This window comes from Acipenser ruthenus, chromosome 29 (genome assembly GCF_902713425.1).
Source record: "Acipenser ruthenus chromosome 29, fAciRut3.2 maternal haplotype, whole genome shotgun sequence".
Classification (NCBI taxonomy): domain Eukaryota; kingdom Metazoa; phylum Chordata; class Actinopteri; order Acipenseriformes; family Acipenseridae; genus Acipenser; species Acipenser ruthenus.
This window is the reverse complement of record NC_081217.1, coordinates 2,198,749-2,341,099: the sequence shown is the minus strand read 5'-3', so window position 1 is coordinate 2,341,099 and position 142,351 is coordinate 2,198,749. Positions and strand designations below refer to the sequence as shown.

The following is a 142,351-nucleotide window of genomic DNA, read 5'->3' as shown; positions in this document are numbered from 1 at the left end:
AGCAAACCACGGAAGCATGTCCAATAGCTCTGAGGTCAGAGGAATCCGGGTACGGGTGCAGATGCAGTCACTGAAGTGTAATTGAATATCATTAAATTATTCGATGTTTTTCTCAGGGCTCGCAGACATGAACGTTTGTCCACTACAGATTTATTTTTCTGTCAGGAGCGACGGTGAGGGATGAAGCCTGATACTGTAAAACCAAAAACTGAAGAATTAAAACATACATATTCTGCGACCTGTTTAAAACACATATTACAGTTTATTGTAATTATCTGATACAGAGATATAAACGAACGAAATACACAAGAGCTACCAAAATAAACATTACCGTGTGAAGTCAGTAAAAACTAAAATGTGTTTAAATACTGATGCATTCGATCATTCTTCATCTTTGCAGAATTAAACATTTGGTTTGGAGAGCGGTTCACAGTATCGCGGGCTATATCAATCGTTCATATCAGTTTAATACTGCAAATATAAACGCATACTGATTATATATATTACACTTAAATATATTTACATGTACATATACAAGGCGTTTCTTTATGGTGATGGAATTTGCTTTATTACAAACAGTCGATGCAACTTTCATTGTCTTCTGCAGGGACTGAGCGGACTTTTTTTTAATGTAACATGCGTGTATTATACAGCCTTTGCATATCGAGTGCGCACCTTCGTGTACATGTGTGTAAATAGCAATGCATACCGTTTGTTTGAATTACAAAAAAGGCAACCCGTTTGTGGACTGCTCGTCCGCATGCTGGATATAACACAGTATCCTATAAGGATTTGCTGATGACTGGCAGACTTGGCATTATGTCAAGGCACGGGGTTGACATGACATAGGTTTTGCTGACAACTTCTTTGAAACAAAAGAAGAAGAAAACAGTTGAACTATTTACGAAATCCCCCATGGCTTGCCTGTGTTAGGCTAAACATTGCGGTTTTGTGGCGTTTGCATCATCTCCTTTCCATTCAATCAAAACTCATTTTCAAGATATGTGAGACAACGCCGTGCATATAACCTGTATACAGCTCGGGTTACAACAGGTATTAATTTGTAATAGTACACGACCCGCACTGTAACCTGCAGCGTACTGCGGAAATCATAGGCTCTGGATATTTTAACATCCCGGTTAATGGGGTAAGAGAGCACGAGAGGCAGCCCTTCTCGCATTGATTCAATTCCTGCAGCTTGGAATTGCTGGAAGCTGATAAGACTGAACGCGCGAGCTTCGCTTTTGCCTTCGTCTCTCGCCGCCTTTGATTTGCCGCAGTAATCGGATCAGTGGAGCAGGGAGAGCACATTTGTGAATTGTGATAACGCGGTGGAAATATTCAAAATGCTGGAATGCCAATAAATAAATAAAAATAAATAAAAAAAAGAAGCTTTAAAAATAAAACCGTGAAAATAATAATAATAAAAAACATATAAATTGAATAGAAGGAAAATCGGTTGCTTTGTAGCGTGTCAAAATTTTAACACTTTAGTATGTTATAACTGTTAGATATTTTGAAACAAAGCGAAACAGGGTCTTTCTCGTCTGTATTGGATATGAATACTCTGCAGGCTGCACAGGACACAGCTGTAAAGGGATACCATTTCATGGCCCCTCTATAGTAATATGCCGGTGTGATTTTCTTTTGATATGTTTTCCCCATTATGTGCCATACCTGCATATACGGAATGCATTGTATTGGCTGTGTGTTTCAGTGTGAATCACAAACACGGGCAGGTGCAGCGCACAGTTCTGTCATTCATAGAGGCGACACATAAAACAACACTGTGTCGTGACACGACATGTGGTTACAGGAGAAATAATTAATTCCAGTAATTAACTGATTTTATTGCGAGCTATTATTGAAATAATATAGACATGCTAAAGGGTCGATAAAGCGCGACAGTGGATATACAAATATTGTTAATTTTACTACTACTACTACTACTACTACTACTACTACTACTACTACTACTACTAATAATACTACTACTACTACTAATAATAATAATAATAATAATAATAATAATAATAATAATAATAATAATAATAATAATGTAGACCACTGTAATTCTAAATAGTTTTCCATTACCGAGGCATTCTCCATAATCTACAAATACAGGCTTCTCTATGGGACAGCACAGGTTACATTAAACTCGGTCTGCCGCTGAGTGAAGACAAGAGTTCAAAAAGTAAAGCTAACGGATCGCTACAAATGAAATGAAATTCGCGGGATGAGGGATAAGTCTGTTTCTTTTTTTTCAATCCTATTTCTTGTATTTAAAAAAACAAAAGTGCCTGTTCTGTATGTAATACAGCTAATAACTGTTAATAATGAAAGGTTAAGGGCACAGTATGGCAAGGTATATACATATACATATACATATACATATCAGCGATAACCAAGACCTGCTTCCTTAGTGCACGTATCAGCTCCACTTGGAGGAATGTATAAATCAGTGCATTATAATCTACTGTAAAACATGGTATACAATAAAATGCCGTCACAATCTACGAATCGCAGTTGTTTAACCGCTGTCCTTTGTGTTGAATAGTTTCATACACATTTCATATAACCAGTGTATGAGAATGCTTGTGTACCCTTATGTCCACTCGCTTCACTTCAGAAACGCATTCCGGTTACACCTCGCGCTTTAAACACGCGTGTGCTAATGGAACGAGTCTAGAATAGCATAAAACAGAATAGAGTGGAATCGAATACAATTGCAGAACGATGACGCAATTACAAAAAAAAATCACATGAACAAAAATAAGATATTTCCCTCCTGACGCGTCTTCACGGTTTAGCCCGGAGTACATTATTCCATTAGGATGTCAGGAATGGACGAGTAGCAGCCGGCAGAGTGTGTGTGAATCAGCTAAATTCATAATAGGAAAAAAACAAACAAGAAACAGATTCATCATTTTGGAAAAATATTTATATATATATATATATATATATATATATATATATATATATATATATATATATATATCCAATAATTAATTACAAATAGGCTATCAACATACGAAAGATACCAATAAAAACTGTCTTGTTAAAACTCTGCTTGTAAATTTCCGACAAAAACTGAAGGGAGCTCGTGTCTGTACAGCGCCATTCCTTTAAATTCTCAGAGAGAAAAAAAGCAGACAAGAGATCAATCACAAGGGAATGTAAAAAACACAGGCAGCGGAGCAGCAAGAGTTAATCACATCGGAGCTTATCAGTGTGGAGCAGACCCCTTGCGATCTGTACTATCTGCGCTCCGATTCAATAGTGTGTAAAAGCATCGTCATGAATAATACGAGTCAAAGCGGAGAAGAGTGTGGAGAGGGGCTGGAAACAAACAAGCCGTTAACATCTACACTACTGACAATGGACTAAACAACAGAAACAGCTGCAGTGTAGCACACATATTTGCTTAAGCTCACTGTCCCTCAAATTACTTATTCATTTGTTATGTAAATTGTATTCTACAATATATTATAGTGTGGATTTCCTTTGTCATTTTCAGCCCGCGAGAGCAGATCTGCCATATTAAATATGAGTTCAAAGTTGGTGCTTGGTTGGCAGGTGCTTCTGTACTCATTTATTTTTTATCCAGATGAACAGCCTCAAATGTGATAGCTCAATAGGCCATTTTGGAGACAAGGCTTTGATGGAGATTTGTAACCCGAACTTCACTGAAGGAATTAGAGGCGATAATCAATAAGAAATGATCATTGATGGTAATACAGCAGTAGTATATTGTGTCCTAGATCATTGATGGTAATACAGCAGTAGTATATTGTGTCCTAGATCATTGATGGTAATACAGCAGTAGTATATTGTGTCCTAGATCATTGATGGTAATACAGCAGTAGTATATTGTGTCCTAGATCATTGATGGTAATACAGCAGTAGTATATTGTGTCCTAGATCATTGATGGTAATACAGCAGTAGTAGAGTGTGTCCTAGATCATTGATGGTAATACAGCAGTTGTAGAGTGTGTCCTAGATCATTGATGGTAATACAGCAGTAGTATAGTGTGTCCTAGATCTATATGGGCACAGTTTGGCAGAGGTACAAATGGTACCTGGATGACCAGATTTAAAGTCTGTGTGGATTATTTAATCAGGAAACTGTTTTATGAAAGTCATGAAAATCAAAGACAGTGGCCAGCTTTTCTATAGTTTATTTAGTCAAACAGCAAGAGCATTTTGAGGCAGCAACCAGACAAGGGCAGACCAAAGGTGGTGTGTGCGTACAAAATAACATGAAACAAACAAGTGTGCAGACTGCTCCAATGATCTGCAACAGCAGGGAGCATAAGATCTCGGAGGAAGAATAGAAATGTTTACTCATGGTCTGCATCTTACTATTATGAGTTGCATCCTTTTTTTATTTTCCTCTGCTGCAGAGACGTCTGCAGCCTGCTCTGAAAGGCAATCCAGGGATCTGCAGGAGAGGGAGAAGCCAGGCTGACCTGGTTAATAGCTCTGAGCCTGGCTGTCTGGCTGGCTGTAGATGTTGGAGTGTAAGAAGGTGTTGAAATTCTCTATGGATGCTGAGCTTTAGATAAGTCAGATTTAGATTGACTGTGTTGAATGGATTCTCTTTTTTATCTAAGAAATATCAAGGCTATTTTTAATAGCATAACTAAGGACAGAAAGCCCTGTTGCAATGCAATGCTACAACACCTTTGTTTCGAAGAGCAGAAATTCACAACATTTGTGTTCTTCTTCAAACAAACTTGAGAGGGGTTTCCCTCCCAATTAAAGCATGCATGATTGATTTAAAAAAAAAAACACATTTATTAGTAAGAAAATAATTTTAACACAATCAAACCATTTCTTAACGGTAATAACTGAAGACTTGATATGTCCTATTTTTTTGAAACCTAGAAAAATGCATTTGAAGTTGCATAGGGGCTGTTAGTTTAAAATTGCTATGCTCTTTCAATGGTGAGATAATAGCACATCCTGTCATGCATTATTATGTAAATAAGCACCATATACGACTGACTTGCCTCTAATTTCTTGTAGCTTCTTAGTTGAGAATGTTTAGCAGCTCTGGGTGAAATTAAACAGCAAAAATATTTACAAAAAAAACCCAAATCATTGTCGACATGTTCGCCTCCTGATTCCCATCTCGTGAAACCCATCGATACCTGCATTGAGGGAACGTATTGCAAAAGAGTGTTTGAGTGACAGAGTTCATGGAAGCTTGTCATGGGCTACAGTAGATTGATTACTCACACAATGCCCTAATGTCCATTTTAAACAGCGACCTGTGACCTGAACCCAGGAATTCAAGGAGAAATCACTGAGCCAAAACCTAAATACAACCCATTGCTGTTAATGTGTATGATTCAGTGATGAAACTGCTTTGAGAATCTACTTAGTTTGGAACCACTGTGTATTTCTCCCTGATGATGGTTGACTGTAGCATGCCATGGCAGAAGCATAGCAAAGCATAGCAAAGCACAGTAAAGCATAGCAAAGCATGCAAGGTAGGTTTGTTAGGGGAGCATGATAAGATGTGAGGAAACCATGATAAATCTTTGGAAATGCGTAATAAAGAAATGGGAAATTGCTAAACAAAACTTTTATAAGGGATAGTAGAAATCTGAGGAGTTGGCAAGACTCTTAATTGGTTGTCCCATATGGAGAGTTTGGGGTTCTGAAATCTAAGAGCCTCTGTATTAGGCTCTAACTTTGCGTTGGTGTACCAAAGTGTGTGTGTGTGTGCGTGCGTGCGTGCGTGCGTGCGTGCGTGTGTGCGTGCTTGTGTGTGTCTGTGTGTCTGTGTGTGTGTGTGTGTTAGGGGAGGGGGGTCAAGCTGAGAGGGTGTGAAAAACCACTGTGGTTTACTGAAGTAGAACTGATGATTTTTTCCCCTTTCTTTGTTTTGAGTTTATTACCCATCAAAAAGGCCATCACAAGGTCAGCTCACTGAAGCACTACATACAGAAGCATTAATTCTCTATGAAATGACCTTCTGGAGCAGGCTGGCACTCACACTGCTGGGGCTTTCACTGTGTCCTAGATCATTCAACCAAGACTGAGTGAAACTGTGTTTGATACAATTGTCCCAGTAATTAACAAGCACATACTATATAAAACATATACACTGATAGTACCGGCAATATCTGCGAATAAAAAATCATCCAACCACAGTATTATAAACAGACTCATCAATGAATAAAGTACATTTTACTGTTCAGATGTTGCTAAATCATCATGAAATATTGTGTTACAAAAAATGAAAAAGTAAAAGTCTACACCTTATTTACAAAGCATTAACTTCTGAGTTATATGAAGGATTATTCATGAATTAAATACAGTTTGATATTATTGAACTGGCTTCTGTTACTACAGTGTTGGAGTATATATCATGAAAATATTTAATATAATATACTATCATATAATGAATTTGTTGTTTCTTTTCTTTTTCCATCGTTCACATCATACGCTCTCTTGTCCTCTTATTCCCTCCTGGCCAAGGCAGTCTGCTCCATCCCATTTCCCATTACACGCTCGACTGAGCTGAGAATGAGCACAGAGGCCGGCCGACTCCTTTTCTCTTTTCATGAAGGAGAGGAAGGTAATTAATGTGCTTTTCAGGGGTAGAGGCTGGAGAGGATGAGATGCCCTGGGATAGGAATCATGCTGCAGATCTGTGAGGTGCAGGATGTCCAAAAATGAGCTGAATACCCAGAGTAGAGCAGAAGGGGATGGCAAACCATTATTACATTTCCCATTTATTAAGATATCTGTTCTGGCCTCCTTGATGGAAATGTGCATCGGTATGCTTGTATAGATTGCATGTTACATTTACAATCAGTTCGATAACATGCTTTCTAATTCACCCAAGTTGTGGGGGGTTGTCTTGAATTCTGTTGGTATACATATAGCAGTCAGGTAAGTCATTTTCAGTACTTTGTAATTGTCATTATTTACAGATAGATAGAAAGCTTAACAATCTCTCCATATATTAGACACTTTCAAAGAGTTCCTGGATTTGTTATCCACTAGGGGTGGAAGTTCAATAAAGTCAGGTCATCTGGGTATTAATACTGGGGACCCCACAATCCGATACGCACCCCCTTGGTCTGAATACAACGAAAGGTCTAGTATTTATTTCTCTAATTACCTTTACAAGCTAAGATCAGTTTAGCTAGTTAAGATGTGCCAAGTAGAAACACATTTTCCCTTTATTGTCCATCTAATTATATCAAAGCAGATGTCTGCCAATTGTAAAATGTGTTTTTATTCATGAATGTTCTTCTTGCATGGGAGTCTGGTCAGGTGATACCCCTGGCACATGGACCATTTTGAAATGTCCTCAAAGTAGACGATGAGATGTAGATAAACCGTTTCTACATCCACGATTCCTACAGAGCTGTGCTTTTAAAGAATCACGGGCATGTACAAAGTGTCATCGGACTTCAAAAAAAAAAGGAAAAAGCGTGAAGAAGCGTGTCTGCTGCTAAGCTGAAGTGACGCGTTGTCGCTCTGATTCAGGGCCGGGACTGTGAGGAGCCCCGGCTGCGCTCTGACGCGTCACGTGTGCTGACTGTGGAAGGTCAAAGCTGACTGAACACCACTCAGCTAACCTGCTGGAGCGCAAGCAGATACCCACAGTATGCCCCACAAAGGCTCCACGACAACAGCAGCCATTTATGTGCGCAGTCCTGTAAAAGCAGCCATTTCGAATGCGTTCTGTTCTCTCGATGTAATGGGTGCTTATATTCCATTTTCATTTGCATATTGAAAATGTGGTCATATGTCTAGGAACACCCCACCTTTCCCGCGGTACAGCAACACGTTATTTTTGATCAGCGTCTGTATAAGAATGCATCTCATCTATTTAATACATGTATTATTATTATTATTATTATTATTATTATTATTATTATTATTATTATTATTATTATTATTATTATTATTATTCATAATAATAATAATAATAATAATAATAATAATAATAATAATAATAATAATAATAATAACACAAAGGTTCATTTCTCAACAAAGCCTTCCAGTGCCATTTTAAATTTCCAGTAGATAATTCCACCCCAGCCCCCCCAAACCACTTTCCAGTCCACTTCCCAATCCTGCCTTTCGCAAGAAATGGAGAGAATTGCCTTCCCTCGGTGCAGATCTGTTTGAGATAAAAAAAAGAGTGCTTCTCGGAGCTCCTTTGACCTATGACTGACTCCATTTGCTGTCTATCTGACAGCCTAGCGAGGCAGAAAATAACACATAACACACTTCAATTAATAGTGGAAGCTGAAAAGACACACTGCGTCCCTTGGGGGAGGGGGATTAGCCAATCACGCGACCCTGCTGCTGCTTCCACGGCCCTTCTCAACATTCATTGGCATTAGCATTACAATCACAACTACATTATTCTCTTGATTACCACTGAAGAGAGTCGCTGAGTAGCTCTGTGGTGACGGAGGGGGGCTGCAGGCACTAAATGTGGCGGGGTAGCTGATTCCCAATAGACCCCTGAATGTGTGCAAGTAGCGCCCTGGTCAAGGCTCTGTGCTGATGTGTGACTGCTAGTGGATAGGTAGGTCCTAGTTGGCCCTATGGTTGTTGGGTAATAATAGGGGTTTGTCATGGTGGTCAGTTATTTTTACACATCAAATGCAGAACCAAACTTTAATTTATATAGCGTCTTTCACTATTATTATTATTATTATTATTATTATTATTATTATTATTATTATTATTATTATTATTATTATTAGTTGATCTACCCTGTAGAGAGAAACCACCATCACACGCAGATTATATTCTAGAATGTTTCATGTGCTCGTGTTTGTTGCGTTATTCATTATAGGATGTATTCCAGATGTCTAGATTGAAGACATCGGAAATACAAGTTTTATTTATTTTGATTTAAACTTTTATGTGATAAATGACCGCGTCTAAAAATCATTTATAAATAGCTAGTTTATTTTTTACTTTTTTTCACGAAAAGTAACTAACACTGGTCGCATTTAAGGTTCGTTTTTCAAGTACGAAAGAGGAAGTCGCATTTTAGATTAAGAACAAAATGTAAACCGTGTATTGTTACTATGGAAACGATTGAGACGCTTCAGAGCAGGTTCTGGCTCTATTGTTACCTTGTGGTCTCGCCAATCAGAAATATATCGAGCTCTTACACGCCCTGCGAGAGATGCGTGCTGCTGTCAGGATGAATTCACACGGTAAATGATACTCGGCGGCGGTGTCGCCAGTAAGAGAACAGGCAATGCGCTGAGGCTAATCGTTCAGCACCATGGTCAGCACCCAAGGGGTTTACTGTGTAACTGCGTTCCTCAGGCGGGGATAAAAACACACCGCATCTACAAACAGACATTTTTCCTGTTACATTGCGGACATAATCTTATGGAAGTGCATGTGTTTTTTTATTATTATTATTTTTATTATTTTGTAATATCATATCTAATTTGACACATAATATAGCTTTGTTTTATATGGTATTAGCTGTTAAACTGGTCATTGTTTATTGCAAAGACAATTGCATGAATACATACATGCATGCATACATACATACATACATACATACATACATACATACATACATACATACATACATACATACATACATGCATGCCTGCATGCATGCATGCATGCATGGGGGTTCTTACTTTTCTGCACTGCTTTGCAGTCTAAAAACATCTAGATGTGCATTTCCACTCGGTCCTTACAGCTCTATAAATTTGTTTTTTTTCCCATTTACTTCGGACCCCTCATTCACAGAACACAATACAGTGATTACCTTACAGCTCTATAAATTTGTTTTCCCCCCATTTACTTCGGACCCCTCATTCACAGCACACAATACAGTGATTATTGCGACCCCTTCAACCCACTTAGCCACTCGAAAGCCACGCTTCCCTCCCCGTCTGCAGCGGCAGCCTCCAGAGAGGACTCCAGGTGGCTTTGTAATAAATGCTTAAAAGCCTTTTCATTTCTCCTAATAGGCAGTTTAATGGCTAATTGTTAGGCCTTGTGGTAATGCACAGAGTGCTTTGCTAGTGTATTAGAGGTGTTAATGAATACAGCAAGGCAGCTTTCTGGCGTTGGGAATGTGGGTCAATACAGATCCAAACTAAGCTTAAGTTTAGTCTAAATATAAGAACTTTTTTACATTAACGCTTTCACAGGGACTCTCTCCTAACAGCAGTACGCATTGCTGATATATAAATGAAAAGAATTGGGCACCAAAAAAAATCTTATTTGACAAAGACTGAACCTGTCATCATTTATTACCAAAGTGTATTTTAAAAGTGTCTTTCTTTTTCGATTGCCGAGTGGCCTGGATTCAATCAAAATGATGGCGCTGCCATAGCCATTATAAAATGCAGCTCTGATATCAGCGTACACTTTGATTTAGCTCAGGCCCCTGAGCTGTTCATCACCAATGAAAGAATGACTGATTGTACCATTAATATGCTCCCTAAAAAGCTGCCATACCAATCATCTATCATATTCCAGATGGAGAAAAAAAACACAGGGGGTTAGATCTATGAATCTATGAATCTGAATATGAGAATGACTGGTTGGCGCTGTGTAATAGTGCAATGCAGAATTCATATCAAGCAGCTTTGTGGTTGTTGTACTAAAGCAGCAATGGCTTCAGATGTGTGTCCCACTCCTTGTCTCTGTGTAGATCTCGCTGTGTGTGTATGATTGCACCTCGTTCCGTCCTTCTGCTCCACAGCTGATAAAAGGCAGCTTTTGCTTCAGCCTGGGAAGCTCCCTCGACACCATTTGCTGTTAACCCAAAGTGACTTCCAGCACTTCATCACACACCATACATCTTCCTTTGACTTTGCCAGTCACTGCCCCCTGCTGCGTGCCCCACATTAACATTGTAATTGCCTTTTAACCGTTTATCAATGTGGGGGGCTGAGGGGGGCGCAAACAGACCCCCGGGGGTCCCAGGAGAACGGCCGAGCCGATCAACACAGCAATCTCTCTCCATTGTTAAACAGAGAACCAACGGCTGTAATGAATATGAAATTGAAATAATCATTGGGTAATCATTTTTATTTCACTTTTTTTTTTTAATCGATGATGAAGGCATTGGTCTACTGGGTGCTTTTAAATGTATGGTTAGCACAATATTTTACTAGAAAGTGTCACTTTTATATACTGGAGATGAAGATTAATTGTTAACAGATAATTCACAATTTAAACTATATTTACTGTACTTGAGGTCAATTTCATACAGTTGGCAATATGTATTATGCATAGTATTGTGGCTATCCTTTAGCAATACTGAGTTTAAAATCGACTTCTTTGGTCTGTGAGATCTTGGGTTTGATCTGTAGTTGGGGGGCTAAATTATATAGCTGTCTATTTCAGTTCATTCTGCTCACACACGTGGCTTAATGGACCGACTTCACAGCTCAGTACACTTACATTTCTCTATTTCATGAGCACACAAAGGCAACGAGCATCAGTACCTGACAACTAAGGACCCACAAGGTGAGACAGGGTTCTATTCATAATTCAATGGCTAATATGTTTTTACTCTGCCTTGCTATAATTTGCTTTGCTTTTACTATGGTATACCGGAGTCAAGCTCTTTAAGCTTGTATTGATATGTGGGGACATTTCAGTGGGATGGTGAAGTGGCACTGGGTAAAAATTATGTTCCATAAAAAACATTGAAAATCATTTCATTTACAGTAAACCTTTTTTACCCACAGAAGCAACTTGTAGCGACATAAGGAGTCAAGTACAAAGAAAGTGATCAATAAGCGTTGTCTGAACAGCAGGTAATCCTTGTGCACAGACTCACAAAGTCCCCCTGAGAGCTGTGTTTACTCCTCAGGCGCGAGTGCTATGAAGTGTTCCGTTTTGTAGTCATTAATATTTGATAGTGTTGTGAGAAGAGCTCACTGCTGTTTCCTCAGCCTCTCTGGCACTGAGAGTGAGAGAGGAGGGGTCCTACTCTAAAGCTGGGAAGCCTTGCATCTCTGCTCCACATCCCAGACACCATCTGCACAATAATGACCCTAATTACGATCAGCACTCCCCCATTACTTTGCTGCTTGCCTTCCACAACATTTAAAACGATTAATTCAGTTCACAGTGAGAGCAGTAACCTAGTTTTCCAGGAAAAAATGTGTCTGCCGTTTAGTACACTTTAACCAGCTTCCCTATCCCCTACAGCACTGCTCGTGTTTTTACAAGCACCTCAGCGCTTTCATCATGCTCTTCTGTGCTTTCCATTCTTTCATCATGAATATGTCGGTAACACTTTAGTTTCCGATTCTGTAATAAGTCATCAATAATTAATCAATAATTCATCAATAAATGTGTTCTAAATGATGTAATAATCAAAACAGTGTTATAAGAACATGCAACTAAGGCCTTTATAAGAAGCCTTTTAATTGCTTAGTAACACGTGTCATTAAAATGGGATTAATCAGCCTCTGTGAATGTAAAGGTGCATCTTCATGACTTTGCTTCTCGTAGGTTTGCTCAAGAGTTCACGGTTGCCGCACAGACTTATCCAGATGTTTTGACACCACTGGGGAATCCTCTGCAATCCAATGCTGCACAACACAAGCAACGAAGCCCTATGGTTTCAGCTGGCTCTGGGAATGGTTATTACTTACGTGTGTTAAACCTGTAGTAAACACACATCTCCCTTGGTATCTGTCCTTTTCAGATGCCTTTCAGCTGGACTGTGTTTGCAGGTGTTTAAATAGAGAGGGCTCCCTGGAAGGGAGCTGGAACAGTCCTGGAAATACTGAAGAGCGGATGACTCACACAGTGTGATTCCTGCATGACTGTGTTGACTTTACAGACTGTTTGCATCCCCCAAAAGTATTTCCAGCTGCTATAACAGTATTTATCAGCTTCCGAATTCTTGACACCCTGTGAGCTAAACCGGCATGCTCCCACTATTCTACCCCCAGCAGCGGGAGGTTATGAACATCAGCTGCAAGGGCCACTGTAGAGCTCAAGGAAGCCAACACGAAATTGTAAACACATGAACAAAAAAGCGGATGACTTTTTTTTCAAATGGGGCTTAAATAAGTATAATCCCCCAAACTCGTGGAAACAGTGAGTACATGATGTCAAGTGTTTAATGAACAAGTAACGGTACATTCAGACAGCTCACTCATTGATTGAGTCTCTGGAACCACAGGGTGTCAATACTTAAGGACACCACTATATAAAACCATGCTGAAACTATATAGTCAAAACACAGGCTGCTAATTTACATCCAGGGTGAAATCGAAGCTTGCACTCTGATGTAGCACCTTACTAGAAAATGCAGGTATTATTAGAAAAATAATAGTCATTCACCTCTAATCTTTCGGACAGCCAGTGTGGAGCTTACTGTATTATGGACTTCAGACAAAATTTCTTTGCACAGTGCTGTACAGGACTGTTTCAATATATCCCTTTGATATCAAAATACAAGCAGTGCTTATATGGGTCCGGACTCCTGTTGGTAATATGAAATCTCTCTATATAATCTTGAATGCAGATGAGCCTTGCTCTTTTACACAGTGGTTAAGATGCTCGCACTGTGCATGTCAGTGCCCAGCATCCACCCGGGTTACAAAGCACCAATACTCTCTATTTAAACGTACAGATTCCTATACAATACCTTCCCCCAACTCAATGAGTGAGAGAGGCACAGCGCTATTCATTCACTGGTAAACAGAGATGAACTACGGGCAGCCCGGCTCCTACACTCGTGAACCTCAGTGTTTTCCAATACCTGCGCGTGTACAGTGACCCTTCCTCACAGCCCTGCTCTCCTCCCAGGCAGGCTGTAAGTACAGCTAGCACATCAGTACACTGCGACCTGCTCTAGTCAGCAGCTAATAAACTACCTTTGTGCCGGGCCCCTGTCCCGCAGGCTATAATTGTTACACTTGCCTACCGTGATTGCTTTTTGATTCCACCTTTGTACTGTTGTAACAGCTTATTGGCAGGTTGCAAGCAAGGAGAGAGCCTGAGGAAAACTAACCTGCTGTTTTAGCTTCATGGGAGACGGAGAGGGAGACAGAGATGGAGAGGGGGAGAAAAATATTTAGTTTCTCTCTCTTTTTTGGGGAGTTTGACCTTGGGAAGCTCTTCTTTTAACCCAGTTCTACTAGTATATTTACTCTTTCCCAGATCAGTAGCAGACTTGTCTCAGGGTCACACAGTTAGCTGCCAAGCTGGGGTTTGTATACACCCTGAGCTCCAAATCCTACGGTTTGAGTTCCAGAGAAACGGGTGCAGCTGGTTTAACCACAGTCTTTAAGGTTCAGCTTGCTCAATGATTTAGCCAACATACTTTACATTTTTTAAAGCAACAGTACAGTAACACAGTACTTTTAGATTTAAGGTCACTACCGTAAATGTCATGCCCACCAATTACATCAGCACGCTGGTACATCCAGCACAAACTGCACATGACTGTGTTAAACAACTCCACTGCTGTATGAAGGTCAGGTGACTCCCTACAGTAAATATCATTGGTGGCTGTCATTTTTAATGCACGTATGGGAATCAATACAGACTGTAAGGTTCAATAAGAACATGTGTTCATGTATTGCTTAATTCATATTTGTACAATCATTTCATACATTAAACCTGTATAAAGGAACTAATCTAGCGGCAATGGCTTTCAGTAGTACCGCTAAATGGCACAGAAAAAGCAAACATGAACATGCAGTACAGTAGCTAACTGTGAATCATTGTGTTACCCAGAGGACAGTATCTTCAGTGGGAAGCCCCTGTGGGGTTAATGACAGAGTCTGTGTGATTTTGCAAGGCTAATTCAATGCTGGATTTCTAAGCAGAGCCTGATAAGAGACCTTTGTGTGCTGCCCACAGATAAGGTCTAACAATCAGAACTGTGCTGGGGCTGATAGCGTTGATTCCCAGGGAGGCAATACACAGCACAGCCCAGAGCATGGCCTTGCAGGGCAAGCAGTCCCTGGGCTGAACCACTACTGCTAAATCAATGTTCTTGAATTTCATGTAGAAATGAAATGGCACGAGACAATGTGAACACAGTTCTGCTGTATTGCTGTTAAATGGCGCCTATTCAAATGTGTGCATGCCATGCATATTAATGGTGTTCTATTGGCCAAGCATGGAGTGGTGTTTATACATTTACGCATTTGTGTTGCAAAAAGCATAATCTATAAATCACTGCAAGCTATTAATAAAACCGTTCAGAAATGACAGCGGCCTAATGTAAAGTATAGCCGAAAAAGCAGCACTTTATAAGAAGCGTCTGGATTTTGAAATGCATGAGGTATTTGAACTAATAGATCTTCTCTTATTGAATTCATATCAGATTTATACGAGGGAATCATCCATTCCAGCCACATTCCACACTAACTCATCTGAAACCCTTAATCAACAGCGATTCATCATGTTCAGGAACTTCTTTTAAATTGTGGAGGTATTCTAGTTCTCATTGGCTTGGCTGAAAACCCATACGAAAAGACTTACACAGTATGCAAATACACTACAGTACACTTAAGAACTGATTATTGAATTCCTAGCACATTATCAAGTTATTGTTTTGAAGTTATTTATATACAGTATATCTATCAAAATCTATATCAATCAATCTATCGATCTATCTATCTATTAGCAAGTATATATATATTGTAATGTATTTATTTACTGAATGAGCTTGATGGTTGTTTGGTATTATATTTTTTATATAATGTGGTTTGTGACGTGTAATGTTTTACAGTATATGACTGTTGCACATAATTGAATAATAAAGGTTGTTTGCCAACATACTTTATATTTTTATATAGATGGGCATATGCATATGCATATGTTTTCTTACCTATATATATGGGTAAGAAAAAGGATTCAGTGGACAGGCTTATTAAATCCTGACATGGAGGGACAAGCACTGACCTTCCTCACAAAACAAAAAACGAACAGATCCGAAAGCGTGTTCTTATCTGCTGGGAAGGCAGAGCCCAGCCACACCAGCCTCCAAATCACTGCCATTATTTCTAGTCTCCCCACGTGCTCCCATTGTCTCTCCTCATTTTTCTTCTCCCATTATCTCTGATCACAGACGTGATGGAGAATCAATGCCCAGCGCCGCCAAACAGCTGCCTCCCTTTGATCAGGCAGAACCACTGCGATCCCCTCCTCACAATCTTTCAGCTCACTTCATACACTACAGTATTATACATCGTATTATAGAGTATTATAGAGTACAGTGCTGAATATTCATAATAATCCGAACAATAACTCTCAAAATCGTTTCAAATTTGTATTTGTGTATTTAATGGCTGTGCTGCTATCCTTGTGATCATTAATAAGCTCCCTTTTAGACTTGCAGTGCTCTGCTGAAAAGGGTCTAGTGTCTGGGTGAACTTCTATGGAGTCTATAGCATTGTCTATCATTATTGTACTCTGGCACGCCACCATCCCTTATGAAAATACTCCATGGTAAATTTGCCCAGTAATTTGGCAGTTTTCCAATGCTTTTCCCATTATCATGCTATGAATTTGCACTAGTTTGCCGTCTTTTTTTTTAATATGCTTTACCATACCTCTCTGGGCATTACAATGCTCACTTATACTTTACCATCCTTTCACTACACTTTAATACATGTTTCCATACTTTCACTGTGGGAAACTTAAATGGATTGCCATAATGATTAGAAGTACAGAGTGGTTTGGTGTTTTTAAATTAGACCAGGTGTTACCAATATTGCGTTCTGTAGTTTTTATTGTACTGAGCAGCAAGAGATTGCATTGCCTATAGAATGACATGTAGTCTTAGTATTAAATGTCATACTGCTGATTTCTGGTTTTGAAAGAGTGAAAGGATCTGTTTGCTTTATGCAGCAGACATATGGAATAACATTGCTGCTAGTGCCAATAACAATAGCAGCATTACCCAGACAAAGATTATAGGACCCAGGATTGTTTATCACCAGGATAATGCAGCCTTCTGCAAACAGAACGGCATTACTGATCACATATACAAACCATTCTTAGAAAAATAAGCTTCAGCTATTAATAAATGTGCAGTAAGGGGAACCAGAAAACAGGTTTTTGGAGGACAGTTTCTCGCTTTGAGAGCTGTGTGTCTGTATATCTACAAAACCTTTTACACAGGAACATACAAACGTATTTCTCTCTTGTATTATACAACTTCTCATCAAAAAGTTCCTTTTTAGTCTGATGAAGACCTAGCGGTCGAAATGTTGCTGTCTTGTTTTTTAAAGTTGAAACGATGAAATAAAATTCTGGACTTTGTCTGAGAGAGTGCAGGGATTAGTGACTGTAGGGGGAGATATCACAGGGACCTCTAGCGATAGGAGATGGAAATGTTAGTTCATTGGCCTCAAAGATTAGGAGCTTACTGATCTGAGTCCAGCTCAAGGTGCCCCACGAGTCCAAGTGGAGTCCCAGACTGAACCCATGACTCCAGAGTTTAAAAAATGGAACAAAAAATGTGTGTATTAAAAATGCTTTTATTGTGACCTCTGCAAGCTAATCTGCTCCATAAGGATCTTTCCATTTAAAGTAGATCGATGCCATTAAAGGACTCCTCTGGTTTCTGCAAAGTAGATGTTCCTGTGCTGGCCTGGAGGGAACCTGCAGCTGCTGTGGTCTGCAACAGTACGCACACCTGCTCTCCAGCAAACAAGACACACATCAAATAAACCTTTTGGGGAGTTTGCCTTTTGTTCTGTTTATAGCTGTGTGAACAACTGGAAAATCAATACAAACTATGGAAGACTGATCTGAAAAAACCCTATTGATGTACGAGTCTATATAAACGATAGTCCATAGATAATAGATAGAAAATATGTAAGTCACTAATAGGATCACCTGTTAAAATGAACAACTCTCATTTCAGTAATAATGCTTAGAAATCTAGCATTGCATTAGCCTTGCAAAATCACACAGGCTCTGTCATTAACCTCACTGGGGCTTCACACTGAAGATATTGACCTCTGGGTAACACAATGATTCACAGTTATCTACTGTACTGCATGTTCATTTTTTGCTTCTTTGATTTACGGTATCAAGGCAGGTACTTTTCATTTCTGATTAACCAGTCAACCAGCCAGTAGACAGTGTAAATTAAAAGCAGTCCTGGGCAATTTGCATGCCTCTCAGACCCCTCCCCCCCCTTTGTTGGCTTCAGATGGCGTCCCGGTTTCCACCTGATGAAAGGAGGAGACCATGCTGTCCTGCTCGTCCCTGCCCTAATCGCAGCAGTTCCTGTCTCTTTGTTCTCCTTTCGAGTGCTCCTGTCTGAGTGATTGCTATCATTTTCATACCGTGGTGTGGGACAATGGTTTGATGGCTCTCCACATGCCTCTTTCCTGTTGCTCTAGCGACGTCCTCCGTCATTTTCTCCTCTCCCTGCGCTCTCCACGGGCAGCCCGCTGTTCATCCAACAGCTTACCTTTAGTCGTGCGCCCTTGCAGATTGCAGATAAGTGTGCCCCCCACCCCACCCTGATAATTACGATGGATTTCCAGCAGTAAAAGCTCAAGCCACAGCTGCAATTAAATAAACAAGTAAAAAGGCTGGAAATTACAAATTGAATTTTCACCCTCCGTCTGTATCGACTCTGGCTCTGATGTCAGCTCCTTTATTCCATCGCACTTCAAAAGTACCTATAGTACTTTCTTTCATGTTTTCCATCTGTGTTGCGGTTATGGCTCAATGATTGAATGCATGGAAGCATACACCCTGTTAGAAATTCCTGCAATGAGATGTCTACTGCAGGTTTTTAAGCTCATCCACTCTGCAGATATTTCCTGGTGCTGTTGAAGTCTTTATGATCTTCTGTCGACTCTTAAGAGCCCCTTTTTTCTGTTAGAATTGGCAGCACTGTTTATCCACAGAGCTCCAGCAATCAGGACTGCCCTGTAACGATTCTGCATCTGGCCAGTCTAGAAGGTTCACTGCCATGGAATAAACTTTGCAGTGGGATTTGATTCAACAGTCTTCTTTTTAAAGCTTCACAAGTTTAAGATATGTATTTGGTGACATTAAACATATTTGATCAATACTGAGCAGTTTAATGCTCCCTGGACCAAGTCAAACAGATTCATAAGACTGAGTGTGAGTCCTGGGGAATGACCCTCAGATAAAAGCCCCTCTTTTTTAATTGACTGAACAAATAACAGTTGTCAGCCTTGGACAAATATGCATTCTCTCCAAGAGGAAAGGTCTTTGGTTCCCTCCAGGCTTCCTAAGCCTCTGCTCCTTAATGAAATTCCCATTTTATCAATGTGGGATGGAAAAAAAAGGTCATCCCTTTTGATCCGCGGAAATGTAACTGCAGGATTTTGTTAACCCTGTCTCCATTTTGTAACTCTTTCCCTCCTCACAGTTAAGCTGCCATACGGGCAAACCAGGAGATTGGAGTTGCTGCACTATGTTCAGGCCCAACGCCAGTATCCTCTCTGAAAAAAAATGGTGCCAATGACAATTTTGGAGAAAAGAGCTTTGAGAATTGACTGTAACTGTGGGCATAAAACTCCATAAAATCTCTTTGAAACCCAACATAACATGCAGATAATTGCTCATAACATTGCTTTGCAGTGTGTAGTTGTGAAATCTGTTGCTATAATGCTAGAAAGATGACAATATCCAATCTCAATAATTACTGCAAAAGTGTTAATAGCTACACGTAACCAGAAACGGCGAATTCTCAATGACAGTCCTATTCAGTGAGCACTAGACCTACTCAAGGATGGGTTCCGAATATAGTTTTTATTATATTGAATAACAACTTGTGTTATGTATTATTATTTGTATTTTTGTTTGCAGCGCGGGTAAAAGCGCTGCGTCTTTTATTATTATATTTAAAAACCCTGTGAGGATGCATGGCTGATCAGCTACTGATTATTTAACTAGCTGACAGTCATGCACCCTTACCAAACGCGTGCAGACTCTGGCCGAGGGATAATAAGATCATTAACTACTAGTTAATCCCTCGGCCAGAGTATATAAACCTGCAGCTCTCTGCACTCTGGGTTGGGTGTACAGAGGAGAGTACGGGGAATGGAGAGAGCGAGCAACATTCGAAAAACAATTGCTAAAACGTGCTGGATTATCCAGCACGACACTTACTTGTTTGTTTGTTTATTCGTTTGGCCCTCGTGCCCTTTTGTTTTGTGTTTTGTTAAATATTTTGTTTTGTTTGTTAATAAATACGCTGAGTGCCGCAGCATTCAGCTTCACTCGCCCATCCACTGTTTTGGTGTCAGTTACTTCCTGGTCCATGACGTCATCCACCTCACCACTGCGAGCCAGACTGCCACACAACTGCATACAACACTCTGAGGCGTGTGCACTATTGGATTCTAACTTGCTAATGCGCTGTACTACACTGCATATATTGTTCTTCCGATTGGAATTAATACTTTTCTGAGGGACGCTGCCCCAAGCAAGATCTGCAAGGATGAGAGCAGCAGCTCTGATGGATGAGTCAAGCTCTTGGGACTGTTTTAAAGCAATCAGTTTGTGTAAGTCTATCAAGGCTGATAATTGTTTACATATTCAGCTGAGAGGCTGTTCCCCTGCAGATGAGTCACTCAGCCCGAGTGAATCCAGCCCACACTCTGATATCACCGCACAGCCATGGGCGTGGACGTCACCCCAGCAATCGGCAGCGTGACTCAAGAAGAAAGAACCTGACATTCGTTTCTCTAATCAGGAAGAGCGTTCCGTGAGGTGGTGGTGACAGAAATCCTGGTATAATCTGAAATAATCTGGTAATACTGCCGTAGGACGTCTGAAGGAATTCCAAAGTTCAGATTCCTAAAGCTGTATTATTTATTCCACCCGCCCCAAAAAACATATTTATTTCCTTCTGATTTTTTTTCTAAGATTTGGAACCACTCCACTTTTGGGCATTAAAAAAGAAAAAGGCATTCAATTTATATTTTCGTGTTTAATAAATGCAGATTTTTAGATTCATAGAAAGGGCCCACTAAGGGAACCTTTTAAGTTAATTTACATGAAGTAATAAAAAATAGATGAAATCACGTTGTGCTTATGTGATTTTATTATAAGGCATTAATGAGTTCGGAAACATTTATTAGTAGACAGTGAAATAATTCTAATGTAGTACTCTGTGTATTAGACAGAGAAGGGACAAAGCAGAGGGACAGATACTGTGCGCTGGAGTGAGCAGACCGCGAGCAGACACCCACTGACGTCAGCTTCCATGGCTCGCTGCCCCTGTCTTGCCAGCTGCCAGTTGTGTGTGGCTCGCTTGGTGCGAGGGGGAGCCTGCTCGGTGGTGCGTGTGTGCTGCCCTGGGGCAGGTGTGTGAGTAAACACCCCCCCCACATGGGCAGGCATTCGAACGAGGCAAGCTGTGACTGCGCCTGCAGATATCTCTGCTTGAGAGAGAGAGAGAGAGACAGAGAGGGGGAGCAGGGGGGGAAGAACCACAGCCCCCACGAGTAACACGATTGCAAACACACACACACACACACACACACACACACACACAAACATGACCTCACACACACTCTCACACAGACCCTTCATGTTCAAACATAGAAACGCACACACTTATCAAACTGAGAACCTAACAGGTTATGCTCAAGCATTCGTTTTATCATAAATAAACCACAGAAGCTATTATATAAAAAAAAAAGATAAACAAAGCCACAGATATATTGTTAAGTGTGTGCATTAGAAAATATTTAATATTCCCTATGTTAAATTTTGAAGAAGGTGACAATTTTCTTAAAATCTCCAATTATCTTGGTATATAAATGCCACATGCCTCCACACCAGTGTTATTTCAGTTTTAACTTTTATTTAAGTTTCTACTTTAATTCTATTTTTTTCTTTCCCTCAATTTCAGTTGCAGTTTCAGTTTTGATACGGATGTTCTTAACCATTTCTATTTCAATCTTCGTTTTAATGATCATTTCTATTTCAATTTTCGTTTTGTGATAATTTCTGTTTCAGTTTCAGTTTTCACTCTAAACCAATCGTAGGCCCTGTACAGGTATTAAGTGAAGTGCTCCAAAATATTGTCCCTAGTTGTTAGTGCTGTTAGAAAGCAACAGTTTCTGATTCATCTTCAGAAACACTCTTTGTTCCAGAGATGTATCCATCCGATTCCTTCGTCCAGGTGATAGCTGTCCACACACAGAGAAAATCCTCTCTACAAATGCTTGGGGCTGCAAGAAAATCTTCAGCAACTGGTGCAAGCCTTGGATACACAATCTCCCTATTTTGCCAAAATTTCAAAGGAGTCTCAGTCTCACAGCATACTTTGCCTTGCTTCAGTTCGGAGATATATGTGGAAAGTTCAGTATGTGCACTTCCTGCATTGCCAGTGGTATTGCCAGATTTTGGAGTGAGTTCAGCCCCAATCTTGGAAGCCAAAAACTTGAACCTCTTTACACAGTTCCTTCAGCACTAGCACTGGTAGGGCATTGGGGGTTGACACTGGACTTTTGTTGTTGTGACACTGAAGGACTGCTGTAGTGTGCAGCATGCTGAAGGACACAAGACCTGGCTGCTTTCATGAGGCTTTCCACCTCTGTTGTGAAAAGTGCAAAGGCAACAGTTGGGTCCATCAGGCAAGCTGCTGCAGGTGTGGCATCAAAATCTGCTGCTTGAGGGTTCAGTAAACAAGCAAAGCGTTCACAAAGTGACTTCAGCATAATCTGATCAAGCGGGTTTGAGATGACTGATGACTGTAAGCGTGCTTCTAGATTCAATAGGCAGGGCACAACTTCAGACAGAGACTGGCTATCAGTCTGGAGCTAATCTGTATGTACTGCAAATGGTTCATACAATTTCACAAGTTGCTCCAGTTTGGACCAATCACTGGTGAGCAAGGTGTCAATGCCAAGCTCGTCAAGTCTCTTCATCATGTTCAGAGTACTATTCCAACGTGGCCACTGAAGATTTACGTACAGTATTCACCAGGCTTCTAGCTCTGCTAATTACATTTCCAGTACTGGGATGTTTGAAGGCATCCTTCAGAGTGAGCTGCAGGGTATGTGCCAGACATGGCATCCTTGTGTACTTAGACAGATCAGCATCTTGAAAAATTCACCTGTAAAAATACAGGTGAATTGAACACTGCTAAATTGAAAATCTACTTGGGAAGTAATTACAAAGCATTAAAAAAATACTATACAGTACATGTTGTTTTTTTGTCATAGTGACTTTAAAATATATATGTAGAACTCTAGAAATTATCAGCAATTTAACCTGCCCAAAAGGGCTTTAAGTCGACACTCAGTTTGTTAGAAACAAATATATAGATCGTAAAAGGGAACAAAACCATTTTCACCGTGCAAAAAACACGTTTGACACACCATTATTATTTATTTTTTTCGAAAACTGACGTTAACGATAATAACTTTGCTCCACACATTCAAAGACACAGGCCCATACATGCAGCTATACATCAGCCAAAAACACCTGAAATGAAACATTACATCCAGGAGATGGATAATCACTCCTTCAACAACCAAGGAAGATGAGACAAAACCAAAATTCACGACACTAGCTGGAGAAAAATAAAAACATAAAATGATAGTGACCCAGTTCTATATATTGTATCGAGGGATGATCGATGAACAGCAACCAATAAACTAAAAAGAAAAGGAAAAAGAACACAGATAAGAGAGGAACAAATGCTTTTTTTTTTAAAGAATTTTTGTTCTGGCTAATGCATATTATTACTGAAATTGCATCAAATTGGTTGCCATGGTTATCTTTTTAGCTTGGGGCGGCTGTGAGCAAGATGATTTTAGAAAAAGAGAGAGAGAGAGAGAGAGAGAGAGAGAGAGAACGAGCAAAGGGGAGAGATTTAAAGCTGCAAGGCTTTGACCTAATAATAGTAAAGTGGTGACTGTGGGCCATATTTCAAGATAGTTGCCATGGCCACAATAACTGCATGGCAAAAATGAGGACACAACTTGTCTTCAGGAAAACCAATACATATATATATATATATAGACACAGGAGAAAGAGAGTTAAAACCATAGCACCCCTACCGGCCCATGAATGCAAATGCACCCTCCTGTCCTGTCCTTTTGTGTGTGGGGAGGAATGCTGCTACTTCAAAGCAATTTCCTTTACATTATTTTAAAAAAATTAAAAAATAAAACTATCACTGGATGGGCAGGTGGTCTGTACAAATGAAGGAACTCTGATAATTTTAAATGCATTTCAAACCTAATAGTGAGGGGGAGCGCTTTGTGGCTAGAGTGGAAGCCAGAGTTCCCAGTTTGAGCAAGTCATGGACAGACTGGCTGCAAGTCTAGATGCCTGGGAAGCAGAATGGGAGCTATCAGGAGAGCGGGGAAGCCTGGCTCGCTTAGGAAAGGGTGAGGGGCAATGAGGTGCAGAGGTCTGTAGAAGGGGGAATCCTGGGGTGCAACTAGAGTAGCACAGCGCACAGCTTCCCAACTTAGCAGAATATTTCAGCCTTTCAGCTACCATCATCTTTGGCAGAGAGAAATGTTGGTGTCATGTTTGATTCTGCACTGGTCTGTAGCGTATGCTGGATATGATAGATCATCCTGCACAATGTATAGGTCTTTGATAATCATAGCCAGGCAGCAGCCAGTGCTGTCATCTGCTGACTATTAGATATCAATCTATGCTCTATTGAAAACTCCTGAGAAACAAGATAAAAAAAAGTCTGGAGTTTATTAGTAAAATAAGTGGATCAGGAATAGATTTAGTGGGAAAACAGGCAACAGGGTATTGCTGATTTCAATAGGCCAAAACACGTACACCACACACTGACATTGTGCTGAGCGCGGAATTGATTTTAAAGATTTGCTGATTACAGTACATATGAAGTCGTCAATGGCCATGGACCTTACATTTGTAATCTACTCTCTCATTGTTAGATACCCAGGACCAGTGACTTGGAATTACTTCAATTACAACTGCGGCAAAAAAGGAACAATATCCACTGATTTCTTTTTTGATATTACATTTGTAATTTATATATTTACTGCTACCGCAAAGTGTAAACTGCTGAAAAGTTGAAGCATTGTTTCAGTTCTGCTTTTGATGAAAGTTTCGTGGAGATGTTGTTATCAATAATATGTTCTTTGATTATGGGAACTAAAGCAAACTCTTAATGGGACTCTCTTTGTGTTTGTGGCAGATAGTATTCTTTGTGCTGAATTATGAATTGCCAATGAGCCCCACGCAGGCTCCTCTCACATCAGATAGCATTTTGTTCATTACACGCCTCATTAATTTAAATGCTAATTGATTTTTTATGTGACTTTTCCTCTACATCACATGCCTTTATCCGACTGGTCTTCCTGATTCATCTTACTTCCAGGAGGCGGAAATGTAGATACAGAAAAATGTTTTTATACATTTATTAAAATTGAGACTCAGGTCAACCCTACCACACAGAAAGATGATACACAAGAAAGAAAAAATACTTTCTCTCTCTCTCTCTCTCCCTTCCTGTCTGCCCCTTTCAATTTGGAGGCAATCCTGCTCACACTGATGATTAGAAACACACTCACACTCGCTGAATTTGCATTGAAGACTAAGAAGTGAAGAGGAAAATAGGGAGGAAATTCGAGTAGGCCTCAGAATTAGACTAGCTGCTGTTGCTAGGCAACGAAGGGCCTGCACTGCTGCTGATAACACTCTAGGCCGCCTTCTCCTGTCTGACTGCACCGAGTCAGAACAATGCCAAGTTAATGAAGCTTACCACCGCCCCGGAGCTCCGTTTGTGACAGCTCGCTGGGGCTGCATGAGCTGTGACAGCAACGCTGACACACTGACGAGCAGCCCCTGAAACTGCACGAGCAAACACTGCTTTTTATTTGAGTTTTCTTTCAACAGGGAATGCATGTTGTAGTCAGATGGGAAGTGACAGTGGCGTAGCGTATAACAGTGCCACAAAATGTCTTGACAACAAGGCGAAACAACCGTTGCAGAATATTAAACAGCAAAAAAAAACAACACAGTTGTTTATTTAGAACTACAATTGAAGCTGGTTAATCTGTAAACCATACAGTTAGCACTTCAAATGCAGACCTTCTGTGTGTAAAATATCACTGTCTTTGAGAAGTGACGATCCTGCGGTAAAACAATGGCCAGTGCATATATCCTGTGACCTCATTGCGTATTAGACTTCACTGTCTCATTGAGCAAACACAGACGCTGTACAGATAACAATAGATACTCTTTTTCGTCTTCTATTGACACGAGTCATATTCAATGGATCTTTAGCGTGGTCTGGGCACTCATACAGCATTAGCATAGGGCCGACACCTGGTGCTTTACATTCCAACACTTCAGAGAGACAAACGTTGCATTAAATGGGCTCCTATGCAGTGTTGGAGATGTTTCTCATAACACAAAAACAGCCCCTATTTAGGACTGAATCATCTGTGGTTTAAAATTAAGATCTCATCCATAACTATGAACTTAGTAAAATTAAATGGCAAACATTTGGACTACAAGTTTCAAATGTTACACACACACACACACACACACACACACAACAAGGACCTTGTGTTACCACGTGATATTGATTGCCAGATTTAAGCATTGTGAACATTATCACACATTTTTATAGGGCTGAAAGAGGAACGAGATGGCAGGTATATGGAAGGCAAAGCTGGTGGATCCAAGCACAGCAAACTCAAGCAGTATTGTATTGTTTTACCTTTGCTACTATTGAAGGCCTATTCATAGCGGTTAGATCTTTCACCGTCACCTATCGCACTGCGTACAAGCGTTCATTATGACGCTCATTACAGGAGTCCTTCGATCGGTTTTCTTTTTGTTGCTTCTATAGTTTCGATTTTCTCGGAGTGAAATTACACGCATGGAACGTGTCCCCCCTTCTGTTCAAGTGTGCTCAGAATGAGTCAGTCAGTGTTCCCGCGTGCCCTGCAAGGGCAGACAGGGAGTCATTGTGCAGATTTCCATCCCACCAGCCCCACACAAAAAGGCAGCTGATTGCGAAGAGCCTCCTGATTGCTGTAATTGCCCATCCTGAGCCGGCAGCTGGGAGAGCAATCAGAGATTGGATTCATCAGCCACGGGAGAATAGGACAGAAATAATAATTGGGATAATAACACGCCGCAAAAGAAGACAGCCTTTTAAACCTAATTGGCGTCAGAGGTTCTTCTGGGAGGAGGGTTCGGTGGCGTTTTAGAGGGTGCTGAAAGCCAGTCAGCACTGAGGCTTAGCTAGGCGTCAGTAATACATAATTTAATGGGTTTTACTTTGTTGTCCACATAAGGCGTCGCAATTTGTCTGTTTCTAGGGGAGAGAGGAGCACTGAAAGGCACATTCGTTGAAATGTGTGTCACTAGGTAGTTTATTTGTAGTTCTGCGAATACTGTACAGGACCTTCTGTAAGAACATGACGCATGGAAAACACAGTATTGCATTATGCATACTCAAGGATGAGACATTCTTTCCAGGAGCTGCTCGCTGTCAAAATAAATATAAGACAAAAGAGTCCTTGGCAATCAATCATCAAGGTATACTTCCAGTAAATTGCATTACACATCGCAGGCCCCATTGCCAAGACACGACTTATTCTACTGAATACTATTGCGTTCTGGAAAGTTCAGGTGAATGGGGCTAATCACAAAGTCATATGACTGGTATGTTATTGAACTCTCTTTGTAGTGTTCAAGTCTGAACTTGAATCCATGTTTAATGCACCAAAACCCCAAATCTATTTTAGGGAATAAAACTTTGTTAGTACCAAACTAAATACAAATAAAGTTACACAATAAATCGGTCCTAGCCATCTTTACAGTCAGTTAATACTGGTAAGTATTTATATTTATTAAAATGTACAATTACAAAACAAAGAAAAACACAAATAAAAAAAACAGCATTGAAATGTTTGTCAATTTGTCACATAAAAGTAGAAAAAAAATACAAAACAAACAAAAAAAACCTTTGAGCTGTACATTGCATCTTCTTTTTCCATATTTATATATCAAAACTATACACAAATCTACATTACTGCAGCCAGAGAGAATCACTCAGTTTATTTGGTACTATTGCATGTTGTAGTTGGTGGATGGTATTCATCATAGTCTAATCTTGGTAACTTAGTTTCCTAATATATTATTAGGAAATACTGCTGTGCTAAGAAAACTATTTCCCTCACAGTGAAATTGCCCATTGACAAGGAGAACTAAAACTCACTTTACACAAAATTCAGAGGCGTTAAAAACTGGGAACCACTAACCACAATGCAAGGGTCTAACAGCAGACAGCAAAAACTATCTGGAATTGCTTTAGACAGCTATACTCTGTGTACCAGCACTGACAATCAAACAGTACAGGACTTTGTACAAGATACTGGAATACTGTTATGTGCTTATCTGGCCCCTGGAATAACTCATTTTGGGTAGGTCTAAATATATACTCTATAAAGCCCCAATATATAATTCAGTATTATTTTGCCTAACTCTCCCTCTTTGTAAGTTAGTCTGTTAAAATCTGCTAGCATTGGTTCGTTACTTGTTGGTGGTGTTTGTAATGTTTTACAAACACCACCTGTCTACGCATTCTTTTCGTAACAACTGGTAGTTTTAGCAGAACAAAAATAAAAGCTAGACAAATAACTTATTTTTAAATAATTGTTTTAAAATAGGTCATTTCCTTGCAAAACAACAAAAAAAATTAAATAAACAAAAAATAAAACAAGAACGTGGTGAAGACTTGCTTCATTGGTTGAAGTTTAAGTATATTCCCTTCAAAAGAGCTTCTTTGTTCTGCCAGTTTTCTTATGATCGCTTGAGGAGCCTGCCAGTGCAATCCTCAATTGCGCTCATTACCGCATGCAGCTTTGCTGTCTAATGAGGAGCTGTGAATGCCCTCGGGAGCTTGGTTGGAGCTTTCCTACAGTTTCAATGCACAGGGCTTCTCCACACCGACGAGTCATTTTGGTAAAGGGTGTGCCAGGCATTCCAAGAAACGTCTGGTATGGGATTCCACTGCATATCACTAGAGAGTTAGACTAAGAAGCAGTCGGTAGAGCAGCAACCATGAGCTTCAGCCATGCGTCTTGCAAGATGTGAAGTCTCTGTGTTTGGATTCTTATTGCTGGTGCAGTGCATCCTTGTTGTAGTGGAACATCCAGTGCAATTATATCATGCATTTCTGAATGACTAGTGACAGCCTCCCGTGATGATTTGTTTAGGTTCTTCATTGCATTTTTATTGGGAGGGGGCTGGATTTTATACACAGGAAAGCTGGGAAACCTCAGAGCAGTCTGTCGGAGGCTGGCCGTAGCTTAATAATCCATTCGCCACTGGGGTTGTTGTTGTACAAGTCTAAAAGGTGAGTGTTGGGATCCAAGCAGTGCTCACCTGTGTTAACATGTTAAAATATGGTTAAAGACTCGTGGCAACATTGAAGCATGTCCAAGCTTCTGTGTGAGCATATACACCATGAAGACGAGATCTGGGTCTGGCCACGACATGGAGCATGACTACAGTTTGTGATCAATGTAACCACCTTAAAAATGACGACTATTAAAAGCAGTAACTAGAACTCGGCAATTGTATCAAATCATATGGATTATCAACATTTTATTTTCACATTTGAATTTCAAATCGCAGGTATTGCTGGTTTATAAAGAAATCTTGAGAGTCAGTACTTACCAATATTACCACCGACTTCATAAATGGCATAGTCAGGGTTCGCTGTGGAGCCATTGCTGCAAAAAAAAAAAAAAAAAAAAAAAGGGGGGAGGTTTTGTTTAGTCATTTTTACAATTTCAAATAAAAGGCATGGAATTAGTGTTGTAGTCTTAGCTAGAAGTAGGAGCCGTCTAGAAGGGCAGAATATTCTTTCAAGATTTCATAAACAAGTCCACAAGGACCTTTACAGACCTCAAAGCTCACACAAGATTAACGCAATTACTGTTAACATGTGTTTTAAGAGACAGGTAAATCATTTTGAAACGGCTTGCTTAGAAACACATACGGACCACCGAGCAGATGGCTGAGGTTAGCCGGTTATTAACTCTCGTCTATTGTTTTAGAAAATTGTCAGTGGATTCCTACCGCTTGACGACGCTGTTCCCCATGCTGCGCAGGTTCAAGTGAAACTGAGCCAGCGCGTCCCCTGCTCTGGACTCAGTGTCCAACCAAACCTCCATAGAATCACTTAGTAAATGAGCCGTCTGGATTTTAACTGTCCTGTATGGCTGCAAGAGAACCAAACATTCACTCATTAATGAACCGACTTAAACTAAGGCTTATTATCGCTTACCATTCCCTAAAAAAGCACGCATGTACAAACCCTATACTATATATAGACCTCTTCTCAAAGTTAGAATGTGTAATACTAAAAATAAAACTAAAATTACGACAAATATTTCGACTAGAAGTCTAGAAAACTTAATAACCTTCAATAATAATAAAAATGTTTTTATCAGGACTGCAGAATATACAGAGGCAGGCTATTTGGACTCCTATTCCATCGCAGTTTAACTCATTCCAGGTTTTACGAGCTTGATTAGCCCCGGTATGCAGGTAACAAGCTCAGGTGTGTCTTATTAAGATCATAGTAAAACCAGGAATGGATCAAACTGCTATGCAACAGGATTCTTATTTCCATCCCTGCAACCCCATTACATAGAATGCAGATGTGACTGGAGGTCTTACCTCTGGCGGGTTCTTCTCTGTCTTTTCGCTTTGCATCTTCCTCAGGAGGTTCTTTATCCGCCTGTCGTAGAACTGGTACCTGCGGCTGCTGTTTTCATTCAGCTTTCTCACCTGGACCATCAGGAAATTGGGGATCTGCAACAGGAGAAGCCATAGCTTTATAGACAGGACCCCGCTAGATCCTAGCGCATATCATTACAATGTGTACCACAGTGGTCTGTCTATCATTTATAATATATTCATCCAAATCTTTCAAATGTCCGGAACAAGTCTCCAGATTATCTACAGCAGGGAGATTAGAATATATTGCCTCTTCATATTAAAAAAAAAAAAATAATAATTATAATTATAATCTCATCTCCAAAGAAACCTGCCGCTGCTGCTGCCAGCACCGATTGTGAAATCCGATTTTATTTGATGTAAATCTGCGATATGTGATTGTCAGACGCTTCAAATGGAGCTAATTGAAACCGACACCCACTTGGAGATACAATATAACTCTAACAGACAGTGCCAGCCCATGGAGTAACACTAAGCAAGCCGTTACAATACGGCCATTTACAGTAAATAAATGGCTCATGCAGTTACACTAAGGTATTTTATTTAATAAATACACATCTGCCTACATACAAAAAGAGGAAGAAAATGAAAATGAAAAGCAGCAGCTGTTTGGTTGCACTCTCTCTCTCTCTCGTGTAGTTTCTAAGGCTGTCTGGCTCCTTAACTAAACGTACCGTCCAGAGCAGGTCCTGGTATTGGATGAGGAGCCTCATGACGTCTGCCGCCCGCTCTGCCTGCTCCTTCTCGTCCCCCTCGGCAGGCTTGCTGGGGGGTATGCCCTTGTGCATGAAGAGGTTGGGCGCCATGATCGTGGACACGTTCCACAGGCTCATGCGGTTCTTGTTCTCTCGAGACACCACTTTTTCCAGGTACTCCAGCAGGGCCTGTGGAGGGCAAGGCAATGAGGGACCTCCTGAATTCACATACTTTACATCACAGAGACCATTCAGCACGGTTATTTAGTAAATGGAGAACACGTGATCTAGGGCCACGGTCATCAATGTGGCACAAATAGAACAAGAAACAACTTTTTTTTTATCATTTATTTATTTTTTTTATTTCAAATGCTTGTGCTTCTTTCAATACTGCAAACTGACCTGGTTAGACAGGAATTGTTTCATCAGCTACTGTAAAACCCCCAGTAATTATGCCATGGATATGGTGTCACAGCTATGACAGTCCCAGATTTAAACATGCCCTATACCCTCAGTAAGAAGATCCCAGTACCTTTAGGGTGCTCCTGTTTGGCTCAGGCAGAAGAAGCACAAGCAGGTTCAGGACATGAAGCCTCTGCTGCAAGTCTTGAATATCTAGAAACACAAAATAAAAGAGGGCCCACGTTAGGGTACAGCGGAATGGAATTGGCAGATCATGTAACCAACAGCAAAGGTACCAGAATGCAGCACTTCCTTTATAGCACTGGATCTGAAACATCATGGATTAACAAAAAAAAAAAAAAAAGCATGAAGAACTAAAAAGATTTTCTGCACAATAAAAGGTGGACTTGTAATAGAGCATGGGATGGAAACAAGACTGCATAGCGGTTTGATCTGGTTTTACAAAGAGTTTACTAAGACACACCTGAGCCTCTAACCTACACACTGTGGCTAATCAAGCTCATATTAAAACTCGAATGGGAGAAACTGCTAACAACAGGAGCCTTGTTTCCATCCCTGTAGCATCAATAAAGCTAGTAAGCTGCATTTTAAGCCTTGGGGGTTAGGGTTAGGGTTAGGGTTAGGGTTAGGGGAGTGCTTACCCTGCACTGTGTTGAAGGTGTGGAGGTGCTCAGGGGTGAGCAGGGGGTTAGGGTTAATGAGTGGTCTGTGGAAGGGGAGTGCTTACCCTGCACTGTGTTGAAGGTGTGGAGGTGCTCAGGGGTGAGCAGGGGGGCTGGTAGCTCACGGATGAACTTCTTGAGTAACGCTGCCACGTCGTTGGGATTCACCTCCTCCCAGCTAAACAGCCCGGGATAGAAGTTGGTCTCCAGCTTTTGTTGCAGGTTCTGTAGATATAGAGCAATCATATTTAGTACAGCAGAAGAGAGAGAGAGAGAGAGAGAGAGAGAGAGAGAGAGAGAGAAAATGGGGTGGCTGCTGACTGTCTTGTGAAACACAACCACAGCGTTCGAGAGTTTGTCTTAATTTTCAAAAAACCTTCACTTGGAATACATGCCCCATTTCAGATGATCAACCAAACATACGGTATAATGGTGATATTCACAAAGTTCTCCAAAGTGTCATTAGCAATGTTTTTATTTTTTTCTTAATAGAGAAAATCAGCAGCGAGGGTCACAAAAGTAGAAATAAACACCGGTAAGAACACCTAGGAGACCTTGAATTAAATCCCAAGGATGTTTGTTTAAAGTGTTGTAATTCCAATGACAGTGCTAGTGGCTGAGTAAAGGGCTGTGATACACCCCGACCCCCTGGTGTAAACCCCCAGACAATCCCAGACTACCTTGATCCTGGACTGGGACCCGGGGATACGGAGAATCCCCTCCGAATCCAGGCCTTTCTTTTCCAGGAAGGAGAACATCTGAAAGAGAAAAAAAAGACCCAGTTAGCTTTTAACATCAGAGAAGCTGGATGCTGTAGTTTTAGAAGGGTTATCAGCATCTGTTGCATATGAGCATTTCCGAACAGGTGTCATTTTCCAACCTGGCCATGAACCCTGTCATAATGGGAACCTTGTCATGCAGGTTAAACAAAGTTCTCAAAATAGAGGCACATGTACTGTAGCTCACTTACCGCCTGCAAGATAAGAGGGACAGTGGTGGTGGGCTTGATCTTCTGGTCATTCTCCACTAGAGTGGCCAAGGGGACTCCGAACAGACAGCTCTCTGTGGGAAACACACATGGGTCTCTATTATTATAACTACATATTATAGTTTGAATGCATCTTATTAGAGCTAAGTATGTTATGGATGAATTGCCTACAGTATACGACTGTATCTCTGGTAAACGTGACATATATAACAGAAATACAGGGGCAATGTTCTGCTGCTCTGTGCAGCTGGAAATGCCTGTTCCCGTGTCTCTCAGCTCCATGTTCGAATGCAGGACAGCGTGCTTGCTCACCGTGGAGTTTCCTCTTGCCGAGCTTGTGTCTCTTGAGCTCCACCTCCAGGATGTCGCAGAGCGCGGTCATGTCGATGAGGGCGAGCTGCCGCACCTTCTTCATGTCCTGGGCAGACAGGTCCCCGATCCTCGTCACCCCCAGCCTGCACTGCGCAGAGATCAGCTTCTGGAAGGGGAGAGGAGAGGGCAGCAGAGTTCAGGACTGAGCAAGGGGCTTGCTGTATTCTTCCAGTCTCTATCAAACCGAGGAGGAAATCTCTTCTCTTTTTGCTAGTTAGCGAAATCTCTGCTTTACTCTATCTAGAGCAAGGGTGTCCAATTATGGTGTTGGAGGGCCATTCCACTCCAGGTTTAACAATTAAAATGAGATAATTAACTACTTCAGGGTCTGGATGGAGGTTTAATTGGTCCAATTAAACAGTTTAGAATAGGGTTGGAACAAAGACCAGGACTGGAAAGGCCAACTCTGGCCCCCCTGATGTAGATTAACAGCTCTTTTATCTGAAAAAGCTTTGCTTGTACACTCACCGGTAAAGTGCCATCATCCTTCCTCCTCCTGGAGTTCCTGCTCTGCAGTTTCGTCTGTTTCTGCAGGATGGCAGCCTGATCAGAGTAAGCAACATCAGTGATGAAGAACTCTCTCCCGCAGCCTGGTGACGAGAAACGATAAACACTTTTGGAAATGTGCTTCCCCGAAATCAGCCAGCTTTAGAAAACCACAATGAAAACTGTCAACTGGCAAGACTACGCTATCCAGCAGAACCATCACACTGTACGTACTGTCTAGGGGACTTCTGGTCTGACTGTCCCGCCCTGAATCTTTGGTTTCCATTAGAGCCTTCTGAAAATAAAATAAAATAATAAAAAGTTAAAATAGAATAAAACAAAAAAATGGTATTGCACTTTTTATTACCAATTCTCTTTTTAGTAGAATTCCAGCGAAAATAAGAAATACAGTACAGTACACACACATATACACACACACTCATCAGGATCAGCCCCTTTGAGGGTTTCTGTGAAATACATCTTAATAAAGCTTTTATAAGCAGACTGCTAAAGAACAGCCTAGAACAGTTTTTATGAATATTAAAAAACTCTTCAAATATGAGTTAGAGCTTAAAGAAAAAAGGGCTCCTGATTGCAAAATAAAATTAAAACTAAAAGAAACAGACCTTGTCCCATCTGTTTCCCATCTTGAGAAGAGTTGAGAACTATGTGAATAAACTTCTTAAACTCTGTTTTGACGAGACACAGGTATTTAAACTCTTCTGCAAGGTGGGGCTTGCACTCGGGATCATCACCTAAACACATACTAATTTCTGTCACTCCCAGCTGTGAAATGAAACTGATAGCAGCTTCAAATGACTAATGTCCTTTTACATTTTTATGATTATCCTTCTCAGTCTGGAGACCGGAAAACAAAACATAGCTGTGAAAGACATTATTTGTTGCGGAGGCAATTTCAAATGAAAAATGTTCAGGGCACTGAACAAAAGAACCTAGGAGGGTAAGAGGTTTGCAATTACTCAGAGTAGTTCTTATTGCAATTACTCAAATGTTTTTTTTTTTTATGGTTTTGTTTTTGATAAGTCTGTGTTCCAGTGCTTTCACTGCGAGTTCAGGAGATGCTCTTCAGTTCATTTATGAGTTCACTCAGTGTTCTTGTTCTTTTTTGTTTAAATCATCTCATACAGGGCACTGTTGAATAATAATATATGTGTCTGCCTATGATTTATAGCTGCTGATAAATAAATAAAGTCCTCACCCCACCCCATCACACCACACTAGACTTTTTTACTCTTGTCGGCTCATGATTCTCTCCGATTCTCCTTCTATCCATGGTGCTAAAAAAACTAGTTGTTTCACAGGGAGATTGCTCCATCTGCTGGCTATATGCAGGTACACACACACTAGATACAACAGATAAACAGGAATTATATGTAGACTGGATTGCATTGCAGTGCAGAAATGCATTGGATTGTAGACTGTAGATGGAACCAGGAACGAGAGGAGATTGAGTCTGACAGACTGGTTTCATGGGGCAAATGGAAACATGGCATAATGGTGCTGGCTAGAACCAGTTCTGAAGCCATGCAGGCTTTCCCACAAAACTCTACCAATGTATACGGACTTGAACAAGGCTACTGTCGAAAAGAACCCTACATTCACCTGTGGCGATAGCGTCCTGAGCTGCTGTTTAGCTCACTGTCAGTGACTACCTGTTGACTCCCCATTGCAAATCCAAGGGGTCGCCCAGTTGTTGTTGTCCAGCACGAAATACAAGCTACTCTTCAGAAAGGGAAGCTCCCCTTTTTACCTTGGGATTGTCGGCTCTGAATATGTCCCTGACGTCTCGGACGGGCTGCTTGTTCTTCTTGCGGACAGAGCAAGTGTAGGTGTCCAGGCGGCGCTGGACGGCGGCAGCTTGTGTCCGGGTGAGAGTGGACAGCAGACCCACGTTGTCCACGTCCTCCGAGTCTTCGCTGATCAGCGTGGACAGACCTGCATCCTGGAGCCACTCTTTCTCCTGCTCTCCCTCTGCCACACACAAACAGACATTGTTAATCCAGCAATAACAAGCTTGCATGTATATACCGCTCTTGTTCATTAACTGAAACATCACAAAGGGGTCAGGGGTAGCATTAAGCATCAGTCTATCATACATGCATGAAGTTTTATTATACATGTTCTCGTCTAACTGTGAGTAACCTTGGCAGGGACATTCTTTTGCTCTTTAGTAGAGCAGAAGCTAGATCAGTTGGGCTAATGAAGGTAATCTCCTGGAATATCACCTTCATTGAATTGTCATTCTACAGTATAGCCCACGGCACACAAGCTAACTGATCTATACGGATCATGTCTTTCAACAGCAGAATGGAAGCTGTATCCTAAAGGCAGGTGTCAGTCTTGGCTCTGTGCTGCTGCCTCACCCTCGGGTTGCTTGGCGTCGCCCACACTGCCCTCCTGCTCGGAGTCGCTGCCACTCTGCTGGATGTTCTGCACCTCCTGCCAGAAGTCGTCGACGGACAGGCGGTCCAGGGAGTCCTGGGAGCACAAGCAGTCTGTGGAGAGCCGGTCCGGGGGCTTCGTACAGGGAGCCTGGCTCATCTCGGAGGAGCTCGTATCACTGGGGGGCAGGGGAAAGAGAGAAGGACAGACAATCAACCACATACTGTATTATTAGTGCTGGTACAACTTGTATTCCAATGATCCAAGAATATAAATTATTAAATTATTGTCGACTGGATTGGATTGCGTTGCAAACTGCGTTGGATTGTAGACCGCAGATGGAACCAGAAGCAGATCCATTTTGAAGTTGTAATGAGATGGGATTTTACAGACAAACCCTAACCAGTTCTAATACTACGCAAGCTTCCACACAAAACACAACCAATATAGCCTACCTTAATCCAAACCTGAACAAGGCGAACAGCTAGTGCCAGACAGAACCCTAAACTCATGTTAAACACCTGCTAATGTTTACTCAACAGAAATGAATCAGTGTTAGGATTACGGTAAGGATATGCTCCCCAGATTGGAGGAAATAAAGAAGGCCTCAAAGTTGTGTGTTTTATCCTAAAATGCCACAACCCTGACATCCACTGTATTTGGCACTTGCCACATTATACCCTCTAGTCTAGAGTATGAACACCACACAAACGTTGTCTCAGCACTTCGGTATTTTTGACACACACCCACACAAGACTGAAAAGCACGCACAGAATTCTGACATCATAAGTTTGTTTTAACCTGCCCTGTCATAACAGGATTAATACTGCAGGACAGCATGGGTGCTATACTGCAGTTCTGCTGGGTTTGAAAAAGTGTCTTAAGCGTACACTGCCTGTTAATATTAAGCAGAGGGGCAGAGCCTCGCTGAATCAACGCACCTGTAATCAGTTATTACTGGACAACACCTGTAATGGAACTTTATTGAGAAAATCATAGAATACAGCTTTATAAAAAATATATCATTCAGAGCATATACAACCCTGCAAACTGAAGTCAGTGTCTCAAGCAGTCTCGTGTAGTTTGCCACAAAGGTTTTAATCTTTTCTTATGCAAACTTATTATACAGAATAGATTACCGCTGTAGATAGACAATGAAGCCAAGATCGCAAGATGGTTTACACTGATGAAAGCACTAGGCAAAAAGTGTATTAAAAAAAATAAATAAATAAAATATGTATTTCGTGTTGTTGAAGACAATTAGTGGACAGTAATGACAAAGGTCATATACTGACACAGCAACGATAATACAAACCACTAAAACCTGCACTAACTACAGCAAACGGTTGCCTGCCAATAACCTCCAAAGCAGATCCTGACTAAGCAGCCATCTGTCTTAAAGATCTACAAATACATTTTGAATTATTTACTCCAGTGAACTAAAAAACATGGACTGGTAACATTTTTGCTTTAGACCATAGACTGTCAAAAGGTTATTTTATTTACTCAGGCAATAAGATCAGATAACCAAATTTCGCAGCAATCACCAACATAAAACACGCATTATTAAGGATAATTAAGAACAACAGGCAAAGCAGAGGAGCCAGCAGGTACCTTAAGGCCGGCAGGCAGAGCGCTTTCTTGCGGTGCTGAGATAAGAAGTGGTTAGGCTGGATTTGAGGTCGCGGGATGCGGGTTGCTGTAAAGTTCCAGGAGGAAGGCAACCTGCCCACAAATCCTTCATTGCCCCCCATATTGGCCGGTCTGTTTTTCATTAAAAACAAAAAATCCCCAGTCCAAACCTTTGGCAGGCTCACGACATAAGGAAGCAGCGTTTCCTTCAGTGTGCCTTCAAGAGAACTATTCTGTCCTGTGATAGAATTAAACCACACCTGCTTAAGAGCCTTAACTGATTACCATAGGTCACCTCCCACCTGAAATGCCTGACTCAAATAACTTAAAAATAAAGGAAGATTAGAGAGAAAGACAACCAGCTTCCACACACAATGAAAACCTGCAACTTGAAGGGCAAGAACACACCTTAAACTCATGCATTTTATTAAGAATGACTTATCTACCCAGAGAAAATGTAAGTAAACCTGCGAATTGCAGACTAATGCACAGAAAAAGGTTTGATTCTGTACAAGACATATTATACTGAAGCCACAGTTCAAAATAAATCTAGTCACTGTGAAATAAACCCTGTGAAGCTGCGTTCCATGTAGACAGAAATCACTTCCATGACAATATGTTCCTTGCCTATAAAGCTGCCTAGCTCCTCTAGTACAAAGCCTAATTGACACCTTGCTAAGCAGTGTCTCAATGTGTGTTAATACCTCGCAGGTGCATCCAACTTAAACAGCAGCTTGAAGAACAGAAGAAGAATTAGAAAAATAATACATTAAGATAACTGGGATACTTCAGAATGGTTTCAAGCGACTCTGTAGATCCTCAACATTGCATCTTTGTACATCAGCAAGAGTATTTCCATTTGTTATCCAGGAACTACCCAATACAAAGTGTGCTGTTGGAAGACACCATGCTCGCCTTTGCACTTCCATAAAGTAGAAGATCAGTGTTTAAAAAACAACATCCCAATAACCAGTACAGGGCTTGCCGGAGTCAAGCTCCAGGAAGGGAGTTCCATATACCAGGTTTCCTAGAAGAGTTGATGGGAACAAGCTGGTAATTTATGATGAGAAACTGTCTTTGCTGGCTGAGCATCAGGTATGTTCTTTCTGTTTAATTAAACACACACACACAAATATACACATAATAAATTACATGTGTTCCTCCAAGGCAGACTAAGGCAGTCAGCCCAACATATATTTAACAACATCCTCATACTCTCCAGTTTGTGAACGCTTGGTTTCCCTGTTAGAAGGTTACGATAACAAAGGCTGCAGCCCGAGATTGCAGAGACGGGATGTTTTGCAAGACGAACAGGCTTTTCTTCATTATTTAACACTTAACTCACTCTCTGTCTGGCAAAACAAAGCCCTCCTTCAAGGTGCAATACACCTGGCAGGATCGAACACAGCATGAGATCATTTATAGGCAATGGGAGCCCATATAGTCACTTTTTAAAAGTAAAAGCACAGAGAGGTCTGCTATAGAAGGGTGAGGTATGGTAAATGCATTGCATAACCATGGAAAAACTGTATACTTTAAATACTGTACTGTGATAAACTTGTTCAGTTTAATTTAAGACCTAAAAATAATTACAGTCATCAATGAAACGATAGACTTAATTTGAGGTGGTTTATTTCATTTGAAGCTTGAATAGAGTATTTGAAAAAGCTTTTAAGTCTCAGCTTCAGAACACACATAATGCTTCACTTTTGAAACACACTGCACCACTCACTTTAGCCCCAATTAGTCACCTCCTACACAGATGTCAAAAATGCAAAATAAATAATGGATTTAATATAGCCTATGGGAAGCCAAGAAACAAAATGTGAACAAGCGCATGATCTGAGTTTGCATTGCGCTGGCACTGTGATTGAACATGAAGACATGCAGAGCCTGACGGTGAATCAGAACAGAAGAACTCGCATTCAACACAGTCTGATCTGGGGTTATGAAACCCTCGGAATGCAATGATAAGCAGCTACTAAAAATAAAGCTGGAACAGCAACTAGAAACATTTCCGTTTACCTGCTCAGGTGATCCAACATGCCCACAGGCTAAAGCACATTATCCGGAATAACCAAATAACCTTAGTATTTCAGCAGAACATGGTTCATTTGAAATGCCACTGGCATAGACGCGAGCATGAAAACTTCTATACAAGATCAGTAGCTTACCCCCTTCCCTCTCTCCCTTCCTTCCCTATCAATACCTTACAGTACATGGCAAGTCGACACAATCAAAACAAATCTTTAAAAAATGTTAAAGACTTAACATTTAGCTTAATCTAAGCTGAATACAATTGAGACTTGCATAAAAGTTCTAAAAAAAAAAAATGCAATTGCGATTCCAGTATGTTAATACCATTATATAATTACCTATAGATATTTCCCTTGCAGAATTAGTAACAGAGAACTGTGTTCCTGTACCAGCAAAATGGCAACACAAGGGGACTTGATATGCCCTGTGGTACAGCAATGGGTTACAAGTGTGTATGCTTCATACAACAGTGTTGCCATGAAATAAAAAAATGTTACCCCTGGGGTACCATTCTCCCAACGACTCCTATCATTGTAGCTATCATTGCGCTTGGCATTGCTGTTGTGCCACAGCTGCACTGAAGACAATGCTATCGCGTATAGGCCTATATATATATTGTTAAAGTACTTGTGTGTTGGTAATCTCTTCTCTCAGTAAGTAGCATAACATGTTCTGTACTGACCGGATTGAAAAGGGTTTTAATAAACTGTACAAGTATTCATCCTAATTAGTTCCTTGTTGTCATTGTTCGGATTTCTTAAAATGGACAAGGCAGGTGTTTCACTGCTGAAATCAGGCCAGTGGATTTCCTGTGTGTTCCCCAGCTGAGAATCAAGAGGAAATTCAACACGTTTATTTTAAACCATCTTTTACATAGTGCCAAAAAAAAAAAAAAAAAAAAAAAAATCTGTAAGGAACAACAGGACGCCCACGACAGACTTCCAATGTGTCCTGCATTGTTAAGTTTAAACTTCTCACAGAGCGTTTGGAAGACATATTTTTTCATAGACTTAAAAAAAATATACATATGTAAGCTAATGTGAGCCTTCATGAAGTTAGAACAAATGAGGTTAATACTCATTTTTTTTGTATCATTTTGTTGAGCTTAATTTCGAAGTCGACTGTTATAAAGTTTTAAATTAGCCCGATGGAGATTTTAGTGTGGTCTTTTGATTACTCACTGCCTCCACCTGCTGGTACACTTGCTAGTTTTAGTTTATTCTCACGTTAGTTTAAATCAATATATACACGAAACAAGACGTCAGGGTTTCTTGTGCAGTATTTGTAAAGCTGTGCCTCAAGGACTGTAGCTGTGTCTTATAATAGACATTTAAGAACACCCATCACAATTCCTGCTACCCCCTTCCCACTTCAGACTAATGTAAAACTCCTTTTATTTTATTTTCCCAAAATAAGTGAACATTCTAAAACGTAATACAGAAATAATACATGTGACGGCATACAACTTAAAATGAACACACACACACACACACACACACACACCTTGTGTTAAAAGAGAAACATGAATAAATGTTCTTGAAAACACATTCTGTGGTAATTTAACACAAATACAGTATAACCTTAAACCTGATGGTTTCCCACAGCCCTGCTGAAAAACCATCAGGTTTACACCAAGTTGATCCTTCACACAATACATTTTACTGTCGACTCAAATCACTACAGAATTAAACAGGGAAAGGGACTATAAAGTCAAAGACGATTCCAAAAGCAGCTTTGACAAGCTTCGAACCCCTAGGTAATAGCCTGCCTTTACTTGAATAAAGGAACAAAGCTTACCTGTCTGGATGTTTTGCAGGTTTACGAGGGGACATGAACTCTCCCTTGTGCAGCTTTACTTCTCCCCTGTCTCAGCAGACCAGAAAGGAGAGCTGCCTGCCCACAGCAAGCTGTTTCCCTGTAATCCTCTAAACACATAAACACATGACACCCTGCAAGGACAGCAGCACTGGCACGGTACTCTGCTACATCCTCAGGAAGGACGGCCGAGGTCCGGTGGGGGGGGGGGCTGCACTTTTGGCTCAAGTGTGTTGTCCATTCCCAATTCTAACAGCATCTGTCCTGTACTGTTCAGTTTAGCAGTTGCATGCTCCCTTATAAAAGTTTGCCACAGTAAAGGTGCACAGTAATTTTGCACTTTTCTCATGCATTAAATTATGCATTTACCATAATTTACCTTGAGCTGCCATGATTTCTTGCAGGAACACACAAATATTCAAATATTAATATTCAAATGTGGCGGTGAGAATTTGTGTTAAGGTGAAGAGATATACAGTACATAATGCATTATTTACATACTGAACAGTATGAACACACGCAGTATTATATCCTTATGATAATTTCCCTCTGTATTGGGCTATGTCTGACTAGTCTATAGAGCTACAGTAGAAAGTGAATTTAGAGGTTGGATTAATGGTCACTGTATGGTACAAAGAGAGACCCCAACCAGTCCAGACTGATAGGTCTTACCAATCACCTTTCTCTCTCTCAGCTGAAGTAAGTAAACTCTCCTTAGAGATTAGCTGCGACAGACTGAAGCTTGCACGTCCAGGTACTCTCAATTTACAGTGCAATGCATCTTACAGAAATACCTTGGCGGCAGCAGCAGCAGTGTACGCAAGTCAGGAAGCAACGGGATAATGTGATTTTTTTTTTTTTTTTTTTTGCAATCCTCAAAACAGGAGGCCCTGGGTGGCACATGTCTGTGGATTCACCCAGGACAGTCCAGACCTGCTGCCCATCAAGATTTGCACCATTCACTGCTTTCGTATTGACCTCTCAGTCTCTCTTGGCTTCCATCCACCTCGGAGCTCTATCGCTGATTAACCATTCTTATCCCAATCATCCCGCTCCACTCACCTGCAAGAGGGACACCTCTAAAGCAGCGAGTTCCTGTTTCTTTGGACAGTTACTTTGCTTAACAGATTTGTTTTCTGAACTACTCCGAACAATGCCACTGATGCACTTCACTAATTTGACTGCATTCCTTCTATTTTCTAAGTGAGGCTGGCTGTGTTTTTCTTGAGTGAAGTTTTTCAAGAAGAAGGACCCCCGTGACAGAGCACAGGCGAGCGTGTTTGATCAGAGATTATTGTGGATTGTATGCTGTCCGACTGAGCAGGTGGTGCATCCCTTACTGTCACGCAGCACAGCGTGTGGCCTGCTGCTGACGCTCTGCAGCCTGACTAGTGAAAAAGCAGATCTCCTTACCAAACAGGAGGAATAAAGGCCAGGTGCAGAGATTAGATATGACGGCAGGCCCTGGCTTTAAACCCGCCTCCCATACACTTCTGTAGCTGTGGATTTAGCCTTTGTGATAGCAGACTCAGCTAAGGGCTTCTGCAGTGCAGCCTAATCAGCAACAAAGTTATCTTGTCAGCTGGAAGTGACTGTGGTCAGATCAAGACTGTGGTGCACGTTTCGCTGACAATTCAGCCTGGCAAGAGCAAAACAATGGCTGGCTGGTGACGATTACATAATTATCCCAATCAATCACTCTCCAGGCACTGTCATACTGCACACTGAAACCGATAAAAGATTCAAGTTCACTGTTCAAACACCCCCAATATCAACGTCACAGCAGACAAACATCATGCAAGTATGATAACTGATAAGTAAAGACTGCCAGCACCAATCTAGAGACAATTGGGGAAGTTAACTGTGTTTACACACTGTCAACTACTGCAGTGAAACTATGAGTATATCGACATACCAAATGAACGCGTGAAAGTGAGCGCCTCATCGAACCTCATCACCAAACGCTTTATTCAAAATTAAAACCTTGACTTTCAGAAATGCGACCCCACCGTACTATACAAAACATATTCACTGGTACAGTGCGGCCATCTGGTGTTTCCCTGTATAATAATAATAATAATAATAATAATAATAATAATAATAATAATAATAATAATAAATAAATAAATAAATAAATAAATAAATAAATAAATAAAACTCGCTATCAATTTGCCAAAAGATTAAATCGTATACTTGGTAACCGCTTACTAACATTCCAGCACTGAGCTGGGTATTGGAGGTATGTGTTGTTGTTTTTCTGCCGCTTGGTAAAACTATGATTGTGGTCCATTAAGATGTTAAATAGTGTTTTTTGTGGGACTTTTTAATGACCCGCTTCAGTCAAACTTCATAACGGATGTAAGAATGTTTAAATGAGCTCTGTACATCATAACCAGCCAATATCAAATGGAAACGCTCTGTCACTTGGGCTGTACTGTAGTGACTGCTGCGAAACTTCACAATGCATCACATCCAGCACACACTTTACCAGTCCCAACTCTCCCGCAACTCATGCTTTACTTCAGCACATTATTCATTATTTAACGGTGTTTCTCCACCACTAAATCTGAATATGGATACAAAAAAAAATCAGTTAAGTACAATACAGAAAAGAAATAGGGAAACATGTCACAGAGCAGCTGTAAGCAGAGTCTTTGTCTATAAAAATTATTGCAAAAAAGGCGGCCATAGCAACAGGTGCAACCTCCCTTAGCAACCAATACCCCGCATGAGATCTTTACAATAATGATGGTGCATACTTTGCAAGACTATACTGAACCAAATGCACAACACAATCAAATACCTTCAAGTTTTCCAAATAAAGCATACATTATTACATCTTAAATTATTAAAAAAATAAATAAATAAAGGAGCATAGAATCAACAAGTACCTTTTAAGTTCAGAGTCCAACCAAGTCATACAGGGAAGTTGTTGACAGGACAGGCTGTCAACGGGAAAAAAAAAACTTGCTATACTCTCCTGTGGCGTTTAGCTTCCTAAATGCGAGCTGTCCGGGTGAAGAATTGACCATAACAACCGCACAAAGCCTGGCTGACGTCACTCCCTTCGTGTGTTTCAAAGTGCTGGATCTGCAAGAGGAGGGCGGAGCCTGCAGCCGTTTAAAGGGATTGTCCTCCAAAAAACACCGTAACCAACCCACGGGAAATCGAAATGCTTCGTGCCAGCGTATACTGGGTTTTACATATCGTGTGTGTGTGTGTGTGTGCTGTATCTATTTTCTGTATCCAATCTGAGATTGCATTTCCTCTTGTAACAAGCTGATAGAATTCACCAGTGGGTCCATAAAACATACCTTTAAAACCTGGGGACCACATCAAACATGCGTGGCGACGATGACATCATTTGACCATATTTACAGTCGGTATTTTAGCATTGGTGGGTTTACAAAACAAACTCAATAAGTCCTTAGCAGTCCTGAAGTTGTAAGACATGGTTATAAAGAGACATACTAATGGTTTATCTGTGGCTTGAAGAGAGACGTACATACTGAAAACAAAACGTGTAGAGGTCCAGTCATGTGCTGTTGTATAGTCTTTCATTTGCAGGCTCTTTAAGAGGCTCCGCATGAACAGCAGCCACACCTTTATGTAACTCACACAATGCCTGTTATTCAGCGCAGTGCATCCTGGTGCTATTTTTACACTGCCTGATAACAATACCTGGAGCTGCGTTAAAGCACATTCTCTCAGTATGAAAAGCAGAAGTCAGGATCCTTCTGCGCCAGCTGAAACAACGAGGGGATAGCCCTGCAGCTCTGATTTCCGAATGTAAACAAGAATAGATTAAAACAGTATCCTTTGAATGTAGGCATTTATTCCCAGCACCAAACACACGGAGTATGCATTAATTAATGAACAAACAGCAACGGGAGTCTGAGATATTGTTATATACAGTAAAGCTAAGTGCAATACACATGCAAATACAAATAGGGCATTGCAATGGTCCTGTGTTGTATTATAAGCCAATAGTTTAAACATTTTAGATTTAAATATTATCTAAATATGTACTTAGAATTGGAGTAATGCTGCATTATATTTTTGTAGGGCTAAAGTTGTGAAAGTATCTGCATAATGATTTTTTTATTTATTGTATGTTTATTATAATATGTGTATTTTATTGTATGCAACACTGTGATATTACTATAGCATTTAGAAGTTGCAGATTCTACATAGGAACTTTTTTTTTCCCGAGACCTGATTTGTGTCACCCGAGCTTATTTTGTAAACGGGACTTTAAAACAAAAATGGCGGCGGCCACGGCGAGTAAGGTTTTCCCGTTTCGAGATAGCCGAGCGGTCCCAGACCCGGTTCTGGAACTCAGCCCGCAGTGTTTACATCCCTCGCCGGTCCCGATCGTCATCGACAATGGTTCGTTCCAGACCCGGGCTGGCTGGGGCTGCGGCGGCGACAGGTTTGCCGAGCCCAGTCTCATATTCAAGTCGGTGGCGGCGCGGAGTCGAGGCGCAGCCCGCAGCGAGACCCAAATCGGAAACGATATCCCCAACCTGGAGCCGCTCCGCTGGCTGCTCAAGAGCCAGTTCGACAGGAACGTGGTGGTCAATTTCGAGATTCAAGAGCTCATGCTCGATTACGTATTTATGCACTTGGGAATCAGCACAGAGGTACGCAACACATTAATCCGAATGTGTTACTAACACATATTAATAAACAGCTTTGTAAGGTAATTGTTGTACGTCTCGCGTTTGCACTACGTACGTTTCTTTCCACTACACGTTCTTTTTAAATGTTTGCAAAATATTAGTGATTGAACAAGCCTTTTTTTTAGACTGTGGTACTCGTATTATCATTGATAACTAATCTTTTTGGAGTTTAATGTTACCTGTCGAGTTAACATCCATGCTGCTTCTCCGCTCCTCCTGTACTCGGGGCGGGTATTTTGTGCAATGGACCTGGACTGAACACTAGAAACACTTGCAATATATAGCACACACTTGGACAGCCGTTCACATGACTGATTCATTCATTATGCAAATGCAATACCTGGCGTGTTATGATGCACTACTGTCTATATAAAGGGCATCTCCCTGTTGCCAGTCCGCATCACCAGCTTGCTTTTGAATGTGTTTTTTTTCTAACAACAGAACCACATTACTATCGCTTTCCTCAGGGCTGTGTGGAGCACCCAGTGGTTTTAACAGAGTCGCCCTGCAACCCGCTGCACAGCCGTCAGATGATGTCAGAGCTCCTGTTCGAGTGCTACCGAGTGCCCAGAGTGTCCTATGGGGTGGACAGCTTGTACAGTTACTACCACAACACCACCATGAGGGGGCTGGACCCTCCATCCACTGGACTGATCATCTCTTCCGGGTATCACTGCTCACACGTACTGCCTGTTTTAAATGGAAGGTAAGTCTCATCTCTCGTCAGTGCTTCTATCTTTTTGTCATGTCATTGTTTTATTTCATTACCGCTAAAAGGCTTTTCTTCAGCAAGATTAATTGGGGTGTCACAGTAATAAGGGTTGGGGTTGGGGGTTCATATATTTCCACTGATCCTAAGGGCATATGATTGAAAACAAAAAATCTAACCTGGAAGTGCTATACAATGCAGGGCTGGAAAGAAGACCCCCATGGCATAGCACTTTGATCCGTTTCTGGTTTGACTATGAGTTTAATAAGACACACCTAAGCTTGTTACCTATACACCAGCCTTGCGTAGTCTGTTCCATTGAACCAAATGGCATTGAGCCTGAAAGCAGCCAGAAACAAGGCAGCAGTTGTCGGTTAAAATGAAAACTTGCGATTTCACTGTGAATCAGCAATGCAGACGGGCACGGCAGTGTCTTCAGTGAAACAAGACTGGCTCTGGGTTTTCCTGCAGGCTGGACGCCAGGAACTGCAAGCGCATCAACGTGGGGGGCAGCCACTCGGCTGCATACCTGCAGAGGCTTCTGCAGCTGAAATACCCAGGACACCTGGCAGCCATCACACTGAGCCGCATGGAGGAGACTCTGCACCAGCACTGCTACATCGCACAGGACTACCAGCAGGGTGAGCAACTGCCTTCCCCTTCGCCTTCTCCGTCTGCTTCCCCCAAGAATATGCTTTGATCTGGAAAGAGTGCATCAGCGTGCCTAGGTTAAGTAGCACTACAGGTGACCAAAGTAATTACAATATTTGTTGCCCGTTTCGTTGTTTTTGGTAAATTCGTTTATAGAAATAATGGCTGGCTGGAAGACAATTTTGAGCTTCATCAAGTTTAGAGCTCAGCTGCTTATATTTGCTTGATTAAGTTTAGGTGTGACTAATCAAGTTTGCAGTACACCTGTAAATATGTTACAGTCTTATAGTTAGAATCTGTAGCCATGAAAGGCTTTTTCTTGTTGCATTACCTCGCTGCCACACTAGAGGGACTCTGTCCTTCAGTACAGTGGAAAAGATATTTGACTGCATACTGTAAATCAATGACTTGGATTAAAAGATTCAGGTTTTTGGGTATCACAAAGTTGCCTGAATATTTAAGTGAGATTTGTTTTCTTGTTTTGTGAGGTCTTGGGTTACTGTTTTGCTTTGTTTACGCATCAGTGTTTTCTTTTGGGGTCCCACATGATAGTCCTGTATGCCTCACATTTTTGCAGGTGGGGTCCTAATCACCTGCTGCACAGGGAGCAAACCTACAGTGTGAAAATAAGAGACTTGCATGAAAGCTTGACCCCTTTTGCATTGGGAGCAATGTGATCTGCTTCTGTGTTAAACGTAGAATTGTCAAAGCTCCTCTAATTGCTGTTGCTGCCCCCTAGATCTGGATCAATGGCGCTGCGGGGAGTTCTATGAGAAGGAGGTTCACCGGCTGCAGCTTCCCTTCTCCCAGAAGCTCCTGAGCAGCACGCTGAGTGCCGAGGAGCGGCTGGAGAGACGGTCACAGCAGCTGCGCCGCCTGCAGGAGCTGAACGCGCGGCGCAGGGAGGAGAAGCTGCAGCTCGACCAGGAGCGACTCGAGAGACTGCTCAGTGTGCAGGTAACAGACATGCAGACAAGCGCAGCTCTCCTCTGAGAATCAGAGTGCTTATAACACAGCGAGCCCCATTAACGTTCATCAGAGTGCTTATAACACAGCGAACGTTATTCACAAAGCATGAGTTAATAAAAGTATAATTTGATATAAGTTTTATATTTGTAAAATTTGGCTAGACTGTTGTTGGTTTCTTTAACCACTGGCAATAAAAGTGAATATCACTATTATTTGTATTCACAACGGACTAAAAACATAAATAACATGAACCCTTTCAGTCCTGTTTTAGCACTATTTGAAGTAGTGATGGGACTTTGGAGACCCATTTACCAAAATACATGTAAAAGAAAATGTTTTGTCCTGTTCTCATGTATACACATGCCTGTGTTCCGTGTGTGGAGTTCCCAGTACTGCGTAGCGTTCTCCTGCGGTAGCCCTGAGCCTGTCTGTCTCTCTCTCTGTCTCTTCAGGAGCTGCTGGAGGATGGGCTGCTGGAGCAGTTCCACAAGGCTCTGGTGGAGCTCAACATGGACTCTGCGGAGGAGCTGCTGTCCTACATCAACAAGCTGAGCCTGGCTGTGGAGCAGAGCAAGCACAAGATCCTGCAGGCAGAGGGCAGCGTGGAGGTGGAGGTGGTGGACATCAAGCCCGAGGTGGGGCTCCACGTGGAGCTTTGTGTGCCGGATCAGGGGGGGCTTCTTGTCATCTGCATCATGGGGGACCACTCCTGGTCTTTGTTCCAACCCTGTTCTAAATGGTTAACCAATTAAACCTCCATCCAGACTCTGAAGTAGTTCATTGTATAACTGTACCTGTTAAACCTGGAGTGGAATGGACCTCCAGGACTGTGATTCATCTAATTGTCCTAATATTTAATGTCCTACCTGTTTAATATCCTATGATGTGCCTTTTCTTTTGGTCTCTATTTCCACTATAACTATTCCAGCAAATAGTGGCTTCTGCAAAGACTCCTCTTTGTTTGCGCAGGGGTAGGCAGCTCTGGTGTGTAAAACACTCAAGAACAGTAACCAGCTGAAGAAACTCTTCCAGTCCATATCCAGTAAATACTGTTTCCAATGAGACAGACACCTGTGTATCGGACACATTTTATACTAATCTGTCACCAGATGGCGCTCAATACGTTAGTCATTTTTTCTAAGGCATACACATTTTTTTTTTATAAAATATGAACCAATCGAAAGAATAATAATGATTAGCTTTTCTCTCGCTGGTTCCATTACAGAGTGAAGTACATAGCCTCCGTTCAGACAGCATTGGATGTTTATGGCTGTTGCCCAAGAGCACAGTATACCACAAATAAGGCCTCCATGGTTACCCCTAAATGATTAATGTGGCATCTTGAGCCTGATCTCCTAATATAACTGGTGAGCTGCACGTTGCCATGTTCCATGCACCTTTAATTATTGGTACATATTTACTCTTCAGCTTTCCATCACGCTTGCTCATTTGTTTTTGAACATTTTTATTTTTTTTGGATTAGCCACTTAAGGGAATCCATGCAACTGTGCAGACCACATCTTTGTAAAACTTTGAAACCTTCATTGTAAATATACAACACACCTGATTAAATATCAACAGCTTTCTGAATTTCAGTCTCATTTTCAAACAGTCTAAAATCGTTAACAATCCAGTAATCTGTCAATCCAATCAGTGCAAAATAAGTGATTTAGCGAGTACTGCTGTGATTGCCTTTGGCTGCCCAGGAGGTTCACAACACGCTGGCTCTCCCCCTGTCTCGGCTGAAGGTAATGCTGTAGCGTGTAGTACTGCATGTAATCCTGTTCTGCTTTTTCAAACCTACCTAGTTCTGTAGACGGTCAGCTTGATATATACTGAGGAAAGGTTTCTCTGTTGCAGACCCCCGATCTGGAGCAGACCCTGGATGAGTCTGAGCTGGAGCCAGAGTTCAGCGAGGACCATACCGAAGTGGAGAAGCCAGCCAATCCTGTGCAGGTACACCCGGCTGCTGGAAGTCAGGGGGCCAGTCCTCCAGCACTTGCTTGTCTTCCCAGTAAATAAAAAGAAGGCATGTTTAAACAGCGATGCTGTTCAGAGTCCCCCACTGTTTAGATTCATTGAATAGACCCTGGAGTCTATGAAGCACTGACACCAGCTCCCATGTGCCCTCTTGTTTCAGCCCATGTTCAACCTGGCAGAGTATCACCAGCTGTTCCTGGGCACGGAGAGGCTGCGGGCTCCCGAGATCATATTCCAGCCCTCGATGATCGGAGAGGAGCAGGCTGGCATAGTGGAGACTGTGCAGTATGTGCTGGACAGGTACAGCGCCCCTCCACCACACAGATGCTGTACTGAATAAAGGTTCTCACATCCAGTGAAGTGCTGCTTTCCTACAGTGCTGCGGAACTTTTTGAGTTCAAAATTGCCAGTATGCAATATTGCCAGTATCCTTCCTATTGATTTCAATATTAGGGCTCTGTCACAGTCTTTGTTTCTATACTTTAGGCTTCTCTTAGTCATTTTAAACCAGGGTGGTGGCTGTTCTTTAGCAATCCTGCTAAACCTTTATGAAAACCTTGCTAGCTTTAAAATTTCCCAGTACCACAAGTATAGAGCCGCTGTGCTCTGTGCAATAGGAAGATATGCTTGAGATGGATGCTTATACTGGCTTCTGTTGCCGTAGCTCTGCAACGTGACGTTTCGAAATATCTGTCTCTGCTGAAGGTCCCAGTAAATAAATCACCAGTGACAGGCTGTGTTATATTTAATGTTCTGGATCATTTATTAATCAGTCCTGTTTTCGGAGTCAGTTAAATTTAATGTCATAAGGCCAATCAATCTATAACTGCCGTTCATTTTATTAATGTGGTTTTCAGTGTAATTGGTTTGTTCTTGTGCTGGGTGTATAAAGTCATAGGACAGCTGGCACTGTAGCGGTGTAGAATACTGTACCAGCCTGTGACAGAGTTGGCAGCAGAAGACCTTGTCTCGGTTGTTAATTTTATGAAGTGATGGGAAGAATGTGGAAACTCCCACAGGAGCTAGGTTGGGTACGATGGACCTTCTCTTTTAACATGACATTGGCCTTGCAGTTACCGTACATTGGGGTGTAATGCAGTGCTTATACTGTGACATTCCAATTGTTGCCCCACTGTCTTGCAGGTACCCAAAGGAGCAGCAGGGGGCGCTGGTTCAGAATGTGCTGCTGACCGGGGGGAACCTGATGTACCCGGGTACGAGGGAGAGACTTGAGAGGGAGCTGCTGGCGATCAGACCCTTCCAGTCCCACTTTCAGGTACAGCTAAACACTGCGCAGACGAAGGCACTAGCCCAAACCCGTGTCTGCTTCCGACTTTCTTCAAGGTTTTAGTATACCTAATCAGCAGCTCTTTGATTTGCTTGCTCTGCATAAGTTCCCCTGTGTTGGATTTAATGGTTCCAAAGAACCTGTCGATGCTGTCTATGTTTAATTCATTGGAGTCTGCGTTGGACTTTCAGACTCATTTCTCTCCCCTGGCTCGTTCTGCTAGGTAAGGATGGCCTCCAATCCGGTGCTGGATGCCTGGTACGGCGCCCGAGATTGGGCTGTGATGTGTACTGACCAAGAGGAAGGCTGGATCACAAGGAGCGACTACGAGGAGAAAGGGGGAGAGTATTTAAAAGAGCACTGCGCGTCAAACACATTCGTCCCCATGAGCATCGCCAAACAGACTCCTAAAGCTCCAGAGCCAGCATCAGCACCAGTACCAGCTCCCGTTGCTCCCAGCACTCCCATCACAGGCTGAATCGCTCGCTGCAGATTAAGTACTGGCTTCTGTAAGGGCTCCACCAGTACGAGTGGGCGCTGGGACAGCAGTGGCACACTGGAACAGTTCACAGACGCTTTACATTTGGACTAGTCTATATGGTATCTAAACTGATGTCATATCCAGTCACGCTGTGTGCTAAACCTGATGTGGTAATTAGCATGCAGGAAACTTTGCAGCTTGAGGAAAGTTTAAAGCTGTTGCTTGGTTCTGAACTATGTAGAAAACAAGACTTGAGCCATGAGAGAGCTAGAGAGTTTTTTTTTAAATTATTATTCTAATAATATTTTTTTTATCCAAGCCTTGTATATACAAATATAAAAGGGGATCAACAGATTTGAGTCATAGTCTGTGTGTACTTACTTCAACCAAAGACTACCGATTCTCTTTTTTGTCTCTGCAAGCCCATTAACAGTCTTGAATGGGCTGCTTGACCTCTAAATCAAACAGGTGGACAGCCCCATTCAAAGAGATCATCCTTATTCATTGAAATTGGTAGAATAACCCCCAATCTCTTCTACTTTGAAATACACCTGCATACGGAAGCCAGTATTTTATTCACCCTGTTGTCAAAAACGCACCCAAACATGCAGTGCAGTCAATGCTCACAGTGGGGTGCATGTAATCCTGTGTGTGTAATGTGAAAACACAAAGATACTGCAAGCTGTTTATACATACATACAACAAGGCTCCCATTGCATTAGTACACCAGCACTTAGTACACCAGAAACCTGTTTTTATACGGTACAGTAATATGTCAGGTAGGAAAGTCACACTTCAAGCTTAAATTGCCTGATGCTAAATTTAACTTCCAATTCAATTCCAAAAAAAAACCGCTCAACCCGACCTAACACGGACGTCATAAACCAGCGGTTGTTGAAAATCTAAACCCAGTCCCAACGTGTGAGAAACACATTGAGAATTTCCGATTTCTTTTTTTTTTTTTCCCCACCTGCCTCAGTTGAATGTCTCCATGTGCTGCGCGGTGCTTTAGAGGCGGATGTGAAAATGAATTATTCCAGGCAGCTGCAATGCAGAGGCCTGTCGGAAGAGCTTTTTCAAGCTGCAGTACTTGAATATCGTGTTTATGGTAAAAGATAACTGCAGTAAGAAGTGCCGCTCTGAAGACAGAAACAGCAAGAACAGGAACGCAGCGCACAGTGAATATTCAAAAAAAAAAAACCTGCATCCGCTTAGACTGCAGAGGAGGAATACCAGGGGAAACGAGCGAGCGTGGAAATAAAAAAGAAATGGAGCTGGAAAGAAAAAGAGCTGCTGCTTGAACCGGAGTCAATTATTAATGTATTTTACACTCATGCAGGTTTGAGCACAGCTGTTCAATACATATTGTATGTATATAAGTATATGTATTTATTTATACTACAGTAGATGCTCAGTTATCCTGTTGTCTCCTATTCAGGCAATTCTTTTTGCTCTAATAATCTCGTTTCCTAGCATCTAGATTGCACTTAATAAATATACCGAAGCCACATTCCCACCTGCTACAGGGATTGAATCGAAAGCGATTTGAAATCAGGCTTGTCCATTTCCATCGGCAGCAGATCGAGCTCAGATCTATTTCAAGTGGCACTCTCGTCAGCCCCAGTACGGATGGCGAGTTGACAGCTCACAATCTCTGCTACGTGAAATCCGGTATAAACCAAACTGATTCCTTTGAAATGACTCACTGGCTTCGCCAGAGCTGTGTCTTCAACACACCACCCGTGGGTATCTGTCGAGGGAGGGGGGGGGGGGGGTTCTTTAACGAGATGTTACAGTAAATGTGTGAAACAGTCTACTGCGTGTAGCAAAGACACAAACATCAGGGTCACTCAGGGGCAATTAGACATCACCTGGAGGGAGGGAGGCGGTTAAAAAGAGATGAGCTTTGATGATCCGAACAGCATCCCCTCCTTCCCTTGTGTGCTTTCATTTAATTAATTTCACAGGAAGGTTAACGCTGATGGGTTAACTCACAAGCTGTCTCCCAATGAAACTGCAAACCAAATCTCATGACTCAAGGCGCAGTGGCTCCTGTGGTTTTGAAATTGTTTTTTTCTTCTTATCTCAGAAGAGAACTGCCTTACGAATGCAAGAAATATGACAACTAGTTATTTCCTATAAACCGTTTGCGTAAATACCCTTTTTTTTTCTTACCTAAGCTATCAGTAAGATTAGAGATAGCACATATAAAAACATCCTACTGCTGCAGGTAGTAGCATTGGCATGCCTATTTTACAGAGGGACTTGTGGCAAGCAGGTGTCAAGGGGATCTGAGTCACTAAAGATGGGAAACAAAAGGTTACATTTTGGAAGAAAGCACGTCTAAAGTGAATTCGATCAAGCATGCAGGACATGTAGGGGGAATACACATCTGCTTCAAAGACAACAAAGGCCGGTGACAGTCGTGTGCAGAATGCAGCCAAGCCAACATGCCTGCGTAGCGTGTGGGGAACAGTCCAAACCAGCTGCTGCTTCTGGAAACTGACAAAACTGAACGCAACACATTTAGCAGGAGCTTGCATCCTTATCTCTTTTTCTTTAACAAAACATCTGCCCCGTCTCCCCCCCGACACATTCCCTGCAGTTGCCATGCTACATCATAGCAGGGATCGCACACTCCGAATTCATTACAGCATTGCTGGCATTCTTGAGTTGTTTGAATGAGACCAAGCTCTGTAGAATACCACAGGACTCAGGAATCCCATGATTTAATATCGCCTCGGTATTCCGTCTGTCGGAAGCAGAATGACATTTCCTGGCTATTTCTTTTTTTCTCTGTTCAGAACAGAAGCTGATTTTCAAGATGATTTCCAACGACGAAACCCATTGCCCTTTATCATTATCTAGGTCTACCCTACTGGTCTGTCTCTCTCCCTTTAATACTCATCTACCTGCGTCTTTATTCACATCTAACAGTGATCCAGAGACGCTTCATTTTTTACAACCAAATGACATTTAGGTCCCGATCAGATAGCTACACACTCATCTACATTTCCGTTTCAGCTCTTCCATTATTCAAACTCGTGTTATAGACTTCTTATACTTTGATAGGAGCAAAACACACACCTTGTAACTAAAGACATCGCTGGGTTAGGTCAGATTGGGGGAAAACGAGAGACAGCTGCCTCTCCCTCATTTAGGCGTACACACACACACCACCCCTCCCAAAGCAACATCTATTCTTGCCCCTCTGTATGGTCAGCACTGGTTCAGAATTTACCAGGACTGAAAAACTACCCTTGAAGAGCAGAGAATGTCAGCTGTTTGTGGAAAGTGGTTTGTACAGGTGCTGTGAGGCAGCGCTGTTAAAAATAAACCAGAGGGGTTGAAAGTTGTAGACCCATGCTTCTCAGATTGCGTTACAAGAACATGGCTACTCTGGTGATCCGAGTGTAAGCAAGTGGGGTGAAAACACTGTGCTGCAGGAGCCAGGCTGCATGCTGCTGAGGGGGGCCACAGCCATTCCTCAACACTCAGGTGTTCATCGGGGACGTCCTGCTGACCCCTGTGGGTGTGGCTAGGTGCTTGTCCAAGCAGGTGTGATCTTCTTGTACTCCACCGTGGCTGCCTTGGAAAATGCGGTTGAGAAAGAGGCGTATGAATCGATCTGTAAAAACAAAATTCATTAGGGCTGTATGACAACGCAAACTGCAAACTGGGTGGGTTTGCAAGAGAGCGTGCCATGACTTACTGGCTCATGAAACAGACCTCTGTTGAAATGGGATCCCCCTCCCCAACACACACTCTTTAATGAAGTCCATAGATTGTGTAACCCTTTCCACCCACCCCTCCATATGACTTGCCTTTCATCGCTTGGTTGGTGAGTTCCGCTGCTCATTATAATGTACTGAGCGGAGACTTCGTTTTCATTGATGTCTCTGCAGACAGAGGGAGTCTCTCGCCTCCTGTGCGTGGATTAAAACACGCCTGCCTGGGGATTTCAGCAGGGCTCAGACACAGCAGAGTGTACCGGTGATTAGAGACACAGTAATAGCTTGTAAAAACGCTGGATTCTTGTAGATGCTACCAATTTACACGGTATGGGTGCACTGAGCTTATGTACTGCTGTTTATTTCTTACAATACAGTGCTTTCAAACATGTAAAATATGCATTGCACGAACAGAAAAAATAGCTGCAGAACTGTACATTGTACTTACCACGTTTTATTAACCAGAGCGAAAACGGTTACAGTAATCGTCCCTGATTTTAACTGATTGAAAAAATGCCTTTTATATATACATTGCGCATTTGTGGTTATATCTGAAAAATGTGTAAAAAAATTTGTTAATCTTGTAATGTTTTGGGGTTTTTTTTTTTTTTTTGGCTTCTGATAAACGGATTTTTTAAAACTCAGTCTCCTCCCCCGTCTTTAGTACCCGCTCCGCCCGGGAGGAGTAACTTAGCTGGGGGGCGTGTTTCATCAAGCAACCGCTAAGCGTCTGTCGAACCAATTCTACTGTACCAAAGAAAAGCACCACCAGCCACCAGCGACGGCTGGAACGGGACGATGTGAACCTCACCTAAATACTGCACGTTAATACGGGACGTTCTGCATCGTTCACAAAACTGGCCTTTCAACTAACTGTGAGTGAGCCATTCCCAAATCCTTGTTATGTTATTGTTCCGTGACTAGTAGCTATCTTCATTTCGTATGTAGTAAATTAATTTTGCAGTCAGCAGTTATTTGGTGTGCTTACAGTACAATGTTGACGGACAAGGCAGCTGGAAGGAGCCTGGTGTTATACTGTGTTACTCACCGTACTGTACCGCTATCACTTGCTGTGGGTTTAGCGCTACCTTTGAAGAGAAAGAGGCGATCGGGTTTCAGAATTTTATGAGGTTTTTTTTTCTTTTTTTTAATGGAACAGAAAGGGGCGGATTAATGAAATAATTGCACACAAATGCGGCAACCACAGAACGGTTTCCTGTTTTAGAAATCCGTTATTTAAAAAAAGAACATAGTAACAAAACAATACAACAACAACAACAACAATAATAATAATAATAATAATAATAATAATAATGCATTCATACAAATAATACTGTTTTTTTTTAAATTTGTTGGACGTGTGTAATGTGCATTAAGATCTGTAAGATCGCCTACATTGATTTGTCTGAATGCCCATTCTTAAAGTCCGTTTTAGATCAATTCTCTTTAAAATGTTATACTTTATAATACTGCAGCATAACTAGGGACATTGATCTGTTGAACACACAGGACATATACAACGTGTTTCTAACAGTCGTTATTCTGTACTGCGTTAATGTTGTTTTCCTGTATCGTGATCATAATATATAGCTCATTTGAATAGCTCAAAAAATAATCCTGCTGGACTGCTTTAATTAAAGCGTGCTGGATCATGGATGAGATGTTCTGTACTGATTTTGTGTGAGCCAATGTCTGTGTGTCTGTCCGCTTGAATACAGCATGACTGCTTTAAAAATGTCTTTGTCCATCCATTATTTTCTCTATGTATTTTTATTACGTACACAAAAAGTCAGGTCTGCAGATATACAACAGTTATACCTGGCTGCTGTAGGCCAATCCATGCTTTATGCTTATGCTTGATCGTTTACTTTGGACAACACGTGCAACATTAGCGTCACAAATGTGGAGCAACGGGAAGCAATGTATTGAACATGTTCCTGTAACTCCCACTCACTGAGTGCCGTTTATCAACCTGTGTTAAACACAGATACGCTTGTGTCTGAGGCAGGCAAACAACAGGCCCTGTACCGGCGAATTTAACCAGTAATGCACAGGGAGCTAGGTGCACCAGTGCAGCAGTGTGCTGTGCAACCATTGCTAGCACACAGACAAACTAGATTTCTGTTGTCTCCGTGCTCTGATATTTCCGTTTGGTGCCAGGGTTAGTTCAGAAATCTAAGCTAAGAGCAACTTTTAAAAGATCCTGCCTTTTCACAGCATGCATTTTCTACTCATCTCCTAAGGACCTGCTTTTTGGGGGGTAGGTTTACAATGAATATTTGATAGTCAGAGTGCATCTATTTACTAGGTGTTGGTGACGTCAGGGAAGCCAAATCAGGGGGCTTTTCTCAGGCATGTGGTTGAGATGTGGGGGGGGGGGGTTAAAAAAAGTCTCCACAAAGAAGGAAAGTCTGACAAAACCTACCTTCTGAAGACACAGGCCAAGTCCTTGTAGTGTTTAAACAGATATTAAACAGTCATTATTGAAAGTGCCCAAATATGTTGTTTGTTGTTAAATTCACACTGTGTGGAGTTTTGTTTGACTGGAGTTAGGAATAGCAAATAGAAATATAGTGAGAGTCCATGCAAAGTCCTCATAAACAAACATGTGTGCGTGCGTGCGCGTGAGAGTGTGTGTATCACTCTTTTAAGGAAGCTATCTCAGTAGAGCTGGCTACGTTTCTAAATGCCAGGAACACAATGTATTCCAGAAGCCTTTGTCAGGCTCTTTCCTTTAATTGTTGTGCTGATCAACCCCTCATAAGCGTTTCCCATAGTAAAAGCATAGTGAAGTGTATTAAAGCATAGTGAAATCATTGTAAAGCCTAGGTAAGCATTGTGAAACACAGAGAGGTATGGTTTCCCACAGGGGAAAGTGCATCATTACTGGTAAACTTTCAGAAGGGACTGCTTTAGCTCAGGGCTGTAGTTTTATTCGCTTCATACTGCGTTGTTGATAACAGCTTTTCCAGGTTTTACCGTGAGCTGTCAAGACAAGCCAAAGACAGGGAAAGCTGAACTGGGTTGACATAGAAATAGCTGGATTCACTGCCCCCAAATAGAACTGCCTTAAATAAACATTGTTAGGTAGTCCAAGATTAGTTGCAATTGGCCTTTAATCTCATAGTAACACCTGGAGTGGCTCAAACTGCTATGGAACTGGAGTTGTATTTCCATTCCTGCAAAGGGGACATGCAGCATTTCACCTCCTGCTTGCTTTTTTGAATTCTTTATACTTTTGCAAAACTTGTCTGTTTGTAAAATGAGCTCCAGCACAGCATTCGAGTTATTTTAAAATCTATTTAAGCGCCTGCTGCACAACACCATTAAAACGTTTCTGCTTTCTTCCATGGCTTCCCTTCGTCAGCCTCCTTTCTGTATCAAACACAGTTCTAGCTGCAGGGACACAAGCTGCTTATGCTTGCCAGTCCATTACTCGGAGTGAGAGGTTATAAATGACATCCTCAAGCGCTATTATAATTCAGGAAACAGAAATGAATGCCTCAAAGAGTCATCGCTGTTAGACTTCTCTTATGGACACATGTGTGACAGGGAGATGCAGCTTCTATATACTGCATCACAGCACAATACTGGCAGTGCTTCGTCTCTCAGCATTCTGTAGGTTCAGTGATGGTTCTCTATCTGATATTGTCTGACTGCACCGGGGGAAGGGAAGCTGTATGCTTGACTTCTCAGCATGCATGAATTCTCAGCATGCTTGACTTCTCAGTATGCATGAATTCTCAGCATGCATGAATTCTCAGCATGCATGAATTCTCAGCATGCATGAATTCTCAGCATGCATGACTTCTCAGCATGCATGACTTCTCAGCATGCTTGACTTCTCAGTATGCATGACTTCTCAGTATGCATGAATTCTCAGCATGCATGAATTCTCAGCATGCATGAATTCTCAGCATGCATGAATTCTCAGCATGCTTGACTTCTCAGTATGCATGAATTCTCAGCATGCATGAATTCTCAGCATGCTTGACTTCTCAGTATGCATGAATTCTCAGCATGCATGAATTCTCAGTATGCATGAATTCTCAGCATGCATGCCCAGCCTTTAAGGTTTCTAGTCGGGTAAAAGCTGAAGCATTTTTCCTTTTTTTCCATTTACCTTTATCCCCCCCCCGGTAGTAGTAATAATAGAAAGAAAACAAGCTGTTCCAATTTTAATTTGATTATATGGTTTCAGCCCCACATGAGCAGGTGAGAGGGGGACTGTGTGGAGTGGAGACTCCAGCTCTTATCAGATCCGCTCTCCACTGTCACAGAATCCACCCCTTATCTCTGGCTCTCCTCTCCTGGATTGAGTTCAGTTTGAGTTTCCTTTTTAAAAATCACTTTTCTTGGAGTGGCTCATTAGAACTGGTGTGAGATGGTCCACACGGAACTAGATGTTCAGTTGCTCACCTGCTAAGGCTGCACGGCCCAGTGGTGAGAGGTGAGGGACTGGGAGGCAGTGTGGACAGGTGGTTAGAGCTGTTGGACCCAGAGGCAGGGTAGCTTAGTGGTAAAAGTTGACAGACGTGGTGGTGAGCGCTGTGGGGCTGGGAGGCATGCAGTCTGTTTGCATTCATAGGAAGTGATACAATGTTGCAAAGCAGCCCCTGCGGAGTCTGGAAACTAACACAATCAGTGTATCTGCAGCATCTCAGGATGCTGTAGAGCATGAGTGGGTTCTTGTGTCTGAGACTGCACCCACTGTGCTTCAGGTGACATTTCAAACAGTTTCCATTGGAATATCTCTTAATAATAACCCCTGGTTTAACCCGTGACCTCACACTCCAGAGCAGCGAGGTCAGACTTTTGTGTTGGTTCAGCACAGGCAGAGAGGTGACTGCTGTCCTGACTTGAAATCACTTCTGGGTAACAATGACCTAAAATCAGTCTGAGCTGACAGCTTTATATTAAAGGATCAACGAGGAAATAGATTCCAGTTAGGATAGGAGTCTATCTGAGCTGATGATAGAGTGCTTAGAATAGTGCTCATGAATTAGATGCATTGGTGAGAGTGGAGCGCTCTAGTGCTGGTTATTAACCTGCATGGTGAGAGTGGAGAGCTCTAGTGCTCATTATTAATCTGTATGGTGAGAGTGGAGAGCTCTTGTGCTTGTTATTAAGGTAATCCAGGGGATTTCTCTTGGACTGCCCAGCACAGACATTCTTGCTGTCAATGCAATTCATGTCTGTATTTAAGCAGCCTGAAGAAATCCCTTTTCTAACCAAAAGCCATGCAGGGTATTTTTGTGCCCCACTTACATTTAAATGTTTTTGCTACACAGCATCTATCTGTGTCAGCTCTGCACCTGAAATGCAGGATGCATTCGAGGGCTTCAGGCTCCAGTGCTGAGAATCCATCACTTTCCACAGGCACTGAATCCATCACGAACAAGAAGTGGCAAAGGGACCTGCACATAATTGGAGTCCCCCCTAACTGATTGCTCCGCCAGCTCCTCCATTCATTAAGCAGCCAGGCTGTTAAGCTTTTGTAATGGGTAATTTGATTGATCATCAAAGCCAACCAGAAACACGGCCAGCTGGGTAGATGCAGACCTACATTGTGGAGCGTGTCTGTTTGATTAGCTTCCTCTTAATCCACGATCACAGGTCTGCTGCATTGGAGAGATTTTAGTAGGGCGTTTTGTGGTTTCTAATTAAATGTATGTCTCTTTTTTTAATTACTTGTGACCTGCTCTGCTGCTTTATAGTCGGATGTAAATTATGATGTAGTAAATTAGATCACAAACATGTTAATAGAGTTAAATATAAATAAGTGAGTGTTGTTACCAGGGCATCAAAAACCTCCTTCTCTTGACAAAGGTATGTTAAACATACTGAAATGAATTATTATTATTATTATTATTATTATTATTATTATTATTATTATTATTATTATTATTATTATTATTATTAATATTAATTAGTCATTTAGCAGACATACTGAAATGTTGGGAAGTTGGCTCTCTTTTAATATATATTTAAATTTCAGTTCAGCCCCTTGAGATTCACCCACAACTACAAATTAACTATACATGAGACAAACATTTCAGCTCGTGCCTTCATCGGTGTAATCTCCAATTACAGTAACACACACGGATAAAGACTCCAGCTGAATCATTTACTTCTTACAAGTTCAAACCCTTGACATGCAAGATGCTTCTATTTTTTAAAAGGTTATTGCATCCTCTTTGGTGGGCTTTCTGACTGCTAAATTTAGGAATTGTCTTTGCCTGCCCTATTCCTCACTGCTAAGCGTGTGCTAAACGGTTCATTCTCCTGATCTGCTGCTGTGCTATTCTTGGCTGCTTTTTGTCTGCTCCACTTTATCTTCGAGAGAAAGGGTTTGCTAGTCACGTGGTAGTTAACTAGTCCACACCAGGGTCTGTTAGGGTGAGGGAGTTTATTTAGGACTCCATTCAATTCAACTTTATTATTGGATCCAGTGCTTGTGCAGAATAAACAGTTTCTATAGAACAGAGTTATATAATTACACAGTACATACAATGCTTTGTAATATCCAGGATGATGAACCTGCAGACCTCTTACACATGGACTGTCTCCCAGAAGCAGGGATGGTGGTCCGTTGAGGGACTGTCGATCTCATCGTTGCTGCCTGCGTGCTGGCTGTACGGTCCAGGGAAGCCAGTTGAATGCAATTACTTCTGGGCTTATTGAATAAATAAGGTCCCGCGGCGCATCTGCTTCCTCCTAATGCAATTCTGTTTTCAAAAAAGCAAATAAGTTGAGTTTATTTGTTCCAGAGCTGGAACGAAAGCCACTCTGTTCTCCTAATCGAAATCCGACTCCATGGACAAACAAACGTTGCCCTGTGCACAATACAGCAGTCAATTCAAAACCATCTCAAACTAATAATGAAGTTCAATATGCTGTGTTCAGTATTGGTAGACTGTGGATGTCATGTACAGTAGCAAAACAGGTAAAGTCAGCCTGTGCCTCCTTATAAAAGTGTCCCATAGTAAAAGCATAGTAAAGTGTAATAAAGCACACATACTGAGGCAAGTGCACCCAACACAGATATTACCAGAGATTAGACTGAGCCCAGGCAGGCAGGCTGTAATCATGGTCCTTCCTGATGTGGAGACTATTGCTGTCCTTGAGATTTGACTTTTATTTTAGCCTCTGGGACATCATTATACAGTTTTGTTAACTATCTAATCTGATACTGAGATAAGAATTTCCCAGAAACATTTGCTCAAGTATTCACCAGTATGATTCTATTTTAGGATATCCTCCTACTTACATGATGATCAGATTGCCATTTTATTGGCAGATCCTGCCTGAAATACTTCTCAGTACTGTCATCTCATCAGCTGATTACAGTAGCGCCCTGCAACCCAATGCAGAGCAAGGGTCGAACAAATGTTGTTACAAATTGACAGTGTGAACACTAATTGCATACAATGAAACTGGCTGTGCTTTCCACTGCATCTGAAATGCTGGAGAACTTGCTGGCTGCCAGTCTCCGTGGCTGGGATGCTCTGCACTGAGGTTGAGAGGTGATCTATGGAATCTTTGCCTCACATAATTCTGGAATACAGCGTATGCATAAATTCCATTCTAATTGCCAAGAGCTGTCTTTATTATGGAAGGGTCTACTGTCTACAGTGTGTTTGGAAATCAATTTAGGAACTGAAACTTCTAAGATAGGTGTGATGCTGTTTCTGTAACAGCAGTTCCTATTTAATTAATAGGTACACAACATTTCAAGAGGTGAGTTTAGACATCCTTCCCAGTCTGTGGGAAGCCCGTCAGTGGCTTACTGTAGCAGGAATCTAACCCAGACATGCAGAGGGTGGACAAAACTTAGAAACAACACTTGAGAAATGTACCACAGACCTGCCTGTCCATTGCATACATGGTATATAAAAGCTGCAGCTCCCTGTTACAGCCCACTTCAAAGCTGATTTCCTCCCTCAGTGTTAAGATTGTATTAATACTTCTTGCATTGCAGGAGTGTGTTCTAGTTGACTGTGTTTAGACTGGGACTGTGGAAGGCTGTCTGATTAAATTATTAAACAGGAAGGATCTTGCGTCTGACTTCCTTTATGAGCTGTGTGTGGTAATGGCTTTCAGACGTGACGGTTAATTGTTAATCTTGTTGCAATTGCAACACCTTTTCAGAGATTGAAATTTAGCACCAGATCTTGGGCCAGCGTGATGGTATTTGTGGTGTGCGCAGATGCAGAAGAGCAGGAAGTGGTTAGTCTGGTTTCCATCTGTGCTCTCTACCTCTGTCACGGAAGCTTCCTGTGAGGCTGGTTCATCAGAGCCTCACCCCCAGCAATATGCAAACAGAGAACACCGGCGTGCATGGAAATTATTACCCACAATCCGTTATCAAACAACTTGATTATTGATCCTTCATAAAGGTCCCTTCGGAAGAGAGCGTCCCTTTGATAAGACAAAAGCAAAGAAAAGCTAGATCATTGCTTGGGAAGCTACAGATAGCAGACAGTTAGTTTACTGTTCACTAATGATGCATGAAGGAAAATGGGCTTTGCAAGCCATTTCATCTTTTTGTTTGTGTTTATGGTCCTCTGGTTTAACTCGTACATTACGGTAGTTTTTCCCTGTTGTAGTGAAAACGCTTTCTAAACTTAAAGATTTTAGACAAACACTAAAAGCGTTATTTGAGAAACACTATTTTGTCTATATAGCCCAGGCTGGAACAGAGTAAAAAAAAAAGATGATATTAAATATCTATGTAGAGCAATAAATTGTCTTATCTTTGAATTGGTGACATGAGGTTTTTACAACAAGCCTCCATCTCCTGTGGCATCATACCCCCCCTAGAGCCATGATTCATTCTCTGTCTGTCTTGTTTAAACAGATTACTAATGGTCATTTAGTGGTTTCTCACTGTGTATCAAAACTTCCAGCTGCTTTATTTGAGTTTACTGCAGCGCTGTGTAGGATGTTAGCCTGGCAATAATTGGCAGCTGCAGTACAAAGGTTTTCATGAGATACGGCAAATACATTTTGTGTCTTTTCATTTCATCACCCTGACTCTTGCCTCGACCCTATTATTAACTGTTTAAACCTGAGAAAATGACACCTGACTAATCGCTCTTTCTCCCTGTTCGTTTCGCTGGTTAATATGAAGTGTGTTCTCTCGTGTCCTCACAGGATGGTGTCGGTAGGTGCTCAGGAGCTGTGAATCATGGGACGCAGCTGTGAGGAGAGGAGAAGGAGCCCCCATTAGAACACTCCTCCATCGCCCCCAATGGCCAACCACCTGGATCTGCTGAGTGAGCTGCACTACTTGGAGAAGGCGCCCAGCCTGGAGCGTCTGCGGACCGCCCAGAAACGACGCAACCAGCAGCTGAAGAAATGGGCCCAGTACGAGAAGGAGATGCAGAGCAAGAAGCGCAAGGCGGACAGGAAGAGGAACGCACCGCAGCTCCCCCGCAAGAGGGTCTCCTTCACGGCCAGCGTGGCCCTGCTGGAGGCTTCAACCAGGAGCGACGCCGAAGAAGGTAGGGGGCTTGAGACCAGACATGATACACACACACACCTGCATGCACGCACAAGCGCACACACACACACCTGCATGCACGCACAAGCGCACACACACACGCACGCACACATACAAGCACGCTCGCACACACACACGCACACACACAGAGGACCCTGTTTTGAAGCTAAGGCAGTGAGGAAGAAAATAACTGGTTTAAATGTACTCAGTTCCAGGATTGCTTTCAGCATTTTCTTGCTAGTTTTTAACTGTTAAAAGGTTTTTATTCTGAAAATGTGCATTTGCTTAAAAATAGAGCAAATGCACTCCAACACAGACATCTTCCCCCAGTCACTGACTCCTCTGATGTGCTGAGTAACAGTGCATTAGTGCCCAGTCCGACAGCTCTTTTCCGAACGCTGTCGTTCCCCGTATAATAAATTGCTTGACTGATGTTGCTCTGAGGGCCATTGCTCTGGGTTTTGAAGAGCCGTGTTGATGAAATGAAACAACATGAAAGGCATCTATTTTTGAAACCACAGCTACAGGGAATCCTTTCCCTCACAGGTGTACAGTAGGAGCAGGTCACCTTACGCCCCGCCCCGGCATGCTCGTCAGTCTCTTAAGATCCGGCTGTGTTTTGGTACCATTGTCGCTGCTGCTCTTACCTTTACCTTGTCGCTGACACAGTGTCTGACGGATTTAGTTTTCTGCTGGCACCTCAGTCCGGACCTCATAGCACCCCCGGCTGCTGTTCAGTTCTGGGCTTTTTTTTTTTCAGAAGACTACCTGTATAACATTTTCCTTCGCTCAGTGTGAAGTGAGGCTTCAGAGCAGCTGCAGGTCCCAATGCACACATGCATGTTCACAAACACTGCAGCGTGTGGGTTAATAGATGGCTTGGGGGGGGGGGGGGTAATTGACCATGCAGCCCTCAGCCACAATTAAAGCATGACATTTATCCCCCTGTTTTTTGGGGTTTAGTCAAGCCAAGCAATTTCAATACAAGGATTTCACTGACGAACGAGCAAGGCGGTTCTTGCCATTTTCACCAGCTTTGAAAGCCTCTCTATCAGACCTGCCAAAGACTAAACCGAAGCTCCCATCACGAAGGCCACAGCATGCAGCTGATGTGTAACCCTGGGGTGACCATGATCGTCTGCTCTTCATCTGTGTTCAGGAAAAGCAATTCTGAGCTCGGCTCCGGCACAAAGGAGCGTGAGATGGCTTTAGCGCAAAGCAATTTCACAGTAATTACAGGGAATCAAAGCGGCGGTGCTTGGGTCAGAGCCTTGAACATCAGGGCTATTGAAAACCTTGAAAAACTTGGCAATGCCCTGCATGCTTCCTGTCCAAAAATTAAACCCACTGGCATACTAGCGATGAGTGCAGCAATACAGGACAAGTCCACAACACACACAGCCTACATCTCACTGCCTCAAATATAACCACTGAATAGGTACCATAGGTAACCCACGGAGCAGAGATAAGGGTGAGTAATGTAACAGTTGGGAAAGAAAAGTGGGTCAAGCAGTGAAACCATGTTTTGCAGCTCAGAGCTGCACGCCAGCAGGGTCCCTGATGAGTTCTGCTGGCAGTGCGGCACTATATTATTACAATGAAAAAAAAAAATCACCATTTCTTCATGCAACGGATGATAAATGCATTTGGATAAAATCAGATATTGGTTAGTCATCCCTGATTCACTGTTGCTTGCAGGGAGAGAAAGACAGAAACAAGTTTTATTAGGAACCCAAAGTGAGGTGTCAGTTTGTATAACCTCTTCATATAGCAGAGCCCTGCTGCCCTGTGCAGATGCACAGCATCACAACTCCCTTAGTGCCGTACATGGCAGCTGAACAGGCCAGTGTTGCGAGCCAGTCAAACCTCAGTCAGGGGCTGGTTTGAAGATTCACTGGATCTCAATACAACTGAATGAACAGGAGGAATACAGCTGGGAAATTCATATAGGAGGAGAACGTCTGAATGTCTGTGATGATACATTCCATTTCTAGAGGGACTCTCTGTCCAGTTGAGTTCCGGTAGCAGTGAGCTCTATGATGTCGAAATTGTAAATGACAATTCACTGCCCGGGGCTAACGCTGCAAATAACCTGCCCTGCTCCGGTGACATGAGCGACACAGGGATTAATAATGAACCACTGGAGTGTGTTACACTAACGCTGGTGATTGCTCAGTAAACAGCAAATGAGCGCGTATGCTGAGTGACTTGAGGGCATGGAGGCTGCCTGTGCCTGCGAGAGCGTGGATTATGGTATTAGCCCCGTGGTCTCTGTTAGCACAGACGCCTGGGGGAGCGGAGAGAGGACATTACGTTTTATATCCGCTGGCTGCTGTTTGCCAGCATTGAGGCCTTTTACAAGCAGGGGTTAGCGGGTTATTGTTCCTGGTTCACTGGCTCTTATTGATGTGTTTTTCATTACAAAAAAAAAACCCAAACCATGCCCAGTTCCAAAGGTGCCTGAATAAGTGTGCATGTTGTTAAAACAATGTAATATAGACTCACATGCAAGATTTTGCTCGAGTTCAGAGTTCAGCAAGGATGAATAACACTCTTTTTCTCCGCTTCGGTCCACGGAAAGACTCTATGGTGCCTCTTGATTATGTGCAGCAGCTTTGACATGAAGTCATGTCCCTAAACCATGGAGCAGCCCTAGAAACTGACCCAGACCCAGGACATAGCCCCCAGACTGAGGACAGGACCCCCAGACCCAGGACACATGATTTTATTACTTTTTTGATTATTAATTTGGTATTTTCACCAGGAGAAGCCCTTGATTTTCTGATCTGGTTTTCAACGAGGTGGTTGAAGACTGTAGGATGGCGGGTATGAATAAAGCAGACGTGCTGCAGCAGGCTTAGAGAGCAGAAAGACCCATAGCAACAACCTGATGCGACAGATAAGCTGCCGGCTGTAAAAGCACGTGGTTGATTGTTTTTAGTCCGAGCTGAAAGGTTACAGTAATGCTGCGCTTGTCTGTAAAATGTCACAGCAACAACATGTCCTGTAAGAGAAATACAGCTGGCTATGAACGAGAGAAAGCACTGCAGGTGACATTGACAACAGACATTGTGAGAAATATACACAGCGTTTGCACTTGATTTCAGCAAACTTAACAAGCCTGTTTACAATTTCCGATTCGACGTTCCAGTTTAGATCCCCTAACCCCACCCCTTACCCCTTCACCACCAAATTGTGAGCTCAAGCCATCTCAGGGTTATTCCTCTCATTAGTATTGACATACATTCTTGTCCAAGCCCCTCTCCCCTCCCCTATTTAAACCCAAATCCAGTTTATGTCGTTAGGGGGGAGTCTGACAACTGCAGATCCGGTACAAGTGTGCACAGCTTACACAAGCGCTTTGAAATAGAGCAGCATTTCCACCCATACAAGTCTGCTGAAGCTCAGTTAGAAAATGGTTGGTATTCAGATGAGATGTATCCTCAGTCTTCATAGCAGCCAGCATGTTAATAGATCACTTGCATTCAGTAGCTTTGTTTGTTGTCCCACTGTAACAGCTTCCTTTAAAGTCAGTCAGTTACAAATTAGTTACTTGCGGTCTGCTGGCCATTGAAAACATCACGAGGAGTCCTAGCCAATAACTGCACAATACAAGCGTACTAGTTTCCTGCTTGAGCAGTAAAAGCATAACTCCCGTCTTCTGGATTAGCTACTCGTTACAGCAGGATTTCTAGACATTTTTTTTTTTTTGCTAGAGTTCATTAATTCAGCCTTGTATTAATAAACCCAGAGGAGCTTGCTCTTCACCCCGCTGTGCTGATTGTAAAGTACAGCTTGCCAAATCAAAGATTAATAAAGATGGGATCATGTGACACACTCTTAAAGTGAAAGAGATGCTTCCATTCCAAGCCCTTGCTGTAATACTGACTGCTTTGGAGCTTGTGCTGTAATAAATAATCATGTTAGTCTCTTCAGGTAATGGTTACCGGCAGAAGGCCTGCCGCAGAGGTACAGTAAATCCCAATTTTTCTTCTGAAGGTAGTTTATTGTGCAGAATCAATCCTAGTAAATGGTGCAGCCCTTGTTTCAGTGAGATCTCCTACAGCACAATAGATAGAGCAGTACCCCTGTCAGTAAGCTGGTTCACTACCACAGCACTGAATGGAAGGAGGGGTTAGGTCAGGACTCACAGGGGAGTGAAGGGAAGGGTGACGTTGCCTGCTGGTGTTCAAGCCCGTCACCTTTCATGAGCGCCTGATTCACGTGCACCAAAATTTAAAAAAAAATGTTTTTCTTCCAGGAAGCAGGATTGACAGCCGCCCTGCTGCACAGAGTAGAATTCCTCCCTTTGTTCACACGATGCAGGTTTGCTGCTCCAGGCTGCTCGGTCTTGCCTGTAATAATGTAAGATTATTCATTTAAACACCGAGAGAATGTGCTGGGCTGCATTCAACCCTGAGCTCTAATGAAATCCCTTGCACTAGACCCACAGACTCGCATTCCTCTGTAAATTTGTACAAGACTTGTTTGGGAATTGAAATTCTTTCATTGTAGCAGGGTGACAAATGTAGCTTCTGGGTGTATTGCAGAGATTCTAATGAGCCATTAGCATGTTGCATACCTGTATTGTTGGTGTTAATATATTGACTGCATTGTGCATGCTTGCACTGATGTGGTCCTGAGGGCAGAAAGCCTGGTTTTAATTGGAAATTCTGAGCTGTTTTTTATAGCTTCTCTCCCAGTGATGGGGATAAACAGCACCATTGAGTAACCACTCAGTGCTGATGTAACTGTCAACTAATGCATCCATATATTGAAATAGGAAGAAAGCTAGCTAATACAGTGCAGTACACCTGCTGCAGATATTTACAATGTTATTATAACACATGAACCATCATTATCCAAAGTGCAAGGGAACTCCAATGCATTCAATATGATCCCAGCCCTCTTCCTGGGATAACGTTGTGTGTTTTTTTTATTTGAAAATATCACAGTCGGTCGGGTTTAAGGAGATACAGGCAAATAAATGTATGTAAATGATGGTCCTGTTATTGTACGGTATTGGAAATGACATTTGAACACACCCCTGTCTGTAAATTGCAGGGGGGGGGGTCCTACATTCACGATCGGAGACGGCCAGTTTCAACACTGATCCCGAGACTGTGTCTCCTATCAAGTTTCAAACAGCTTTGGGGGCGAAGTGAATATGAAAGCAGCACTACACACCCGGGTCATGTTAAACTGTCTCAGTGCAATCTGAGAGCTCTGTAAAGTGCAGTGCAAAAGCAGAGTAACACACCTGCAGGCGTGAGATTATCCTTTTCAGTGGGGATTTAGGAGACGGGCTGATTAACCGATTATTTTGAGCCACGTTTACTAGGATTTTACTCCGGTAAAAAGCTTGCACCATTTTTTTTTTTTTTTTTACATACTTAAAGATTTGTCATTATTGACGTTTGTAAAGTAATGGAATATTAATGATAGGAAAGTGAGTTATGTAGATTACTGCAGAGGAACCCACTGTACACACTCCTATAAAACTGCCCACCCCCTCCTATCTCCCTTTAACCTTAGTAAAGTACATTTCCTATTCCTATTCCTGATGACAGTAATTGCAGTACCTGTGCTGTGCTTTACATGCTAACGTAATTCCCCAGTTGATACATGTTGCCATGGATACTGGAGGGCAGATCGCTGGAGGCACCCTGTGCAGTTCAGTCAGCGATTGCCAGGGCTTCCCCTGCAGCGGAGGGAGAAAAAGAGAGAAGCGAACCCGATTTTGAAGTGTCCAGCCCTCGGAAGGGAGTGTTGACAGGGCCATTGAAGCAATTAGTGGGAATGATTTCAGAGGCAACTGGGTGTGTTTCTCAGAGATAAAGGGACTGGGGGAGGGAGGGGGGGGGGCTGGAGAGAGCAGGACAATGGAGCTGTGATGAAAAGCAGAGATGTGCTTGTTGCATCCAGCAGTCTTTATTCCTCCCAGATTTGTCTGTAAGTGTGACTTTGGCCTTTTGCCTATCTAGTTTTAATACGATGACAGCAAGGTTATCCTCATGTGTCTCTTCATTGTATCGGGACACAGAAAATAATACAAACTTTTGGCACTATGGCCAATAAGGCGAGTTAGTCACAACTAAATGTTTTATATATTCTAAAGACAAATTTTTCAACAGTGAAATTGTTAAAAATAATAATAATAATAATAATTCTATATTGATGTATCTCCAGAAAGTCAGACGAACGTGTTCCGCACACACTAGCACACTTGTTAAGGGACAAAAAACAAACATTAGCATAATGAAAACACACAATGTAATCAGCATCGAGCAGATAAAATGGTGCCAGGGTAAACCAGGCACTGTGTCAGGCTGCTAATGCCATTTAAAAATAATAATAATAATAAAAGTCACTTATCTCAGCCACAGAGAAGGTACAAGCTGACACTGAGTTATTGTGAGCAGACCTTGTTGTCTGTTTTTCTGTGGGGTCTTCAAAGATAAGTGTAGGGTCTTTACCCTCCCCAGAATCTAACAATCAATGCCCCCCATTTCTAGCGTTTGTAGCGCCCTGTAAGCTGTAAGCTGGCCACAGTCTCCCTTCATCATTGCAGCTACCTGTGCAGTGTATTTGTAGATTCTAGCTGGTTCTTCACCTGCATAGCCTGCATGTCTTTTTAGTTTTTCCTGTACAGATAAGAGACACTGCGGTGAAAGCAATAGCAATTTCTGCAGAGCTAGCTGTGTCTTGTTTAATTATAACACTGGTGCGGTGAAGCTCATTATGAAAGTGCCCTGGTTTCCTTCCTGATGAATGTCCAAAGAGAATGAAAGTCATTTTAACAGAGGATACTTTTTTTCTGTAGAACATCTTTCTACAGAAGCACAAGCTTGAGGTGAAAAAACGTGAGAGAAATAGTGGCGTCTGAATAAAGTAAAGACCCCTGGCTCTGTCTCCCTGGGGGCTGAGGGCTCTTGTGCTGGGGAGCTTTGTGTTTCCTGCCGACACCTGATAAGATTACTGGTTCCAGGCCAAGGAGTTTCCTGTGTTACCATGACAACCCTGCTTTGGCTTCTCACGCAGCGTTTCTGAACTTGTTTGTTTTATTATTTTAATTAGAATGAGGTTTGCTGTCAGGGAAGTAGTCCTTAAATATAATGCTGCCTGTCTGAAACCTCATGATTGCCTTCTTTGAAATACCACCGCGCTTTAACTCTGTTAACCTGACCTGCGTTTCTATACAACGTTCATTATTACATTGAAAACGCGTGGGGTGTGTGACAGGGCAGCGTCACGGCCAGGATGTTGATCGGCAGGGAGAGAGACTCAGAGGCAAGACAGCTGCAGTGAAGTGCGAATGCGAACGTTTATTACACATAACAAAACACTGGAACAAAATAAACAGGCACGGTGGCCAAAACAAACAGTTAAACAAAAAAACTCACGCACATGAACAGGACAGGAAGGACAGGACAGGACACCAACACACACCTTCACTTCCAACACCACCAGTCATTCTTACATTCACACCCGTGATCACCCTTTTTATACACCTGCTCCAGCCACATTCCCACGTGCTTTAACAGGGAGGAACTGAACCCCCTCCCTGTCAAAGAAAAGAAGGTTTATGGAAATACTTTCTTGTCTATTTTTAAGTAAGAAATTAAGGAAACGGTTGTGTCTGCACCATCTCTGCTCTGAGGAGAGATTAAGGACTTTCCTCTCCAGCCATGCAGATACAGAGTGACTTTAGATGAGAGAGAATTTAAAAAGTGATTTCAGGCTTCATCATAGCCAGCGGTTTAAAACGATAAGCCTGAGCCTTCCTCAGCGGCTCCACTCAGTAGTCCGGGGGTGATAAGGAGATGTATATTCTCAGCTCATTACAGCAGTTTTGTTATCTGTTGGAAAACATCTTTTTAAATTGCCAGCGAGTGAATAGTCATCTGAGCAGCTCTGTAAACTTTGAAGCAGATTTGTTTAAGATTAAAACTTCAGCGAGATGGTCGTTGATGCCCCCATGTCACCGGATCACTTCCAGCTCACAGACATTCCGCTCACACTGACACTGCATTTAACTGACTTTCCAAACCTGAGTACCTCTTCATCCTTCAGCACTTCAGGAGGGAGTACCGCCAGGTCATCTCAAAGGGTCTCAACTGGCCGCAGTCAAAGACAGATGCTTGCTAGGGCCAGTGGAAAGACACATTGCAGACAGGACTGTACCTGGTATCAACATACTAATTCCATGTGTGCGTGGTACTATTCGTTTTTTTTTTATAACTAAACGATGGGCCGTTATTAGCTCTTAAACGGCATCAGAAAGGTGTTTTTTGTGGTTTACGCGCTAACCTGTAAGTCTTAAGATTTCTGTGCATCAGGGTTAGGGTTCAGGGGTGTGAAACACAGATTTGCTCTGTACCTTCTTTGGCTTGGACGGCATTATGGATTAAGAAAACTGTCTGCTGAATGTGTCTCCCGGTCCATGCTTAATACTGTATTGTAAAATAAATCCAGTATTTTCAGCTGGGCCTTGACATCTACTGTTTACCTCATTAGGAAGAGCCTAACACTGTGTCCCTGTCAGTCCACTGTGCATCTCTAACTGTCTGTCTTTGTATAATGAGGTGATTCAATTTCCCTGTCACAGTATGTGCCCATGCGAGACACGGAGTCTTTGTTTAAAGAAGTCCAGCCATTTATACTCACAGAAATATGGATTCACTATTACAGTATGAATGTACATTCCACAGCATAGATCTTCACTCATACAAGCACATTCTTGCAGGGAGAGCTGGAGAAATGATTTGCGTCTGTGTTACAATATTAAGGATAACGAGGTCACCAGGGGCTGCATTTAGTATGATTCTGGCTTGCAGTTTCTACATGAATGCAGTGGTATCTATAGATATAACCACTGGGCTTGAACAGCATCAAGAAACGCAGACACCACGGCACAAAGGGACGATCATTACTGACAGTGCGCTTGGCAGTGGTTTTCAATAACTCGTACAGTGCAGCGAAACACAAACAGAAATTCTAGGCATGCTTTTCAAGGTGAAGCCTTTATTAATGTCCTCATGCACGGCACGTCTTTCTATCCACTCTGACCTGGAGTGGGGCTGGAAATCAGCTTGTGTCTTACAGCAGGATCTGTATTGTATAGTTAAATCAGAGTCATTAAACAGCATAGTCTCATTGTGATGTCATCATTTCCACCTGAAGCACTCTTTATAGCTGTGGGCGCATCAGTTAACTGTGGTCTGTGATGCACCTGCCAAACAAGTGCATACTAGCAGCCCTCTATAGAATCTGTCAGATCTGCCATCATGACTAAAACTGACGTACACTTCTGGGATCATTGTGGAATTTCTAGACATCCCCTGTATGTATATACAAACCAAATTGTGAGCAGCTGGTTTAAATAAAAAAAAAACGTCGTCATCAGACAATGAAAGAATCTGCAAAATCAGTCCTTGTAAATCTCGCAGACAGTGCAAATGTGACATTAATCACTGTGCTGACTTGGGTAAAAATCCCAGCCTTGCTTATCCAGGGGTAATGCAGGGAGGCGTAGGGAACAGTCGCTTCTGGAGCAGATGCCTAGCCTAGGATTTAAAAAAGCACCAACAATTACAAACCCTGCAACAAATCTCATGTGTAATCCTGCCGGACAGCTTACAGGGTCAAGTCAGGATTTGTATTTTATAGTTTTTTATACAAATAAAACAAGTTAAAAAAAAACAAAAAACAGCAAGGCTATTGAGAGTTCCCCCGAATAACGGCATGTTAATGCCTTGATCAGTGTGATCTGTATGACCGTGTTTGCTGTGCGATGGAGTGCTGAAGGCTGCAGGGTTGTTTGTGGGAGTGGGGGTGTCTCAGTGATGGGGCTCATCAAGGGGTTCTTCACTGGCAGTGTCAGATCAGGGGAAGTGTCCCGTCTGCATTTCAAACCCAACAGCACATCACATGGGGGGGCCCGTGAACGATGCTGAAGTGTCCGATGGATCCTAACTCTGCTTCCTCTCTTTCAGTGCGTTACTTACTGAGGAACAACGTGGATCCCAATCTCTGCAATGATGATGGCTTGACTGCCCTGCATCAGGTAAGGACACTGAGTGGATAAGGGGTGGGTCAGCGTGGAGCTCCAGCCAGAGCATTGCCTCTGCAAGGGGTAACTAGGATTATGCAGACAATGGCAGGTGGGTTCCAGTGGCTTTATTGTACTGCACAATCACTTAAGCCAGGAAAGGAGCGGACGTGACCCGAGTCAGAGACCTTGACAAGCTTATAGCACAATACGAGTGATAAACCTACACAATGGAAACAATACACAAGTCACACGGTAGCACTCCCATCTGCCCTTACTGGCAACCTGATAATGGTCAGGGTCAAACAAGGCAGAAAGACTAGAGAAGCTACTTACACTGTCTGCTGTCGCTGTTCCTATTACAGCCCGCCCCTCCAGCATAGCCTGACTGACACTCAGGACCCCTATTGATATCTAACACTAGCTGTGTTGTTAGCCTTTGCATGAAGGCGTAATCTGCTTGCTCAAAAATCGAATTGCATGAATGCTGTGCTTTGAGGGCGATGAAGGGGTGGCATTGTTCCTGATGGTCTCTTTTGGAACAGAGAGGGAAGGTGAAGACAGTGGGTTTAATAACAAGTGTTTCTGCATCTCAGCGTGTGCGTTGGGTTTTCACTTGTTCTTTCTCTGTCTCATTAATAACATACTTTATGCCTCGGCTTCCGTCATTACTGTCAAGGCTAATGGATGCAGCTGGATATCCACGCATGATTGGACGTGCAAGTGCTATGTGAAGTTCAGTGGACAAGTCCACCAGCAGCTACAGCACAATGCTATTTGTCACATTGACAGCTGCGTGTTCCAGCACATGTAATTAAAGCGTGGCCCGAAATGCTGCTGTAAGAATGACTGCGTCCTTTTTATAAAGGAACATGTTTAATATCTGAGCATTCCACACAGCCTCCTCAGAGCATATAGCAATATTGTATAAAGATTACAACGTATTGTGAAATTATTATGGGTCTCGTGAGAGTTATTCAGCCAATATAGCGAATGTTTATAAAGTGATGTATTTAAATAGAACTCCAGAAACGCTGCTTCAGTATGGCTCTTTCCTTTTTTAAGATTCTTCCACGTTTACTTCCAGTTTCAGCTGCCTTTCTAGTTGCTGAATGCAAATTCTGGTAACAATGATCAGCTAAAATGCAAAGTGGCAAGCGTGCTAATGAGGCAGGAAGAGCATGAGGTGAAGACTGAGTCTCCTGTGCGGAATACAGTTTGGAGGGAGGAGGGGGGAGTTTCTAATGCGTCATGTGAACTTCGTCATGTGATGCATCGCAAGTCCCCAGGGCGCCCGTCGAGTCTGACCCTTCCCTGCCCTAAACACTAAATATTTGATGTTGTGTGTCTCAAAGCTCTTTATCGTAATTGAGATGAGGGCTCGGGAAGCGTGGAGGATACGCCCAGCTGGGTGGCAGATAACAAGGTCCTGGAATGAAGAAGCAGCTTTGTGTTCGGTCTGAGGTCCTGGGGCACAAGCAGAGCGTGCAAATACTAACAAACCAGCCATCCTCACTCTTCAGTTCTTAGGTAATGGGTAGCTGGAAGTGTCTGCAGAGGCGATAATCAGTATTACCAGTGTTGTGTGCGTGCTTTAAAAATGAAAATGTTTGTTGATTTTACTGCCTTCTGTTATTCCCTAAGTAATTCAGCTATCAGTGCAGAAATTAAAGAGCTTGCTGCTCCCCCAACATCAACTGCATGTGGAAATTGAGAAGTTCCCCTTCCAGTTACTGTCAGGGTTTCAGCAGGAAAGCTGGTACTGCCTGTAATTCCTGGGCTTTTTTCTTATCGAAATACTTCTCGTAAAATGCATCTTTTCACAGTGTACTCTTTCCTAGTTAAATGAAAGCAGCCTGACTCTGGTGTGTGCTTGTGTGCCTCTCTCCTCAGTGCTGCATAGATAACTACGAAGAGATCGCCAAGATCCTCCTGAACCGCGGGGCCAACGTCAACGCGCGGGACAACGAGCTGTGGACCCCCCTCCACGCCGCGGCCACGTGCGGCCACGCCAGCCTGGTCAAGGTCCTCATCCAGCAGTGAGTCCCTCCGTCTGCACCCGCAGCACAAAGCCCATAGGGGCACTGCATCATCCACTGTTAAAGCAAAGCAAACGTCCCATGACATTCTAAAAAAACAGCACTGTGATCTTTCAGTTCATTAGTGGGATATTTAACAGGTTCAGCCGCTTGCCGTTGCTGAACCCTTACTGAAAAGTCTCAATGGAAACACTAATAGTCAGATGCAAGGCTAGCTCATTATTCGATTGCCGGCTGACCCGTCACAAACTGTATGATGTCCCAGTTCTGCGGCTTGATGTCTTAGTCTCAGAGTGTGGAAAGAAAAGGGTTTTTGTGCAGCAAGTGGAAAGAAGAATACCTTTTAAAACATCAGAACAGTTAGAATGCAAAAGATGCTGTTCTGTTTTGACACTAGAGATATGCGCTCCTTATCTGAATACAGCTGCCATACTAATTAAGCTCTCCAATTAATTTTCCAATTACTGAGCTCTTGGAGTACATAATAAAAATCTCTGTGTCAGAGATCAGTGTTCAGCTTGACTGAGTAATACCCCTTCCTGCGTGTGCTGTTTGCATTCTGTATTGAAACAGTGTCTGCATATAATCATTGCAGGCTGTATTAAATACATGACAAGGGTCCTCAAATATTTATTTGTACTGAAAACTAAGTTCAAATGGGCATAGTTATACGTATCAGTATTTTAGATTACTTTACCGGTTGTCAGTTTGCTGAGTTATCTATTTATAGTGCAGATCTTCCTGATGAAATAAGCAGAACTCAAAGTGAATGCTGTGCTGTAGCGACTGCTTATTCTGGGTTGAAATGTGTGTCACGGTGCCTCTCTGCTCACAGGGGCGCTGACCTGTTGGCGGTGAACTCGGATGGCAACATGCCCTACGACCTGTGTGAGGATGACCCCACCCTTGATATCATCGAGATGGCCATGGCCAATCGAGGTAAGGGGGCGGGGCGAGGGGGAGGTGGGGGAGGCGGCCAGGAGGCTCAGCGCTCGTCTGGGCAGCAGGTGCTGCACAGCGGCTCAAGGGAATTTAATTCTGCGTTAATGCTATTAAGATTAAGGGTCTGCATGCTGGAGAGCAATGTCTGATCTCTGAATAAGTTTAACTCTTTTCTGAAAAGAACAAAGAAATAATCCCTGTTATAATGTCTGGTTTACCATGTTTGTTATTATACTTACCATGCTTTCACTGTGCTTTATTACACTTTGCTGTGCTTTCACTGTGCTTTATTACACTTTGCTATGCTTTCACTGTGCTTTATTACACTTTGCTATGCTTTCAATGTGCTTTATTACACTTTGCTATGCTTTCACTGTGCTTTATTACACTTTGCTATGCTTTCACTGTGCTTTATTACACTTTGCTTTTACTGTTGGACACTTTTATAAGAGGTGATCCAAAGTCCTCACAAGTAAATGAAAATAAAAAGAAAGTGGTCTAGCCCTGGGTAGTGCAGTGTGAGCTTCCCTACGTTACTCCACAAGCATGGCCAAGGGGATCAGTTCAGTTCCAGGTTCAGTCTCAAAGCCCATCTCTTTTTGAGTTTACCTGGAAATGTGCCCCGAGGCAACAAACTGTGTGGCGGTTGAGACCCCCAAACTCATTTCTCTTGTAACCTAACCCAGGGCTCAAGAGGTGAAAGAACACCAGTGCATTAGCCCCCCACGGCACGAAGCCCCCTCCCTGATCCAACACATCTCTTGTTTTCAGGGATCACCCAGGAAATGATCAACGAGATGCGAGTGGCGGTGGAGAAGCGCATGATCTCAGACATCCAGGAGCTGCTGCAGAGCCGTCAGGACCTGGGCAAAACAGACGAGCAGGGGGCCACACTGGTGAGTGAGGAGCGAAGAGGAGGCGCTGCAGGGACTATCCTCTGAGTAAAGGAACGGTTAGGGTTACACGCTGGATATACAGGACAGTGAAGTCTGGTTGTATTGCGCATTCACTGCTTAATATTCCAGCATCGCAAAGCAGCATTTCCTGGGATGCCTCCCGGGCCGATAGCGTCGTTCTGCAGAAGAAGAGAAAAATGGGTTACTAGACACTTAATGATAGGCTGTATATATTACCGTAGGCTTCCTGCCTCTGTAATAAATCACAGCTAAGAAATCAATCTATCACAGTGATGGGTTTGTGAGCATTCCCTGTATCCTGCATTCACATCTGTAGTCCAAACAGCACCAGATGAAATACCTTATTTGATAAGAGTCCACCTGCACACACAGTCCACTGTTTATAGTGTGGGTGAGATATTGTAGCAGAGAACTGGAAGGCTGGATTTCCTAAAAGTGGCTTATCTCTTCTACCAGCCCGTTCCTCAGTCCTGCTTCAACAGCCTCAATATCATATGTTCTATCATCAGCAGGGTGTGCTGTGGGTATTTGAGCAGATGCTTAACTCAATGCTGCCCTCCCCTGGTTATTTGGTGCACATGTATGCAGGAACACAGCTGGATTTATCAGAGATAGTATCAGGTGCCATTCATCTTCCTAATCTATCTGCCGTGGTGCATTGAGGACAAGGGGAAACAAATAAAAATAAAGCATCGGTTATGTCAAGATGACAAGGTAGTTCATCTGAGGATCTCAACGTAACAGTTTGAAATGCCGAGATCCTGATCTCATTTATCATGTGATCCTGACCCCATTTCCTTTAAGAGAACCCGTTTCTAACACGCAGTTCAGGGTTGAAGGTTGAGGGCTTTTTTCAAATGTAATTTGAACCTGACATCGTGTGCTTTCCCAAGGGTTTAGCAGGCTGTCAAGGGAGCTCCAAGGAGCTCTATAAACTTTTTTTACCAGCAGTACTGGCGCAAGCTCGAGATCCTGAAAGGGACTGGATCTCGCATGCTGTCATCAAGCTGTATGAGGAGAGCATTGTGTCCTAATCTCCTCTCCCTCTTTCCAGCTCCACATCGCTGCAGCGAATGAGCGTTGTGTCCTAATCTCCTCTCCCTCTATCCAGCTCCACATCGCTGCAGCGAATGAGCGTTGTGTCCTAATCTCCTCTCCCTCTTTCCAGCTCCACATCGCTGCAGCGAATGAGCGTTGTGTCCTAATCTCCTCTCCCTCTTTCCAGCTCCACATCGCTGCAGCGAATGAGCGTTGTGTCCTAATCTCCTCTCCCTCTTTCCAGCTCCACATCGCTGCAGCGAATGAGCGTTGTGTCCTAATCTCCTCTCCCTCTTTCCAGCTCCACATCGCTGCAGCAAATGGCTACATCCAGGCCGCAGAACTCCTCTTGGAGCAGGGAGCCCGGGTGGATATCAGAGACATCGACGGGTGGCTGCCACTCCATGCTGCAGCCTGCTGGGGGCAGGTCAGTCCCTCACACTCCTTCTCAAACACCCTGGTCAGATCCATCCCTCCGGGAGTACCAGTGAGCCGTGTTGGGGCTGGGTCTGCCCACACTGCAGAGGCTGTGGATTTACACACATCAGCTTGCAGTCTCTTACACACTGCGTTCAGCCTTTACCTGCAAAAGCTTTCCTTCCACTAGTACTTCTCACTGTTGGTTATTTAAAACATGTAGTGCCACCGACATTTCTTAAGGAAGAAATGAAACTCCTGGAACAGACTATTTAGATAGAAAGGACGTTTACTGTTAGCCCCTTTAAAAAGTAAAACTTTGCCAAAAATAAATAAATAAACATTTGTAAATTTGGAACCCAATGGCAGACAGACAGACAGACAGACATTCAGAGCTCTCCAGTAGATTCCTTCATTGAAACTCTGAAACCCCTGTGCAGAGGTGTGATTGTTTTGTTGTGTGTGTTTCCAGATACAGGTGGCTGAGTTGCTGGTTTCCCATGGAGCCAGTCTGAATGCCAAAACCTACCTGCATGAGACTCCTATCGGTGAGTTCAAGCCCAAACCCCTTTCACTCACCCACACAACCTCCATATACGAGTCTTAATTTCAAAAACAACAGGCACTCATTTGTACCAATGCAGTAATATCCTTGTTTCCAGGATTCATGAGACGGAGGCATCCTAACCCTTACTGTAATCCCCTAACCCCTTTACAGCAATGGGCTCATGAGGGCCATCAGCACCCTGCTTATAGCAGGGAAGCTCATTAGAAGCTGCCAGAAACAGAAGCCTGCTCTAAACCCTGCCAGGCCTTCATAACAATAGCTGTGATGATCACACAGCTGGTAATTATCCTGCCTTGCCAACACATTGGTCTGTTGCTACACTACTCGACTGCCTTCAACATGACGTAGTGTCTGTCTGTCTGTCTGGCTGGCTGCTTGTTAATTGGTCTGGTTGTCGTCTTGTTGTCTTAGTGTCTGCTCTCCTGCCCATCTGTCAAACTAGCTTTCAGCACTGTACTGTCTGTGTATCCCAGCAGGCTGCTAATCCGTCTATTAGACTGATGATCTGCAGACAGATTATTACAAATCTTTATAACACATTCCAAACTGTAGAAACTTTCCTAAACTGCTTGCTGATATGTAGCAAGCAGTAATGCACAGGTAATATCTCCCCTGCATCAGAAGCTGGTGTCCATGTCTCGAAATGAAAGCCACTGTAAATGTGAAGTAAAATAACAAACGACAGGGTTATATAAAGTGTAGCCTAGAACAGTTTCATGAATAGCAAAATGTATTCATAAAAACATTCTTTATACATTCTGAACCCTTTCAGCCCTGAATTATTTTTGTTGAAATGAAGTTCTATAATTCAAAGCTCCTTTATTGCTTATACTGTATATGAGAACAGGACAGCAATATATTTGATGTATATTTCTACCCGACCTCAGACTGGGACCTAGGAGTCCTGTGAGGTTCCAACGGGATTCGACGGCGCTGAGATCAGACAGGACTGAAAGGGTTAAAGAAGGGTTATGAATGGGTCCCATCATCGTGCCGCGGTGATATCAATGGGAAAGCTACTTATTAAAATGTTTCAGTGATCAGTTAATAGACAGTGTAACCGCGGAGTGAAGCCTCAGTGAGAGTGACCGGCTGGCTCTGCTGTGTTGTGTTTCTCAGACCTGTGTGAGGACGAGGAGTTCAAAGCCATGCTGCTGGATCTCAAGCACAAGCATGACATCATCATGAAGTCCCAGCTCACACACAAGACTTCCCTGTGTAGGAGGACCTCCAGTACGGGCAGCCGGGGGTGAGTGCTGCCACCTAGTGCTCAGAGACCAGTCCTGATTCTATCACAACACAACTGGAACACAACAGGAGTGCTGAGCTTTCTCTCCATTTCACTGTTTGAAACGTCCTTTTCTCAAAGCAATCTCTCCGCCTGTAATAGATTATTATTATTATTATTATTATTATTAAGAATTCTGATGACGGTCTTAGTCAAAAAGTCTGTCTGCTTGGTATTGTCTCTCACAAAGCCCAAGCAATAACATACCAAGTCATTTATTACAAGTTTCATTATATAAATGTTACAGCCTTTTGATCATTGATTAATGGGGAAATAAAACTTAAGGAATATGTATTATATGTTAGACTGTGTAGCAGTGAGCAGCATGGATTCTGATTTTAATGAAGGATTAGGATTAAGCCAGTGTTGCAAACCCTTGACACAGGAAGGGAAGTGGATTGCTGGAGCTGGGTCACAGCGTGAGTGTGTGTGTGTCTCTGCAGGAAGGTGGTGCGCAGGGCCAGTGTCTCCGATCGCAACAATCGCTACAGAAAGGAGTATGAGACCGAGGCCATCGTGTGGCTGGGGGGGAAGAAGCCGGAGGAGAGGGAGGGGGACGAGCGGGAGAGAGAGTCCAATCAGGAGAACACTGTTCCGGTAAGGCGGGGGGCGGGGGGGGGGGGCTGCAGAGGCAGGGCGCTTGCTGTCCATTGTGCTGGGTATGAGCATTGTGTACACAGCGGGCTTGACTTGTTTTGGAGCACGGCACTGACCATGCAGTCCTCCCTTTGTCTGCCCACCAGCAGATTTCAATCAGTTTGAGAGAAGAAAAGAATAATAGTCCAGAAATGTGAAATAAAAAGTTTTATTCTGATTTCTTACTCAAATTGTGGAAGAATCACCTGTATAATTAAACAAATTTCCATGTATTCCCTCAAGCAGAAAGCAACACCAGAGAAGTCCAGGAGCTCCAAGCCAGCCAAGGAGCAGAAACCCGCTGGCAGCACTCAGAACGGGAAGATCTCCTTATCCAGCACAGCCACAACCCCCCCTTGCAATGGAGATGCCCCGAGGAGCCCCTCGACCCCAGAGACCCCCAGCTCCCTCACAGACCCCTGGGCTGCCTACAGCGAGCGGGGCCACCAGACCCTGGCGGAGCTGAAGAGACAGAGAGCCGCCACCAAGCTGCTCAGTCACCCGTTGCTCAACGGTCACCTCGCCAACGGGACCGGCCCGGCTGAGACACGCCTGCCCCTGGTCTCCTCCAACGGGAGCTCGGTTTATTACACAGTAACCAGCGGGGACCCGCCCCTTCTGAGGCTGAAGCAGCCAGTGGAGGAGATCAACGAGAAGGCGCAGGGCTGCTGTACCATTTCATAGCGGTTAGCTTGTGGGTTAGGGGATTCCAAGTGATGTCACACAAGGGGGCGGGGCAAGCAGAGATTCTGTACAGGGTCTGAAGCAAGTCACACTGCAGGTGATTGTCTGGTCATTCTCCTTAAAGAACACTGCAGGTTTGAGGATGGGTAGTTGATGGGAGCTGAGGTAAGAACAATGAGGATACCACTGTAGAGCACTGTAGCTGTGAGTCCTCCAAAGTGAACGAAGACTCCCCTTCACCTAGTGACCACCGCAAGAGAGAAACCTGCTGTCTGTCACTGGGGTTGATATGTAGAATACAGGGATTCCATTACTTCATTCTCAGCTTCGGTGAGGTTTCAAAGCAGAAAACGTGCCAATGAATTCAATTATTCATAGAGCAGCGTGTCTGAGAAACCAAAGGATTTAGAGACGCAGAGCTAAGACCAAGCTTTACCTGATCTGAATCCCAGCTGGAAGACAAATACACATTTATTGTCTGTGCTTCAGAAATGATGTATTAAGAAAAAAATGATTCTCATGTGACTGGACACAGCAATGGACTGGAAATGTTACATTTTGAAGCCTGGTCTTTTCTCTCTTTCAACCATACAGGCCATGCTATTGGTGCTTGCTGCCATGACAACAGCAGGTAGGTGGGGAGTAAAGACACTCAGACACTGGCAGAGAACATGAGCTGGCACTCTAACCGCTGAGCCACGTGTATAAATTGTAAATCATACTGTGCAAAGCTGTAAATATGTTATTATTTTTTAATGTAAATGCTTAAATTATCTGTAGTTTACCACAACTGATAATATTTTCGATCTATATTTGTATTATTAAATTAAATATTTTGTAAATATATCTATCTATCTATATCTATATATATCTATGTATATGTATATGTCTCTAGTGTTACAGACAGTGTAAGGTCAGTAGTGCAGTTGTGCTGAAAGCCCCCTCCTAGCGCTGAAGCACAGGGATCAGTGTTAGCGTGCTGTACTACTGTAAATAGATACCGCACTGCACAGAACTATATTTACTCCTGCATACGCTAGGCTAAGCCAGTAAGCTCTTATGAAATGACAATGCTTCTCTTCATCAATACTTTTAGAGATGTGTAAGAGGTGCAGCGTTATATGGACCCAATGTTATCTACAGAACTGGTCAGCTACCCCCTGCAGTTGCAGCTGAGGGACGCCCATCATCATGCATGGACAATGTGTCCTCCGTGACCATGGACAACTGACTGCACACCTTCAGTAGCAAAAGTTACTGACCATAGGGGAGCAAGGACGACCCTTTCATTTCTCATGCTATGAGAGTGTTGGGGTTCTGTTGGAACTGCAGACAAACCCTGGGCACAGATCAAAAGGGACAGCCGCAGGGATAAGCAGGAACAACATCTGTGTCGCTGTGTGACATTTAAACAAACTGTACTCGCACACAGTGGAGGAAGCCTGAGCCCGCAGCGTGCCACTTCAAAGCAGTCAGGGGGCAGTACGTCCTTTAAACGGAGGGTTAAAAGCAAATTACATGTTTTAAACGGCGTTATCAAAACGTGGAGCAAGTAAGTTAGAGGCTGTGTTTGAGCCTCTTGTTGGTTCAGTTTGTGTTTCATAAACCACAGACATATCGGCTAGCCTCTTTATTTCAAGGAATCCACGTTCCATTCCAGAACATTCTATCAGTTCTAAAGAGAACGCTGAAATTAGGAGAGGCATTCCAGGGCATCTTAACCAAGCAGGACCAAGAGGAGGAACAGCTGTATTGCAACTGAGTAGTGTAATAAAAATACTGGTAGGTTCATTGATGACAGTGCCATAGCAGGTAATTATTTTACAGTGATCAGTGCAATGTGTTTCTACCCAGATTTCATACCATGTGCTTTTTAACACTGATGTGAAGGTAGTGTGAGGGTTGCCACTTGCAGAGTCTATCCTGGTTCTTGTGCACTCTGGTATATGAGGCTGATTAAAGTGACAGAGAGGAGATGGTATTCTCTAATGAAAAAAAAAGAGACAAACTACTGATTTTGTAAGTACTGGCAAAATATTGATGGTTGTATCAACAGGTTTTAAATAAATTGTATATTTTGTTCAGATGCTGGTGTTTGTTTTTGCCTTTTATTGCGAGCGTTTGTGTTGAAAGTTGAATATTTAAGACTTCGAATCTACAATTGCACAGGCTGTCAGACTGACAAACAATAAGCCAGCAGAGAGCAGCCTTTAGACTCTAAATTGTACTGTATGAATTCAGGCACTATAAAGTGTGTATCATGCCCTCTGCTGGCTTAATGAGGTATTTCTATTGCAAGTTTTAAAATATGTTCCTATGGAACAATGCAAAGTAAAGCACTGTATTGACTATTCTAGTTGTTATTTTAGTTATGTGTGCTTACTGATTAAAAAAGAATAATGACAATAGGAAGATGTAACTGTGCTGTTCGTGTGACCCTCGTGTGTGCCTCTGTGACATCAGCAAGGTGAATGTCCTTTTAGAAAGCCAGTGCTACTTTAGGAAAACCAACCGTTCTCTTGCAAGAGTCAGTCCTCTTGCAAGAGTCAGTCCTCTTGCAAGAGTCAGTCCTCTTGGTAATAAGGGATGTCCTTTCAGAGTTTGGATTAGGTACTGTAACCCACAGGATGTTATCCATGAAAACCAGGGCTGGCTGTACTGAGCTATAACAGTATAAACCTCCCCCCCCCCCCCCCCCCCCCCCCATTGAAAATAAGCAATGGTATTTTCACTAAAAGACTTTCCTTTCTGCGTTGCCAGTTTCTAGTATCTGACACAATGAGAACAGCAGTGGTTTCCTGCTTCGTTTCTGCTCTGTTGGTGGTTTCCACACTGCTCTCAGACTCTAGACTCTATTGTAAGGAGGCTCATTCAGGCTCTTTCAATAGGACGCCCTTGCCATTGGCCCCTTCACATAATTCACTCCATTCTCAATGAGAGAGCCCACTTGGGATGAGAAGCCAGAAGAATGACGTTTTCAAAAGCCTGCACGCTGTTTCACATCAATCTGAGCTGCACTAGGCAAGGGGGGTGCAGAGCTCTGCTTTCTGGGTGCTCTATGAAACAGAGAACCCTGTCTTTAACCTCAGGTTTTTATTGATTTTCAAGAAACTGCAGTTAGAGTTCAGTGGTGAAGGCCAAGCAGCACATGAATAGTGCAGCCAGCAGCCAATTAATCAAAAATGAGCAGAAGGCTAATAAAAGGGGGGCTTTATGAGAATGTAAAGAAAATACATACAGGGGATACACTGCACGGCACTTTCATTGCGTGGCCCCAAGGCTTTAAACTGTAACGTACTGGAGTTGTATCCGACGGGAATGAAGACGCTCGTTCGGAGCACGTTGCTTTTTTTCCCACTGATATTTCTGTCTGCAATGTGCTGTGGCTGCATGAATGCGGTGCGGGTCTGTGCAGAGCAGGAGCCAGCTGGCTGTGTGTCAGAGAGCTCAGTGTGGAAGAACGCCAGTGTTCAGTGCAGCCCCGCCTTGCAGAGCTCTAGGGGTTGTGGATGAATGCACATGCTAATGAAACCCAGCCTGACAAACACCCAGCCCCAGGGATTTCACAGGGAAGAGCTCAACTGTCTGGAAACTGGCATTGTGTTAAAAAAAAAAAAAAACACTGGTCACTGCTATGTTCCCAGACTCCCTGGGAAGAAGAACTTACCTTGCCTGGTTTTCTTAAAACTTGTGTGTCCTGTACAAGATGCACCTCCCTGCTCCTTTCATTTCTGTGTCTGGCACGTGTACAGCAACAGCCGATAGCAAGTATGCACTAGAACCTGCTTGGAAGAGGCATGTTATAAAGCAGCGTGGAAAGTTTTAGGAGGTACAGGTCTGTAGAAAGCCATTGAAACTCCCCACCAGGTGAACGCAGAGAGGAAATAAGACTTCTGGACTTTTCGTTTGATTCTTAAGCAGATAATATACTGGGGCCTTCCCCACATTGTTGCTTTTTCACATGTTAACCTCTGTGTCCCCAAAAGGTTAGAAAAACCTGCCCCCCCCCCCCCCCCCCCCAGTATCAGTTTCTGTTCCACTAGATAAGGTTACATTCTGCCCTTATTTCTCAAAGCCAGAACTAGATAACATGTCATGTATTACAGTAGTACCAGTAACAATGAAAGTACAGTTCAGATTAGAGGATAAAACAATATGTATTATAATCTATTTTAGTGGGGCTGCTTCTGTATGTTCTGCAGTAAGATGTGGAAGAACAAAGCAGGCCCTTCAACACCAGCATGCAAATCGAAGTCCTGCTTTGTATAGCTCTGAGCTCAACACCCTAACGTTGTGTGTTTGAGATATTTAGCAGGCGGGTAGTCTTGATGTGTAGAACAGGAAATATGTAAGATTGTACACATGTCAGCAGCATGTACAGAAGCTCACAGACATTTCAAAGAAACAAGCCTCGTTTTTTGTTCAGCTTTCTTATTTCTGTGAAGCCTCGTTATCACCTTTCAAAAGCGTTTCACTGCTCTTTGGAAGCAGAGAGAACAGTTGCTATAGCAACGGGAAGAAGAGACATGTTACAGGTGTCATACTGGGATAGCGCAAAGGCTAGCATCAATCATGAAGCAGCTTTCCAGTGTACCTGAGCGTCAGTGTTTAAGAGACACCACGGTGGACAGCACTAAACTCCTAATGCTTGACAGATCCCTCATTTTCTGTAATGCAAACACACCCTGATACACTTATGAGCACCATATCAATTCTGCTAAACATTATTACAAGTTATTTATCCCCACATGTTAACAATTGAATCGTGTGTGTTAAGCTTACAGATTATCAGTCAAGAGTGTCTGGGTTTTTTAAAGACAGATAGGAGACAGAGTGAAGCAGTCAGTTCTAGGTGTTTTCTAGACAATTCTCTGTGAAATACAGCGAGTAAAATGCAAGCAGCTTGTGAAGCGCTGTAGTGAATACCAAATGAATGCGCGGATAAGAGTTTCCAATATGTTAGGCATGACTTGTTTAAAAGAACTGCAAATGATAATGTGCGTGTAAAGGAATTGATTATTGAGATACAAAGTGTTACAGGATCTCTCATATAACACGGGGTTCTCTGATATAACTAAATCAACTCATGCAGCTAGAACTCAAACAAGGATCCTGTCAGGTTTACACAAAACTGTCGTGAACAAGCTTGAAGCAGTAAAATACTGACAAAGAAAATGGCTTTATTATTTTAAAAATGCAAGAGTCTCAAATATAGGAGGTCAAATATCTAATATAAACACACCATTACAATGCTTCATAACCCTGACCCACCTGTATCAGTCCTGCAGCTCACGCCACGTTATGAAATACCTGACGTCACCCGCCCGTTTGGGTCCCTAATTTGTTTGTTATCTAAGTAAACTAGGAGGCGTGGCTTCCGATCCCATTGGCCAGCGGGTTTCTTGTAATGTCAAGCTAGCTCTGTAAACAGATGAATCACACGGTGCTTTGCCGGAGCGGGTCGATAGCATAACAAGCGAGAGTGCAAGTAAACTAGAGCAGGGAAAAAGTTGAAGGGTTTCTTATTGTCTCACCGCTGTCGTGCCAACAGAGACAGACGCCGTGGAGACAGCATAACGATTAGCAGACCCGGGTACAGTTCGCAGAAAGAAAGCGGAGAGCTGGATCATGCTTCGATCAAGAGGGGTTAGGTTACCGGTGCAGCTACAACATGCGAGCACTGTTGGTGCATCGGTGAATTTTTTGGGGTGTAACATTCTTGGAAATCCAGGAACAAGTACGACGAGAACAAGAAAGCAGGTCAATGCTGCTGCTACCCGACCATTGCATAATTCTGCAAAGACAGCTTTCCCTGGGATTAATGCACGGCAGGGTGGTTGGGAAGCTGCAAACGCGAAAAGTATTCGCAGTCCATTACCGTGGACTGTTTTACCGAATACCGAAGGGGCAGGCAAGGCGATGTTATTTAAAACAGATCCGACTTCCGAGGATTACAAGCGCAAATATGCAAACTGGATTAATCCTCTGCCTTGGGAAGAAAGTTTGTCCGCAGCGGGGCTGCCGAGCCGCCAGTTCCACGGTAATAAAGCGAAGGGGTTGCCGATTCTCTGGGCGCTTTCTCCTGCCGGAGCTGCGGGGTGTAACCGGTTCGGAGGCGCTGATCTGTCGTCGGCGCTGAGCTCCAAGAACAGGCGCCTTTATCTTTTCACTCCAGCGGCAGGGAGGCTCCAAATGCGGGCGTGTTTCTGTACTTCATCCGCCAGGCAACAAGAGATAAAAACAACCGCCGACCAAGGTTCAAGATCAATCAAGGCACGTTTCTTCTAGTTTGGATGCAACATTGTTATCGTGATGTTGAAGTGGTTTCAATGTGTGTGTGTGTGTGTGTGTGTGTGTGTGTGTGTGTGTGTGTGTGTGTTTTCTTATCTGTAATATATTATATAGTGTTGTATTTTGGGTATAGAAAGTCAAGTGTTATTGAATCATGTTTTAAAAAAGAAGGAAAACTAAAAACTATTTTCTTTGGCATAATTGAAGAGTGTTTAATCATGCCTGTTAGCGTTTCAAAGTGCTCGGGGTTAGTATGTGACGTTGTCTCACAACGCAACGAGCCCCCTGTGATAACCTATAGTTTGTACGCGTTTATGTAACTTGTTGATGGTAGATTTGTCAGACATTAATCCGCGTTAAATAAAATATATAACACTTTTTATTTTGAATAGCTTATCCACTTTAATTATATTTTTAGATTAATTTTGTAAAACAACAATAAGAATAATGCACTGACGTCGTTATTACAAGCAACCCAATCACACTACTCAGTATTTTGTTGCGCAGCAAGGATATTTAATAGTAAGAGGATGCATGCGTGTAGACTAATATAAAGTACGCTGATCTTGGTCGTGGGTGGAACAGCCCAGCGTGACCATGTGTTGTTAAACCGCAGCACGAGACAGTGCTGAATCTATGAAACCTGCTCAGAGCTTGTGCATGCAATTAAAAACAATAGCCGCGGTCTGGCACGGCTTTTCCCAGGCCACGCATACTGTGCACAATGAACCAAGTACAGTGCGGTCTGTAGCTCATGACTGCTGCCTTGGCAAAAGGCGAGTTGGCATCATGTACGGTGCTTGTTTTTTTGTATCGCTCTGTCTCAAACAAATCTGTCTCTATGGTCTGGCTCAGTATTTTGTTTATATTTGTATACAATGGTATCATTACATAAGAACAGCCTTTCACAGGCGTGTCAAAGATAGTCACACAGGAAACCGCCCTTTGGATTATTAGAAATATTTCTATAGCCTATGTCTTTCTTTCTTGCCAACCCCTACCGTGCTGTATGCAGTAATCACAAAACCAAAACAAACCCAATATCTAAAATAAATAAATAAATGCAATGAAACCCTTCACTGCTGTATGCAGTAATCATCACCACAAGCTTAGAAAGTGCTTGCAACTAAAGGCCAACTATTTGAGACATGCTTGCTTTATGCTGCAGACAGCACAGCTCTGCTGTGGTATTTACCATTAGCACAGGCTGAGCCACCTCACTTTTTGCTAGTTATAATTTAAATATGTAAGTCCTGTTCTCCCAATGATTTAAAGACTCTTCTGTTTTGATGAGTTACAGAACATATGAAAGGAAATCTGCACACTTTGCACTGTGTAGATGATGAAAAAGACCCCAGTCACCTGGTTAACCTGAGCAGTTACCGATAGTTAATCATTTACCTGACTTCTCTAAAGTCTGGACAGCATGTGCAAGACCATCTGCACAACAGCACTGTGCTGTAGCAGCTTTCCAAGAGACTGGGGTGGGGGGCGTTGTTTAAAACTGGAGCAATTTGAATTGCATTTCTGGAAAAGTGTTGTTATTAAAGTTTATCAGTGATCAATGCCCATCTGTAGCCTATGTTAATACAGCCGTAAAAAGCACTTGATATTTTTAATTCTTGGCTTTTGGCTTCTTTACAAAATGTAAAACTGTAATGAATATCAGGCTCTGTTTAACATGTCAAAAGGGAAAATAACTCCTACTTTTAAATGACTTTAAATAAGATAACAGAACTAAATACGACACATCTCCCTCCCAATACCCTTTAGATACTTGATACCCCCGTTCTATATCTGGCACAGCCTCTCTCTCACACGTGACACATACAGCTGTTGAGTGCAGCAGATGTTCGGACAGTCGCACAAAAGGAAAATCTCCTGCCTTGTTGTAAATGTTTAGTAAGACTGGGTTTGTTGCGATGAGTAATCCTTGGAGGTGGAGCACAGCGTCGGAGCTCGGGTGATGAGTTCATATGTGGTTTATTCTAATTTTAAACCAGGCTTCGCTAATCTCATTTCCTGTTTCCTGTGTCTTCACTTTAACTCTTTTTTGTCTGACCCAGTTCTAATAATAGTTTTAAAAAGACTCCGACCTTTTAGTTCAAATATCAGCTTCTGTGGGCAGCACTGATTGTAGAAGTGTGAAACACGAGCTAGCTTCCATAGTGATGAAGTTCAGTTCCTGCTTCAATATTAGGCAGCACTCTGCAATCCTGACAATCTTTGCCTCCTGTCTCTCTGGAGCAGGCGGAGAGCAGTGATTCCAGAGTGGGTGCCGCAGAACAGGAAAGAGAGGAAAACAGGAAACCCAGCAAATCCCAGCAGCTGAAGAAGGTCTTCAAGGAATACGGAGCTGTCGGAGTCTCGTTCCACATCGGAATCTCCTTAATGTCGCTGGGGATAGTTTACCTGGCCATTTCCAGGTGAGCAGCTGAAATCACACACACAGCATGAAGTAACAGCACAGTGACTCGCATGCATCTAGGAACATTATGAACGGTTACAGCTGGTCCACAAGATAGCCGGCAAGTTGTGCCTGTGTCAATAGAAATATGCTAGATTTGCTGGTAATTTCCCAACATATTGTGACTGATTAATTCTTTTTAAATGAACTAGCTCCTTAAGATATAAATCTATTCCTGTTCTTTTTTAATGCTATGATACAGTAATACATTCATATGCATATTACACAATACCCAGCATGAACAGCAGGTGCCCAGGCTCTGCTGAGCTCATGCCAGCTCCAGGGTACAGCATGCAGAGTCACTGGATGTAACAGAAAGAAAAGGGTACGGATTAGTACTGGTTAGCTTCACACAGCTGGCTGGGGCGCATCGTTTCAGCCCCACCCTGCATACCTGGAACTGTTCTGTAACTGACTTGCTTAACACATTAACTATTAATGTGCTGCTCTGTCAGAGCAGTGCTTGCTCATGCTGTGTTTTGCACATGTTTGATGTGCGCTGGTAAAGCGATCTTCTTTAGTGGTGAAATGCCAGCCTGCCATTGGGAATGTGAGGCCCTGTTTACTTGTATAACTGTGGTGTTTGTCTTCCACTCTAACACCTTTGCCTTTTAATCAGTGCTCTTCTGCTGTGTCAAGGTGACACGCTACTTTCGGTTGACCAGCTCACAAAGTAAATAAACTGGCTGGCAAGTAACTGAGCTTCTGAAGATTAGATGTGAGTGAGAGGGCAAAGGTGAACTGGAGGGGGGAGGGGGCGGTCGCTTAGCAACCGGGCAGGTGCAGTATCTTATTTCTAAGCTAATGAATCTGGATCAAAGTGATTCGTTCTTACTCAGCAGAAAGCATGCATTTGAATGCATTGAAGAACCTTTACAAAGAAAGATACTATATAAATAACATTGAAATAAAGATACAAAGGCATTCATCGTACTGGTTATCAGAAATACAGAATCTGAGACTTCAAGCCAGTAGCCAGTGAAACTCGTGCATCGTGACGCACATGATGTTGAAAGGAACATCGCATTGCCTCAATCGTCTTTGTCAGAACAGTGATTCTCATTGTTGCAGAGTCCCCTTAGTCATGCATAACATATAGAGGGGAAAAATACTAAAAGCAGCATGTGACCGAGGTCAAAACATAGATCTGGGTTTGTCATGAATCCCATGTTGCTTTCTCAATACTAGTTAACTGTTCCCCTGCTGGGATAGAAACAGGATTTTACCATCTACACCCTGTTCACACTGCCTCAATAATGCGCTTCATTGCATATTGAAACGTGATTCTCATTGGCAATCACAGTTTCAGCACACATTGATCACAAGTTAGTTTTGCAGTGCGAATAGGGTAGTAGACACTCTAGGTTGTGCCACTCCCTGGCTGCTTGTTGAATTTAGCTCAGCTGTGATTAAGGACTGCAATGCAATCCCTGCTCTTCTCTTCACAGTGGCATTGACATGACAGCTCTGCTCTTCAAGGTGGGATTCAGCGAGGCCATGGTCCAGTCCAAGATTGCTGCCGGCACCAGTACGTTCGTGCTGGCCTACGCCGTTCACAAATTGTTTGCCCCGGTCCGCATCAGCATCACGCTGGTCTCGGTGCCCTTCATTGTGCGCTACTTCCGAAAAGTGGGTCTTTTCAAGCCCCCCGTCTCCAGCCCCTGAATACATACCCACCTGGGCTCCACAGCTGCTATTGCTGCACTGCATTCTGAGCGTGATGTCATCACAGCTGCTCAAGCTAAAGTGGTGCTGCTGGGAGTTTGTTCCTGGCCCAGCCTGTAAAAGCAACTCACCACAAACTCTCAGTTGGACTTTTTCTGCTCTCATTATTTTTAAAAAGGTAGGGCTTAACCACCAAGCTAAAGAGAATCTGCCATCATAACTGCTTTTGAATAGTACTTATTAGTGGAGTTTGAATTACAAGTTACCCATGTCATTTCAAAAGGTGTTTTACCCCCAGCTGCCCAGTCCCTTACTGCTGTACATCAGGTGTCCTTCATCAGTAAATACAATGGCATCCTCGGTTTACAGACAGGAGTGAGCTGTGGTCAACAGGTGGGGGAATACAATACATTTAAAACACAGCAAGCAAATAGCAACCCTGCAGCGTTTACAATAGGACCGCTTACTGCTCTCCCCCTGCACAGCAACCGATGAATCCGGTCCTTGACTCTGCACAGGGGAAAGAGACCTGAAAGATGCCATACCTCAGTTGCTTGCTGAAAGCCATCTGGAACAGACTGCAAAAGGAAAGAAGCATTTACAATCATATGAATCTACCCCAGCCTCTGCAATGAAACACACTCAAGCCCAGACTTTTAAATGGGGTGTTAGAACACTTTAATTATTTAACAGTGGGGGAGTAATCTGAATCCGATACCAGCGCCAAAACCTCTGGGAATATTTGTCTAAGACAGGAAAGCCCACAGAAGCCATGTCTCCTGCCAGTAAGCTAAGATGAGAGATGGAAAAGGCTTTTTTTTTTATATAAAAGCTAAAGGCTAGCATCCTGAATTGCTAAGGAGACATCTTGTTTTTCAGTCTGTATTTGTTGTCCTAAAGCCATATACAGTAATAGAGATGATAATTATTAAAAGAAAGTCACAACTGTGAATTTATTTGAATGTCTTTTTTTCATAGAAGCATGTTTATTAGTTGCACTGTATTTTATTATCCGCTGAAGTAAATACTACATTTCAATTGAATTTTCACATGAAAATAAGTTACTTGAAAAAGCTTTATTTTTCTATTGGATCATAGTTCCGGGTACATAATGAATTCCATTCCGGTCACCGCTTTACTCAGATTCACATACCGTCTCTGGAATGTGCAGAATAGCAGCACCAGAGCCAGACTCACGTCTCTGCAAGAGATTTCAAAATCACACAACTGCCGAGGTGGAAACACATCCGTTCTGAAAGGATGTCAAAACTGAACAGCAGACGGCACATCATTATTATTATTATTATTATTATTTATTTCTTAGCAGACGCCCTTATCCAGGGCGACTTACAATTGTTACAAGATTTCACATTATACAGATATCACAGTATTTTTGCATACAATTACCCATTTATACAGTTGGGTTTTTACTGGAGCAATCTAGGTAAAGTACCTTGCTCAGGGGTACAACAGCAGTGTCCCCCACTGGGGATTGAACCCACAACCCTCCGGTCAAGAGTCCAAAGCCCTAACCACTACTCCACACTGCTGCCCAGGCGTCATATTTACTATGCATAGACAAAGAAATCAATTGTGTCCAGATCGGTGTTTATATCTGCAGGATTATATTAACCACGCAGGTGACCTTGACCCTACTATTATTATTGTCATGTTGCAGTTACGCAACTACCTGATCATGAGACCGAATGCTTTCAAAATATTAGCTTAAAAAAGGAACATGGCAAGTTTCCATAGACAGAGGACCAAAACAGTTACAGGCCTGCCATGCAATGTAAATCTCCACGGCTCTTTGAACTTGACAATGGCAGCATGTCTGTTCACCAATCATTCAATAAAAGATAAACCTGTTTACCTGCAATCCATCGTTAGGAGCCACACCTTTGCATGCCAGGTAGGTGCTGCAGGCTGTACCCAAGCCTCCTCTCTCCACCACTCTGAACTGAACAGACACATGCCCAAAACTCAAACTATTAGTGTAAAGAGCAGGGATGAAAAGAGAACCTCCCATTCCAACCAAAACCCATCTAAAAAATGCAACACCAGTCCCATTTACTGCACTATGCAATGTTATACCCTTGCAGTATTATGTGAAATCTTATTATCACACCAGACCATCCCAGAGAACGAGCAACCACACTGCATTGCAAACATCTTTATCCATTGCAATTCCAACCAATTAAATGGAGAACACAAGCAATATTATTAATTAATTTTATTAACTTGTTAAAGAAATTGCTCCTAAATGTATTGCAACAGTAATAAAACACCAATATATAAAATATAAAAAGGTTCATAATCATCTTAAAACTAAATATTTACAAAAGATCCTGGTTAGTACAGCCACATCCACTCTGCAGAGCACAATCACAAACCCTCACAAGCAGGGCTCCATAAGTCACAGGCACTCAAACTGGCTATTGCACTGCTCAAAAGACCTTGCAGACCAGGACTGATAGACATACATATAAAAGAGAAATAAAGTCAGGGAAAGAACAGCTCAACCCAACATGAAATTCAAGTACAGGAGACTCCGTGATGAAAAGTCTTTTAAAACAAGATATAATTCTCTATTTATTCTTGCCCCTCGTTGTTTTGCATGTGCTGAAGGAGTCTGCTTTGCGTGGCTTGCCATGCGCAGTGAATCCATTTGAATACTAGGTCATGTGCCTGGAATGGACACAGTGGTAACTGTGGTTCACTCTGTCTCGAGTCAGCAGCATCTTGGAGGAGAAGGCCCTCGTCTTCACTCTGTTGCTTCACTTGCTGGAGCTGGGCTGTGGGGTGGGAGGTGTGATCTTCAACAGGGCAGTCGGCTGTTTCGTGGAGTTTGCTACGACCCAGGGGTGGGTGAGCACGCCGGGCAGGGGCAGCCTCTGGTTGGGGTTGTGTTTCAACAGCTTGGAGATCAAATCTCGGCAACCCTCGCTAACAAACTGGGGGTAACTGAAATCAACCTAAAAAGAAAACGTACCACTTGAGCACAGTGACAGACAGCAATAACCAAAAAGCACAATGCCACTCTACAATACTTGGCATACTGGCTAACAGTTTTATTTGCATTTATTATAAATATTTAGAAATTCTGTTAGTCAAGTACATAGCATTCTCTTCTCCCCATAAAACAGATTCAAAGAAGCACGGCTCATTTAAATTAGCTTCCCCCCCCCTGCCAATAAAACTCTTACTTTAGAAATCTTTCGGTACGTTTCCTCGTGGCTCTTGGTTTCGAAGGGAGGGGTCCCCACCAGAAACTCATAGCAGAGGACTCCAAGGCTCCACAGGTCCACCTTCTCATCATGCATCCTGCCTTCAATCATCTCAGGAGGCAGGTAGTCCAGAGTCCCGCACAGAGTCGCTCTCCTGGAGAAACCAAGCAGGAACACAAGAAGCCAATAACCTTTCCATGTGATGAATCTAAAAAGCATGTGGTTACAGTTTAAACACACATTACACTGAACATATCCTGCACATACTTCCTCATTAAACCTCAAGAGGAACTAGAAAGCAGTTGATCCAGCAGGTCTTGTTCGATATGGAGTGTGTGTAACAGTTTGCAAGCGCATAATTGTGACGTGAACCTTTTGTGAAAATTAATTCACACCACTAGAGGGAGTATATTCCTCAATGCAAGATGACGTATAGGATCCCCAGATATAGGGTGCAAAGCCAACTATAGAACACTTCACTTCAAACTTTACAAAGTGGCCAACACAGCAGGAAAAATGCAGTTCAAGAACTGGGTCATACCATTCTGAATACTGTAGTTATCAAGACTGGGCTCTGGCTTACAGCATCTACAAAGTTCACACCCAGTATTTGGTATTAATCTCAGCACAAGCCTCCAGGTTGAGGAGATTGGACATCCACAGCACATACCTTGAAGAGGGTGCATGCACAGACCAGCCAAAATCTGCAATTTTCAGCTCCCCACTGGCCCCTAGCAGAAGATTCTCTGGCTTGATGTCCCTGTGGATCACCTTCTTAGAATGACAGTACAGAAGAGCATCCGACAACTCAGTAATATACTGAAAACAGAAGAAAACTGAAATTAGAATTCCAGTTTCAAAAGCTGGTTCTGCACCAAAAGCCCCAGTTTGATCTCTAGCACCTAATTGAGAATGGTTAGGTTCTTACAGTAGCGCTTCTTTGTTCGTTGAATTTGCCACATCGCTGCAGCTCGCTGTACAATTCACCCTTGGGAGCATATTCCAAGATCAGGTACACTCTGGAGGAGTCATGGAAATAGCCATATAGCCTCAGGATATTCGGATGCCTGAAACAGAAAGAAATAGTTCATTTGAAGAGCAGAACACGTAACCTCCACATTTTAATAACGTCTGATTTATAACACACCATTCAGTTCACCAGATGACATCTCATAATAAGGAAGAGTTCAGCATGTATTAAATTAGCTGCAGCCCTACCTGAGATGGGACTGGATTTCCACCTCTCGCCTCAGTTGGCGCTCCACACCTGCCTTCTCCAGCTGGGTTTTAAACAGCACTTTCAGTGCCAGGATAAACTTGGACTGTCTCTCTCGGGCCAGGTAAACGTTCCCAAACTTTCCTTTTCCTAAAGGACGACCAATGTCAAAGTTTTCCAGGCTCCACCGTTTCCTGAAGCAGAGCAGATAGATTTTCAGTTCTCAAATCCCGAGAGTTGAAGACTAAGTGTTGGTTAGGATGATGTCCTTGCAGATAACCAATTTAAAAATAACCAGATCTCATGCGGTACTTACTTGTCCATTGATGTATATTCCTCTGCCAGAGGTTTATCTGTATAAACAAAAAGAACATTACTAAAACAATGCAAGGGAAGAGAACTGGCTTCTGGGTCCATCACAATACTTTTTAGCACAGCCAACATTTTACTATTGGTGGCACAGGTACCTTTCACATAGTTATTTTACCAATAATGCAAATAAAAATAAAATAAATCATGCCAACATGCACACATGGGAGGTGCAACATGATTCTCGGCAATGTAGTCTTTTTTTTTTATTTAAACAATTTAAAAGCACTTTTTACAAATTCCAAGATTTCATTGATTTGTCAATGAATGTCAGTAAGAAATGACCCTGACGTCCCTTGTGACAGTGAAGAACGTTGGAAAGAAAAGGACAAGCAGCTCACCAGCAGCCTGCCCCTGATTGGGCAGCTCTGTTGCTTGGCTGGGCTCCTGAACTTTGGGCTGTGGTTGGCTCGCTGGCTGGCTCTCTGGTTTTGGTGGTACATTCTGGTTGGATGCTGTGTTCTTGTTTAACGGAGTCTGGAACAGTGGCTGCTTTTGGGGGCCTGGTTTCTGCTGGGCGGGTGGTCTCAGGACACGCTGAGGTCCGTTTGCGGTGCTGAGAACCCGCTGGGTTGGGGTGGTACTGCCAGGCACCTGTTTCTGAGACACGGGCACACGTTTGGGTCCCTCCCCTGTTGACTTCAGGAAACACAGCAGCGTGTTAGACTACTGAATAGAAATAGGAGACAATGTGTTTACAAAACATCTAAAATATAAACATGCTGTTGCAGTCATCAACAGCATAGATTAACCAGGACTGTTCTAGTATCACTTTAGTGTCATAATGTAGTGATGTATCTTAAGCAGTTGAATACGGGAGCAACCAACTTGCTCCTAAAGTGGCACCCATCATCTGGACTTGGTGACCAATTCATGTCTGGAGTCTTGTAGTCAGAGGGAAACAAGTAGAGTCTGGCTACCACACTCTGCACTTCAATTATAAAGTCTGTATAATAATGACATTGCAAATACGTAATAAACCGACAATGTGCACAAAACATAGAACTGGAAGTTAAGGCCCTCAAATCATTTCCTTTTTAACGCACCTTCTTTAGATATCCAGCGAGGGGTGTCGTCTTCAAACTCTTAGTTGAATCCATTGTTGCTCTCTAAAAACAGAGATTAACGTATTATGAAGGTGTACAGCCACGAGTACATATCTTAAGACAGTGGGCGCGAGTGATTGTACGAAACAAGGTAGTTTGCAGGATCCTAATAAAACCCGGTGCTGTAGTCACGTATTACCCACACAACCGGTGTAATTTAAAAATATTAAGGATCACGCTATACATACTGGGCAGCTCATACACTTAACAAAAAGTTACAAGTAACATAAACAAGATATTTATCATACGGTGACGTACCAGTATGTGCTGGGTTATTTATTAATTTTTTAAACCTATAAAAACTTCATGCCGTTCGGATTTCCTATTTCCCTAAACTGCTTCCAGTTGCCATAAAATGGCGGATTATAAACGCAAAGATTAAACCGACTACATATTTTCACAAAGAATACCGGCAAGTCAGAAAGGAGGGCGAGTACTGTTGTGTAGCTATATTAAAATCCTAAATCCCACGATCAAGTTTTAACGTTTTACACAGATTATCGTATTAATTGCATAGCCAAGAGAACTAGACCCAGTACGGTCAACACACACTTGTATACAAGATATACAAACACTACAAAAAACTAACTAAGAGCCCCGAGACCCGCACAGACACTTGAGAGGCACAGTATTATATTAGAATACTGTACAATGGCGTGATATAAATCACAACACATACCACTGTTTCTTTAGGCCAAACTGCTGTATTGTAATCCCCCCGCTGTTTCCGCGGCTCAGTGTTCTTGTGTGTGTGATCGTCGCCACATCAAACCTCTAACAGGAGATCCTACACATGTGTCGAAGAGTAATATATATTTTTGACAGTTTTCTATTGCTGTTGAGGGCCACTGCGTCTTGTTTTACTCCCTTGACTACATCTGTTTAAATTCAAATCTCCCTGTTTTAAATACCTTTAAACCGCTCCACGCTCTGATTGGCTGCAGCCGAGCTTTGACTCCGCTTATCATTGGCCAGGGGATGGTTAACTGACGCACGCAGGGGGAGTGAATAGACATGTTTTCAGACAGCGACCCCAAATGGTAGGTATCCTCTACTGGGTGGGTTCAGTTGTTACTGAAACATACGCTGAATATGCTCTGTAAAAACGTGTACCGGACAGGGTAATCAGTTTAAATACACGTTACTCCACCATTATATGTATGTGTTATTAAATGTAATTAATCATGAATTGCTTGATGTAGTAGTACTCTAGCAGAAAAAAAAAAATTTAAACCAAACATTTTTCCATCTAAATCGTATTTCTGTTAGATAAACGTATTTGGAAAGTATTTTTTATTTTTTATTTTGTTTGTATAGAAACTACAGACTTTTGTATACAGTAATATAATAAAAAACGAAAACAAAGTACTGTGATACACAGTCTAGAGCTACATGTATATTTCCAAGAGAGAACGTGCATTCCCCTTAAGCAATATTCATTAAATCCGCCGTCACTGTGCTAATAATGTTTTGGCAGTTTGTTGTTTGCTAGCCCGCATCCAGCAGTATACACAATTCTGGCATTCGCTCCTGGTGATGAGATTAACCTTTAGGCTGCTACAGTGACTCACAGTCAATCATTCAGGGTTGTCTCCCAGAGTCCACATTCCCTCAGCCCCTGAACTGAACTGATATACAAGGTCAGAACATTCAAACAGTGAGACTTGGGAATGCTCCCTTCAAATGCATTGGGACGTGTTCCCAAAGGGGTTACTTCCAGGCTCTGATTGCAAATCCCCTCTTTGTCTTTCCAAACTGATTTCATGTTATATTTCTTCATTAAAGTCTCGAAGCTTTATTTCCTGCCACCTTTTCAAATTCTGTCCAGAGCTTTGCTGTACATGACTATTTTTTTGCAATCTAAATTGCTTGGGGGTGTGAAAGGGATTAGATACTGCACTGTCTGATTACATTGGGAAATGCCTCAATAACGTCCCACAAACAGTATATAGACAGAGCGCTGAGCTTTATAACAATACTAAGCACAGTACTGTAATACTATTAATATTGACAGACATTCTAACCTCTTAAATAATCAAAGGACAAGGATGAGGTTTTAGTATCACATTTTATTAGGGTCTGTCATCAGACCTTAAATGACACGCTTGTTTTTAGCAATGTTATAAAGACAAAACAGCTGAAGCACACAGCAGGTTTCCAGGAGTCTCTTCAACACAGACAATCCAGCCATATCTCTACAAACTTGCCCCTGAAAAGTTAATTGAAGCGAGTCTGCTTTGCAGGAATGCTGGGGTAGTACAGTAAATGGTGGAGGAGGGCTTTGTTAATATCCCTGCACTCTGTAGAGAAGTTTTGAAAGACTCAGGTTTACAGCCACTCGTGTAAAGGCCAATTTTAATGTAATGTCCAGGGTTTTATATTCAGAGGACAAAGATCCCAGTTTTATCACTTGTACTGTGTTGTCATTATGGATAGCAGAAATGACTTTGGTTTAAAAACAAATTAAACCATTCTTGACTGTTTCTAAAGAGGATTTTTTTTGGTTGGAGTTTTTAAAGTGTATGCATGACAGGGGAAAAAAAAAAAAAAAACACCACACACTGCACCCTGCAACTACTTTACTGGGTTTTTCCCCCAGCAAACATTTCACAAACTCAGTTCTAAAATGCAACACCTGTGATAGACACATGCCAGGTACAACAAGGTGACTGAAAGGAAGCAAATTACAATGATGTGGAGTCCACAGCCATGAAAACGGCATGGTGTTCACACTGGTGTCCTGGACAGGGCTGAGGCACATTTACAAATGTTAAACACTCTGCATTGGGCTCCAGTGCGCTCAATAAACAACCGTGCCAAACCCCAAGACCACAGAGCCAGCACAAACAGTTGTGTTGATTGCAAGGTAGTGTGGATAAGGTGTTACAGAGGGACAATCTAGCAGCATGGTGCAATTCCATTCGCTACCTCTTTCTGCACATTTCACATTCATATTCCTGCAGCGCGGAGCATTGGGATGGAAGTCTCCTCAATATACAGATGCAAATTGAAAACAGATACATCAGACTGTGCCTAGGTTCTGTCACCTTACATGGTGTCCTTTGAATTCACTGTAAGCTGCAGAAGGATTTATGTTCTAGGTTTGGGTAATTTGCTCCTTTTGGTTGTTAAAACCAATCAATTCAGTTAAGCAACTCCTAGACCACAAGAGGTTGAATGCTTTCAGAATTTTAGTTCAAAAGGGAACATGGCAAGTTTCCATAGAGACAGGACCAAAACATTTATAGGCCTGCCACAGCTCTTTGAACTTGACAATCGAAGCATGTCTGTTCACCAATCATTCAATAAAAGATAAACCTGTTTACCTGCAATCCATCGTTAGGAGCCACACCTTTGCATGCCAGGTAGGTGCTGCAGCCTGTACCCAAGCCTCCTCTCTCCACCACTCTGAACTGAACAGACACATGCCCAAAACTCAAACTATTAGTGTAAAGAGCAGGGATGAAAAGAGAACCTCCCATTCCAACCAAAACCCATCTAAAAAATGCAACACCAGTCCCATTTACTGCACTATGCAATGTTATACCCTTGCAGTATTATGTGAAATCTTATTATCACACCAGACCATCCCAGAGAACGAGCAACCACACTGCATTGTACACATCTTTATCCATTGCAATTCCAACCAATTAAATGGAGAACACAAGCAATATTATTAATTAATTTTATTAACTTGTTAAAGAAATTGCTCCTAAATGTATTGCAACAGTAATAAAACACCAATATATAAAATATAAAAAGGTTCATAATCATCTTAACTAAATATTTACAAAAGATCCTGGTTAGTACAGCCACATCCACTCTGCAGAGCACAATCACAAACCCTCACAAGCAGGGCTCCATAAATAAGTCACAGGCACTCAAACTGGCTATTGCACTGCTCAAAAGGCCTTGCAGACCAGGATTGATAGACATACATATAAAAGAGAAATAAGTCAGGGAAAGAACAGCTCAACCCAACATGAAATTCAAGTACAGGAGACTCCGTGATGACAAGTCTTTTTAAACAAGATATAATTCTCTATTTATTCTTGCCCCTCGTTGTTTCGCATGTGCTGAAGGAGTCTGCTTTGCGTGGCTTGCCATGCGCAGTGAATCAATTTGAATACTAGGTCATGTGCCTGGAATGGACACAGTGGTCACTGTGGTTCACTCGGTCTCGAGTCAGCAGCATCTTGGAAGAGAAGGCCCTCGTCTTCACTCTGTTGCTTCACTTGCTGGAGCTGGGCTGTGGGGTGGGAGGTGTGATCTTCAACAGGGCAGTCGGCTGTTTCGTGGAGTTTGCTACGACCCAGGGGTGGGTGAGCACGCCGGGCAGGGGCAGCCTCTGGTTGGGGTTGTGTTTCAACAGCTTGGAGATCAAATCTCGGCAACCCTCGCTAACAAACTGGGGGTAACTGAAATCAACCTAAAAAGAAAACATACCAGTTTAGATGCCACTTGAGCACAGTGACAGACGGCAATAACCAAAAAGCACAATGCCATTCTAAAATACTTGGCATACTGGCTAACAGTTTTATTTGCATTTATTATAAATATTTAGAAATTCTGTTAGTCAGTCAAGTACATAGCATTCTCTTCTCCCCATAAAACAGATTCAAAGAAGCACGGCTCATTTAAATTAGCTCCCCCCCCCCCCCCAATCAAACTCTTACTTTAGAAATCTTTCGGTACGTTTCTTCGTGGCTCTTGGTTTCGAAGGGAGGGGTCCCCACCAGAAACTCATAGCAGAGGACTCCAAGGCTCCACAGGTCCACCTTCTCATCATGCATCCTGCCTTCAATCATCTCAGGAGGCAGGTAGTCCAGAGTCCCGCACAGAGTCGCCCTCCTGGAGAAACCAAGCAGGAACACTCAGGGGCACATTAGGCCACAAACCTCTCCACAACACAGATATCAGGATTGACCAAGACCCTATAATATATTTCCCAGCACAGCCCAAATACGAATGCTGTGTTCATCTATCATAACAAGAATGCATGTGGTTACAGTTTAACACACATTACACTGAACATATCCTGGTTTTAATCTCAGCACAAGCCTCCAGCTTGAGGAGACTGGACATACATAGCACATACCTTGAACAGGGTGCATGCACAGACCAGCCAAAATCTGCAATTTTCAGCTCCCCACTGGCCCCTAGCAGAAGATTCTCTGGCTTGATGTCCCTGTGGATCACCTTCTTAGAATGACAGTACAGAAGAGCATCTGACAGCTCAGTAATATACTGAAAACAGAAGAAAATTAAAATTAGAATTCCAGTCTCAAAAGCAGTTTCTGCACCAAAAGCCCCAGTTTGATTTCTAGCACCTAATTGAGAATGGTTAGATTCTTACAGTAGCGCTTCTTTGTTCGTTGAATTTGCCACATCGCTGCAGCTCGCTGTACAATTCACCCTTGGGAGCATATTCCAAGATCAGGTACACTCTGGAGGAGTCATGGAAATAGCCATATAGCCTCAGGATATTCGGATGCCTGAAACAGAAAGAAACAGTTCATTTGAAGAGCAGAACACGTAACCTCCACATTTTAATAACGTCTGATTTATAACACACCATTCAGTTCACCAGATGACATCTCATAATAAGGAAGAGTTCAGCATGTATTAAATTAGCTGCAGCCCTACCTGAGATGGGACTGGATTTCCACCTCTCGCCTCAGTTGGTGCTCCACACCTGCCTTCTCCAGCTGGGTTTTAAACAGCACTTTCAGTGCCAGGATAAACTTGGACTGTCGCTCTCGGGCCAGGTAAACGTTCCCAAACTTTCCTTTTCCTAAAGGACGACCAATGTCAAAGTTTTCCAGGCTCCACCGTTTTCTAAAGTAGAGCAGATAGATTTTCAGTTATCAACTTTGACACAGATATTACAAGCTCACGTCTGTTAGAACTACAGTTTTAGAAATACTGAGAGTTCGGGAATACTGGCCGAGTCAGGGTGTAGCAGAGTGGGATAGGATTATGTTCCTGCAGGTAACATTTAAAAAGATTAACAATTTTGTCCACTGACCCCATTCTATTGTGTGCATCATTGCAGCACTGTTTTGACCCACAGAAAGTAATGCATACATTCCCAAGAGAAGGAGGCTGTGTGAGTGGATACAGAAAAGGGATACAGACCACGAGGTCTCTGGTTCAAATGCCGGCTGACTCACTGACTCACTTGAGCAAGTCACTTGCTTGTGCTCCGTCTTTTGGACGAGACATTGTTGTAAGTGACTCTACAGCTGATGCATAGTTCACACACCCTAGTCTCTGTAAGTCGCCTTGGATAAAAGCGTCTGCTAAATAAACAAATAGTAATAATAATAATAATAATAATAATAATAATAATAATAATAATAATAATAATAATAACTTAAAAGTGCATGGCCCTACAGCTCTACTCAGTGCTGCCAGGATATTGTCAACTGCATTAATCCAGATCTGCTAGCATGTGAGCGACACTCGGTAGTGAACTATGAATGTAGCAATGACAGCTCTGCCAAAACCAGATCTCATGTTGTACGTACTTGTCCATTGATGTATATTCCTTTGCTGGAGGTTTATCTGCATAAACAAAAAAACACATTATAAAAACAAAGCAAAGGAAAAAAGTGGATCTGGGTCCATGACAATGCTTTTCTGCACAGCCAAAACGTTGCTATTGGTGGCACAGGTTAGGTACCTTTATTGTAATAGTTATTTTACCAATAGAGTAAATACACAGTCCTGTGCTGACACACACTCACGAGAGTGCAATGCGAGTCTCTGTAACGTAGCTGTTTATTTAAATAATGAATGTAAGAAATGACCCTGACGTCCCTTGTGACAGTGAAGAACGTTGGAAAGAAAAGGACAAGCAGCTCACCAGCAGCCTGCCCCTGACTGGGCAGCTCTGTTGCTTGGCTGGGCTCCTGAACTTTGGGCTGTGGTTGGCTCGCTGGCTGGCTCTCTGGGTTTGGTGGTACATTCTGGTTGGATGCTGTGTTCTTGTTTAACGGAGTCTGGAATAGTGGCTGCTTCTGGGGGCCTGGTTTCTGCTGGGCGGGTGGTCTCAGGACACGCTGAGGTCCGTTTGCGGTGCTGAGAACCCGCTGGGTTGGGGTGGTACTGCCAGGCACCTGTTTCTGAGACACGGGCACACGTTTGGGTCCCTCCCCTGTTGACTTCAGGAAACACAGCAGCGTGTTAGACTACTGAATAGAAATATGAGACAATGTGTTTACAAAACATCTAAAATATAAACATGCTGTTGCAGTCATCAACAGCATAGATTAACCAGGACTGTTTTAGTATCACTTTAGTGTCATAATGTGGTGTTGTATCTTAAGCAGTTGAATACGGGAGCAACCAACTTGCTCCTAAAGTGGCACCTATCATCTGGACGTGGTGACCAATTCATGTCTGGAGTCTTGTAAATCAGAGGGAAACGAGTAGAGTCTGGCTACCACACTCTGCACTTCAATTATAAAGTCTGTATAATAATGACATTGCAAATACGTAATAAACCGACAATGTGCACAGAACATAGAACTGGAAGTTAAGGCCCTCAAATCATTTCATTTTTAATTCACCTTCTTTAGATATCCAGCGAGGGGTGTCGTCTTCAAACTCTTAGTTGAATCCATTGTTGCTCTCTAAAAACAGAGATTAACGTATTATGAAGGTGTACAGCCACGAGTACATATCTTAAGACAGTGGGTGCGAGTGATTGTACGAAACAAGGTAGTTTGCAGGATCCTAATAAAACCCGGTGCTGTAGTCACGTATTACCCACACAACCGGTGTAATTTAAAAATATTAAGGATCACGCTATACATACTGGGCAGCTCATACACAACTAAACAAAAGTTAGAATGAACATAAACAATGTATTTGTCATGTGTTTGTTGATTTGTTTATGACGTTAGGATTTCCTTAAAATGCTACGGTGATTAACATTCCTGGTTTCCATAAAATGGCGGATTATATTATTAAGATGACTATATCAGACAGATTTTCACCAAATAATAATAATAATAATAATAATAATAATAATAATAATAATAATAATGTGTAGCTACATTAAAATCCTAAAATCCACTGGCAAGTTTTAACGTTTACACAGACTATCGTATTAAATTGGATAGCTAAGAGAACTAGACCCAGTACGGTCAACTCACACTTATGATATATGTCTGGCAACAAACACTGTCCCTACAAAAAACTAACTAAGAGCCCCGAGACCCGCACAGACACTTGAGAGGCACAGTATTATTAGAATACTGTACAATGGCGTAATATAAATCACAACACATACCACTGTTTCTTTAGGCCAAACTGCTGTATTGTAATCCCCCCGCTGTTTCCGCGGCTCAGTGTTCTTGTGTGTGTGATCGTCGCCACATCAAACCTCTAACAGGACATCCTACACATGTGTCGAAGAGTAATATTTAGTTTTCACAGAGTTTTCTATTGCTGTTGCGACGCTGAAGAGCACTGCATCATGTTACTCCCTTGAGTACTACCGGTTTAAATTCAAATCTCCCTGTTTTAAATACCTTTAAACCGCTCCACGCTCTGATTGGCTGCAGCCGAGCTTTGACTCCGCTTATCATTGGCCAGGGGATGGTTCACTGACGCACGCAGGGGGAGTGAATAGACATGTTTTCAGACAGCGACCCCTACTCGTTGCCAAATGGTATACATCTGTTGGGGGTTGGGGGGTCATTTCGTATTTGGAAAGTCGTTTTTTTTTTGTTTTTTTTTTTGTATGGAAACCACACACCCCTTTTTTAACCTTTACAGATTAACCTTTAGGCTACTACGGTGAATCGCAGTCAATCATTCGGGCAGATCAGAGGGAGCCTCCCAGAGTCCACATTCCCTCAACCTCTGATATACAAGGTCAGAACAGTCAGTGAGTGGGACTTGGGAATGCTCCATTCAAATGCATTGGGACATCCAGGCTCTGATTAACTCATCCTATATATATATATATATATATATATATATATATATATATATATATATATATATATATATATATTAAAGAGGTAAACCAACTGTTAAGCTGTTAAGTGTGACTTGACATGCCTGTAATGGTATCCACATCTTCTCAAGGCATTTTGTTTTTATATTTGTTTTGTCATTGTGGTGGATTAACCTTTGTCACTGCAGCGATGATTGCAAATCTCCTCTTCTCTGTCTTTCCAAACCCACATCATGTTATATTTCTTCATTTCAGTCCTGATGAGGCTGTTTCCTGCCAGCTTCTTTTGAAAGTCCAGAGCTTTGCTGTACACGACTGTATTTATTTGCCCTCTAGATTGCTGGGGGTGTGAATGGGATTAGATACTGTATCAAATTGGGAAATGCCTCAATAATGTCCCACAAACAGTATATAGACAGAGAGCTGAGCTTTATAACAATATTAAGCACAGTACTGCAATGTTAAATATGATTAACAGTAATATTGGCACACATTCTAACCTCTTAAATAATCAAAAAGGACAAGGATGAGGTTTTAGTATCATATTTTATTAGTATCTGTCATCAGACCTTAAATGCTTGTTTTCAGTGATTTTATAAAGACAAAACTGCTGAAGCACACCGCAGGTTTGAGTCTCTTCAACACAGACAATCCAGCCATATCTCTACAAAAGAGCACAGAGACACAGCACTGCTCCTGGAAAACAGACCCCTGACAGCATCACAACACCTACTTTAGTACTGTTAAAGCTTTCAACTTTATAACAAAAAGAAACAGTCTAGTTATTGTACTGGAACACAAAGGCTAAGCAGAGAACAGATTATTAGTTGAAATAATAGCAACGCTAATGTTTTGGCTTGTTGAGCGTTTTGTTTTCTTCGTATGGCACTGTAGTAACACAGCTGCTTGGTGCCTGCAGTGGTAATGAACGCGTCGTCATGCCTAGGTAATTAAAGGGAGTGTGCTTTGCAGGAATGCTGGGGTAGTACAGGAAATGGTGGAGGAGGGCTTTGTTAATATCCCTGCACTCTGTAGAGAAGTTTTGAAAGACTCCAGTTTACAGCCAAACTCGTGTGAAGGCCACTTTTAATGTGATGTCCAGGGTTTTATAGTCAGTGGACAAAGATCCACCCATTTATATACTGTGTTGTCATTATGGATAGCAGAAATGGTTTTGGTTTAAAAACTTATTAAACCATTCGTCACTGTTTTTAAAGTTATTTTAAAGTGATTCGAATTCCTACATGATGTTTTATGGAACTCTTTCCACAAACATATATATTCTATGTTACACAATTCCATGCACTAGCACATACATACATGGCAAATGAATTTCTCAATAATCATTTCACCCCAGCACCACACAAGGGTTGTAATGAGTTGAACAGCATGTTGTTTATCACCATGCATTACAATAGGGTCAAGTAATAGTCTTCAGCGGTGGAATGAATCTCAAAACAATATATATTTTTAATATACTTAAACATCATGTTCAAAAATACACATTTCCAGAACTTGTTTCCAAAAGTTTCTATATTTTGTAAAATGTCTAGGTTTGATTTATTTTCTTTTTTTCCCCCTTTCTCAGAAGTGGTTGGTGTTTTCAAAGTGTATGCATGACAGATTTAAAAAACTGCACCCTGCAACTACTTTACTGGGTTCTCTTCCCAGCAAACATTTCACAAACTCAGTTCTAAAATGCAACACCTGTGATAGACACATGCTAAGTACAACAAGGTGACCGAAAGGAAGCAAATTACAATGATGTGGAGTCCACAGCCATGAAAACGGCATGGTGTTCACACTGGTGTCCTGGACAGGGCTGAGGCACATTTACAAATGGTAAACACACTGCATTGGGCTCCAGTGCGCTCAATAAACAACCGTGCCAAACCCCAAGACCACAGAGCCAGCACAAACAGTTGTGTTGATTGCAAGGTAGTGTGGATAAGGTATTACAGAGGGACAATCTAGCAGCATGGTGCAATTCCATTCACTACCTCTTTCTGCACATTTCACATTCATATTCCTGCAGCGCGGAGCATTGGGATGGAAGTCTCCTCAATATACAGATTGCAAATTGAAAACAGATACATCAGACTGTGCCTAGGTTCTGTCACCTTACAGGGAGGTGTCCTTTGAATTCACTGTAAGCTGCAGAAGGATTTATGTTCTAGTTTGGGTAATTTGCTCCCTTTGGTTGTTAAAATGAGGCATCCACTTCTGTTAGACAAACAAATAAAAAATAAACACCAAAACTCCATGGGTTACACAGTCCTCTCGGCTGTCTGTACTGAAGACAAGTTCAATCTGGGTATGGACTCTGAAATAAAAAGTCTCACTTGCTAAATAACTCCAGGATCTGAATGTATCAATGTACTTTTGTGATGAATAAGTTCAAACAGAACAGGCTTGATATTATTTACTGACTATTATTTGGGGGGCAGGGAGAGACAGTTTCACATTCCTGCAGTTGAATCTTTGCAGGATTTGAAACAGAAATCCCACACTGTGCAGCCTAACGAAACACACTAATCTGCCGGTGAGAGCGATTTTCTAAACGCTTTACATCTGGTATTGTTATCAGATGGCCTAGCCAGCGCTGGGTACATTAAAGGGTTAAGGTGATTCTACTGCTTCTAATTTCCTGTTTTTCTTCTTTTTTAGTTTATGTTTTTTTGTGCACAACAAGTCTGTTTTTTAATAATTAATTTTGCTGTCTCTTACAGGTTATCCTTCCCCATTTGGATGCAGTCTCAGCCAGGGGGAACACAGGCTGTTCCTTGCGCAGTACAGTCCTTCTTTGTTCAGTCATCTGCAATCCCTCTATCAAGTCCCAAACTCAAGAGCAAGTGAACTTTAACACTGTGCACTAACCAACAGCTAGGTGTTTCAAATGGTCCACTTTAAAACTCCAGGGTTTGCTTCTTATGAAAAACACCCCCTTTGTTTTCAGCTTGAATATATAATACTAAAATGTACAGTACTTGACATTCAAGTGTTGATTTGCCAGAATCATCTGGCAGTTGATGACTCCTTAGTCTGACCGAGAAAGAATCTACGTTAAAGTATTAGAAAGTGATCATGAAACACATACGCATAACTAAAAAAAAAAAAACCAAAAAAAAGAATAAAGTTAAACACAAACTTTCAATCTAAGGAAACTGGCCTTCACATATACTACCTAAATATTTGTACATTCATTTTCCAATGAATTATATGTATTCATCACATCTCTATGTGACAGAGAGATGGCACATAGGTTCAGAAGTCTCATTGCTGTTTTTGTCCCTGGTCTTTCTGCTCAGTCTCCACTTAGTCGTTTGCATCAGGCTTGGATCGTGGAAATAACACTTCTGCACAAAGTGTGCACTGGCTTGTCATCTCTGCATGAGTTCCAGGATCCAAGATCCCACGTGAATGTGTTTGTGTGCAAATCCACACATAAAAACACATCAGAACCAACATGTTCACACACTTACACTTAACATTTCAGCGTTAACTTTCAAAATCAGCAACGTTCAGCAGATTAATACCAGAACGCAGATCCTTTAAAAAAATCATCGGTCATGCTTTACACCTTTCGGTAATAAATAAACCTCCACAGCTTCTCTTTGTGCTCAGTCTAAATGATATCTAATATAGATATGAATCTCTTAAAGATATATTATACATGTACATAAATAAATATAAAACCAGCACAAAGAGGAGCTGTGGGTGACTCGGAGTCGAGTCTGATGAGAGCGAGCCTGTCTCAAGGTCAGGGACGTCATTTGTCAGTGACTGCCGCTGCCATGGGCGTCCTGATGGTGCTCCTGGCCGCCGCGGCTAACTCTTCGATTTCCATGTTCAGTCGTCGGATCACCCACTCCATCGCCTCGCGGCCCTGCAGGAGGGAGGCGCACAGGACACGTTAAGAGAACTCTTGTCTTGTCTCGTTTTGAATTTAGTTCTTAAAAAAAAAAAAAAGGTCTACAAACGCTAATGTAACTGCTGCTCGGGTGTGTAACCACGATGTCTGTCGCTAGTTTTAATAACACTGACCTTGCAGGCATTAGAAGAGATGGTGTTCTCCATGACCCCTTCCAAATAGCTGCTGAGACTGACTCCCTTCACACTGATGATGGCCTCCTGTGTTAGCACAGTCCTGGAAACACAAACACACAATGATACTGCAGTCAAACGGAGAGCCAGGAGTCTCCAGCAACTCGTCAGAGGCAGCAGACGCCTCGAATAAGAGAAATGACTACACTGCCACAAAATGATTTTGATTTTTTATTAAGAAAAGGTTTTCTGTCCCTAAAATAAATGTGTATCATTTTCTCAAATAAAATTAAAACATGAAATCACTTCTTACCTGACTCCAAAAAAATTATTTATTTTAATAGAAGTCTGGTAAGGAATTATTTCTGGTTTTAATAATATTTGTGAAAATAATTTGTCATTTTTTTTTCTTATAACAAACCAAAAAAAAAAAAATTCCTAATAAAGAAAATATTCTTTTTCTGTCAGGTGTAGGTACTACTCTATTTAACAGATGAAAATAACTTTGTTTTAACTTGTTACCATGTTTCTACCCGGACCAGGTATACATGCATTGGGTTTGTACTGTATAACCATTTTAGGAACCCAGAAAAGGACCAGGCTACTAGAAGCACTTATAAAACAAAAAAACTACACACACACACACACACACACAAAAACAAAAACAAAAAGATCAGACTTACTTTTCAGGATCCTGGGGGTGAGGTTTGTAAATCAGCCTCTCATCCACGGACACCAGGTTGGTAAACGTAATCTACAGTGAAGAAAAGGTCAGCTTGATTGCAATCTCTGTTATCTGTGCTGTACAGCTGTGGCTGCATGTATAGAACCTGCATTGGAGGATCCAGACTGCATATTCCTACTGAGGTTCATGTATTCCAGTACGAGTCACAATACAAAGCAATGCATTAACCATACATTTAAAATACACAGCAGTGCTGGTACAGCAGCTTTGGGCCATTTCCATGTGTTAGGAGAATCACATTCCTTGACTTCCACGTAAACAATTATAACATGTATGTCTTTGTATGTTTCTCAAGGCAGCATGACGAAAACAATACGCTTAATTGTGTGATGTTTAAAAAAAAAAAAAAAAAAAAAAAAATGGACCAAAGTACAGTGTGGTGGTACTAATAATATAAAACTAAGAAAAACCATAAGTAAGTAACAGGTAAAAGCATACTCACATTAGTCGACTTCAGTTCAAAAGTATGTTGTGAAGGATCCACCACCGAGTGCTCCTGGACATACGTCCTGGATCTTGTGGCCCCAATAAGCTAAAAAGATATTCAGAATGAGCAAGCGTAAAACCAAGAACGACACACTGATACACACTGTACAAATACTGTACAAACACATCCCCCCGCTCCACACCGTACAAACACATCCCCCCGCTCCACACCGTACAAATACATTACATGGCCCGTTAATTGCGCACAGGTTTCTAATATAAAATCGGACACTGTTTACTGTATTCTCCCAGTTAACACCAATGCTTCAATATATTTCTCGGAACAGGTTGAGAAACCACTGCTTTTCTATGCAAAATAGGGCTTCCTGCTGCTGACAAACACAGGGCAACGACACTGAACTCTCCTGCTGTAGCAACTCAAAAAGCCAAACGGGGCAACGCAACGGGGGCAGCGACTGAATTGCAGGTGAAAGCAGGCTGCTATGACATGTTAGAGGGAGGACTTCCAGTTTACAAATCAGCACACTAGGACAGTGGACAGTTTCATATGGCAAGATGCCTGACTGTTAATAGTCCTATACAGAGCTAAAGGGTAAAGAGAGCATGCAGGGGCTGCTAAATACAGGACCAGTAATAGTGCACCTGAGGAGAGCTGCAATGGGAATTCCAGTCACATGCTGTTCCGTGCCACTGTCCTTGCTATTTAAAGTTCCAGGACACTCAGTATGCAGGCTCCTGCTTTTCCACTCTACAGAACGCCCTGTCCTTCCCCCGAACCTCCCCTCCAACCCTTCCAAACCCAGAAGGACACCAGGGAACCTCTAGCTGACAAATCTACAGCCGTCGTCTGCAAGCACTGTTCAATTTCAAACAGTGCAGACCCGGCTCACAGTTCATCTATTCCATTATAAGTCTGTCTTTCTTTAGTTCTCTTTCATCTGTGTCAACACTACTGCCCTGCAAAAAGATTGAAAAAAATGTGCCATGAACTAACTATTGAAATTCAGCCATTAAGCCTGCCACTGGTCATTCGTCTTGTCCAAGCTTGACAAGCGTCCAAATAGGTTGGCTTGTGCTGGATAAATTCTGCAATTTCATGGTGCTGCACAAAATTCAATTGTCAATTTTTTTAAATGAAAGTTACTAAAGCCTTTTTTTTTTATTCCTAATCACCTGATGCTTCTTAAAAAAAAAAAAAAAACACCTGCCTACAACCTAGGTTAATAAATCTAGGTTTTGAAAAAAATCTGATCAGGTTTGGAGGTTAGATTACCAATAGGAAAAAGGGAGACATTCTATCTCAAGTGAGCCAGACGTGAAGGCGGTCTGATAATATTGAATGCATGGTAGCAACAGTAATATACACATCCCTTGTTGCTTGGGATACGTAACCCTCATGGAGGTTAAATAAATAATAATAACTCTGGCTTGGAAACGGAGTTCAGGTTTACTCACGAGAGCCTCATTAACTCTCTGTCTCAGTGTTGTGCAAGCCTCCGCGTGGGCTCAGCCTCCTGCCTCTCAGCAGTCATGTTACACCACTGCTGTCCCAACGCTCCAATCAAAGTCCTCGTCCAACACGGCTAATAATAAAACTGAGCAGCATACAGGACTGCCAAATCAACATGTGCCAGCAATACTGCCTGTACCCGCTTGTGAATGGATCAAGTAAGAACAAGAGAAGCTATGCACGGGCTCCTGTCCTGAAACCCACATTGCAATTACACTGTATTCAACTGTGTAAACGGCATCAGATCTAGAGACCTCCCAAACTAACCCTTCTTGGATTTTCAACCAGGGATTGGATTTTTTTTACCCCTTAAAATGCAATAACGATACAGAAGAATGAGGTTTGCCAAAGAGCTGGTATACTTTTTTAAGGTGGCACTGTTTTGGCCCTTCCATTCCTTATCTTTGTTCCAAACCTGTTCTGAATTGTTGAATTAAACCTCCACCCAGACCCTGAAGCAGTTCATTATCTCCTGTTGCCTGTCAAACCTGGAGTGGCCCTCCACGACTGTGATTAGACACCCCTGGTTTAGATCAATAAAATAAACCCCTCACTATCTTAAAGACACTCACAGATTTGACAAGGGAGGGGAGCCCCCACTCCGTGCTGAGGAGCCTGCTGCTGTGTAACCTTCCCTGGACATCAATGTGTCTGTCCAGCACATCCACTCCCACTACATTGGGGTTCATGGGGTTCGGGTACTTCTGCATAGCTGCTTTGGTCACAGTGTCCCATGGGTGGCTGCAAAATGAACAATTAAAAAATGTTAATCAAATGAATCATCCTTTAAACACCAAGTCATAGAACAGGGGTCTAAATGCACGTGGCAAAATAAATAAGAAACGATTTCTAGGCTAAAGGGCCTTTCCATGGTATCTGTGAACATCCACACTTGTCAAGGACAAATGACAAACATGCTGTCAAGGATAAATAACAAATACTGTTGAATAACCCTGACTTTTTTTTGGTTTAGTTATCACATCTTTTTCTTAAGATGCCATCTACAGTTTTATCTGTTATAAAATTCCAAAGGAGATGAAAGAAACTGAGATTTAAGATGCAAAACACATTGCGATTCATTTTTCACACTGCAGGGATGAGAGCAAATGCAGTTGTCACTGTATAGCACGCGATGAAGGACAGCTATGGCAGCTACAGAGAGTGCAAGCATGCATAAGGGGGCTGCAGTGACGCAAATCAAAGGTATGTTTGTAGGAGAAAGTTCACAACCAGCCTGGAACTGAAGACTGGTTATGTGATGTAATGTAATGTGAATCTCCTGAGGTCTACAGGGCTCTGCAATGTGCATAGAGTCAGGGAGAGTTGGGCTGCATGGCCTTTGAACATAACAATATTCAGGTTATTAGCAACCAATAGAAGAAATACAGCTTAATATCTGGAACGATAATTTCTCTCTTCAGGAAATAAAATGGAACTATTGCAAAATAAAATGTCATTCAAAGGTTTTGTAGTGCGTTTAACATTTTGCAGATAACAGAGGCCGACAGACATCAACAGTAGGTCAGGACTAACTGGTCAGGCATTTATAACAAGGGAGCCGAAACGCTTCACGTGAAATACACCCCATACCAACAACCTATGCTTTAGCTTAACCTTCATTGTAAGTACTGAAGCAGGATCCTGTTACCTTATGATTAGCAGACATGGTTCAAATAACACATTGTGTCAGTCTGAGTTACACATACCAAAGAAATCTGGTTTTAAAGAAGTAGCTATTTGGGGGGGAAAAAATCCTTATCAGGAAAACTGTCCTGCCTAAATATGCAGACTCCTTTGTACAACACGGTTTTGTTTAACATCCAAGACATTGCTATCAACACAGATAGCAATGTGTGATTAATGAAGGGAGGCTACAGAGCTTCTTGTCCTGAAGGTATCCTATTACACAGGAGAGACGCTTTTCTTTAGGACACCCTGCCCCGACTGAGTCTCATGAATGGCTGTATGCTTTATTAACACAAACGGGTTAGGCAGGTTACAGTCTCTAAATGGCTATTTGTTAGGTTTACCTGTATAATAATATTTAACATTTGAGAGAGAAACATTGAAAAATCACCGATCCGTTTTGAATTAACAAATGGAAAACTGTAATTAGCACATGTGGTAACTGGTATCCTCCTGGATTAAATCCCAAGACAAGTCAATACTCTGACATGGCTACATTGCACTACCAGTGGCAGGTGAACCCTCCCTTCTGCAAAGGGCTGATCTAGGGTCACTTTGGAGAACAAGATTTCACAAAAACAAAGGGAACGCGACTTACAACTCTTAACCCATCAACTGCACAAAACGTGTAACACTAATGAATCTGGCAATTCAAACTAAACTAGCAATCGCAGCATTGATGTATGGTTTCTGGTGTTTTGGTGAAATGCATTGTTATAACAATCTGCAACTGTGCATGTTTCGATCACCCATTATGAAGATTTACACACATGTTCAACTCAACAGAAAATAGGAGGCACTTTTTTACACAGAGAATTGTGAGGGTCTGGAACCAACTCCCCAGTAATGTTGTTGAAGCTGCTTGATGAGATTCTGGGATCAATAAGCTACTAACAACCAAACAAGAAAGATGGGCTGAATGGCCTCCTCGTTTGTAAACTTTCTTATGTTCTTATGTTAACTCAAAATGTCATCTCTAACTTGTATGGTGTCCTCAGGGTGTCAGAAATCAAAGCCCGCCCTTGACCTGAAGGTCACCTAACTTGATCTGCAGAAAAACAGAATTAAGATCCCCATTTGCTAAGAGTTATACTCTGTTTAAAAAGACAACATTGAGCTTGTTATCTATACACTGTGGCCATAGTAAAACATGAAAATCATCATCTTTCAAGGTAACTGGTACTGACTGTACCCTTCCGTTCAAGTTTCCACAGTCACGCACTGTGCCCTCTGCTCTGCCTTGCCTGTCACTCAGGCTGCTTCCTTAGACTTCAGAACACATTGCTGGCCATTGCGTTGTTAAAAACATACTTAACATTACTGGGACGTATGTACTGTGGAAAGCAGTGCTTCAGGCGGAATGCTCTGCTCAAAACAAATAAACACGTTCAGATTCAGATTACACTACCACCGATACTACCAGATAAAGAGATCCGAGTCCCAACAGTATCACCCAGTCTTTTCAAGTCACCGGTACCTAAATATATGTATGTTGTAAAATGCGGATGGATTTTGAAAATTACGGTGTAAGCCGTCTCTGTGACTACGGATGAGACACAGGCAGCTGTAAAGTTGTTTTAATGGTGGTTCAGGAAAACAAAACAGTTCCCAGCCATGATGACTGCTAAATGAAAACGAGCAGTCTCTTAACCGTATTACACAAACCCAGTCTATTCTGTCAACGTAACAGTACTTGCACTTGATCTATATTAATGGACGCACCGCGCCACGGCCTTTTCACTCTAAAGATGGCTGCGGTCTCAATAATTAAAAAAAAAATCCATGAAACGCTCGGATTAGGTATTACTCACTTGAATATGTGCTCTGAAGTCCAGATTTTCATAGTGCTTCTAGTTCCTGCCGACGGTTTAGTCGCTGTAGTTTTCGCTTTGCGGTGGATAAACCAGACGCCGGCTTCCCTGGGAGCTGCTCCGTCAATGAGACCAGCAGGAAGGGCCGGGTTACTATAGCGACATGCTCAGAGCCTGCCTCACGTGAAGAACTACGCACTTCCGCCGGGGCGACTCCACTGGGACACACTGCCAAATAAAGTCAAGTACGTGTCATATTCAACCGCTGCTAGGCAACCACATTGTTTTTATGCGTCAAATAAATAACATTCGCATTATTATTATTATTATTATTATTATTATTATTATTATTATTTAGGATTCCGTGTAAGAAGTCTGCAACCTGTAGATGGGAATTAATTAGGGCTAATACTGTTTTTCAGAATTATAGTTTGGTGCGGAGTTGTTTTTTTTTTTTTTTTTTTTTTGCAAGCCCAGCAAACTGAACTTGTGTGGCTTCAATTTCAGTTCTGCACAGCGCCGCCTTGTGCAACCCAAGAAGCGGGCGGTATTCATAACACACATTAGCATGCACGCCACATTATTTCAACACTAATTCAGCGCCGCGAAAAGGCGCCATTGCGCTTGACTAAATTCTAGCTTAATCTCTGCACTTCTTTCTAGAAAATGAACTAGAACAAGTGCTAAAAAAAATGCAGAATTATATGTCCTATATTTATATAATTAAATAAGAGGATTGCGAGTTCATAAATCTTAAGCCAATTCTTTAATGTATTTCAGAAACTATTACATTACTTACATATTAATAAATATACAGAGACTGCATTAGCCCAAGTACTTGCATTTGTAAAGAAACACGCTCAGCCCCAATAAAATAAAACTGTGATCTCTTAACTGCGAATAGACTGATGGAGGGTAACTGTTCAGAAGTTTATTTCTCTTATCAATTACGTTATCTTAACATTCACTGTGTTAATATATTTCACCAGTGGGCCTTGGACAATAGTGAAACAGACTTCTAAAGTGTTTTTTAAATGTTTAAATTCTGAGAAATCAGCCCAATCCGGCACTCAAAATCAAAACACATCGGCCGGAAAGCTCTCTTGGTATCCCATAACCCCTTGGTGATTTTTCGCGCCAATGAGGGCCGCGGGGGATTGTGGGATAGCATAGGGGGCGCTGGAGGAATCAAGCGGAGCAGTTGATACGGGTTCAATAAAAGTCGAATTAACTCGAATCAAACCAATGCGGGGCGCTAAAAGCGATTCCGATTCCGGATCTGGACCCGAGTCGGGAAAGGATGAGGTGACACAAGTTCGGAAAAGTTTAGATGCGCTGTGCCAAGAGTTGAATATGGACGAGGAGACAGCGGCTGAAGCCTTGCAAAATTTCACAGCGATCTGGGACACATACACTCTGGAGGTACGGGGCAAGCGCTAACCCTCTCATGTCATACAAACACACCTGGAGTCAGATGTGGAAACGGCACAGACAAGGCATTTCACAAACTGAATGTTGTTTAGTTTCGATCATAGTTATAATCTAGCACATTGGAGTATTCTGGTGTACAGTTACCGAGTCCAAACTACAAACAACTACAAAGACCGACACTATACTGGTGTTTCTGTACTGCTAAAACAAACACACAAAAAATCATTTTCGATTCTGATTAAATTATAATGTTAAAATATATATTTAAATCCCCAGTACCCAACAAGCAGTACAGTAAACCTTACTCTGAGATGTTACCTGGGGCGTGTATGTGTTATAACCCGGAGGTCGTTAACCACTGTTTGACTGCCCAGGCTCGCTTGTTTAACATTGAATCAATCACAATTAAAACATGCTTCGGTTTATGTTACAGCCCTTAGTTCTACGTAACACAGAAAAAGACGTCATAGCAACACTGGCATCACCGTCAATGTTTTTAATGATTATATTATACACTGAACAAGTTAATTCATGTCATTATAAATCTGTAATTGTATATTTTGTTTAATGTAAGCGGTTTTGAGATGCTATGCGTGTTTATCGATGTAGTGCTGTCCATCGCTCTGTGTGTTGTTCTAAGTCCAGGCTTTACTGTAAGCATTAGTCGCACAGCAGCCAAACCCGACAAGAAAACGCCACAGTGTTACTGCAACTGTCTTTAAATTCATTAAACTGTGCTTCGCACGAAGAAACGTTGAATTCTGCGTTCTCAATATCTTAATGATAATAACACATGCTATTTAAAGCTTATTTGACACAGAACCAGGGATGCATTGCAGTTTGACCCATTCCAGGTTTTACTACGAGCTTCACTTAGCCAAAGTATAAACTCCTAGCAAAACCAGTAATGGATCAAACTGCTATGCAGCGGGAGTCTTATTTCCGCCCCTGCAGAACAGAATGGCCTTGTTGTGGTAGCGTGTGGGTGCAGATGAAGCCTGTGGATTCATTTATTTTGTGGATTCTCGTACAGGGAGACGTGGTTCACTGGCTGGCCTGCTCGTTGTACACTGCTTGCCGCAGAGGCTCCACTCCTACAGTGGGGAAGGGCATGATGGAGGGGAACTTTGTGTCTCTGACCAGAATTCTGCGCTCTTCAAAATTAAGGTGAGTGAGCGCTGATGCAGTCCCCGGTCTGTAGAGAAAGACTCTATCCACTAAGACTTAGCAGGGGGTAGACATAAGACTCCCATTGCATAGCAGTTTAATCCATGTCTGGTTTTACTATTTAATACAACACACCTGAGCTTGTTACCTATACACTGTAGATAATCAAGCACTTATTAAAACCTGGAATGGGTGAAGCTGCTATGCAGTAGGAGTCTTGTTTCCAGTCCTGGACTTGTCTTGAATTGTTGTTGCCTTATTATAAGTAGCCAAAGTAAACACATATTAATGCCAGCTTTATTAAAGTTTTTGCTATGGTGAAATGTTTGTGTAACTCGCACAGACATCCGTTTCTATTTTAAATAAAGAATATGTATATTTTTTGTGTGTCTAGTTTAATCCAGTTCTTCAATAAGATGAAGAAATGGGCGGACATGTCCAGTTTGTCGCAGGAGTTTCGAGAACGAATTGAGCGCCTGGAGAGAAACTTCGAAGTGTCCACGGTCATTTTTAAGAAGTTTGAGCCGATTTTTCTGGACATGTTTCAAAACCCCCAGGAAGAGCCCCCAAAGATCCCGCGGAGCAGAAAACAGAGGTGATGTCTACTCGTTGGTGTGTTCTTTATCGAGCCAGTGTGAAATGAATTGCCAGGACTCTTAGTCAGATCAGCTACCTGTTGAATTTTAAACAGCATCATCAGGAAGTTCTATAAAGATACATTTTCATTTGATGTAACCTACTGTTTGCTTATCCCGACAGACGCCTTCCCTGCCATGTCAGCGATGTCTTTAAATTCTGCTGGACCCTGTTTGTGTATACGAAAGGTAATGTCAAACGATAGCCGGCAGTGCAGTCCTTGTACACCTTGTGAGCAATATCCCTTCCAAGTGGTAGCACATATTACTGCTGCCTGTGCTTCTCTGCAGGTAACTTCCGCATGATCGGTGATGATTTGGTCAATTCGTATCATCTTCTGCTTTGCTGCCTGGACTTGGTTTTCGGTAACGCGTTGCTGTGTCCGAACAGGAAGGATCTCATCAATCCTCATTTTAAAGGTAAGATTAAAACAAAGACGGGTTTGGAGTTTGTATTTGGGAATTAGAAGAGAGATTCTTTGGCTTGGCACATTTCCTGATCTGTTCCCTTAGATGCACTGACTCCTAGACGTGTCGTGTGCATTCTAGGAACAATAAGCATTGAACACAGTGCTTCCGGTTTTGAGTATGCCCCTCTGCATAGGGTTGGAGTCCATTGTTGTTTTTCAATTACATTTCCAAATCCTTTTTAAAATCAATTCCCAGTCCCATTCCCTTTTAATCGATTCCAACACATCGTTGTTCAAACCCTACACTAACCCTACTGTAGACTTGCATTCACCCAAGCCTGCATTCATACTATTAAGTCAATTAAAATGAAAGCAGCTGAACAATCGCAACAATGATGTCTCTAAAATATAAATTCCATTTTGGAATTGGGGAATTCCTTTTAAAAATGAATTGGAATTGAAAAACAGAGTTCAGGGGGTTTGCTTGTGTTTTGTAGGGTTGCCAGCGGATTACCACAACCCTGACTACACTCCCCCTGAGGAGCCTCCCTGCATCATCGACCGGCTGTGTGAACTGCATGACGGGCTGGTGGTGGAAGCCAAGGGCATAAAGGAGCACTACTTTAAACCCTACATCTGCAAGCTGTTCGAGAGACAGGTAACGGCTTTAACCCTTTCAACACCCAGCAGCCGTACAGAACGATGACCCTGAGATCTCCTGGGCTTTAAAGCTGGTATCCCACTTACTGAGTGTGAATTGTCTGGTGTGATTATCAGTGGATCACTGTCTAAACCTGTCACGTTGGCTCCCACTACAGTATTCTCCCCCACCATTTTATTTCTTAAGTTAATTACTCTGCAGTGTATGTTTTTTTTATTAATTTAACTTTTTTGGTTTAAAAAGACTGCATGTACAGATTTTTAATAGCGACTGTTTTCTGTTTTGTTTTTCAGATTTTAAAAGGAAACGATGAGTTTTTCACAGAAATGTTGGACGTTCTGCATTTCACAGACAACAAGTGAGTGCACGTGTTTCTCTATGTATTTTTCTGAGTTTTGCAGGAATCAAATCCGTCTTCGGTGTTTTAAAGTGAAAGGAACTGGACCTTTTTATTTGTTTATTTGATCTACGAAGCGTTTATTTGTTTTCTTGTCATTCGTGGAATCTTTTAGTGTTTGCACTTCAGTTTGGGCAGGCAGCAGTCTTTTGAAAGCAAGTTATTTTGTAGTGTCATGAAACATCATGCTTTTAAACCAGTGTGTAAACGGGCGGTTTCTTACAGTCTCTTCTTGTGTTTCACGTCTGATTTCAGCAAAGCGGTCAACAAGGAGTATGAAGAGTACGTTCTGACGGTCGGGGATTTCGATGAGAGGGTGTTTTTGGGAGCCGATGCTGATGAGGAGATCGGAACTCCTCGGAAGTCTGCTCTGGAATTCCCTGGAGGGAAGCTGTCTGCGAGGATGCAGGTGGAATGCAACCTTCAGCAGCATTTTGAAAAGGTCCAGAAATGCAGTTTTTTTCTTTCTTGTATTTAAGACATTCAGTTGGATTGGTAGAGAGAGCGTTTTTGATTGATAGCACACCCTTGATATGTGAACACATTTAGTAAATAGGTGCTCAGCATGCAATACATTTCGATCACTAACAAAACATCTGCCAGCAATCGCATGCGGTACTGCTGCTTTTGGCAAAACATTTTTCACCACAGTACTTTAACATCCATGTGTTTATTTTTTCTTTCCCATCAACAGACGCGGTCTTTTGCACCCTCGACTCCATTGACAGGACGCCGGTACCTGAGAGAGAAGGAGACCATGGTGACGCCCGTTTCCTCGGCAACACAGAGTGTCAGCCGCTTGCAAAGCATGGTGCTGGGGCTGAAGAACGCTCCCAGCGAGCAGCTGCTGCAGATCTTCAGGTGAGCGCCAGGGCGGGGTCTTCTAGCAGCGCATACAGTAAATACATGAACAGCTTATTCCACTGAGCCTCCCAGTGTGTGTCTGCTAACCGGGGGGTGCTGTGGTGTTGTTCAATGTGTTTGTTTGTTTATTTTAGCTCTTGTTCCCGGGACCCCAGCAAAACCATTTTAAACAGAGTAAAGAGCCTGGGAGAGACTTTCCGTCAACACTATACAAAAGACACAGACGAGCAGCCCGGCTCTCATATGGGTGAGCAAACAGGCACGCTGTCTATCTATAACATTGAGCCTGCAGTATGTTGTAGGTTTGGACTGGGGGAGAGATTGGGCTTGCCAGCAGGGATGAAGCATGCTGCAGTCCAGTGTAACTGTAAATGACTGATTCACACCAAGCTTGTGGTTGAGTACTTCTCTGTCTGCTCTCATTTTGAACGGGTCAGTTACTGGGCATCTAACTAAATGGTTCTCGTTTTCCTTCAGACTTTGCTGACAACAGATTGAAGCTAGCCGAGATCCTTTATTATAAAATTCTTGAGAATGTCATGGCGCAGGAAACCCGAAGACTGCATGGAAAAGACATGGCAGTGAGTACTGCTCTTTAACTTCTTTCTGTGTGCAAAGACCAGTCTGCATGCTGGGCTGTGCCGTTTGTTTGTTTGTTGTTTCAGTCTGTGAGGCAGTTGATGCAGTGCTGTGCTTTTGAGGAGGTCATTATTGGTGTTTTGTTTTGCAGGTGTTGCTGGAGCAGGATATATTTCACCACTCTCTGCTGGCTTGCTGTCTGGAGGTTGTCCTTTTTGCATACAGCTCTCAGCGCACTTTCCCCTGGATCATCAATGTCTTCAAGCTCAGACCTTTCTACTTCTATAAGGTATGATGTAACTGGGTGTGAATGGAGACCTTTCTCTTTCTCCTTTTTAAAGCGGTGAACTCAATAGGGTACGTGAAGTGTCCGCATTGCATTACAAAGTGTAGCATTATTTATACACCCAGTGACTGTGATAGGATGAACTACAGGAGGAATTCCACCTTGTTACACAGACGAAGGCACTAGGAAATGGTCTGCCTGACTTCCTGATACACCTGGCATGCTCCTGGGACCCTGGTAAATGTTGACCCCTTGGAGACTCCTGTTTAAGAATGCCCCCCTCCTCTGGACAGGTTATAGAGGTTGTGATCCGATCCGAGGAGGGGCTGTCCCGGGACATGGTGAAGCATCTGAACAGCATCGAGGAGCAGATCCTGGAGAGCCGTGCCTGGAGCCAGGACTCTGCGCTGTGGGAGTGTCTGAGAGCGGCACAGAACAAAGTGCCTACCTGTGAGGAGGTGAGTGACTCCGAAAAAAAAACTACCAAGCAGACCAGCAGGTAATGCATTACATGTATCCATTTGTAAAATGAATATGAGATACAGGCTGCAAACTTTTCAGTGAAAGCTCTCAGAATTCACATCATCATTTAGTTTAGTGTAAGAAATGACTGCAAACAAACTTTGTCATTCAGCACAGGACTGGTTATTGAGGCGCCATCTGGTGGATTTTGTTGGTATTGCTTAAAGCTGCTGTGTGTGTGCTGAATGTGTTAGCTTAACAAGCAATACAATTGGAACTAATTTAAAGCAACTGTGAAGCCAGAGTAATCCTTGAAATAGTATAAAAATGTTCTATTTCCTCTACAGACAGACATACCATTGTGTCTTGACTGATCTTCAGGAGCCCTGGCGAGGTGTCTTTCTAATCGCTGACCTAGAAATGTGTCACGTGAAGTGATGCCTGCATAATGTGTGTTTTTATTTTATTTTTTTATTATTATTATTCTTGCAGGTGACCTTTCCTAGCAATTTTGAAAGTGGAAACGGCAGCGGGGGTCTGTCTCACCTGCCCATGGCGCCCCTTTCTCCAGTCATTCACCCTCGTCTTAAAGAAGTGCGGACCGACCTGGGTGGGAGCGTGAGACGAGGTAAGGAAGGATGTCAGCTGCCTGTTCAGCAAGGCCAGCATTTACCTCAATACCCATAACCTCTTCAGAGATGTTTTTAATGGTGATTTATTCGTTTATTTCTATTCCAGATGTCCCGCCTTCACCCATTTCGGTGCACGATCGCTACAGCTCCCCAATGGCTGGCAGTGCCAAGAGGCGTCTGTTTGGAGAGGACCCCTCCTCGGGATACCCGGTGAGCAAGATCTCCTTCTCTCAGGGGGGGGCGCTGAAGATCATCCACACCCCCTCCTCCCCCAGAGACGCTGCCCCTCTCCCCCCTGGGTGCACGCTGGTCACTATGGCAACAGCGACAGTAACCACGACGAATGGGCAGAAGGTCATGATACCTGTGAAAGGTAAGGGCTTGTTTTCTTAGTCACTTTCAGCATCGGACAGCAGAGCTCTGCTTGAGTCTGTTCATGCAAGATAAAGTGATTCTAACAATCTCGGGTACATCTATCAAGGCACACCACTGTGAATTGCACCACTATTTGTGGAGGAAAAATAAAACTGATGTTCGGTAACTAGTAACACATAAGTGACACACTTTGAGTCCTTTTTAAATTAACATTCTGTGTTTTGCTTTGTATGAGCAAAAGTTTTATTATGTAAACAAATGGTGCAAATTGGGTCTGTTACAAGGATGGAAATAAGACTCCTATTGCATAGCAGTTTCACCCATTCCAGGTTTTACTACGAGCTTGATTAGCCACAAGGTATAGGTAACAAGCTCAGCTATGTCTTAATAAACTCATAGTAAAAGCAGGGTCAAACTGCTCTGCAGTGGGAGTCTGATTTCCATCCCTGCATTATATCTGACATGCTTTTCACAGGTGTGGCGAATGAGACAGGGGGCATCACCTTTATACCCGTGGGGGTGAACGCTGCTGACCAGCAGAAAGGTGTTGATAGCAGCAGCCCGACCCCGCTCTCTGCTCAAGCACTGCTCGGCACGTCTCCGACACGCTCTCGTGGGGCCGCAGCGCAAGAGGCTCAGCCAGCGTCCAGCAAGCCCAAGAAGACTGGCTCTCTGGCGCTGTTCTTCAGAAAGGTAAAGCAGAGAAACTTATAACAAGGCGCTTAATCTTAACAAACATGCCCACGTCTTCCTGTACCTGGCACAACAAGCCATTGCAGTGGTCACACTGGCATTGCAGTAGGGAATAAAGCCTATATATTTCTGGGTGGTTCCACAGTCCCTGATTAATGCCAGTCTTGGACTATCTGATGTTATTTAAGGTATCTTAGATTAGTGCTGAAACCAGCAGTTAAGAGATTAATAAACAGTAGAATATTGCTATATCGGTTTTGTGTGTGTTGTTTTTTATTATGTGTTTAATTGCCCTGTACAGGTTTATCACTTGGCGAGTGTGCGGCTGAGGGACCTGTGTCTGAAGCTGGATATGTCTTCAGAGTTAAGAAGGAAGATCTGGACCTGCTTTGAGTTCTCCCTCGTCCACTGCACTGACCTAATGAAGGACAGACACCTGGACCAGTTACTGCTCTGTGCTGTCTACATACTGGCAAAGGTAATTTGAGATGCAACGCAGAGCCGAGACCCATGTTTCAATATCTGTCTCTTCAGATCTGCAGTCCTTATATGTTTTGGATGCTGCTGTTTCCATGGCAGGCTCTTCTCCTTTTAATAAACACTCCAGTGATTCACCTTCTTGCTGCATTGTGTGGATTTAAATTGTCCTCCTTTTTTTTCTCAATTGATTTGTTCTGTTGCTGATTACATCAATAAGGACATGAGTTCTCTGTCCTCAGGTCACAAAAGAAGAGCGATCATTCCAGGATATAATGAAATGTTACCGGAGTCAGCCACAGGCCACCAGTCACGTAAGTGCTTGATCCTTGTTCCACTGTCCAGAGCCTTCTGTTGCTCCCGGACTGTTTGTCCCAATAACCCTTTACATGCATGACTTGCATTCAATAAAGTGTAAGAAGTGATTTTATAAAGAAACGGAGAGTGCAATACAACATAACATTGAGTCAGTATTGCTTTACAAAAATCTCCACCTAAGACTCTTTTTTTTTGTTCCAAATGCAAAGAAATAAATCTTTAAAAAGAGGTGTTTTATAGCACACACAAACTTGGGATCTTGGAAAAACGTGCAGTAACCAATTATCACATTCTTTCATGGGTTGATGGGTTGAGTTGCTGCTGTAAGCATCAGTGTTACTGTTTATTTGCGAGGATGCTTCTGAAACAGCTTCCTGCTCGTTAATTAAAGCTATAACTGTACAAGCTATTAGAGACCAGTACATATGAATATGTGAGTCCCCCACTGCATGAAATATACAGGGCTGTACACAGAGGGTTAAGTTACATGGGTTTGTCTCTTGCGTTTTTGTTCGTCATCTTAATTGGTGTTCACAATTCACATTACACATAATGTTCTGCACAGCACAGAGATAATGGGGAGAACTAGCTTGCCTGTAATTACTGTGTTTTGAAAGGATAGCTGCTGCACTTCAGCAGGAGGCAGCAATTAAGTTATGCAGAGGTAGGCTTTACTCCATAAAGACAAACGCTGATAGCCTCCACTGTAAGTGGGTTTGTCAAAAGACTACCCCTGGGAGACTTGAAAGAAATAATGCTGCTCAAAATGAACTGAAAGGAGAGCTCTTGTCGGAGGTTAACCCTGGCTGTGCTGCTGTCTGCCTCCTTCAGGTGTATAGGAGCGTTCTGTTGAAGAAAGCAGCCAAACAGCCACAGCCTGATGCCAACAATGCTGAGGGGCATGAAGAGACGATGGAGTGTGGTATGAAGTTCAATTGTCAATCCCAGCTTAGAAAAAACAAAAAGTAAACGATGTCTGTCCTTGGCAGCAGGGTTTTTACTTTGATTTTAGAATTTTTTTTTTTTATGTGTAGCTTAAGGTTTTTATTTGTGTTGTATGAAGGGTAAATGTATATCATTTTTTTATTAGAAGTTGAAAGTAAAGAAGGTTCCCCGACAGACAATCACACTGATCCAGCAGATGACAGAGGCGACCTCATCCAATTCTACAATTCAGTATACGTGCTGCGAATGAAATCGTTTGCATTGAAGTACGCCATCACTAACCTGGACCATAGGGTATGTAAACGTTCATGTATAAAAAATAGAAGTAAATCCTAGAGGTGATAGAAACTTCATTGGGTCATCCTTGTTCTATTTACTGCTCAGTAAGGTCACATGAACAGAACTTCAGCAGCTGAACAGTGAAGTGTAATGAAATGGTTTTGTGTGATTTTAATTTTTCCCTTTCCTTGTGTAGATGGAGGCTCCCCCCTTGTCTCCGTTCCCATCTGTTAAATCCCTCCCTCTGTCTCCTCGCCGTATATCACAGAGACACTCTATCTATGTGTCTCCACACAAGAATGGGTCCTGTCTCACCCCCGTCTCTGCCATGACCTACAGGTTTAACGGGAGCCCTTCAAAGGTAAGAGCAGCAGAACTGGCAAACCCCACTATCCTGAGAAATAAGGGTTTACTTTCTTACACGCCGTATGTCTCTGCCGATGATTTGCAACATTGAAAACAAACCCTTTTTATTTCTGTTTTGCAGGATCTGCGAGATATCAACAACATGATCAAGCAGGGAGAGCGGATGAGCAAGAAGCGAGCTTTTACTATGGACAGCGACTCTGAATCGCCGGCTAAACGGCTGTGTCAGGAAAGCGACGATGTCCTGCTGAAGCGGCTGCAGGATGTTGTGAGCGAGAGGGCCAATCACTGAAGCCGGGCCTCCAGTTCTGTGTCGCAGCTCACGGGTCACGGTGATCCAGATGGAGAGTTGATTATCTGAAGAAACAAACCGGGACCTGCTCCGCTGAATCGAGGGAAACCAAGGAGCACAAGTTCTGGAAGGCCCGGTGTCTTTGTCATTGCTGCCGCATGCATAGAAAATACAGTAGAGCTCTGGAGATGGTTTCAGGCAGTACATCGCTTTGGATAATGAACTCTGCTCAAGTGGAAACATGCCGAGGTTAAAGGATAGCCTGAACCCTCTTTTTGAATCCCTGCTAGACTTTTTTTGTACATTTACTTGCATTGGGTGTCATACACCCAAAAACAACAGAACAAGCCGTTTTACAAATCCTATAATATATATATTTTTTAATGAGATACTTGGCTAGAACTATATTTTTATATATAGTTGTTCCTAACTGCCCCCCCCTTTCTCAGATTCTCAGACCCTGGTAGTTCTTTATATGGTACAGTCCTTTCCAGTGGCTGGTACGCTCAAACCAGACTATTAAAAAGTACAGCTCTATTAGGAAGCCAGTGTCCCACTGCTGTGTACTGGGGTTTGCAAAAGCATGCATGCAGTATTCTGTGAGGATCCCCTGTGGTGTGTGTGGGGTGCTAGCTGTACAGCTGTCCCAGAGGCGAGTACAGTGTTGTGTTTCAAAGCTGTTTGTTCTTGCTGTTGAAATGAGAGATGGTGCTGTTTAATGTGTAGTGTCTACACATCTGTTTGAACTGAAATAGGTTTTCTCTTCTGTGGTTTTAGTAAACGCTTTGATCTTCAACTTCTTTTTTTTTTTGTAGGACGTTGGCCTGTCCGCTTGCCCTTTGCCTTTGTCCATTGCAGTTTAAAGGAGTACTGGTTGCAGTGCCTACAGAGTTATTAGCCAGGTGAATTGCAACCCTTCTGTATCCATCAGCCAGCTTGCTTTATGGTTACAGCCTAGCGTTTGCTATAGTGAGCGAAGTAGCTCTCTTTCTCTGAAAATCACCTTTTGCAACGCAGCAGCGCTGACTGTAAAATGAAAAACGGCTTGCTTTGCGGTTTGCGTGTCAGGCTGAATTAGTTGTGCAAGGTCTCGGGGCATTTTGTATTACAGAGTCCTGTCCTGTACCAAGCTGTAGGGCAAAAGTATTTATTTGAGTTGTGTTCAGTTGGTGCTGTTTGGAATCAAACATTAAACACCAACATTATGAACCACGGAAGACTGAATCAGAGGGGGAGGCTTGAAATAAGGTTTGTTATTGGCTGGGTGAACTAGGCTTTCCAGGGTTCAGATTCCACTTTACCCACATTGGATGTTAAACGAGAGACAATGTACAGTCTGCCAGTGCCCTGAAGTGTATATTACTCAAGATTCTTTGTAATATTTCAAATTTTGGCTTTTTTGTGTTTGTTATATTAAATCAAGTCTACCCAAAAAATGTCCTCCTTTTAATTTAGTTTCTTCAGCACACTTTTCCATGTGTGTATTTTCTTCTCGGTGTGGGGTGAAGAAGTTGGAGAACATGTCATTCTTAACTGTGATGTGCTCATTACCACTGTTAAGGGCTGAAATTAGTCCAGCAATTCCTCCACTGTGAGACTCTGCCAGCCCTTTAAAGAGTTATTAATGGGTAACTATTCCCCAGGAGCGGCAGTAGCACTGTGATTGCCAAGCTCCGTCTTTCAGACAGTTGAACAATGCAGTTTTTAATGTTGGAGTCAATATTGAACTTTGTATGGTGCAAACAAACTGTAAACACTAGATACAACGCACCCAGGATGCTAGACAGCAGGGCTACATATATATATATATAATCGGGGAACTAGTGAACACATTGTATATCGTTCTTATGTTTTATTTTAAGAACAATGACAGACCCATTTTAATCTCACTTGTACAAGACTTGTAACCCTTTTCCACACCAGTAGATGGCGCTAGTAGTATGCAGGACTCTCCAGACGAGTGTGCTTCCAGATCTTGGTTTGCCAGTTACCAGCCAGTCGTATCACAAGCCTTTTCCCTGCAGATTCACCATAGAGAACAATATCCTCATGCTTTAAAATGACATCAGTTACTACTATGGAATCGGATGCAATATGCTTGATAACATGTGGGGATCCCACCTGAAACTTTAAACTCCCTTTAGTACACACATGGAAATTGTTTTACCCTGATAAGAGGTAAGGAAAAGCAGCGCTGGTGTTTTTTTTTTTTTTTTTTTTTTTTTTTTTTTTTAAAAGCCTTTGACTAACTACGCTTGTGTTTTGAATAAGTTAACGTTGCAGTGTAACAGTGCTAATTGCCCATTACTATACACAGACATGTCTGTGATGCATGTTGTTTGGCAAACACTGGTCTCTGCACGCCTCACTAAGCCCATATGGACCAGCAGCAGGCTGTGGCACACAATGGCTGTTAGGTGATTTGTCCTAATCTCCAGTAAACCCAGGACATCACATGGTGCTGAAACGGTTCATTAACCTCACGTATTAAGCCGATCCCTAAGGGGGAATTTGAAGTGCAGAATTCTGATTGTCTGGTGGCTTACAACTGTTAAGAAGAACTTTTGACAAAGGCCCTCCACTACCACACTGAAGATGCAGTGCCAGTACATGAACCACAGATTACAATCGACCGGTACTTTATATTAATAACTTCTTGAGATTGAAGAGGTTAGGCCCTGCGGAGATCGTTACTGCTTTGCAGACAGGTGGGATTTTTCCATTTGTATAATCCTAATTAGGACCGAATCTTTAGGGACACTGGCATTATGAACTGTTGTTAATAACACCCTTTGCATTTATAGAGGTATCATTGACTGTTTAAAACAGTTTTCTGATTTGAGTAGCAGAGCTTAGAAGCCCTTTTATTTGGTATTGTTTTTAATGAGGCAAGCAATCTAGGGACAAGAAAGCACGCACAGGCATGGGGTATATTAAACTAGACTGGCTTCTGCTGTTCTGTGTTTCCACCTTTTTCACTGGCCCTCGCAGGGCTGAAGATAATGGAGGAGTGCGGAACGACAAGATAACTGTACACCGCAATGCAAATGTTGATGAATATATCAAAGTTATTTTAGAATGAAGAATGCAATTTAAAGTCTTATTGCAATTACTCATTTCTGCCCCATTGGGAATGAAAACAGCAGCAGCAAAGCTTTCATTGCATTGTTCATTGGAGCCAGTTAACACTGAACAGGACTGGGGCAGCGTCAAGGGGAGTCCCAAACTGAAGGGACGATCACTAAACTGTAAACATCATTGGGCATTGCCACGACAATGCCAGCGATTCACAAATCAATAATGCAATTTGAAACTCTTCTGGGCATTGACAAGATCATTTAAGAGTTTAGGAGGTTTGTACAACAACGTCGGATCTGAACACCACTGCAGTTTAGAACAGTGCTCCTCGCTTACTTCCAGTCTGTTCCTCCATTTAGATAAAGTTAATGGGCTTCTCAGAAACCAGACCTCCCCTCAGCTGTATAGGATAAAGACTTGACTCCAGTCAGTTTCTTCCCTCAGTCTCCCAGTCGGAAAATGAGGCACAAGTCCAGCGTTTCAAAGATAACCTGCCCTGTCTAAAGAACACAGAGCTCAGCATGTGCAAACCTTTTTACTAGAGCCAGACTCAGAGAGGAGTGCAAGCCATTAGGGGTGCGTTCAAAGTCAGTACTGTAATTATTTTGAGAGAGCAGCATCTTCCTGCTTTGAAGACACCAATGCCTTGGAAAACGAGCTGTAATTGAATCTGCTCTTTGACAGGGCACTGTGACTCATGATATAGTGTAGTGCAGACATTGGTGATACAATGACTTAAGTGGGAGAATTGTAGCTGCTGCAATGGGATGATAAATAGTGTATTATGTGGTGCGCACCAATAGACGATATGTATTTTTCAGATCCATTAAGTTGCAATTATGTTCATGCTGTGGTCTGTTAAAGACTCTGTAAGGGTTTCTTCTGTGTAATGTATTGCATTATAACAGTATCCCAATGTTTTGTCTGTAAGGAAAGGCTACGTGCACAAAGTACTGTAAACAAATCACCCTGACAAGACTCCTAATGCATAGCAGGTTCCCCCATTCCAGGTTTTAGTATGAGCTTGATTAGTCTATAGGTAACAAGATCAGGTGTGTCTTATTAAACTCATAGTAAAACCAGGATTGGATCAAATTGCAATGCAATAGGAGTGTAGGCAAACAGTTAAAATAAAAACTTGAGAATACTCCATTTGTAGAATGAAACCTGTTCCTAGTTGAAATCTATGTAAGGGTAACAAAGGGAGTTAAATGTTATTGTGTACACTGTGCTGAGCACAGCTGCAAGCAGGGTATAGGACCTGGAGCTTGGTTTCAACACTGCACACAAAGCGAGCAAAAAACAGGTTTAGTTTCACATACACATTTAGGTAAGATATATAAGACAGGCATTTGAGAGTGCATTTCAGAAGCATTCAAGAAGATCCTCCATGAACACACACCAGCGCCCCTGCCTGATGCCCTCCCAGAGATTAGATGACTAATTACGGCTTCATTTCTGCTCATAACTAGTGGCCTCATTATTGTGATACTGATTAAGCTGAAAAGAGATCCTTCAAAACTCAACGTGTTCATGTTCTTCTGCTGCAACACATTTTCAAATGTTCCCTATAAATCATTCCTGAGTGCGGTACAGCCATTTGCGATTGTATTCAGATACTTATTTTTCTGAGCGCCTGTGAAAATGGGAAAAGATTTGATGCATCGACGTCCCATGAGTAGAAAACAAACCTTTTATTCAATAGTATTCTTTTATTTATTTATTTTTTTATAATAGAACTGTCACTGAAATATGTCATAAAAACAGCATGTGCTTATAGGAACACAAGCATCAATGCTCAGTTAGGCACCAGCCAGTGTGTGGAAATGAAATTCTATTGGTGAAAAATACACTGAACAAATCATCACCCTATAACCATTTACTGATGCCACTTCTCTCCGAGAAACATTGGCGCGAGTAAATGTATCCGTTGCGGGTTTCATTTACCTCTCTCACTCTGTCTTGTTCTTGTTTGAAATGTTGTAGGCTGTCTGCATTGGCATAGACAGAGGAGTCACTGACAAGCTGTGCAAAACAATAATAATTAGGATACGTTATTAAAAGCTGTGCCAATCTAAATGGCAACCAGTAGAGGACATTACAAAACAACGAAGCCACAAAGAATGCACAGTGAATTGCACACTCCTCCAATCGGAAGGAGTATGGTGTAGACCGGGGGTGACCTGATGAGGTCCTCAAGGTTTGGACTCCTCCAGGTTTTAAAGGTATCATTACATAATGACGTCATCAGGTCCGTGCTGCTATAGCTGTTTAAATAACGTACCTGTCATTTTCATTGTTAACACCCTGACAACTTTTTACACTTATACCTTTAAAGTCTGTTTCAAAGCTCTTTGCTGCAAATCACCATGAGCACAATTTTTTTCACAAAGGAAAAACACACCCAAATAAAGTTACCAGAACAAATCTAGACACCCCAGACATTGCATTGTGAGGTAAGTAGTCCTGAGCTCCCTTCTGTATTCGCTTTAGAATTGTAATGGGGGGTTGTTTCCTAGCAGAATAAGATTGCTCTGATGATGATTTAAAGCAAAAAGGTTCCAGAATCGAACCCAGGGGTTGCTATGGCAACATAAACGTTTAAATGTCAGCCCCAACCTGTGGCGTCCCTACACACAGAGGAAGAGGAGAACATATAGAATAGCAACGGCAGTGATGTGTGAAGTGATCACATTGCAACACCAATCTGCTGCACTGCATTCCCATACTCTTCTCATTGGCAAGTAACAGGGCTGTGCACGCCTCCCTTCTCAATGCTCTCTGGATGTCCCTGTTTGAGTGGGTTGTTTTTGTTACCCTGTCCCAACACGCTTTCACCTTTTTTCTTCCAGCAGAAGCGCCACTTTGTACGAGATACAGGCCCGCTAATATTCTGCCTCTCCTTTCCATCGCCACCCCCCACAGCACTTCCTCACTCTCTCAGGCCAGCATTCCTCCACTTGTCTCTGCGACACGGCTATTACACACTGCATCTACATCCCACAAACGGTGTGCCTGGATCGGATCTCTTAGATGACACTTCTGTAATCGCTTGCCTGTCAAACCCGGGAGAAGAGACACTAGATGATAGCATTGCTTTCCTACTTTGTTAGACCATCGCGGGACACAAAGAGCCGTTTGCAATCGGAATCCATTCCACACGCCCGGGGAAGGGGAGAGTAAATTTTCCCTGACTGCTGGCAGTTCAATTGTCATGGTTGTCAACTGTGACTATGCACTCCCAAGGCAACGGGAACCCACGTGTGACAGGGTTTACCCGTCCTCAACAGGAGCTCTAAACTACGTGCTTCAGCGAATGGCAGCAAAGCTTCAAACAGGACGCCTGTATGAACAGCCATCGCAAGCCGCTGCCCGCTGTCAATGTAAAATAACTAAATAACCCTAGAGCCATTCGAACTGCAATATACTGTCAAAGCAGAGGCATTATTATATGACTGAAGGCATGCTTATACAATCTGAGTGATGATATGTAACATACATGTTGGGAAACAACATTATTATGCACAATACCAATAAACATGAAGATAGCATGCGAGGGTCAACCAAGACCTGCAACATAAAACGCATATTAAAAGCAATCGTCAGATTGGGAACAGCGTTAATAATGGAGAGGAAAACACCCCCCCTTCGGTCACGACTTTTAAATCGCATTTTTAGAAATGTTAAAACAGTTTGGAGTTCGAGAAGTTGTCCTGGCCAAAAACATATCTGCATTACAAAATAGATACATGGATAGGAAGCTTAACATGGTCCAATTCTACATGCAGTAGAAGGGGCAACCTGTTCTCACTAGAAAAGCATCGACTCAGTCGCGCAATTTGTCTTCCAAGCTAAGTTCCTGTGAGCACGCATTCTTGCCGCTAACAACAATGTATCGCGGCTGTTTTTACCATGGAATCTTCCGTACAGCGAAATGGAAAGAAAATCAACCATTTTCCGCGCCGAATGTTTTCAAAACGTACATTCCAATTATGGCATTTATACCGATTATTTATTTGATTTAGAACGACCAATTAGTTTGCTTTTAAACCAATTAAAGGAACGCTCACAGGAACGTAAATTGGAAGACGAATTGCGCTACTGAGTCGACGCTTTTTTCTAGTGAGACCAGGTTGCAACGGGATATGACAAATATGACCAGGTAAATACATCAACAGATACATGACTGTGGATTTGTATTTTTTGTTTTACATATTAAACGTCTGTTATATTCAGCATCAGATACATACGGTTAAGTGCAGTGTGTCAGAAATACGCTAAATGCAGCGCGTTTCAAATAGAAAGTTAGAGTGGTAAGTCTCACAGCATTGCTTTTGTGTTTCGCTGTGTGCGGGTTAAATAATGGATTTTCTGACTCCATCACATCAGCGGAATCTGATTGGTATCAATGGATCTATAAGTGCATTAAACTGCGTCGACATTCTGTATTGATCTTCAAAGTGTGCAGTACCAGGAGCCAGCGGTGTGATTGTACCTGGAATAAATATCTGCAGGATCACGTTTAAACATGCTCCTCCACGCTCACCGAATCGATTGCTTCTGTACTTGCTGGATGGGAAAACTTTCTGATATGTTCAAAGGTGAACTTTATGATACCGCTGTGGAAGCTGTAAAAATAAGTCATCATTTTATCAGCTAGTTATCGGATCATTTCTGCATTCCCTTTCATGTGTTTTGTTAACTCATCCATCAATTCAGAAACAGTCAATCATGGACTATAAGGTGGATTAAGAGACTGATCCTTACACTGAAGAGGCACTAGCCCACATGTTCATCTGCTTGGCTTGACTTTAATCTTTCTTTTTTTTTGTGGTTGCTAACTCTGCTAACTATAATGATCTGTAGCATCTTACTGTTTTATTATTTTAAATGCATTTATTTATTTTGTTTTTGCTAAGTTTTATTCGATTTGAGAAATAACGGAATATTTAACAGTTAACACTACAGGGTGTACGTGCCTCTACATACTTAACAGGGAAGACTTCTGGGGCATAATGGAGGGACTTTGTGAAACTATTTCGAGTTCAGATTACTGTTATTGCTGGAAATTGTATTATGAGTTCTGGGAACATGCAGTCAACTCAATCTAAACTTCCTGAGGTCCTTAAATCTGTACAAATCATTCAGTTCAAGAATGAAAGGAAATCAAATGAATTCTTTACACAAAGCCCATGTGGGTTGTATGCATTATGGTAATTGCTTACATACAATGCTTAGACAGGACCAGGGCTTCACACTAGGAGGTATAGTTGAAATCAGAATTAGAATTGTATTTTAAATACGGTTTAATACATTTTTATGAAGAATAAGACATGTTTGGCATTATGTTAATTTCATCTTCTATTTACACTGCATGACTGTCCTCGGAAATTTACCATAACAATTAACTTTAATTACTGCTGCTAATGAGAATTTTTTGTACTAAGCTCTTTGGGTGACCGGAGTTTGTCAATGAAATGGAATGAGGTTTCATTTGCACAAAATCAATCCCTTTCAACAGCTGAATTTCTTAAAAGAATCAGACTTTACAAACTTCCCTGCCTAGTTAATGACAAAAATACAAAAGTCTTTAGGGGGGTAAATATATGTGTACTTTTTAAATTTAATACCATAATTATAACACAAGTCACACTGACAACCCCTTATAATAAAGTTGAATATTGATCGCCCTTAGAAAATGTAGAATACATTTTTTAATAACTGCCTATTCAGACTGACCATCTTCAAGATGTTTTTTCTTCTAATATTGCTTCAGGCTTTAACTTTTTCATGCGGTCTTCAATTATAATCCTTATGGATGGTTTCACAGACCATCTTTGTCTATCTAATGCAGCCCCAGTTAAGACAATCCAATATTAATGCTAATCAAGGTCTGTGAAACCAGGCTTCTGTTATTTTGTTCTAGTTCTGGTAATTTCTTTGTGTTAAAAAATAGACGTTAATTGAAGACGAATAAATTCTTTGCAATATGTTGATCTGGTGGTGTTTCACCAATTCCACATTTCATATATAAAACATCACGCAAGTGTTTTTTTTTTTTTTTTTAGGTCTTAATTATGTGAGAGAAATCTAGTGTCCGTGGCGATGGAGATCATTCACAGCTGAGCTCTCCCGACACTCTCCCAGGCAGAAATGAGTGGGGATGATCCATTCCGCTGCAGGGAAGTCCTCCTGTTCACACTGTTGCATACACTGAGCCACTGAGAGCACCATCAATCACCGCCCTGAATGAGCTCCAGAGTGGTGTGACTGGTGGAAGACGCGGTTTATACTTGGTTTAATACATCTCATTTCTTTATTCCCAGCATTAATAATACCCTCCATGTAATTAGGGAGGTTCTTATTAATCACGTTGCTCGTAGATAAATCGCCTGTTACAGCCCCTCCCCCTTTAGTTTTGAAGCCATGCTGCCTGTAAGGGTGGCACACTGAAATAGAGTCCTTGCAAACCTTGTTACTGTGTGGAAACTTTGTGACATTTCTCACAGTCTGCACCTGTTGAGCAAACAAAGCTTTAAAATGGGTTATAATTACAATGTAATTATGCATAGTTACAATGTACTTAATGTGTGAATTATTTTGCGTGATATAACCCTAACCCTAAGCCTATCCCTAACTAACCCTAATCCTAACTCTACACCTAACCCTAACTCTTTTCTGATACAACTGAGTACTTAAATATATCATTTCATACCATTATTTCCCCCAAGGTCTGCACTTAACTAGTGAGACGATTTCATTGAAATGGTTTTGAAAACAGCATCATAGAGTTAAAGGGAATCATTATTCAGGTCCACAGTGTTTAGATCATCTAAACAGACCCCTTTGACATGTGCATGTAATACAACTGTGTTATTAAGCCAAACTGCACAGCATTCAGCTTGTTTTAAGTGCTGCTAGAACCTCTATAGGTAGGTAAGCCTTGCTTTTACACACTAGCTCTTTGTTTACAGTGTGTGAGAAAGATACGCAGAGACTGAGGATCACGATGACCCACATCAAACACAACTGCTGTTTAAATTCAATGATAAATCATTTCACCTGTCGGGTATTCGAGATCTCAGATCTGAACAGGAATACAAACCGAAATATCTGACCCAAATCTCCAACCAAACCCGTGATTCATTTACCTATGGAGCCACGTTCCTACAGCTGCAGTGAGCAGCACTGGCTCTCATATCATATAGGATTGCTGATAATGAAACCTCACAGATAAATCAGGTGGCTTATTCGAAGATATGGAAGGCTGTGTACAATTAGATTACAGAGTGGGAAAACGCCCTTGCCTCGGTTATGTATCGCAAAAAAAAAAAAAGAAAATAAAAATAATGAACCCTCCACCACCCCTATAACATCATATATAAAAAACAGCCCACTCCTCCTGTGCTGTAGATAAATAGCCTTTGGTGTCCGAGCCAGCTCCCGCTTCCTCTACTCTCTCTGTATCGCTGTCTGAAAGATTAGATTGGATTTCATATTCAACCAGGGTTATAGCTGTCCCTGAATAGGGGTTTTAGCCACATTTCATGTATTCATCATTATTTAACTGCCATGGGCCAGCATGTCGTCATGTGTTTGATCATGCGTTGCTTTTGTCTCTCATAAAGACTAGGCTAAAAGA

General features: G+C 42.3%; 8 protein-coding genes across 14 annotated transcripts; 4 read left to right on the top strand and 4 right to left on the bottom strand.

Moving 5' to 3' along the window:
• Positions 1-27,782: 27,782 nt before the first annotated feature.
• LOC117429832 (rho GTPase-activating protein 40-like) lies at positions 27,783-47,176 on the bottom strand. 5 transcript variants are annotated; one of them, XM_059003760.1, is made up of 15 exons: positions 47,093-47,176; positions 36,729-36,925; positions 36,116-36,336; positions 34,579-34,639; positions 34,327-34,448; positions 33,799-33,964; positions 33,469-33,560; positions 33,179-33,256; positions 32,564-32,723; positions 31,946-32,028; positions 31,393-31,602; positions 30,659-30,793; positions 30,056-30,198; positions 29,651-29,706; positions 27,783-29,356 (listed from the first exon to the last, which is right to left on the bottom strand). In XM_059003760.1, exons 2-15 carry the CDS (start codon positions 36,904-36,906, stop codon positions 29,250-29,252), a joined length of 1,812 nt encoding a protein of 603 aa, XP_058859743.1. In that variant the 5' UTR covers positions 36,907-36,925; positions 47,093-47,176; the 3' UTR covers positions 27,783-29,249. The 5 variants fall into 5 exon arrangements, with proteins under 5 accessions (XP_058859743.1, XP_058859742.1, XP_034763803.2 ...); XM_059003759.1 differs by lacking the exon at positions 47,093-47,176 and adding an exon at positions 45,123-45,809; XM_034907912.2 differs by lacking the exon at positions 47,093-47,176 and adding an exon at positions 42,214-42,298.
• Positions 46,332-53,350, top strand: LOC117963954 (actin-related protein 5-like). The gene is made up of 9 exons (XM_034905901.2): positions 46,332-46,874; positions 47,381-47,619; positions 48,094-48,263; positions 49,013-49,230; positions 49,695-49,877; positions 51,103-51,198; positions 51,383-51,522; positions 52,366-52,498; positions 52,734-53,350. The coding sequence occupies exons 1-9, from the start codon at positions 46,344-46,346 to the stop codon at positions 52,986-52,988; spliced, it is 1,965 nt and encodes a 654-aa protein (XP_034761792.2). The 5' UTR covers positions 46,332-46,343; the 3' UTR covers positions 52,989-53,350.
• Positions 53,351-54,783: 1,433 nt separating this feature from the next.
• Positions 54,784-86,894, top strand: LOC131702105 (protein phosphatase 1 regulatory inhibitor subunit 16B-like). 2 transcript variants are annotated; one of them, XM_059003983.1, is made up of 12 exons: positions 54,784-57,050; positions 57,387-57,597; positions 65,879-66,228; positions 76,223-76,293; positions 78,172-78,317; positions 79,153-79,256; positions 80,031-80,155; positions 81,516-81,641; positions 82,104-82,179; positions 83,319-83,448; positions 83,931-84,084; positions 84,367-86,894. In XM_059003983.1, the coding sequence occupies exons 3-12, from the start codon at positions 65,976-65,978 to the stop codon at positions 84,805-84,807; spliced, it is 1,626 nt and encodes a 541-aa protein (XP_058859966.1). In that variant the 5' UTR covers positions 54,784-57,050; positions 57,387-57,597; positions 65,879-65,975; the 3' UTR covers positions 84,808-86,894. The 2 variants fall into 2 exon arrangements, with proteins under 2 accessions (XP_058859966.1, XP_058859967.1); XM_059003984.1 differs by having other exon boundaries at positions 54,786-57,050; positions 84,370-86,894.
• A 3,317-nt stretch (positions 86,895-90,211) lies between these two features.
• Positions 90,212-96,186, top strand: LOC117411296 (uncharacterized). Its single transcript, XM_034018624.3, has 3 exons — positions 90,212-91,080; positions 93,349-93,524; positions 95,014-96,186. The coding sequence occupies exons 1-3, from the start codon at positions 90,436-90,438 to the stop codon at positions 95,228-95,230; spliced, it is 1,038 nt and encodes a 345-aa protein (XP_033874515.3). The 5' UTR covers positions 90,212-90,435; the 3' UTR covers positions 95,231-96,186.
• A 1,262-nt stretch (positions 96,187-97,448) lies between these two features.
• Positions 97,449-102,058, bottom strand: LOC117430562 (aurora kinase C-like). The gene is made up of 9 exons (XM_034908032.2): positions 101,828-102,058; positions 101,089-101,151; positions 100,384-100,681; positions 99,990-100,026; positions 99,676-99,867; positions 99,386-99,524; positions 99,128-99,276; positions 98,437-98,611; positions 97,449-98,205 (listed from the first exon to the last, which is right to left on the bottom strand). Exons 2-9 carry the CDS (start codon positions 101,140-101,142, stop codon positions 98,008-98,010), a joined length of 1,242 nt encoding a protein of 413 aa, XP_034763923.2. The 5' UTR covers positions 101,143-101,151; positions 101,828-102,058; the 3' UTR covers positions 97,449-98,007.
• A 2,761-nt stretch (positions 102,059-104,819) lies between these two features.
• On the bottom strand, positions 104,820-109,675 carry LOC131696535 (aurora kinase C-like). 2 transcript variants are annotated; one of them, XM_034050713.3, is made up of 9 exons: positions 109,448-109,675; positions 108,723-108,785; positions 108,017-108,314; positions 107,679-107,715; positions 106,795-106,986; positions 106,505-106,643; positions 106,247-106,395; positions 105,825-105,999; positions 104,820-105,577 (listed from the first exon to the last, which is right to left on the bottom strand). In XM_034050713.3, exons 2-9 carry the CDS (start codon positions 108,774-108,776, stop codon positions 105,380-105,382), a joined length of 1,242 nt encoding a protein of 413 aa, XP_033906604.3. In that variant the 5' UTR covers positions 108,777-108,785; positions 109,448-109,675; the 3' UTR covers positions 104,820-105,379. The 2 variants fall into 2 exon arrangements, with proteins under 2 accessions (XP_033906604.3, XP_033906615.3); XM_034050724.3 differs by having other exon boundaries at positions 108,017-108,275.
• Positions 109,676-110,646: 971 nt separating this feature from the next.
• On the bottom strand, positions 110,647-120,535 carry LOC117430568 (PRELI domain containing protein 3B-like). Its single transcript, XM_034050735.3, has 6 exons — positions 120,363-120,535; positions 117,438-117,606; positions 115,351-115,440; positions 114,847-114,917; positions 114,164-114,266; positions 110,647-114,005 (listed from the first exon to the last, which is right to left on the bottom strand). The coding sequence occupies exons 1-6, from the start codon at positions 120,392-120,394 to the stop codon at positions 113,889-113,891; spliced, it is 582 nt and encodes a 193-aa protein (XP_033906626.1). The 5' UTR covers positions 120,395-120,535; the 3' UTR covers positions 110,647-113,888.
• A 928-nt stretch (positions 120,536-121,463) lies between these two features.
• On the top strand, positions 121,464-133,099 carry LOC117434860 (retinoblastoma-like protein 1). Its single transcript, XM_059003529.1, has 22 exons — positions 121,464-121,784; positions 122,827-122,960; positions 123,355-123,555; positions 123,720-123,784; positions 123,887-124,015; positions 124,503-124,663; positions 124,960-125,024; positions 125,319-125,505; positions 125,758-125,924; positions 126,062-126,174; positions 126,405-126,508; positions 126,658-126,795; positions 127,086-127,250; positions 127,747-127,882; positions 127,993-128,259; positions 128,737-128,954; positions 129,256-129,432; positions 129,674-129,745; positions 130,581-130,671; positions 130,840-130,988; positions 131,170-131,334; positions 131,461-133,099. The coding sequence occupies exons 1-22, from the start codon at positions 121,608-121,610 to the stop codon at positions 131,629-131,631; spliced, it is 3,252 nt and encodes a 1,083-aa protein (XP_058859512.1). The 5' UTR covers positions 121,464-121,607; the 3' UTR covers positions 131,632-133,099.
• Positions 133,100-142,351: the final 9,252 nt, after the last annotated feature.

Coding starts and splice junctions, on each gene's coding strand:
- LOC117429832 (XM_034049692.3), bottom strand. CDS start 38,522: ATGAAAAACAGACCGGCCAATATGGGGGGCAATGAAGGATTTGTGGGC. Junction 33,965..34,326: donor AGGATGATGGCACTTTACCG/GTGAGTGTACAA, acceptor CTCCCCTTCCAG/AAGCTGATCTCTGCGCAGTG. Junction 33,561..33,798: donor CGGCAAGAGGAAACTCCACG/GTGAGCAAGCAC, acceptor TGTTTCCCACAG/AGAGCTGTCTGTTCGGAGTC.
- LOC117963954 (XM_034905901.2), top strand. CDS start 46,344: ATGTTTATTATAATATGTGTATTTTATTGTATGCAACACTGTGATATT. Junction 49,878..51,102: donor TGGTGGACATCAAGCCCGAG/GTGGGGCTCCAC, acceptor TCTCTGTTGCAG/ACCCCCGATCTGGAGCAGAC. Junction 51,199..51,382: donor AGCCAGCCAATCCTGTGCAG/GTACACCCGGCT, acceptor CTCTTGTTTCAG/CCCATGTTCAACCTGGCAGA.
- LOC131702105 (XM_059003983.1), top strand. CDS start 65,976: ATGGCCAACCACCTGGATCTGCTGAGTGAGCTGCACTACTTGGAGAAG. Junction 79,257..80,030: donor GATGGCCATGGCCAATCGAG/GTAAGGGGGCGG, acceptor TCTTGTTTTCAG/GGATCACCCAGGAAATGATC. Junction 84,085..84,366: donor ATCAGGAGAACACTGTTCCG/GTAAGGCGGGGG, acceptor TATTCCCTCAAG/CAGAAAGCAACACCAGAGAA.
- LOC117411296 (XM_034018624.3), top strand. CDS start 90,436: ATGCTTCGATCAAGAGGGGTTAGGTTACCGGTGCAGCTACAACATGCG. Junction 91,081..93,348: donor AAGGTTCAAGATCAATCAAG/GCACGTTTCTTC, acceptor TCTCTGGAGCAG/GCGGAGAGCAGTGATTCCAG. Junction 93,525..95,013: donor GTTTACCTGGCCATTTCCAG/GTGAGCAGCTGA, acceptor TTCTCTTCACAG/TGGCATTGACATGACAGCTC.
- LOC117430562 (XM_034908032.2), bottom strand. CDS start 101,142: ATGGATTCAACTAAGAGTTTGAAGACGACACCCCTCGCTGGATATCTA. Junction 99,525..99,675: donor GAAATCCAGTCCCATCTCAG/GTAGGGCTGCAG, acceptor TTTCTGTTTCAG/GCATCCGAATATCCTGAGGC. Junction 98,612..99,127: donor GTGCATGCACCCTCTTCAAG/GTATGTGCTGTG, acceptor TGGTTTCTCCAG/GAGAGCGACTCTGTGCGGGA.
- LOC131696535 (XM_034050713.3), bottom strand. CDS start 108,776: ATGGATTCAACTAAGAGTTTGAAGACGACACCCCTCGCTGGATATCTA. Junction 107,716..108,016: donor CAGTCAGGGGCAGGCTGCTG/GTGAGCTGCTTG, acceptor TTGTTTATGCAG/ATAAACCTCCAGCAAAGGAA. Junction 106,987..107,678: donor GAATATACATCAATGGACAA/GTACGTACAACA, acceptor GCTCTACTTTAG/AAAACGGTGGAGCCTGGAAA.
- LOC117430568 (XM_034050735.3), bottom strand. CDS start 120,394: ATGAAAATCTGGACTTCAGAGCACATATTCAA. Junction 114,267..114,846: donor CACCCCCAGGATCCTGAAAA/GTAAGTCTGATC, acceptor TTGTGTTTCCAG/GACTGTGCTAACACAGGAGG. Junction 114,006..114,163: donor TCTCTTCTAATGCCTGCAAG/GTCAGTGTTATT, acceptor TCCCTCCTGCAG/GGCCGCGAGGCGATGGAGTG.
- LOC117434860 (XM_059003529.1), top strand. CDS start 121,608: ATGCGGGGCGCTAAAAGCGATTCCGATTCCGGATCTGGACCCGAGTCG. Junction 125,025..125,318: donor CTGCATTTCACAGACAACAA/GTGAGTGCACGT, acceptor GTCTGATTTCAG/CAAAGCGGTCAACAAGGAGT. Junction 127,251..127,746: donor AAGTGCCTACCTGTGAGGAG/GTGAGTGACTCC, acceptor TTATTCTTGCAG/GTGACCTTTCCTAGCAATTT.